Raw genomic sequence first — 144,179 nt, 5'->3', positions numbered from 1 at the left:
AATTAATGTTTATATATGAATTGCAAAAGCATTCATTGCCTGTATTTCAAACCGCTCTCACTCCATGGATCGATAATATGAAATAAACACATGCACATGCTAGAATTCAATAGAGTATGGGTGTATGATAGACCGATTTTCGTCCATACGCAATTTGCAAAATTCATGATCTCATCCAAAAATAATAATGCCATTTATATTTTAATTTAATGCATAGAACCGCCTTTTACACGTAGATGCACTATGCCTCGGCCCGTTCTCACAAACACGTTATATCTCTCTCTATCTAACGCATAAGTGCACACACTTTATATGCATCAACATTTCTCTTTCACACATGCTCACAATCTCTCTCAGGGTGTCGGGGTGTCTCACGCACATGCTCTCTCTGTTTGTCTCTCTCTCTTTCTGACTACTATGTACCACTCTTTTCACTAATCTCAGTTGGAAAACACTATTTCTCTCACATGCATATATACACATGCACGGTCTCTACTAGCCCTCTATACGCACATATATGTGCCTACGTGTCTCCCGCACGCACATTATCTTTAGGCCTCTCTCGCACACATCGCCCCCCCAGACACACCTCTCTCTTAGTAGTTGGCAGATATGATTTCCTAATATCATTCGGTAGGCTATCCCTGGCTGTTAGGCTGGATGGTAATACGAGGCAAAGTTTTACCCTAGTTCGGACCCTTGCAGTTGAAGAAAGAGCCTACTCCTGGTACTGTATATTAGTGATAGGGGTGTGTACAAAGTACACGTGAATACCAGGCATTGTGTGTGTGTATACTATCGACGAACTAGCCCCCAAGCTTCTATAACATACTGGGGGCCTAGGGTTACAAATCATCAATAGTCGGCTTATCACCAGTGGGGATAGAGTCCTCCGCGACTCTGGTAGCTTCGTGTTGTACGCCGAGTCCTCCACATGGGTCTTTTTATAACGCGTCTCGGTCCAACCTATATGTGGTGCAGGATGGAACCGACCCATGAGTCTTCATGTTGACCCACCACAACTAGAAATGATGTGCCCACCACACCACACACGCAATCGGCCACTAAGAAAATAAGCATATACAATAGTACAACGATATCTAGCTGACGATACATCTCCATATTTTGTTGATGACACTGACAGACTTTGCATTTGATGCGTGCTCCGTATTTTGTTGACGACACTTACAGTCATTGTATTTGAAGCGAAAGCATGATATGCTCACTGGACTTCAGAATAAGCTCATCACGGTCACCACATACATTTTGTCGTGCTAACCAACATGTGGTTGGATGGTTAGGATGACAGTGGTTTCTCGAGCCCACCAAGGTTAAAGTCCCGGTGCTCGCATTTATCGTGTGTTAATTTCAGTATTTTCCAGCGATGTGCGTTTAGTGGGAGGAGACATTCCACTCAACTACGAGGCACCTATGGTGACTTCGTAAAATCTCAAGATCATATATGATGGCCCACTCTCTCGAAGGTGCTCATAGGGGTAGGGTTCGCGGGTGTGCGCTTATGGCGGTGAGTGCTTGTGCGTATATATGAGCCCTTGCATCTGTACCGTGTTAAATAAATACATGTCATGATTATACAGTCACTGGCTCACCCGTACAACTCTGTATTTTGTTGATGACACAATCAATTGACTAGTCAAACGTTCCACGTGGCACAACTAGTGTTGCACCATCGGGGCGCGTAACCGTGGGGCCCACCTGTCAACCCGTATATGAAAGAAAGAAATGGTAGTTTGATTCTGTACTGTGTTAATAAAATAGGAGTACATTTTAGGGTGATCATACAGTCACTGGGTCACCATACAGCTCCGTAATTTGTTGATAACACTATCAATTAACCAGTCAAACAGTCCACATTCAGCAGCGCACATTACCATAGGGCCCACCCGTCAGCGTGTATATGAAGGACAGAAATGGTAATAAATTAGTGTTCGGTGGGTATTTGAAGTCGTGAGACCTCTAGTTGGCAGTCGGCGGCAGTTGGGGGGCGTTGATTGGGCGGTGGGGTGGGGATCACCGGAGAAAAAGCTCAGCGCGGGGGGCCTAGAGGGATGGCCGGTGCGGCGGCAGACCGGCGGTGGGGAGTGGTTTCGGGGAGGGCAAGGCGGCGTGGCGGCGCGGGCCGGCTGCGGGCGGCGGGGGCTGGCGGTTCGGCCGGTGGTGGCTGGCGGCTCAGGGGGGTGGAGTTTGATGATAAACTGGAGGCCCTTGATTTCGTATCCAACGGCTGGAAAATCTAATGACCAGAGATGAAAAATTTAGTCGACTGACGTGTAGCTCACCCCGCACGTACACATGCACGCACTCAGGACACGCACGCATGAAGGCATGCAACACTGCATGTACACATAACGTACACACGCATGCATGCTGGCGTGCAACACTGACACGTACACATGCACTCACGAACGCACGCACGTATGCACCCATGCATGCAACACTGAAATGTACCCTTGCACGCACGCAACACTTGCATGCCTGCATGCACACAACATACGACGCAAGACACACGCTCAACCTATACGTGCATGCACCTTTGTTAAGGACATGGATTGTTACGGGTATTAATCAATCTTATCTGTGATAAGCAGAACATTGATGTTTGCAGCGGTCTTTATGAATCACAACGTATCGAACGGGCTATCAACATAGTAGTCTTATCTATATGAAAAAGATGACGTCACACTCAATGAACAATCAACGGTTTATGAAATGCCCGCTTCTGACCGCCCTGGCCCACCAAAGGTTCCTCTATTGTGTGCTGCCTGCGTTGGGTCACTGACATGCAGGCCATGTACCCAAAGAGCCCACACATTAGTGGAAGAATGGTGCGGTGTCCTAGGTCAGAGTCGAGGGCGCCACTCGCTGCACGCCCGGCTGAACACGCCTCCTTGCTGCATTCAAACGCCTCCATGAAACCCGCCCGTGTGGAAGCCGAGAAACCCACTCTGTACACACGTCCGTTCATGACCGGGCCGGCATTAAACGCAACACCGGCCGAGCTCCTCTCGTCTGCTATCTATTTAATCTCCTATTTAAACGAGGCCAAATGCCGGCCAAGAATCACACACCTCCGCCGCTCCCCTATCTCCTCCTTCACCATTTTGTCCACTCTTACAATGGCTTACGAAGAGTAGTTAATCTGCATCCAAGCCGTCTGGGTAGCCCGCCGAATACGAGCTATGCAGCTCGCTGATCCACCTCCCTCCCCTCGCCTGACGGAGCCAGTTGCCGCCCCAAGCCGGCGCGCAGTTCAGCAACTCGCCGCTCCAGGCCAGCTGGACAAGGAGCAGCGCACGTGCGTCGTTGCTGCCGTCCATGTCGCCGCCTCGTACCGCGTCTCCCGTTTCTGTGGCTGAGACTCCCATGCCGGCGGCCACGCCATGCAAGCAGTTACAGAAGCCGAGTGCGCGGAGAGCGACGAGTCGGTGGCTAGCGCCTCCGCGTCCGCCGCCATCATCAAGGATAAGTAGAACACGGGAGGCCGCCGCCGCTTGGGTCCCATGAAGGCCACCGCAGAGGCAACACCGGCGTACACAGCAGGTGTCTTGCGGGATCCTTTTGTTGCGAGGACCTTCGTTGACCCTGCATGGGCTCCACGGAAGAGGGGAATGTTAGGATGAACTCGAGCCGGTGCTGACCATGGCGAAGTAGTGGCCGGTGATGAACTCGAACTGGTGCCGGCCACCATCATCTTCGGCATCAGCCAATGATATCAGTTGGGCAGTGGGGAAGTGAGCCATCCTTTGCGCTGAAGCATATACCTCCGGGGCTCCCGACAGTCTGGTGATTGTGCTGCCAGACATGAGGAACACAAATCAATCGGCGGGCGACCATTTAGGCCAGGTATTATATACCTGTGCTGTCCAGAACTAGCACCACGTAGTTCATTTGAATGTAATGAAATCCGTCATGTTTGTATGAAAATCAGGTATTTTATATGATTTCCGTCGTTGTTTATATGAAATATCAGTTTGTCTACGTGTTTGCGTGAATTTCATCGAGTTGCCGTCATAATGTGTGCGGCTACGGTTGGATGGCGTAATTTTCGGGTCGCCGGTCGGTCTGCGGGTGGCTCGGGTGGTGTCGTGGGACAAAAAAACACAGCTCAGGCGAGCTCGTCTCCAACATGCGCGCTGGAGGATGCATGACAGCATGAGCACCCGAGCCATTCCTCGTTCATCGATGGCAAAGGCACCGATGGACAAAAGGGTCGCCAATATTTTGGCTACCCCGGGCAAGATCCAAACAGCCCCTCCCAACAGATTCAAATCCCTCGTTCGCCGTGGAATTTTGCCATGTGTTGTTTTCATGGACTAGCAAGATGCCCGTGCATTGCACGGAACATCAAGATGCATTTTTTTACAAACTCCCGCATGCATGCAAGGGATAATTAATGTCCTCCTTTGCTAGTACCACAAGGCAAACACCATTAATATTGCATCGATTAGTGTTAGTGGCCTTGTATATCTGCAAATTGTAATTTTGATAGTGGCCCCTTGTATATAAAAATGGAGGGATAAAGATGAGAGATAAGGTGAGGAGGAGTGGGGCATGGTGGTGACTGGTGGTCGGACTGGGTGGAGGCATAGGGATGGACGGCGCATTATGTCTAGGTTTGTATCTCTCTCACACACACCCACGTAGGTGGGGGACATGCACGAAGAGAAGAGGTGCACGCACGGCGCACATACTCCCGTCTCTTTCCCAACCACACCCATGCGGGTACACGATGGAGCTCATTTCTGTACGAAAAGGCAGCCCACGTGGTAATTTGACACATGTACTGGCTGTCCACTTGGTGGAGGGAGGATCGTCTACCACGAGTGAACAAACAAATTGTGACTTGACGTGTTATGTTAAAAAAGAGGCAAACCATGTGAGGCCTACCTTAGAGGCAAGGCTCTATACACTGGAGTATTTTTGATGTGTCCCGTTAACTCGTAGAATGAGGAGAAGCTTGCTTAGTACACCGTCTCCCCCGCCCACGGGCGCAGTGGCTCGCAGGATGAGGTGAAGCTTGCTTACGAGTAGTAGTAGTAGTACTACTGTACGCCTTACGCCCGCTCCCTCGCCCACGCACGCGGTGGCTCGTAGCACGGGGAGAAAATTTTACTACTCCCTCCGTTTACTCCTCGTCCCTACTACGTACCTTGGTTAGAGAGATTATCATATTGTTTGGAATATATATGTCCTTTAGTACTCCCTCCATTTACTTATACAAGGCCACTATAAAAAAATACATTTTATATCTATACAAGGCCACAAATAGTAATCAAGACAAAAGTTACTACTCCCTCCTTTCCAGTTTATGTCTCAATTTCAAAATCTCTCCAACCAAGTTAGACGGTGAGTGGTCGAATTAATTTCGTAGTTTGCACAAGTAAGTAGTACGCTCGTTTTTCTCAAGAAGTTATGTTTACCGATGCATTAATTAGAACGAATGCATGAATGAGCACTAAATTTCCATGAACGTCTACATGCGTTGGTAAGTTTCCTCTTGACACTGCTTGCATTGGGTGATCTAACGCACCTCGAAATACAACATGTAATGGTACTACTACTAGTAGTAGAATTGAGACTTATCAAACGGGAAAACGAATGTTTTTTAGATGAGCCCTAAAACCCTAGTGTGTATGTACTCCGTAAAAAACAGATTTTTCCAAAACTAAGTCGCTCCCTTTCATGAATTCTGTAGTATACTCCTCTGTCAATGCTCCCTTTCATGAATTCTGTACTTCCTGTCACCGACATGTGGGACATATAGCAACTGTTGGGAAACGTAGTAATTTCAAAAAAAATTCTACGCACACGCAAGATCATGGTGATGCATAGCAACGAGAGGTGAGAGTCTTGTCCATGTACCCTCGTAAACCGAAAGCGGAAGCATTATATCAATGCGGTTGATGTAGTCGTATGTCTTCACGATCCGACCGATCCAAGTACCGAAAGCACGACACCTCCGAGTTCTGCACACGTTCGGCTCGGTGACGTCCTTGCCTTCTCGATCCAGCAAGAGGGGCGAAGTAGTAGATGAGTTCCGGCAGCACGACGGTGTGGTGACGGTGTTGGTGAAGAACAGTCTTCGCAGGGCTTCGCCTAAGCACTACGAAAACTATGACGGAGGATAAACTAGAGGAGACAGGGTTGCCGGCACATGGCTTGGTGTTTCTTGATCTGTCTTGGGTGCTAGCCCTACCCCTCTATTTATATGTTGAGCCTTGGGGTCAAACTTGGCGTAAAAGCCTCCACAAAGTTGGTTTCACCCGAAAGGCAAGAGTCTGATACGTCTCCAACGTATCTATAATTTTTGATTGTTCCATCCTATTATATTATCTGTTTTGAATGATTATGGGCTTTATTATACACTTTTATATTACTTTTGGGACTAACCTATTAATCGGAGGCCCAACCCATATTGCTGTTTTATTGCCTGTTTCAGTATTTCGAAGAAAAGGAATATCAAACGGAGTCCAAATGACGTGCCAATTTTTAAGGATTTTTATGGACCAAAAGAAGACCATGGAGCATCGGAGTTGGGCCAGAAGAGCTCCAGGCTGCCCACGATATAGGAGGGCGCGCCCCTAGGAGGGGGCACCCCCTGTCTTGTGGACGGCCCGGAGACCCCCCTGACGTGAAACCAACGCCAATAATTCCTATAAATACTGAAACTTTCGGGAATTAACCTAGATCAGAAGTTCCACCGCCGCAAGCCTCTGTAGCCACCAAAAACCTCTCGGGAGCCCTTCCTGGCACCCTGCCGGAGGGGGAATCCTTCACCCGTGGCCATCTTCGTCATTCCGGCGCTCTCCATGACGAGGAGGGAGTAGTTCACCCCCGAGGCTGAGGGTATGTACCAGTAGCTATGTGTTTGATCTCTCTCTCTCTCTCTCATGTTCTCTCTCGTGTTCCCTTTATGGCATGATCTTGATGTATCCTGAGCTTTGCTATTGTAGTTGGATCTTATGATGTTTCTCCCCCTCTACTCTCTTGTGATGAATTGAGTTTCCCCTTTGAAGTTATCTTATCGGATTGAGTCTTTTATGAGAACACTTGATGTATGTCTTGCCCTGCTTATCTGTGGTGACAATGGGATATCATGTGCCTCTTGATGTATGTTTTGGTGACCAACTTGCGGGTTCCGCCCATGAACCTATGCATAGGGGTTGGCACACGTTCTTGACTCTCCGGTAGAAACTTTTGGGCACTCTTTGAAGTACTTTGTGTTGGTTGAATAGATGAATCTGAGATTGTGTGATGCATATTGTATAATCATGCCCACGGATACTTGAGGTGACAATGGAGTATCTAGGTGACATTAGGGTTTTCGTTGATTTTTGTCTTAAGGTGTTATTCTAGTATGAACTCTTGGATAGATTGATCCGAAAGAATAACTTTGAGGTGGTTTCGTACCCTACCATAATCTCTTCATTTGTTCTCCGCTATTAGTGTCTTTGGAGTGACTCTTTGTTGCATGTTGAGGGCTTGTTATATGATCTATCTATGTTATTATTGTTGAGAGAACTTGCAGTAGTGAAAGTATGAACCCTAGGCCTTGTTTCCGACTATTGCAATACCGTTTACGCTCACTTTTATCACTTGCTACCTTGCTGTTTTTATTATTTCAGATTACAAATACCTTTATGTACCATCCATATTGCACTTGTATCACCATCTCTTCGCCGAACTAGTGCACCTATACAATTTACCATTGTATTGGGTGTGTTGGGGACACAAGAGACTCTTTGTTATTTGGTTGCAGGGTTGTTTGAGAGAGACCATCTTCATCCTACACCTCCTACGGATTGATAAACCTTAGGTCATCCACTTGAGGGAAATTTGCTACTGTCCTACAAACCAGTGCACTTGCAGGCCCAACAACGTCTACAAGAAAAGGTTGTGTAGTAGACATCAAGCTCTTTTCTTGCGCTGTTGCCAGGGAGGTTAGCGCTTGAAGGTATATCTTTAGATCTTGCAATCGAATCTTTTTGTTTCTTGTTTTATCACTAGTTTTGTTTATAAAATAAAACTACAAAAAATGGAGTTAAGTTTGTCTAATACACTTCGTCTTCTTAATATCTTTCGTGAGTATGATGAAAAGGAAAATTGTGCTCAAGCGCTAGAAGAAGAAATCTGTAGAATGTTTGGTACTAGATCTTTGTGTGATGAGCATGATTGCAATGTTGTTAGTATGAATTCCTTGAATATCCATGATGCTAATGATATGCAAAGCCACAAGCTTGGGGAAGCTATGTATGATGAAGATGATATTTTTTGTCCCCCAAGTTTTGATGAGCAAATTTATTATGATGAAAGCATGCCTCCTATTTATGATGATTATATTGATGAAAGTGGGTTTGGAAGAGTGTCAACTTTAGGAAGTAGTGATCCCACTATTTTGGAGGATGTTGAATCTTATTGTGATGAACATGAAAGTGGATTTGGAAGAGTGTCAACTTTATTTAGTGATGATTCCACTATTTCAGAAGAGGTTCCAATTGATTATGAGAACAAAGTTGCTATCTATGATGATTATTGTGATGACTTGTATGCTATTAGGAATAACCATGAAACTTGGCATCATGATTTTAGTTTTCAATTGGATTATGCCTCACATGATAATTATTTTGTTGAGTTTGCTCCCACTATTCATGAGAAGAATTTTGCTTATATGGAGAATAGTAAATTTTGTATGCTTGTAGATCATGAAAAGAATGCTTTAGGTGCTGGTTATATTGTTGAATTCATTCATGATGCTACTGAAAATTATTATGAGGGAGGAAAATATGCTTGTAGGAATTGCAATAATATCAAGTTTCCTCTCTATGTGTTGAAAATCTTGAAGTTATGCTTGTTGTGCCCTGCCCTCCTATGCTAGTTGATTATTGTTCCCATAAGTTGTTTGCTCACAAAATCCCTATGCATAGGAAGTGGGTTAGACTTAAATGTCCAAGTCATATGCTTCATGATGCTCCCGTTATGTTTCAATTCTTATCTTTTATGTGAGCATCACTGCCATCATCATGCCTAGCTAAAAAGGCATTAAAGAAAAGCACTTGTTGGGAGACAACCCAATATTTATCCTTACTGTTTTTGTGTGCCCACATGATTATTATACTGTAGTAATCATGTTTTATATCTTTTATTTCAATAAAGTGCCAAGTAGAACCTTTGGGAAGACTTGGGTGAAGTTTATTTGATCTTGCTGTGAAAAACAGAAACTTTAGCGCTCACGAGAATAGCTGCCATTTTTTACTGGAGAGTGATTTTAGGTTGATTCTTTTTGCAGATGATTAATAGACAAATTCCTCAGGTCCAGCAATGTATTTCATAATTGTTGGGGTTCCAGAAGTATACCTTTGATACATATTACTACAGACTGTTCTGTTTTTGAGAGATTCTGTTTTCTATGTGTTGTTTGCTTATTTTGATGAGTCTATGAGTAGTATCGGAGGGTATGAACCATAGATAAGTTGAATTACAGTATATATAACACCAATATGAATTTATAATGAGTTCATTACAGTACCTTAAGTGGCGATTTATTTTCTTATACTAACGGAGCTTACGAGTTTTGTGTTGAGTTTTGTGTGGTTGAAGTTTTCAAGTTTTGGGTAAAGATTCGATGGACTATGGAATAAGGAGTGGCAAGAGCCTAAGATTGGGGATGCCCAAGTCAACCCAAGGTAATATTCAAGGACAACCAAGATCCTAAGCTTGGGGATGCCCCGGATGGCATCCCCTCTTTCGTCTTCGTTCATCGGTAACTTTACTTGGAGCTATATTTTTATTCGCCACATGATATGTGTTTTGCTTGGAGCATCATTTTATTTTGTTAGTTTTTGATTGCTGTTAGTTAGAATAATGTTTTGCTTCTTTAGTTTCAATAAAAAAAGTCAAGGATAGCCTTTTCCATGCTTATTTTTTTAGTATACATGTTGCTGTTTGAAAACAGAAAGTTTAGCGCTGTTGCAAACATTCCCTAGAAAAGTCAGAGAATGGTATAACATTGAATCTTTTTGCATATTAAGATCTGATAAATTTATTAAGTGGGAATTTTAGTTAATAATTTTTGGAGTCAGGGAAGTATTGTTACTCTTGCATTCTTTACAGACTGTACTGTTTTGGCAGATTGCTGTTATGTTTGCATTGTTTGCATATGTTTGCTTGTTTAATGATTCTATTTGAGGATAGGAGTATTAAATATGCAGAGACATTTAGTATTCAATGTTCAATAATAATGTTAGTTATTTGTTACAGTAGAAAGTGATAAGGTTTTGCATTGGTTTATACTGACCAATCTCACGAGTTCTTGTTGAGTTTGTTGTGAATGAAGCTTTTGATAAGAAATAGAGAAACCATGATATGAGAGGAATTAAGGGGACGCAAAAGCTCAAGCTTGGGGATGACCAAGGCACCCCAAAATAATATTTCAAGAAGTCTCAAGCATCTAAGCTTGGGGATGCCCCGTTAGGCATCCCACCTTTCTTCTTCAACAATCATCGGTTAGTATCAGTTGAGCCTAAGTTTTTGCTTCTTCACATGAGTTATGCTATCCTTGCATCATCATTTTACTTTGTTTTTCTTGCTGCTTGAATACAATACCAAGATCTGAAATTCTTTAATGAGAGAGAGAGAGTCTTTGCATAGTTGCATAATTATTTTGACTACTCATTGAACTTCACTTATATCTTTCGGAGTAGTTTGTCGTTTGCTCTAGTGCTTCACTTATATCTTTTAGAGCACGACGGTGGTTATATTTTGAAGAAATTGCTAGTCTCTCATGCTTCACTTATATTAGTTTGAGAGTCTTAAACAACATAGTAATTTGAATGAAAACTATCATAGGAAGTGAATTGGATGCTATGATCACCTTGATGCTTGATAATTGTTTTGAGATATAAAGGTAGTAATGTTAGGGTCATGCTAGTGGGTAATTATGAAATTGAGAAATACTTTTGTTGAAGTTGGCAAGTCACGTAGCATGCACGTATGGTAAAAGTTGTGTGACAAATTTGTTGCATGAGGTGCTCTTTTTATTGTCTTCCTTATGAGTGGCAGTCGGGGACGAGCGATGGAATTTTTTCCTACCAATCTATCCCACTTGGGGCATGCGTAGTAGTACTTTGCTTCGAGGTCTAAGTATACTTTTGCAATAAGTATATGAGTTCTTTATGACTAATGTGAGTCCATGGATATACACACACTCATCCTTCCACTTTGCTAGCCTCTATTATACCACGCAACTTTCGCCGGTATCATGAGCCCATTATTTACCTTCCTCAAAACAGCCACCATACCTACCTATTATGGCATTTCCATAGCCATTTCGAGATATATTGCCATGCAACTTTCCACCGTTCCGTTCATATGACACGCATTACTTTTGTCATATTTCTCTTTGCATGATCATGTAGTTGACATCGTATTTGTGGCAAGGCCACCTTCATAATTTTCATACATGTCGCTCTTGATTCATTGCATATCCCGGTACACCGCCGGAGGCATTCATATAGAGTCATATCTTGTTCTAGCTTTGAGTTTTAATTCGTGAGTTGTAAATCAATAAAAGTGTGATGATCTTCATTATTAGAGCATTGTCCGAGTGAGGAAAGAATGATGAAGACTATGATTCCCCCACAAGTCGGGATGAGACTTCAGACTTTATAAAAATAAAAGAGGCCAAAGAAGCCCACCAAAAAGAAAGAAAAAAAGAGAAAAGAAAAAGAAAAAAAGAAAGAAAAAAATTGAAAAGGAAAAAAAATGAGAGAAAAAGAGAGAAGGGACAAATGCTACTATCTCTTTTTCCACACTTGTGCTTCAAAGTAGCACCATGATCTTCATGATAGAGAGTCTCATATGTTGTCACTTTCATATACTAGTGGGAATTTTTTATTATAGAACTTGGCTTGTATATTCCAATGATGGGCTTCCTCAAAATGCCCTAGGTCTTGGTGAGCAAGCAAGTTGGATGCACACCCACTTAGTTTCTTTTGTTGAGCTTTCATATATTTATAGCTCTAGTGCATCCGTTGCATGGCAATCCCTACTCACTCACATTGATATCTATTGATGGGCATCTCCATAGCCCGTTGATACGCCTATTTGATGTGAGATTATCTTCTCCCTCTTTTTGTCCTCACAACCACCACCATACACCACCATAGTGCTATGTCCATGGCTTGCGCTCATGTATTGTGTAAGAGTTGAAAAAGCTGAAGCGCGTTAAAAAGTATGAAACAATTGCTCGGCTCGTCATCGGAGTTGTGCATGATGGGAGTATTTTGTGTAATGAAAATGAAGCATGGCCTAACTATATGATTTTGTAGGGATAAGCTTTCTTTCGCTATGCTATTTTGATAGGACATGATTACTTGTTAGTATGCTTTGAAGCATTATTATTTTTATGTTTTATAAGCTTGTATCCCGAATCATTTAGATCTGAACATTCATGCCACAATAAAGAGAAATTACTTTGAGAATTATGCTAGGTAGCATTCCACATCAAAAATTCTGTTTTTATCATTTACCTACTCGTGGACGACCAGGAATTAAGCTTGGGGATGCTTGATACGTCTCCAACGTATCTATAATTTTTGATTGTTCCATGCTATTATATTATCTATTTTGAATGATTATGGGCTTTATCATACACTTTTATATTACTTTTGGGACTAACCTATTAATCGGAGGCCCAACCCATATTGCTGTTTTATTGCCTGTTTCAGTATTTCGAAGAAAAAGAATATCAAACGGAGTCCAAATGACGTGCACATTTTTGCGGATTTTTTATGGACCAAAAGAAGACCACGGAGCATCGGAGTTGGGCCAGAAGAGCTCCGGGCTGCCCAAGAGATAGGAGGGCGCGCCCCTAGGGGGAGGGGGGCGCCCCCCTGTCTCGTGGATGACCCAGAGACCCCCCCTGACGTGAAACCAACGCCAATAATTCCTATAAATACTAAAACTTTCAGGAATTAACCTAGATCGGAAGTTCCGCTGCCGCAAGCCTCTGTAGCCACCAAAACCCTCTCGGGAGCCCTTCACGGCACCCTACCGGAGGGGGAATCCTTCACAGGTGGCCATCTTCATCATCCCGGCGCTCTCCATGACGAGGAGGGAGTAGTTCACCCTCGAGGCTGAGGGTATGTACCAGTAGCTATGTGTTTGATCTCTCTCTCTCATGTTCTCTATCGTGTTCCCTCTATGGCACGATCTTGATGTATCCTGAGCTTTGCTATTGTAGTTGGATCTTATGATGTTTCTCCCCCTCTACTCTCTTGTGATGAATTGAGTTTCCCCTTTGAAGTTATCTTATCGGATTGAGTCTTTTATGAGAAGACTTTATGTATGTCTTGCCATGATTATCTGTGGTGACAATGGGATATCATGTGCCTCTTGATGTATGTTTTGGTGAACAACTTGCGGGTTCCGCCCATGAACCTATGCATAGGGGTTGGCACACATTCTTGACTCTCCGGTAGAAACTTTGGGGCACTCTTTGAAGTACTTTGTGTTGGTTGAATAGATGAATCTGAGATTGTGTGATGCATATAGTATAATCATGCCCACAGATACTTGAGGTGACAATGGAGTATCTAGGTGACATTAGTGTTTTGGTTGATTTGTGTCTTAAGGTGTTATTCTAGTATGAACTCTTGGATAGATTGATCCGAAAGAATAACTTTGAGGTGGTTTCGTACCTACCATAATCTCTTCGTTTGTTCTCCGCTATTAGTGTCTTTGGAGTGACTCTTTGTTGCATGTTGAGGGCTTGTTATATGATCTATCTATGTTATTATTGTTGAGAGAACTTGCACTAGTGAAAGTATGAACCCTAGGCCTTATTTCCTACCATTGCAATACCATTTACGCTCACTTTTATCGCTTGCTACCTTGTTGTTTCTATTATTTCAGATTACAAATACCTTTATCTACCATCCATATTGCACTTGTATCACCATCTCTTCACCGAACTAGTGCACCTATACAATTTACCATTGTATAGGGTGTGTTGGGGACAGAAGAGACTCTTTCTTATTTGGTTGCAGGGTTGTTTGAGAGAGACCATCTTCATCCTACGCCTCCTATGGATTGATAAACCTTAGGTCATCCACTTGAGGGAAATTTGCTACTGTCCTACAAACCTGTGCACTTGCAGGCCCAACAACGTCTACAAGAAGAAGGTTGTGTAGTAGACATCAGAGTCCTTCTCGGACTCCAGTGCCAGACGCCAGGGTTCCCAGCGTCTAGACCCAGACATCAGGGACCCTGGCGTCTGGCCCCTGGACTCCGCAAAACTTCCTTTTGCACTTTCCAAAAACCTCATGGGCTTTCCCCTTTGGCCCAGATAAAGTGTTCTCGTGTCCAAACATTTTGGGAAACATCCGGAACCCCTTCCGATGGATTCCGGAACCTTTCCGGAGACCAAACACTACTATCCACATATCAATCTTAATTCCGGACCATTCCGGAGTTCCTCGTCATATCCCTGATCTCATCCAAAAACTCCGAACAACATTCGGTGACCAACATACATAACTCATAGTACTATATCGTCAACGAACGTTAAGCGTGCGGACCCTAAGGGTTCGAGAACTATGTAGACATGACTGAGACACCTCTCTTGTCAATAACCAATAGCGGGACCTGGATACCCATATTGGCTCCTACATATTCTACGAAGATCTTTATCGGTCAGACCGCATAACAACATACGTTGTTCCCTTTTGTCATTGGTATGTTACTTGCCCGAGATTCGATCGTCGGTATCTCAATACGTAGTTCAATCTCGTTACCGTCAAGTCTCTTTACTCGTTCCGTAATACATCATCCCGCAACTAACTCATTAGTTGCACTGCTTGCAAGGCTTAAGTGATGTGCATTACCAAGAGGGCCTAGAGATACCTCTCCGACGATCGGAGTGACAAATCCTAATCTTGAAATACGCCAACCCAACAAGTACCTTCGGAGACACCCGTAGAGCACCTTTATAATCACCCAGTTACATTGTGACGTTTGGTAGCACACAAAGTGTTCTTCCGTTAAATGGGATTGCATAATCTCATAGTCATAGGAACATCTATAAGTCATGAAGAAAGCAATAGCAGAATACTAAACGATTGAGTGCTAAGTTAACGGAATGGGTCAAGTCAATCACATCATTCTTCTAATGATGTGATCCCGTTAATCAAATGACAACTCATGTCTATGGCTAGGAAACATAAACATCTTTGATTAACGAGCTAGTCAAGTAGAGGCATACTAGTGACACTCTGTTTGTCTATGTATTCACACATGTATTATGTTTCCGATTAATACAATTCTAGCATGAATAATAAACATTTATCATGATATAAGGAAATAAATAATAATTTTATTATTGCCTCTAGGGCATATTTCCTTCAGTCTCCCACTTGCACTAGAGTCAATAATCTAGATTACACAGTAATGATTCTAACACCCATGGAGCCTTGGTGCTGATCATGTTTTGCTCGTGGAAGAGGTTTAGTCAACGGGTCTGCAACATTCAGATCTGTATGTATCTTGCAAATTTCTATGTCTCCCACCTGGACTAGATCCCGGATGGAGTTGAAGCGTCTCTTGATGTGCTTGGTTCTCTTGTGAAATCTGGATTCCTTCACCAAGGCAATTGCTCCAGTATTGTCACAAAAGATTTTCATTGGACCCGATGCACTAGGTATGACACCTAGATCGGATATGAACTCCTTCATACAGACTCCGTCATTTGCTTCTTCTAAAGCAGCTATGTACTCCGCTTCACACGTAGATCCCGCCATGACGCTTTGTTTAGAACTGCACCAACTGACAGCTCCACCGTTCAATGTAAACACGTATCCAGTTTGCGATTTAGAATCGTCTGGATCAGTGTCAAAGCTTGCATCAACGTAACCATTTACTATGAGCTCTTTGTCACCTCCATAAACGAGAAACATATCCTTAGTCCTTTTCAGGTACTTCGGGATGTTCTTGACCGCTGTCCAGTGATCCATTCCTGGATTACTTTGGTACCTCCCTGTTAGACTTATAGCAAGGCACACACCAGGTCTGGTACACAACATTGCATACATGATAGAGCCTATGGCTGAAGCATAGGGAACATCTTTCACTTTCTCTCTATCTTCTGCAGTGGTCGGGCATTGAGTCTTACTCAACTTCACACCTTGTAACACAGGCAAGAACCATTTCTTTGCTTAATCCATTTTGAACTTCTTCAAAACTTTGTCAAGGTATGTGCTTTGTGAAAGTCCAATTAAGCGTCTTGATCTATCTCTATTGATCTTAGTGCCCAATATGTAAGCAGCTTCACCGAGGTCTTTCATTGAAAAACTCTTATTCAAGTATCCCTTTATGCTATCCAGAAATTCTATATCATTTCCAATCAACAATATGTCATCCACATATAATATTAGAAATGCTACAGAGCTCCCACTCACTTTCTTGTAAATACAGGCTTCTCCAAAAGTCTGTACAAAACCAAATGCTTTGATCACACTATCAAAGCGTTTATTCCAACTCCGAGAGGCTTGCACCAGTCCATAAATGGATCGCTGGATCTTGCACACTTTGTTAGCTCCTTTCGGATCGACAAAACCTTCCGGTTGCATCATATACAACTCTTCTTCCAGAAATCCATTCAGGAATGCAGTTTTGACATCCATCTACCAAATTTCATAATCATAAAATGCGGCAATCACTAACATGATTCGGAGAGACTTAAGCATCACTACTGGTGAGAAGGTCTCATCGTAGTCAATCCCTTGAACTTGTCGAAAACCTTTCTCAACAAGTCAAGCTTTGTAGACAGTAACATTACCATCAGCGTCGGTCTTCTTGTTGAAGATCCATTTATTCTCAATGGCTTACTGATCATCGGGCAAGTCAACAAAAGTCCACACTTTGTTCTCATACATGGATCCCATCTCAGATTTCATGGCCTCAAGCCATTTTGCGGAATCTGGGCTCACCATCGCTTCTTCATAGTTTGTAGGTTCATCATGATCTAGTAGCATGACTTCCAGAACAGGATTACCATGCCACTCTGGTGCGGATCTTACTCTGGTTGATCTACGAGGTTTAGTAACAAATTGATCTAAAATTTCATGATCATCATCATTAACTTCCTCACTAATTGGTGTAGGTGTCACAAAAACCAGTTTCTGTGATGAACTAGTTTCCAATAAAGGAGCAGGTACAGTTACCTCATCAAGTTCTACTTTCCTCCCACTCACTTCTTTCGAGAGAAACTCCTTCTCTAGAAAGGATCCATTCTTAGCAACGAATGTCTTGCCTTCGGATCTGTGATAGAAGGTGTAGCCAACAGTCTCCTTTGGGTATCCTATGAAGACACATTTCTCCAATTTGGGTTCGAGCTTATCAGGTTGAAGCTTTTTCACATAAGTATCGCAGCCCCAAACTTTCAGAAACGACAACTTTGGTTTCTTGCCAAACCACAATTCATAAGGCGTCGTCTCAATAGATTTCGATGGTGCCCTATTTAACATGAATGCAGCCGTCTCCAAAGCATAACCCCAAAAGATGAGCCATTCGTCTCGGATACTGTGCTTAAAAGCCGCTAAGGCTTCGGCATCCGGGCAATCGACGATTTGATTCTTCTTAGTGAGAAATCTGCTCCAAAGCTTACAGGATGACTCTCCGGGTTGTTGGATTATGTGACTTAAATCGTCTGCATCCGGAGGTCGGACATAGGTCCCTTGAAAATTGGCCCTGAAAGCATCCTCAAGTTCCTCCCAACTTCCAATTGAGTTTTCGGGGAGGCTTTTCAACCAATGCCGAGCTGGTCCTTTCAACTTGAGGGGCAGATATTTAATGGCGTGCAGATCATCTCCGCGAGCCATGTGGATATGAAGGATAAAGTCCTCAATCTAGACCCCAGGGTCTGTCGTTCCATTGTATGCCTCTATATTCACGGGTTTAAATCCTTCTGGAAATTCATGATCCAGCACTTCATCAGTGAAGCACAGGGGTATGCGGCGCCCTTGTGTTTGGATGTATCATGGCATGCTGTTGCGTTTGCTGTTGATTCCAAGATGGTATTCGATCTATATGAATGTTTTGGTGTCTATTATCTAGCGCCGGGGCACGCCTTTTGGATCCGAAGATGGACATGGTCACGCCGGCTTTTTTGTCCAGGAGCTCACGTAAATTGTGTGCTGACTTGTGTGCGACATCATTAGCCACCCTGTCGCAGGCATGGGGTGGTCGGTCCGGCTGATCGGCCGTATTGTTTTTTGGCGGAATGGGCTCTATGGCCTCATCGTCGAATTCGGGCAGCAGCTTACGCTTTGGGTAGCTCTTTGTGTGGCGATCGTCATCGTATTTCTCTTCAGTGTCTAGCACTTGGTTCCATCTTTGGTTGAGCGTATCGTGCGTGGCCTTAAGCCTTTGCTTCTGCTTCTTCAAGCTCCTCGCGGTGGCCATAAGCCTTCTATGGAGGTTCTCTTGTTCAAAGTGTTTTTTCGGGATGGTGAGTGCATCATCGTCCGGACTGTCCTCCTCTCCGGAGGTAGGTTGATGAGTTTTACCCTTGAGATCGCCGTCATCGGACGTCGGCTCCGGACTATGTTCAGCGTCCCCTGGCTCATCTTGCTCCATCGCTGGGTCCATGGGGTCGTTGTTTCCTTTGGAGTCGACCGGGGTGTTATTTTTCCTTGCGCTGTTATCGTTGTTTTTACTGTGGCGGGATTTAGAGTGGCGCCTGCGCTGTCGCTTTCGTTTCTGCCCGATGGGATTATCCTCCGTTGCATCCTTTTCGTCGCCGTTGTTTTCCTTGGGTGTATCCACCATGTATATATCATATGATTAGGTGGCTGTCCAGCGCCCCGTGGGTGATGGTTCCCGTTCATCTCCAGCATCGTCGTCCATACCATCGATGTCTTCGGAGTCGAAGTCAAGCGTGTCGGTTAAGTCATCGACTGTGGCTATTAAGTGGGTGGTGGGTGGGGAACGAATTTCTTCACCGTCCGCTCCCCGTTCCCGCCGGACATAGTCCGGCCAAGAGTCTCCTGATAGAGAGAGAGAACTCAATGAATTTAGCACGTCACCCAAGGTACTTCGGATCCGTGAACTTCCTACACAGGAGAAAGGGATTTCTAGCCGCAATCTCTCCGGCCTGACGCAGTTCCCCCTTCATAGCCCGCATCGCACAACAGTCATCCTTGGCTTCGACGACAGCCTTCTTCAGGTCCTCTTGCTCCGCTCGGCGTTCTCTTTCAAGAACCTCACAGCGGTCGGTAGCATCTTTTAATTTCACGGCCATTCCGGCCATCTCCTCCCTGCTTCGGCAGTGAGCAGCCTTTTCGGCTTTTAGCTCTTCCGCTGCCTTCGAGGCAGCCGCATCACTTTTCCTGGCTTGCTCCTTGGCTCGAGCAAGCTCTGCTCGAAGGTATTCCACAGCAGCGGCACCATCTGCATCAAGCATACAAATTTTAAGGAACGGGCATTAGCTCCCTTACTAGGTGACCGCGGAGAAACCACCTACCTTGTGACTCGTCAAGTCGTTTATTGACCAGCGCGATGTCTGCATCCGCAACATCGAGTTGCCGCTTCAGCTCGGCAACTCCATCAGTCCGGCTGGCCACCGAATGTTCCGCCACCTGCATAGGAAAGGCAACATTCTATAACTAAGATTATGATCCTCGGCACGCTGTCGCTTTCGACAGCATACCAAGTCTCAGGGGCTACTATCTATACAGGGCACACTCCATGTGCAAAACTGTCAAAAGGTATGTCATTTTTTGCGTACCTCAAACCCCGTCAGCAAACTTCCGAGGGCCTCATGAACCCGCTCTCGGCGGATGAGATCCTTTCAATCACCATACTCATTAATGTGCGGTGATCTTCTGAGATAGACGCCCTCTCGAGCAAATCCTGCAGCTCCACCGGCCGTACTCCAGTGCGTGCCGAACTCCCCGGCTCCGCCGGACTCGGGGAGACCCTCTGTGAAGACACCTCAGGGTCGTCCGCCCCGCCCGACGGGGCGGCAAATGGAGGCGTTTCGCTCTCCATCATCTCCGGACGAAGGTCCCCCGAAGATGAGTTCTGCTGAGAAGGGCTGAGATCCGAACTACAAGGTGAAAACTTCGGTTACCCTTAGAAATAAAGTAGGGATGTCCCCTGTTACAAAACTCCCCCTTTTTACTTACGGCTCGCTGGAGGACTGATTCCTTTGGGGAGACGGTGCGGCCGGGGCTCTTCCCGGCAGAGGACCTTACGGTGCAGATTTCTTTCCCCGCTTTGAGGCCTTGGCCTCCGGGTCTTCGGAAGCGGTCCTCTTCTCCCCCTGGAGGGAGGGATTCTCGATTCCCCCCTTAGTGAAAGCCTCCTTGGCAGAGGTGGTAGTTTCCCTGTGCCCCCCTTCTCCCTCCTCTGAAGGTGCAACCTCCAACATTTTGATTAACACGGGATCCGGCGTGGTCTCAGGGAGGGGGGCCGGACACCGTATCAGTTATGCTTGCGCTATCCACTCATGTACAAGGGATAGCTGGTTAAAAGGCAAACCCATGATAAATAAATGGACAATGTGTCCGGACACAAGGCTACTTACTTGAGTATCCGGGCGATTGCAGCTTAGGCCAGCGTCCTCGGTCAAGTCCGGACGCATCTCTTGTGATCCGAAGAACAATTTGTACATCTCCACGGGTGTCAAACCCATGAAGTGTTGGAGAGCTCGTGGTCCCCCCGGATTAAATTCCCACAGGCGGAGGGGCGACGTTTGCAGGGCAGAAGGCGCCGAATCAGCATAACCTGTGCCACTACGACCAGATTGATCTCCCTTTCTTGGAGGTCTCGAATCCGGCCCTACAACAGGGGTACGTCTTTGGACGGCCCCCAGTCAAGTCCTTTGTTGACCCATGACGTCAGCCGTTGTGGAGGGCCCAGGCGAAAGGCGGGCGGCGGCCTTTGCCTGCTGCCCCGGGGAGCGGTGATATAGAACCACTCCTGTTGCCACAAGCCGAGCTCCTCCTGAAAAGAGCCCTCGGGCCATGGAGCATCGGCCCTCTTGCTTATAACCGCCCCGCCGCACTCTGCCTGACGCCCCTCAATCATCTTCGGCTCCACGTTGAAGGTTTTGAGCCACAAGCCGAAGTGAGGGGTAGTGCGGAGGAAGGCTTCGCAGACGACAATGAATGATGAGATGTGGAGGATGGACTCTGGAGCCAAGTCATGGAATTCCAGCCCATAGTAAGACATGAGCCCCCTCACGAAGGGATCCATCAGGAAGCCTAAACCCCGACGGAGGTGAGACACGAACACGACACTCTCGCCGGGCTCGGGAGTAGGAATAACTTGCCCTTGGGTAGGCAACCTATGCGAAATCTCGTATGTTAAGTACCTGGCGCCTCTCAGCTTTAGCACATCCTCTTCCGTGATGGAGTAGGGCAACCACCGGCCTCGTAGGTCGGAGCCGGACATTGTCGAAGGTCGAAAGTACCCGAAACTGGAGCCCTGGGTGTTGGAACTCGGGGCGAGGGGCGGATTCGATTGAGGATTGAAGAAAAAGAACGGGCCTTGGTCTCATTATAAAGAGGGAGAATACCAAGAGCCATCCCCATGACCGTTTGGAACCCGCCTTCGATGGAGGGGGCGTGGCAACGGGCGCGGTTGAGTTACCCACGTCCGTATTGATGAGAATCCCGGAATAAGGGGAACACGTTCTCTGCTTCGACAAGACGTGCCAAGGAAACCGCTTCACTAAACGCGCGGAGGTGGTATAATAAAAATGATTCGAGTAAAGGCTTGGTTGTGGTGTGACGTCAGCCACAAAATACGTCAGCAGATTAAACTTGTGTAAATATTATTCTCTCTACGGTGGTATGTGGAATTTATTTTGCAGAGCCGGACACTATCCTGGTGTTCACAATCTTCTATGAATTATTCGGAGGAGGAACCCGCCTTGCAATGCCGAAGACAATGTGCGCGATGGACTCGTCGTCATTAAAGCCTGGTTCAGGGGCTACTAAGGGAGTCCTGGACTAGGGGGTGTCCGGATAGCCGAACTATCATCATCGGCCGGACTCCAAGACTATGAAGATACAAGATTGAAGACTTTGTCTCGTGTCCGGATGGGGCTTTCCTTGGCGTGGAAGGCAAGCTTGGCGATACGGATATGTAGATCTCCTACCATTGTAACCGACTCTGTGTAACCCTAGCCCTCTCCGGTGTCTATATAAACCGGATGGTTTTAGTCCATAGGACGAACAACAATCATACCATAGGCTAGCTTCTAGGGTTTAGCCTCCTTGATCTTGTGGTAGATCTACTCTTGTAATACCCACATCATCAATATCAATCAAGCAGGACGTAGGGTTTCACCTCCATCAAGAGGGCCCGAACCTGGGTAAAACATCGTGTCCCTTGTCTCCTGTTACCATCCGCCTAGACGCACAGTTCAGGACCCCCTACCCGAGATCCGCCGGCTTTGACACCGACAGTTACCATGGTCCGTATATGGCCCATGGTTGTTACATTCACTAGCAAACCAGGGAAAAAGAAGACTATGCAATAAATAAGCCCAAAACTAACGCTAGGCAATTAAGGCGATTGCACATATTACATCCACTCGGCATCAAAGATCGCCACCAGTGCAAATATAGGGAACACCCTACACTATACAAAAATGGCTTGCTATTTTCTTTAGCCGGTGGCTCCATGTTAAGAACAAATTTTGTATCGCACCAAAACAAATTACAACTATAAAGCAAAAGGAAGGTTGGCATAAAAGTTAACAGTCTAGCAGATAAATGCACCACTAGAAGTTCAGAAGCTCAGTTCATTTGACCCGACTGTTACATTTTCATGATGTATTGTCCGATGGAGCACCATAAGCTTCGCCTTCATTTCTCCTAGGCTCCTGAACAACATAGCAAATGTCTGAGAGTCTGGTTTCAAAACCATGCATATCTTGACGACATCGAACAATGTCTCTCCTTGTTTCACAAAGGGTCTCTGTTAGGGAATGGACTTGTGTCTGGAGTGCAGATACACCATTGTTTTTAGCTTGCATATCTTAATCATGAGGCAATTTGGACGAGATTGCCTTAACAACCAACCCAGTATTACGCAGGAACGTGCTTTTGGCACTGTTAGTGGTCAGGTACTGACCCACTGCAGCAAGAGCTAACATTGCGGTTATAGTTGCCTCGCCGCCTTCAGAAGGTGACGATTCCACCATTTTTTCCATAGCTTGCTGAAAAGTTGTGTTTTTACATTAGTAGTACCAGAACAGAAGATATTGAGGAGGCAGCAAAACCAAACAAAATAGCTTTGGTCTATATACAAAACTTATTCGGGTGAATCCATGTAAAATATTATTTTATTGCAAAGTACATAATAAAACGAGGTTCCAAACATATGACCATGTACCATCGCTAATGTATTGTCTATTTCTTCACATTGTATTGAGGGCTAAGGATAAAGAGGCAAAGTTTATAATATGGTAAGCATAGTATGACATCATTCATATCACAAAAAAAACTGAGAACAGACAAACAGGCAATTGTAATGTTGTGTGGGCAAGTCCAGCACGGAACTAGATTACAGGTCAAGATCAAAGGAACATCACTCCTCTCTTTTAAACCTTGTAAGGTGCAATGATATGCTAAGACAATTGTGTATAAAATTGAAAAGAGTAATAGACATTGGCTGCAAACCATGCAGTTCAAGGCACAAGTCAGAGGAAGTAGTAGTTAAAAGGCATGAGGATTAAGGACTTACAACAGCAGCTTTAACTGGTGTAGTCATGCCCTTCTTCTTGCTAGTGTGACAGTCTTTGAAGATTTCCACAACATTTGGTTCAGGTACTTTTTGGTCCTTGCGGGCTTTCCTCTGCATTTGGAACAAGTCAATATAGATCTGATAATATGGTATAGAAAAAAGAGTGAAACAATAGCTGATTACAAGAGCCTTGCAGTGTGCAATATAGCTACGAGATCCTGTCGTCTATTGGAATTTCACTTTCGTACGGTTGGCCTTGTTCTTTGAACAGTTCACCTACAAGAAGATAGACTTGTGTGGCACATGCATAAATAGGACTTCAACATGTGATTTGATCACATATATATAATGTACCTGATACTTTCGATCAGACCAGTGTTTAACGAGGCCTCTCCATTCTTCATCCGATATATTTTCCACTGGAGATGTTTGGGCAAGTTCACTGTTAGCCTTGCCTTCAAAGTGAGTTTTCCTCAAGTTATACCGATACTGTCACAGAGCAGACTTGAAAACATGGGTGCAAGCTTGTCTGGTTGCATCATCTTGGCTATCCAACTTGAACCTCATCTATTCAAAATTATGGGAGTCTCATTATCAGCAACCTAGAAAGTATGGGACAGAGCAAGATGATATTACTAGTTTCCATACATAACCATACTTACAGATAAATGGTCGAGGAAGGTATTGAACTGGGTTTCATCTTTGTCATTCCTGTAATGAATCCATGTTGGGAGGATACGTACATGACACCTAACGGCAACTGCTGCCTCTGATACTAACTTGGCTGACTCTGTAGCGTCACGTGGCCTTTGAAAACCTGCCTCAAAACGGATCTCCATTCTTCCTCCTCTAGATTTAGTTAACCTATCGAGCATTATCCTTGATGTTTGTTTCCTCTTGCGCCTAGGTGCTAGTCCAACAATGAACATAGGAAGTGTTAGTGTACATCAAAATGTGAGACTACATATAAAGAAGCACGCAAGTGTAACTTGACTCCAGAAACTACCTTCTTGCTGTTGAAGCTCACAAGGTTCATCTGGTCTTGCCAACTCATCTTGTGTCAAGAGTGCTTGGGAAGTAGTGTCAGGTGGCAAGGGAGCTTGGGAGCATGCTGCTAGCTCAGTTGATGCACGAGTAACTCATGCAGATGGTACTACTATGGAAGGTGTTGCAGCAACTAGGGATGTCTCTGCTTGTTTCGTGGCAGCTATTTGTTTCTGTTTGGCTTGTTCTGCAGCTCATGTAGCACGGGATACTCTATTTGTAGAATTTTCTGCTGGACTTTGACCTTCTATTGCACCATCAGTACCAGCAGAATCTGCAGGATTCTTCCGCTTCCCATTCCCTGCCATTCTGTGTTTCTTCCTCTTTCTCTGTGCCATGTTAAGTCAAGTCGACAAGAAAAACGAATAACAATTTAGTTCTTCAGAAAAAAATGATGCATGATACAGATGAACTGAACTTTGATGTTAGACAACCACATGATAGGAGGATGTAATATGTACGAAAAATAGGACGGAAGTGATAACCAGAAATATGATGTGTAAACTAAGAAGAAGACATTTCACTAAATTAGAAGGAATGCAATGGAAGGTAGCACCATATGAAAGATGCTACAAATATCGCTCTTCCAAGTTAACAGTGTCTCATCATAAATGGCGTTTAAACAAATGTGAAGCAGTACAAGAAATAAATCGTATGCAAGATGCAAACAACATCACACTACCAAGTTAGAGGTCTCTTGTAATTAGTGCCATTGCATATTCATAGCTTATGATGCGTAAACTAAGGAGAAGGCATTTCAACAAATTAGAAGCAATGAAAGCTAGACACCATATGAATGATGCAACGAATATCACTCTACCAAGTTAAAACTGTCTCATCATAAGTTCCATTTCAACAAATTAGTAGTACAAGCTAGAAAAGAATGCGAGGTGTAACCTATATCACACTCCCAAGTCAAACGTGTCTTATGATAAGTGATTGTTGCAGGTTACACAATATAGTAATTTGATGTAAGAACATGGTGTGATAGACAGATATTGTATGTTCCAGAAACAGGAACACATGTCTTATTCACAAGTATAATGTGTAAAGTAAGACGATGGAATTCAACAAAATTAGAAGCAATACAAGCTAGACATCACACATAACATGCAACCACATATAACAGTGCCAAGTTAGAGGGAGCACCTGTGATGGTGCACTAGGGGAGACGTGCTCATCATCAACACAACTACGTTGAGTGTCTATGCGTGTGTCGTCTTGCAAATCATCTTGGGGGGATGGAGGAGTAGAATATGTAGAGGCCCTCCGTTTGGAAGGAGCACCTTTATCCGCTACCTTTCTAACTTCCTTCCGCTTCATTGATTTTGAATTCTCAAGTAAAACCGACAAGAAAAAGCAATAAAATTCTCTCTTCAGAACTCATTCATGCATGATACTGACAATCACTACTTTGATGTAAGGCAAACACATGATACCAGGATGGAATATGTACGAAAAACAGGACGGCATGGCATGTTCACAACTGTTTGTGTAAACTAAGCAGAAACCATTCCAACAAATAAGAAGCAATGCAAGCTAGACACCACATGAAAGATGCAACCAATATGACTCTGCCAAGTTAAAAGCATCCCATCATAAATGGCATTTCAACAAATTAGAAGCAGCGCATGCTATAAATCATATGAAAGATGCAACTAATATCGCACTGCATATACTAAAGGTGTCTCATCATATTGATTGATTCGGGATATAGTTTTATGTAAGGACATGCTTAATAGACAGATGTACTATGTACTAAATACAGGAAGGCATGTCACATTAACAGGTATAATGTATAAGCTAAGCAGAATAGCACATGAAGTTTAATCAGATTGGAAGAATTACAATCTAGACACCATATGCAACATGCAACCACATGCAACATGCACATGCGGTAATCAACTACATAGCTATGTTCACTATCTTCATCTAGCCTTGTTTCTTGAAAATCATGTCGGGAGGCTGACGCTGCATTCTTTAAATGAGTAGTAGTCCACTTGCCTGACTGCCTCATCATAAGTGGTTGATGAGGGATACACAAGAACATTACTTTGATGTAAGAACATGGTTAATAAACAGATGTACTAGTATGTACCAAAAACAGAAAGGCGTGTCATATTCAAAGGTATAATGTGTAGGCTAAGCAGATGCAATTTAACGAAATTGGAAGCAATACAAGCTAGACATCCGGCTAGAGTGGTGAGCATGATCATCTAGGACCTGAGAGCCTAGTGGGAGGCAGGCTGCTTCACCACCATCGTGACTTTTTAGTTGGGTTCCAGGTGAAGCATGTCTGTGCTGGGCTTATCACTGGCTCGGCCAGTGCCCTGACAAGCTATTTGTCTTCTGGTGCTCACGGGATGGTGGTTCATGTGAAAAATATCTTTCCTTATCTTAATAAAGACCGACTTCGGCCTTTCGAATACAAGCTAGACACCATATGGAACATGCAACCACATATGACACCGCGAAGCTAAAGCAAGCACCTAGGATGGTGGTTCATAGTGAGCAAGGTCATCAACTCCAGATCTACGTTTACCATCTCCATCTACTGACGTTGCACCCTTTATAGCACTGTAACGTGCCTTGCCTACCCGCATATGAAGCTGGAGCGACTTCTCTCTTTTCTTTTCTGCTTCTCTCGAGGCAGAGTCTGAAATACCCTTGCATAAAAGCACAATAGTGAGAGTATGGGTGAAGTGTGTGCAGAACTAGTGCACTGTAAAAGTAGCAGATAGCAGCCGGCTGAAAAATAAATGACAGGAGACATATGATAGCTCTACAACATTGCATGGCAAACAAAATTAGATTCTGCTCAGTATGATTTTGTAATATATGAGCACAGGAAATGCAGGTACTCCTCTAGCACACCACCACATGTGGTCATATCAAGATAATAGTTGACTGAAAATAAATAGGTCAATCAATTTTTTTTGAACCGTCCGATCTATAAGGAACGGGCAGATGGCCTTCGTCTACCTCCCGCCAGTCACTATTGACGATCTTTCTCAAACCGCCAGTGGCCACCGGCCCAGACCCCTGCCACCACCACCCCGCCCTCCCCTCGAGCTCACACCACCGTTGTGCTTGGCAGCGCCCCCAGGCCATCCCTTTAATCCCGACTGACCTCCAGATCGGGCGCCAACAGCTCTATGCCACACACACCCTAAGATAAACACCGTGGCGTTGCTTCCCCGCGTAATAGGCGGACTAGCGCCTGCTACGCTGGGGAATGCTTCCGTCAATTGGGAATCAACTGACCAGGAATTGAAATCCAAGGGGGCGACGGACCTCTAGCTAAGGTGAAATAGTATATGAGGAGAAACCTTGTGCATGGCAAGTTACTAGGAACATCTAGTATCAAGAAGAAGCGGTTAACTAGTGTCTTCTGTGGGATGAATACCATGCACGCAGACACTTAAGATTTGCACGAATAAGGGAAGAGGAGTACCCTTATCGTCTGCCAGTGTGGTCTCCTCCATATGTCGCAGCGATCTTCTTTTTTCTCCCGGGGAACCGATGTTTTGGAGGATGGTGGATCCTTGGACAAACACATGGCCAAATTGTTGATTGTGTTGTCGTGGCCATATATTGGCGGAGGGGAAGCAGATCCGATACGGTGAAGGACGGCGTAGCAGGAACAGCTCCGGTCCGGTGGACGGTGGCGAAGTTGGAGCGGTAGTGGTGAGGCGCAGGACGGCGTGGTTGAACTGGCTTGGTATGGATGTCTCGGCCTCGGCTTCAACTACTAGCCGTGGAGGGTGTTGCGGTTGAGGTTGCGGTGGACGACGACGTCGGGGTATCGGCTCCGGCGTGATGGAGGAGGACGGCGGTTGATGGGTGGGATGGGGTGGTGGATGGAGGACGCCGGGGTTTCGTGGCTGGTGGAGAGATAGTTTTTGCACCCACAGAGTACGAATGGGGAATCAAACGGGTGGGTGGGGGGGAGCTAAGGGAGAAACATGTTTGGGTCTGGGACGCGCTTGTTTTTGGCTTTTTTGAACAGCAGATGGGATGCGCTTGTTTGAAATTTGGGGAAAGTACAAACTTTGCACCCCTCTTAAATTCTGGACCTACTGTGGGTCGGGGGTAGGATGGTAATCCTAGGTGTCCCAAATAGTGGGCGGGAGCAATCTCGGCAGCGCGCATGTGTGCTTAGGCGGCCATTGTGTATGAATCTTTTTCGGAGGCGGTTGCATGGCATCTAGATGAAGCTACAAACCTACCCCGGTTTAGACCTTTGGACGTCAGGCCTGTAGGTTTCACGGGTCGGAGTTATTAGAAAAGTAATTTCCTTGTACTACCAAACATTGGTCTCACGTGGTTTCGGGCGAGTAGAGGCTCTTTTGGAGCTTCATTCAAAATTTTGAAACACAAGCATTCACGTTTAGAATACTCTTGAACTTTGAGGATTGACCTAAATAGACAATGTTAAATTTGACCATGTATGTTTGAAAACCTCATTAAATTATCCGCTTCTTTTTGAAATTTTGACACTTGAAAATCCTATAACTAAGATTATTTCGGAATGGAGGAGCTAAATTTGAATCTATTTTATACACGACTACATATGCTATTATGTACAAAATCATACCAAAGATTGGTGCCCCATAATTTAGTTATGATTTACAAATGCCATGATATCGAATTCAAATAATTGAATGGACTTCATGTTGAATTCGATTTTTTTAAACCACCTTAAGTTGAATTCAAATGTATGCTAGTTCATAGGTAGCTATTTATAATGTTCATTGTGTAACTTTCGTATTTATAATGTGCTTTACACACACAACATGAACTATACTCACGTTTATATTCGATTGCTAAAGCGATGCATTGTCTGGAGTTTCAAAATACTAACTATGTGGATCAATTATGTCGAATAACAACATAGAAATGCTCAAATTCGATAGAATCTAGATGTCTGATGGATCAATGACCGTTCCTTACGCAAATTGCTAATATCATGATCCCATCCTAATATTTGGATACAATTTATATCTTTAATCAATGTGTACATCAGTCTTTTACGTGTAGTTTTCACTCTCCATCGTGGTCTCTCACACATGCTCACACACTCTCTCCCGAGGTGTCTTTCTCGCAGACATGCTCTCGATATAACCCTCCCTCCTCTCGTAACCATTTACGACTGTTTTCAACTAACCTTTATCACAAGCACTCTTCCTCTCACAAGCATACACATGCACAATCCCCATCGACCCTTTCTATATACATAGACCTGCCTACGTGTCTCTGTACGCACATTATCTTTAGGCTTGTCTCTCACGCATTGTCTCACACCTCTCTCCCTAATCGATGAGTATGATTCTAGCAGAGCATTCTGTAGGATGCCCTTAAAGTTAGGTTCGATGAATAGTAATATCAGAGATAAGGGGTTACCTTAGTCTGAGAACCTAGGGTTACAAATCCTAGCCGGCTTTGTCAGTGGACACAGAGTCCTTCACAATTCTGCTATCTTTGTCTTGTACGACTAGTCATGCATGGGTCTCGCTAAATGCCTCACGGGCCGACCAATGTGGCGCAGGACAGAACCGAACGAAGGGCCTCACCTAGACCCATCGGACCTCACGCGGTGAGACACCCTCTGCCCCCACATCTCGTTATCTTCTCACACCCACACATACCAACACAGACAACACACACAAAAATCTCCTGGTGCCTCTATCCCCTCCCCCTTGCATATACACACTCAAGGGAATCTCTTGCCGTGACGTCATATTCGTCTCTCTCTATCTCTCTAGCCCACTCTCATTTCTCGTGCTATCCCTCCCACCCCCCCACCCCCGTCGGCCCCTCTATCCATGCCTCTCTCGAATACGTAATACACACACATACCTCTCTAGGCCCTACCAAATGCATCAACTACACATTCACACATGTTACATCACGTACCCCATTGATCTAAAAAGACCTCTCTTCACGTTCATTTCGCATACAACATTCCTTTTGAATAAAGTGTGGCCAAAAAATTATTTTAGAATTTCTACATATACAAAATTTTAAAAATATATATGGAAGAGTATGAATACTAATTTGCATTGCATGGTGCCCACAATGATATTTATTCCGCACTGTGAATTTGTATATTTTTATACTATATATAAAGTTAGTCATAATAAAGATAAAGGAAGAGCATCTTTCTCTCCATCGCATACCCCCCCCCCTCTACGCCCCTTTCATGTACGCACACAAACTATCTCCAGGTCCTCTAAAAGTAAGCCCCAACATATTCACGCATGTTTCATCTTTCTCTCGCAATATATACAGGGACGATCATTGTATTTGAAGAGAAAGCACGATACGTACATTGGACTTCATAATCCACTTATTACGGTCACCATTTATGTTTTGTGGTTATTATACAGTCACGGGCTCACCGTACAACTCTTTTTTTTCTCAAGACATGACTAGTTGACCAGTTAAACGCTCCACGTGGCACCTTTAGTGTTGCATCACATTATCTCACTGCCATTGGGCCCACCTCTCGGCTTGTATCTACTCTACATCTACACTCTTATAAAGTACACTCTTATAAAAAAACAGAATTGGTGATGATGGTGTGCCTGCCATCCTGCAATATAGGTCGCCTGATTTATATCCGACGGATAGGAAGGAAACTATGGCAATTTTGGAAAGAGGCACCCACACACCTCTCCACATTTGCAAATAAGGCTTTCCCTCGTTCATCCTTTTCTCTCACAAGATAAACTAGTCATACAAATGCATCTTGATGTTACGTGCAACGCACGGGCATCTTACTAGTAAGAATGAAAACAAACGACAAAAAAAATTGGACGGTGGTTTGCAGTCATGACCGTGGGCACATCAGATAAGATGGCCTTGTATTCGTATGTTGAGCCGTCTATTTTAACACACAGGAGCTGGTGTGGTGATTATACACACGCACGCACACATGCACACGAACTGCATGCACGCAACACTCACACGAACACATGCAGCCACGCACACACGCAACACTCACATATACACACGCAGCCACGCACACACGCAATACTCACACGCACACATGTACGCACGCATGCACACACCAGTACACCACACGACCAACACACACTCTCACGCTCAAGTGCTCAACCTACACGTGCATGCGCACACATCAGGCCCTGACAGACACATACACAACCAGGTGATTCCCGCGCACGGGTTGGAGTCTTGTCGCACCTGCGTAAATTTGTGTTTATCTGACCTTTTCCCTATGCGAACTGACAGGTGGGACCCACAAGGAACATGGTCAATTTAACTAGTCAACATGGTGCCACACAGACTATTTGGCCGGTCAACAAAATGCAATCCGATGCTGAACCGTGAGCAAGTGATCGTATAATCACCGCAAAATGTATATAGTGACCGTAATCAGCTTATTCTGAAGTTCGGTGACCATATTACGCATTTCTCCCTGTAGGCCCTCCAAAACTACATCTCTACACGTTCTCGCATGTTACATATAACAACTATGCAATACAGCACTACTACTACACTCTAACACAATAAATCATATGTGTTTTTAGTTTTACTAGATATCATATTGTTACTTAATTATTCAGTTTGCATACATTAAAATTGCCTTTGAAATGTATGACCAGTATCATCTACCGTGCGGGAAAAATCCCGCCCTTTCCTGTTTAATCGGGTTTGTATCGATGGATCGTGCGAAACAGCAAAACTATAGTACTATACAGTACAAGTGAAAGTTCACTGGGCCGCCATGTCGTGTACCTTTGTTGTAAGGGTGGAGCGCTCGCTTTCATAAATCTTCTAGTCCCTTTCGCTGACATGTGGGACATCAAGCTACCGGGTCCACGTGCCATACCAAAATACAGTGCAGAGCAGCCGGGGTGAAGCTGCACCTTTCCCGCAGTTAAGGCGCTGGCGTAGTAATGGCAATGAGGCGTCAAATCACAAAGCTGCACCTTTCCCGCAGTTAAGTTGGAGGGACGAAGTAATAATGATAAAAAAAAGAAGTTGGAGGGTCGAAGCAACCATCATTTCACTCGTTGCTGAATCCACTTCTCCCTCATCTTCTAAAAGTTAACCACGTGTTGCTTCTACCGTTGTTCTCCCTCATGTGGGACGCGGATCGGCTTGGTAAAGCACAAACACGTGGGACCGCATGTTAGCAAACCACCAGGACAACGTCCTCCAAAAATAAGAAACCTCCCCCGCCATCCGCGCGGCAAAATCACCTCCTTTTTACTAATCTTGATTCTATAATTTTTTAGATCAATATAATTGAGATTTGTATAGATAGCACACAGGAGCAAAACCAAGTGGTACGGTTAAGGGCATCCACAATGTGTAGCCAAATGTGAAAATATCTTTTGGCATCATGGGGACCATTGTGGACGATGCTGCCAAAGCCAAAAAGATGGAATCGAAGCTCCCTGATTGATTGATTGAATGAAGGAATAGAAATATGCAACGTCTCTCCTCTTTCTCCCGTGCTTGGACGCATGTATAGTATAGAGCATAAAGTCTACTCCCCTGTCCCTTCTATCACAAATCACAAATTAGTGAGGCGTCAAATCACAAAGCACAGATGAAGCAACCATCATTTCACTCTTCGCTGACTCCACTTCTCCATCGTCTTCTTCGAGAAACCACCTCACTACACTTAGCTGGATGGACGACGCTATTGTGTACTAGTAGTACTAGTACATTTACGCATCCTTTGGTTCAACGGACTTCCTGGATGCAAATAAGGCGGTTGTCTCGGCTTGCAGGCGACACTTATGAACGACTTACCGTGGTCTCCCTCAATGGTGTTCTCCGTCGAACACACTTCGCCCAACCACAACGTTCGAGATATCGTCGACGTCACCGCAATGGGAAGGAAGTCAAATATAGTTACTACCTCCATTTTTTGTACACAAGGCCAGTATATCAAAATTACAATTTGCAAAAGGCCACTAACACTAATAGAGGCAAAATTGATGGGGTTTGCCTCATACTAGCAACCAAGAACATTAATATACCCTGCATGCATGCGGAAGTGAGAAGGTTGGTTTGCATGGCGCTGCATTAATCAAGTGATGAGGAGTGAGATGGTTAGCTCTTTGGGCTTTGGAGAAAAAAATACGCATTAATTGACACGTTAAACGAGGATTTGTATCGATTAATCCCACGAAGGAAAAATCTGCCTTTCTTTTTTAACACTAGTACTCCTAGTATGTACACACTTATCCTGTTTGGGTCTAGGCCTTGCATTGCCATACTTCACCACACATTTTTGGCAAGCTTGCCTAAAGTTTTCAAAATGAAAAGGAGGTACACTTGTGCATGGCTGTCGCAATCGCACCGCACCTGCACACGGTCGCTCCTGCACGCCGTGGTCGCACCGCAGCATCACACAGTCGCTCATGCATGCCACAAACCCAGCCAAGGGAACACACCCTCACTGACACATGTTGTCGCATGTGAACAAACCAAACTCAGCCATCCTACCATTGACACATAATGTTTGTTCGTAGAGTATGTTTATCCAACCGCATGTTGGGGAGGATCCATGCGGCCCGTGCGGTGGTCTGTTAGGGAAGAAGAAGAGGTGAGGAAGAAGGGTTAGGAGACGTAGGATATTCATCCAACCACCTGAAATGGTAGACTGACCCAAATGATGAAAGTCAGGCGACTTGCATAACAATATTTGTTATTACACAACAAAAGATCCATGAAAACAACATAAAGAAAAACTATCACTGCTCGCGGATCGAGATGACCCGTCGTCTTTGGTTGCTAGCGTCAACCATCCCTAGCTGCCAACGTGTGTCTCTGCACCGTGGTTGTCCTCGGCCTCCAGCTACTCATTCACGCGGAGCATGTGGGCGCTCTGCACGGAGGAGAGCACTGCCCGGTTCAAGTCGAGGACGTCCGGTTCTGCCTGCAGGAGGGCCTCTATGGTAGCGGCATCCGCACGCTCCGCATCGAGTTGAGCCTCCGCCGCCCGGTTCAAGTCCAGGACGTCCGGTTCTGCCTGCAGGAGGGCCTCGATGGCAGCGGCACACACGCGCTCCGCCTCAAGTTGAGCCTCCGTCGCCCGGTTCACATCCATGACATCCGGTTCCGCCTGCAGGAGAGCCTCAATGGCAGCGAAATGCGCGCGCTCCATGTCGAGTTGAGCCTCTGCCTCCCGGTCCTCCTTTAGTATCGCCAGGTTGAACCGCCGGTCTGCCTGCACCATGGGGGACTCGGACGCCGGCATGAAGTCGACGTCCATCATATCATACCCATCGGGGGCCTTTTGCGCCACGACCTCCGCCATGAACATTGGATCGGCTTCCTCCTCCTCGTAGCTTGGCTCCAGAGAACTCGGGGATTGGCCCGCCGCAAAGCGAGTTTGGGAATGAAGGTCTGTGGCACCGACCGCTGCCGCGATTTCTGTGCGCCGCTTCGGCATCAGCATCTTGTAGTACGTGATCTTGCGGCGCACCATGGCTTTCCAGCAAACTAGGGGACACTTGATGCAGGCTAGGTGATCGAAAGGTGGATGAATGGGCTAGAGATTAGGTGTGGTTTTGGGGCAGTGGCTGGCATAGGCCGAGCAGTGAAGGTTCTGGTGTGAATAGTGGATCCGGTGACGACTGGTCAATCAGTTTTGACTGTACATCGCTCTTGTCACGTTCGCGTTGCACCTCAGCACGCTGGACCCTCCATGTTGCTCCCTGAATGGAATGCGCTTCGTCTTGCGTTTTCGCTCGCTTGTGGGACCACAGTTGAGAGCAAACCGACGTCCCTCCCCCTCCCCTGCCCACGTCATTTATACTACCACTCCCTCCGTTTTATGCGTAGTATATAAAAACAGAGGGAGTATACTACAGATGAGGATCCCCTGATGTGGCCGAAACCATTGAGTAACTGGCATGCGGGGCCTAGCAAGCATGGGGTCCGCCAGTAAGTGACCAAAAGGGAGGGTAAGGCAGGGATACCTACGTCATAGGATCCAATTCCACTACTACTCCCTCCTTCCATTTACTATACATGGCCTAATGTGTTTTTCGAGGTTAACTTTGACCAAATGTTCGAGTAATAATATATGACATGCAACTTACACAAAGCATACGGTCAAATTCGTATGTGAAAGGAGCTTCCAATGATATAATTTTCACATTATACATCTCATGTACTATTAATCTTATGAATAGTCAAATGCGATTTTGAAAAACGCATTAGAGCATGGTTAATAATATAGCCAGTCGATGGCTATAAGGAACTTCCATGTCATCTATAGCCATCATCTATTATATGCACTCATACAGTAGTGTGGGATATAAGGTTGGCTATTTCCCGCAAAAAAAAACTATAAGGTTGGCTATTGTATTAGTACTTTTTTCCATCTCCTCTCTACCTCTTTCTTCATATTTATTGTATTTAACTAGGAATGCGTATATAGCTAGGCTCTTGCATGAGAGCTCACTCCCCTTACTTTTTCACATCTCTCTCCTCCACATAGGCCCTATATAAATGGAAGGAGGGAGTATACTATGAGCACTGCATACTCTAGTACAGATGTTGTCAGTACTCCACTAGTACTATTGGACAGGGAGCTTAAAAAAGTTACTATTGGACTGGCTATACGTGGCGAAATCCTAGTAGGAAGAGCATGCGCGAGAACAAGCACATTCACGTGGTTGAAAACAAATTGGAAACCATCTCGAGTACAAATCTAGGAGTACGTACGAATCTAACAATATTGATTGGGCGTTGTTGAATGTTGATACTTTTTTCTGTAAGTTTGATCAAAGTAGAGATACTTTGACTACACATAAAACTTATATGTAAACTAGAAAGGATCGGAGGGAGTATATTGTACGTTCAAAAATGAAACGAACATTGAATACCCTTTATATATGATTTGCGGATGCTATGATCACCGGTTCAAAATTTTGAATCCGCCTTAGGTATCACACATGCCCCCACTCGTTCTCTCTCGATTTCATCTCGGGGTCCGGAGATCGATTGAAAGAGGACTAGGGTGGGTACAATACGTTCGTTTCGCTTATGAACGTACAATATACTCCCTCTGATCCCCACAGACCCCCCCCCCCCGCGGGTCATTTCTATCATAGAAACAGACCAAACCTTTATCTCCTTGCACGACACGCAATTGATCTCTCAACATCAATCGATCTCGTCAACATGTGTCGGGGCATGAACCGAATGGGATGTCAAAACTAAGACGCGAAGCGACACGTAGTGGAGGCAAAGTGAAACTTTAAACGAACCGTTTGTTTGTATGCATGTCGGACAAATTACAACATTGGAAATACAAGCATGGTCTAGGCCCACATGTGAATGATACTCGGTGGAATGTTTAAATGAGGCATGGGGGAGGATGGACTCGACCGGAGGGCGGCATGATCGATGGAGAAGAGGGTTGGAGAGGAATGAGAAATAAGCAAAGGCCACATGATTATACTTGAACGGCTCAAATAAACAATAAGTTTTCTCACTTGGCCTACATAGTGAAAGGCCTAATGCGCAATGCGGAGCACTGACGCTCGAATATGGCCGGGAAAACAGAGAAACCGACATGTGGGGCACACCTGTCGGGATGACGTAGCGCAGACTAGTCCAATGGAGGAGCTGGCCCACGACCTCCTCGCCATCGGAAATCGTTAATGTGGGTCATGAGGGGCAGCAATGTGGTGCATCTCCAACACCGCTTCTGGACACGGCGACCGCGGTGAGCAACACGCTCATCGTTGCTGGACACGGTCGGTTTCAGTGTGCCAAGGGTGGCGTTAGCGCTGTGGCACGACCAGCAGTATGTTTGGTTTGTGCCCAAGGTTGCCCCATCGAAGCATTGGCTAGCCAAAATTCTGGTTGAGGTTTTGGTTGCCCATGATTTGGCCGACATTGGCAAGAAAAATGAACTAGAGCTGGCTAGAGTTCATTGGCATGCCAAAAAAATGGCAACCATCCAAACAAAGACCAATCTTTGGGTCATGACCAAAATTTTGGTAAGGTGCACTTTGGCCACAATCCAAACACACCCCAACACCCGGCTCGTCGAGGATGCACGGGGCGCCACGCCGCGTCCGCGGAGTGGTGTAGCACATCCAACTGCATCCCTAGGACATGAGACCATGCCGGGTCGTCTTGCTTTTTCAATGGCATGTGGGGATCGCATGTGAGAAAAGGGCATCTCCAACGTTGCCATGACCGCAGCTAACTACCCTGGCACACCAAAAACCCTCCTCCCTCGCGTCGTTGTGCGGTGCGTTCCCAGCCGGCGCCAGCTGCCCACATTCGTGTCGTCCGTTCGTATGCCGTCGTTAAGAGGCTCGGTGCCCGAGGAACCAACTCCGGTGACTTAATGACGCACCCGGACGCTTGGCCTCACCGGAATGCTCTACTTGGAGCGGCAACACCCAGCTAACCTCCACACTAGAGCGCATCGTCCTCCTACCTAGCACCACATCCGCCATGACCGCAAGTGAGAACACTCTGCGGGATGAAGCTCCAGGTCGCCGCCCTCGCTCAAGTCGCCTCTCGCAATGCAATAGCGGCATAGCCGGACACGGACGCGACCGGACAAGCGGTGGCCACGCTGGCGGCCGATGATGGGAGCATTGTCAGCCACGCGTCCTACTTGCCGCCGTCCAACGTCCGGCACCGCCAAGGTCGGGGACTCCTCCGAGGATGAGTAGGGCATGGTGTACCAACTAGCCGGTCTGTATCCCGTGTTCTACTCTTCCTCGCCGGAGACCGCACCTTCACTTCACGGGTCTTGAACCCCACCCCCATACATAGAGATCACAGATGGAGGACGTCGGTCGCCGCCATAGAATAGGTTTAGGGTCGGGTTTGTTTTACTTTTCTGTCCTATAAAAGTTCGAAATGTAATGAAAATCTGTCGTGTTTGCATTAATCTCGGCCGGTGTATATGAAATTTCACAATAATATAGTATATTGTAGGAGTACTAGCAAGATGCACGTGCATTGCACCGAACATCAAGATCTTGTGGGAGAAAATGATGAACGAGGGAAGGCTTATCTGCAAATGTGGAGAGGAGTGCAGGTAAAGTGTCATAGTTTCCTTCCTATCCGTTAGATATAGATCAGACGGCCTATATTGCAGGATGACAGGCACACCATCATCACCAACTCTGCTTTTTATTGAACTGACACAAAGCTAACATGCGAAGTAAATAAACACATAGGGTCTATACATACACAATTTATCTTAGGCACTCCAATAGTACGTCCACTACACATTCACGCATTTCATATCTTTCTACATCTACAGGAACCTATGAAAGGGTTAACGTAAATTGCCTCTCTCTCTCCTCCCCTGATATTCATGGTGCTGGGCCCCTCCCTCCCCCAATCTACAATCAACCGCTCACACATTTCATATTACGTTAATTACATAACTGGGATTATGTAGGTGTAGCATTACGCGTCCTAAAAAACCCAACTAAGCCAACCTCCTAGCATATCGCGCAGGAAAAGACCCGACCGCGCTGTTTTAGTCGGGATTACTGGATTACTAGTAGTAGTATTGATGGATCACACGAAGCACCAAGTTTTTTTAGGGGGCGAAGCACCTAGTTTAAAAGGAAAAAATGCGGTACACTCATAGCATCCCTGTTGCGGTCGCATTGCACCCCACACACGTTCGATCCTACACACGGCTCACGCAAACGGAATGCACTTCGGCTTGCCTCTTCACTGACATGTGGGACTGCACTTGGAGAAACCGACCATGCGCCAAACTCCCCCCGCCCACCGCGTGAAAATCCTCCCCCCCCCCAAAGTTCCCTCCAAATTCTAAATTCAACCGCCCTTCGGCCAACTAGCCAATAATATTCCCCAAACCCCCTCCCCCCTGTCCCCCTCTACTCCGTTCGCTCTGCCAAATCCGCCCTCCCCGCCATGCCGATACGTCGGTGCTGCGGTTTGTCGAGGGGACGCACGACGATCCTCTCGCTCCCACAGTACGCTCTCATAGACTGCCGTCCTCTAGCCGCGCCGCCACCGCTGGCGACGTTCTTGTGGAGGCGCACGACAGTCAGCGCCGCCACTGCTGGTGACGCTCATGTGGAGACGCACGGCGGTCAGCTTTTCCCACAATATTCTAGACTGAGGCCCCATGCATACCGGTGTAGCGCTGAATGTTAGCTGATAGACGCAGTTAATCTCACTATTTGCCGAAGTAGTTTACAGTCAATATGCTCTACTTAAGAAGCTTCCTTGCCCTGTTGTGCACTCAATCTGCTTAGCTGAGATGGCATGCCAAGGCTGATTAGTTGCTAAAATATTCTGCCATATATTTATTGTGATGTAGATTGCCATGGTCCAATAGCCAATCTGTTAGGTGAAATAGCTCTACACCGTTTTATACTCGATCTTTGTTGTTGTGATGGCCTTCAATAGTTCGATGGATGTGTGCTCGGCCTCATTGACTGCTGAAAAAGCATGCCATAATTTAGCACTCAAATATGTTTGCTGAATTAGCTTTACATATATTTCGTTACTTAGATTTGCTCGTCCAAATATCTTGCCATAGCTTTAGACATCGACCTAGGTACTTTTTCTGGACTTCATAAAAAAACATATATGTTTTTCCTGTAATATCTAGTAGAAGAACTAATTTGTATGTCTAATAGATGGACAGGACTTGGATAACTTCTGCTCAAAGATTCTCCGCTGCATATGTCGAGGGGGTTGAAAACTTCATGAACTTTATCAGAGCTGAGTACGGTGGTCCGAAATCAGATGTGCTCTGCCCGTGTAGCAGTTGTATGAATTTAGTTACAAGACCCCAGTCAACTGTGCAAAATCATCTACACTTGTATGGGATGTCGGTCACATATACTAGGTGGGTTCATCATGGTGAAGCTGTGAACGTCAATGTTATTGACTACGTGGAAGCAGCAGATCACCATCTTGATCTGCCTGATGCTCAGGTGGAAGAGGAGGAGGAGGTGGTGGTGGCGGAGCCAGTGAGTTTGACCAACATTGAAACAATGCTACGAAATGCTCGTGCATTTCATGAACTTTCACCTGCAGAAGAAAAACGGTGGGCCCGCATGTTGGAACAATGCAACGTGGCTGTCACCCCAGGAAATAAGCTGTCAGTATTCTCAGCTATGGTCACCTTTCTTCAGGTGAAGACATCTGAGCGGATGACCAACAAATCATTCGATGCGATGTTGGCTGCTTTCCGCAAATCTTTCCCAGATGCGTCTGAGCTGCCACACACCTACAGTAAAATGAAGAATTTCCTTCGTGCAGTTGGAATTGGATATGATATGATCCATGTTTGTAAGAATAATTGTGTTCTGTTCCGGAAGGATTATGCCAACTTAAGTGAATGCCCGAAATGCAAATCATCAAGATGGAAAGATGGCGATGCTGTGAAGAGGATTCCTCATAATGTTCTGAGACATTTTCCAATTATACCAAGATTGCAGAGGTTGTTTCATGATGCTGAAACAAGAGAGGATGTACTGTGGCATTCTAGGAACCAGGAGTACAGAGATCAGAATGTAATGAGCCATCCATCTCATGGTAGTGAGTGGAAAAGCTTCAATCATAAACACAAAAAGTTTGCTGCTGACCCGAGAAACATTAGACTTGGCTTAGCTTCAGATGGATTTAACCCATTTGGCCACCAGAGCGCCACATATAGCATGTGGCCAGTGCTTGTTATCCCTTACAACATGCCTCCAAATGTCTGCACCAAAGAATCAAACTACATGATGGCCTTGCTCATCCCAGGTCCAAAAAGTCCTGGAAAGGATTTTGATTTATTCATGGAGCCTCTTGTGGAGGAACTTCAACAGCTATGGAGGGGTGTTCTCACTCGAGACCTATATAGCAGCCCACCAGCTGATTTCTTTCTGCGTGCTATTATAATTTGGTGCATCCATGATTATCCGGCTTTGGGCACTATGTCAGGGCGAACGACACATGGTTACAATGCATGTGTTCGCTGTGACAGGAATCCGCTATCATACGCAATACTTAGCAAGATCTGTTACATTGGACACCGCCATTTCCTTGCCAAGGACAAGCCGCATCCTAGAAAATACCGAAGACATGTGTTCAATGCAAAGCATGAAAACCGTGATGCGCCAAAGAGGCTCACCGCCGATGAGTTGCAAGTGGAATTAGAGAAGGTCAGGCATATTACACCAGGAAACCATCCTGGTAATGGTAGCGGGAAAAGGAAGCGTGGCAGGGCAGAAGAGAGATTATTGTTTACCCGCAGGTCCACTTTGTGGGACTTGGAGTATTGGAAAGATTTGGATCTGCGGCATAATCTTGATGTGATGCACATCGAGAAAAATATATGTGACAGCATTATCGGCACACTTCTTAATATTGAAGGCAAGACGAAAGATACCTTAAAATCTAGGATTGATTTGACACACCTGGGTATCAGACAGGATTTGCAGGTGCAAGATGAAGGTAAACCATGGGATATGGCACCAGCTGTGTACGTCTTGGACAAGGTAAAAAGAAAAGAATTCTGCGAGGTCTGTCACGTGTGAGATTCCCACATGGATTTGCTTCCAACCCTGAAAGGAGAGTCAGTGCAGATGGAAACAAGGTACAAGGGTTGAAAACTCATGACTGCCACGTCCTACTTCAAAGGGTTTTACCTGTTATCCTTAGAGGATTGGGCCGCCCTGACTTATACAGAGCAGTTGCAGAGTTGGGACAATTCTTCAGGGAACTCTGCAGTAGAAATATCAGGATAGATGCTTTGGAGCGTCTTAGAGACAAGATACCAACTATCCTATGCGACCTTGAGAAGATATATCCTCCAGCCTTCTTTGATGTGATGGTGCATTTGGTTGTTCATCTACCTGATGAGGCACTACTTAGAGGTCCAGTACAGTATGGCTGGATGTACCCTATTGAAAGGCGGCTAGGCACTTTCAAGGGCTATGTTAGGAACAGAGCTAGACCCGAGGGTTCCATTGCAGAGGCCTACATTGCTACAGAAGCGTTGACATTCTGCTCAAAATACATTGAAACAACTGATCAGCTTAGCAAAGAGGTGGGTGAAGACAATTCCGGGCTCAATGTTTTCGATTATTCTGTTCGAGTTACCGGGAAGAGTCGACAAGAGGACAAACCTAAAGATTTGGACAAAATGGTTTGGTATGTGTTGAATAACTATCCTGAGATACTACCTTATATCAAGTAAGTGCTAAGTACTGCAGCTTATACATCGTAATCTACTAAACTTACAGCACATTCTTATATATTTAGATGTTTGACGCGATCACTATGTTGTGCAGCATCTACGAAAAGGAGTTACTGCTGCAAATTCCAAGAAACATTGACAAACTGGTTATGGAAGGATTTGCGAAATGGTTCAAGAGCCATGTAAGATTTTGAATTGCACTATTAGTTTTTTAATATATTGAGTACATAAAATGATCAGCTTGTCTATTTTCTAACCATAGGTTAAGAAGATGCGGGAGGATGGGCAGGCAGTTGATGATGACCTTTACTCACTAGCAATGGGTCCTGATACTCGGGTAAGACATTATGAATCTTGCATTGTTGGAGATGTGCGCTACAACACCCTTTCACGCGACGAAGGCAGGAAGACACAAAACTGTGCCATCATGAGCACGGATACGTACGACAAAGAGACAACTGAAATGTATGCTAACATAACAGACATTGTTCAGTTGCAGTATATCTCCAATTTCGAGGATCATCAGTGTGTGGTTCTGTTGTGCTGTTGTTGGTATAACCTGTTTTCCAGGATGGCAAAACTCAGAGCTGATGATTATTTCAAATCCATGAATGTTAAGGTGGTGTACCAGACCAACGAGCTTTTTATTTTGGCAAATCAAGCAACACAAATATTTTTGTTGGAAGACACATTTGCATGTAGCAATGACTGGAGAGTATTGCAAAGGTTTGAGCAGAGGAATTGGTTTAATGAAGTTGCACAACAAGATGATGCTTACACTGCTCATGATGTACAAGATAACACAGATGTTCCTAATATCTCTGAGAACCATCACGTCAATGACACGGGCGAAAATATTGCCTGTCGTGCTCTGGACATACAAGATTTGATCTAGAAGAAGCCAATGTTCGAGGACGTTGAGGATGAAGAAGAAGATGACACCATGGTGAATTACGATTCAGACTGATACACAGGGCGAAGATGTTGACGCTGCTGCTGCGGATGATGATTAGATTGCTTTTGTCGTATTTTCCTGTAAGAAGACATTTTTATCAACTATGTGAAATTGTGTTTGCTATGACAACTGAAACCTAATGAACGTGTTGTTTAGTATTTTGCTGTGGGAACATCACTTGTAATGTATGCAAATTTGTGTTTGATGATTGTATGACAACTAAAACATGATCACATTATTGTTTAGTTGTAATCATATTTGGCTATGAAACTTGAATTTGATGATATACTTTGCTGTTGGACTGCAATTTGCTCGACGTCCTCGAATGAGAACAAAGCTGACCCGACAGGGCCTCTGGTAATTTATTTATTTATTACCAAAAGGTCCTCTGCTATTTATTTATTTATGAGAAAAGAGGATACCCCCTGATTTCCGTTAATATAAACCATTAGATGTTCACAACACTACGCCCAGCCTGCTACACAGGTTTCATTCATTACTAGTTTCAGCAAAGTGCTCATGTCATAGCCACTGAATACATCATGAGTGCTACATACACTGCTAATAAAGAGAAAATCATCCTACAGAGCACATGGATTTTGCCCATTATCTTCACAAGCTCTTTTATCTCCTCATTGCTGTCAAGGCCGTTCAGCATCTATTGCCTAACCATGATCAGAGGAACTACATCTTTAACCTTCTGCTCTCCATCTTCCTCTTCTGTCGTTCCTTCAGTTACTTGTCCAACACCCCAACCTGCTGGTATTGGGATTCCTCAGCTAACCAAATAATCAGCGCAGTTGCATTCCCCCACATCAGCAACTTCCCAGAAATAAAAATCACATGAATCTTCCCTTTTCTGCACGAATCAAATTGGAAGATCATCAACCAAACTATTAAAAAAATCAGCAACTGAAAGCAGCAGAACAACACTTAAACATATTATTACCCCATGATTCGGGCATTTGTAGAAGACTCGGCCAGGGTTGAGGATTGTGGTTGAGACTCGACGGATGAATCTACGTGATTTGCAGCAGTGGCACCACACTAACAGTAGCGGGTTATGATGAGCAACCGGCTACAGTGCGTGTGCCGCCTGGGTGTGATGAGACCCATAGGGGATGGTATAGGTGGCGACTTGGCGCATATCTGGTTGTTTCCTGCTGAAGAGCAGGTGGACGAGCAGCCAGCGGACATGGTTGTTGCGGCCATAGCTTCCGATGCTAGGCAGAGTAAGTAGAGAAGAGGAGAAGCGAATGTTGGATATGCCAGTTTCATTACTTGTAGAGTAGCATAGCACCATATATAGTCATAGTCTAGGTTTGGATTCGAACTAGCTACAGGAGCACGTCTCTCTTTTTCTAAAACTCGGCAATGTCTCTTTACTGGTACACTAACTTGTTCTATATGCCTTCTCAAGTCTTTGATTTTCTTTCTTTTTTGTTAGGAAGGAAGGAGGACAAAATTGAGAGTTCCTGGGACTCGAACCCAAGACCTCTCGGTTGAAAACCAAGGGTGCTAGTCACTTATGTGGCGAATGTTCTCTGGGAGGAGGACGGCAGACGAACGCATTTTCCTCGCAGTTTTAGTTGTGACACAGGATTGAACGGTCGCTGTTTCAGGAATGTTATCAGGCGAACGAGCCCAATTTTTCTTTTCTTCATATATATAAAAAAGTATGCTAATGGTGTCGGCTTAGTCAACAAATGATTGTGCCAACCTTGACCGTTGGATTGACATTCAACGTCTGGCGTGTTTCTTCAGTCTCTCCTTCCTCGAGCCGCCAAAGCCAAAGCAACGCCAACGGGACCGCCTGCTCCCGCCTCCCACAGCTGGCTGTGCTGCCGCACACGCATTGTGGCCACATGGCACCCTAAAACTCTATGCATCTTCCCCGGCTCCTGTTCGTTCCCGTCCGAGGCCTCACCATCGTCCTCCGCCTTGGTTCACTCGCCGCGGCGCCGCCCTCTAGTGTTGTCAACATGGTCAACAATCGAGAGGAATAAGGAGATGATTGTACATGGTGAGGATGATAGTAGGGACCCAACAGCATGCGCAGTAATTTGTTTTTTTGGGACGGAGAAGGGTATCAACTGGGTTGTGCGGGAGCTATGGCCCATCTAGCCTAGGCTTTTATTTCATATGATTAGCACATGACCAGCCCAGTTTGTTTTTTTCCTTTCTGAAAATGGCTAGCGTGCTATTTTATTTTTTGCAGAATAACCAACATAGGCCTACTTGCTTTGCTACGCCCTGCTGGGCCGGAAATCTTTCAAGATGAGGAGGGATGCATTTTGCCCATAAAGTGGGCTATAAGTAATAAGAAATGGGCTATAAGTAATAATAAATGGGCTATAAAATGAAAAAATGCAACAAACAGGCAATTAGTTCCAAAATACTTTTTTCTTTCGGATTTTGGTTTTTTAAATTTCATTGTTTTTGTGCGGGTAAAATTTCATTGAATTTAAATTAAGGTATATTTAGTTTTAAAATTAATTTGAATATGGCTAGAAATTTCAGGCTGTATGCTGTTTGGGACAGATTTGGAGGCTGACTTGTGGGTCTACTAGGTTGACGTGTACGAAAGGCTTTGTCAACTTAGTCCACAAACGATTCTAGCAGCAGTGACTGCTTCTTCAATATCTGATCTTCTTGCTCCAGCCGCCCAAACCAGCGCCGGTGGGACTATCTGCTCCCGCCTCCCATAGCCGGCTATGCTGCTGCACAGGCCGCACCACCCCACCCTACTCCGTTGCTGGCCAGGCCATTCCTCTACTCACCCGCACCTCCTGTTATTTTCTGGCGGCGGCAGCTGGACCAGTAAACCCTCGTACTCCCCATCGCATGGACAACCATTGCCGAGTCTTCCCCGGCTCCGTGTCGTTCCTTTCCTAGGCCTCACCGTCGTCCATCGCCATGGTGCTCTCGGTGTGGCCTGGTCAACATGGTCAACGAACGACATCCACCGGACGTGGACTGTACGTGGAGAGGCTGACAGCTGGGTCCACGGCCGCACACAAGGAAATGCCTCCTTATTACGTGCAAAATAATGATTCCTCCACCTGACATCTGGGACCCACCAGAAGGGCCTCTGTGTTTCACGAAAAAAATGTGCCCCCCGCGGACAGGTCATACCCACCAGCTATATCTTCGCACGCAAGGAAGTGCCTCCTTATTACACACAAAAAAGAATACTCCCCCTGCTAGCTGGAACCCAGCATAGTGGGAGGCTTACTTGTGGGCCTACCAAGTTGACGGGGATGGAGGGCTTTGTCAATATGAACGATTGTAGCTCTAGTTACCGTACGATGTTCATCCAACGGCGTAGTGCTTCTTCAACCTCTGGTCTTCTTGCTCCAGCCGCCCAAACCAGTGCCAGTCGTGCCGCATGCTCCTGCCTCCCATGGCCGGCTGTGATGTTGTGGAGGCCTCACCACCCCCTACTACTCCCACCGCTGGCCAGGCCATCCCTCTACTCACCCACACCCCCAGTTATTCTGCGGCAATGGCAGCCTCACACCACAGCCGAACCAGTGAACCCTCGTACTCCTCTCTGTGTGGGCATCCACTGTCGCGTCTTCCCCGGCTCTGCGTCGTCCCCTTCCTAGGCCTCGCCGATGTCCATCGCCTTGGTGCTCTCAGCGTGGCGTGGTCAATGTGGTCAACGACCGACTTCCATTGGAAGAGTACTGTACGTGGAGAGGCTGACAGCTGGGTCCACGGCCACAGCAAGGAAGTGCCTCCTTATTACACGGAAAATAATGATTCCTCCACCAGACAGCAGGGACCCACCGGACGGGTAACCGTATTTCGCGAAAAAATGTGTCCCCCTGACGGCTGGGACCCACCAGCTACTTCTTCGCACGCAAGGAAGTGCGTTTGGTCAAAAAAAAGATTCTCCCCCTGACTGCTGGGACCCATGTGAGGAAGTGCTTGACAGTCGGGACCCACCTGGTCTAAGCGTATGTAGCGTTGTCATTCTGGTCGCGAACGTGTACGTACATACTGGTCGATGTAGAGGCGCGCACATGTCATAGTACAGGCACGCACGTGTCATAGTAGAGGCGCACACGTAGCGTATACACGTACATACAATGGCGAGGGTGCAAGAAGGTAAATACGGCCACGTGCGTACATATGGGTGGGGTCTCGAACGCCTACTCGCGCATATGTATGGCCAGGGCTCATGTACATGGCTGGGTCGGAACAGAGAAACCGCGTCGTCATCGTTTTCATGGGGAACCAACCGGCTCGGTCGGAACGGAATGCATCGTCGTGTTCATCGGGAGGGATTGGACGAAACAGCCGATGGAAACGAGGCCTGGCGTACCGTGCAACGGAGGAAACTGCCTTGTGTTCGACCAGCCACGGTTGAAACGGGATCCTGTTCATCGAGAGGGGTCTGGCGTACCGCAAAATGGAGGAAACAGACTTCTGTTGGACCTCCTACGGTCGAAACGGGGTCCTGTTGATCGGGAGGGGTGTGGCGTACCGTAAAACGGAGGAAACAGACTTGTGTTCGAGCGCTACGGTCGAAACATGGGTCCTATTCATTGGGAGGGGTGTGGCGTACCGCAAAACAGGATTCCACGGGATACTGTTCATCTCCACCGTCGACCTCCTCCGGCCTCCACGGGCTACTGTTCCTCCACCGTCGACCTCCTCCAGCCTCCACCTGTGACTGTTCATCCACGGGCTCCTATTCATCCACCCTCCACCACGCGCTACTCCACTGGCTACTGTTCAACCAGCCCTCTCCACGGGGTCCTATTCAACCACCCCTCCACAGGCTACTGTTCATCCAGCCATCCACCAGCTACTGTTCGACTAGCCCTCCACGGGGTCGTCCTATTCATCCAGCCCTCCACGAGGTCCTGTTCATCCAGCCCCAACCGGCTCGATCGGGGTCCTGTTCATCCAGAGGCAACACCACGGGGTCCTGTTCATCCACCCCCACCAGGAACTGTTCATCCAACCCCCCCCCAACAACACTCACTATTCAGCAAGGGAAGGAGGCAACAGGGTTCGATCGGCTTCAGTTAGCAGCAGTAGTGAAGGAATCACTCGGGTTCAGTAATGCAGCTAGCACAATCGCTTGGGTTAAGTTAGAGCCCAATACCTCGCTCGGGTTCAGTTAGAGCCGAACGCCTGGCACACACACGCATACGTGTACGAGAGAAATGCGCATCGCTCGTCCCCCGACCACCCACTTTAACCGGGAACTCACCGAAATTTTCATCGCCCTTGCTTCTACCATGGTTTTTTCCGTCATGGACGGCCCAAAGAATGTCATGCAGCTGCGTCTTCAGCCCGACCAAGATGAAAAGACCATTTTCTGTCATGATTTTTTGTCATAGAAGTAGGAGCCCACCACATCTATGATGATACCGGGTTTTGTCACAATTATCGTCATAAAAGTGTCATAAGTATGACAACATTTTTTCTGTTCGGCCCAAAATGTCACAGATGTGTCTTTTTTTGTAGTGTTGGTCCCGCTGCACCTTCTAACGTGACTTATTACACCTAGACAGAGGGAGTAGTACGAGATACAGTAAGACATTGACTTAGGTCGAATACAAGTGCCCAAAATTGTGTGCATGTTATAATAAGGATTCACTTAAAATAGTACGTGAGCGAATAGAGGGATCAATTGGACAGTGTTCATGAGCAGTAACGAGATGTATGAGGTAATATACACCACTGGCGCTTTTAATTTTTGTTATTAATTTGTTTGTTTCACCCTCTGACTGGCGGGACCCAACGTACTACGTGGAGAGAGGTAAGGTGACTAAGGCTGCATTATTTCGGTACTACCAACACTGCTTTAAATCCCAAAAGACCATAGACTAGTCACAATGGATAGTAACTTAGACTAGTAACATGCATATGTTACTAGTCTATGTTACCACCTCTATAGTGGGGAGTAACATTGTGTGGTATCGTGCAACACTTCATTTATTAGATTGTAGACTCATTTTGTCTTCGTATGTGTGATGTTACAGTAACTAGATATGTTACCACATGCCTCTCTTTCCTCATTAATTACTCACCACATCATCTATTTTTCCTAAAGATGTGTGATGTTACCACCTATGTTACTCCCACTATGGATAGTCTTACCACCAAAGCCACATGACATGATTATGATTTAAATCCTAATGACTCCCACACAAAAAAAACACGGCATGCTTGTCATACGAATGCAAGAATGTATAAAAGGTTCTTTTCCTCTCGTTGAACATAATGGGAGGGTGGTGTAGCTGGTTAGCCTGTTCGCTCATCAAACTTGAGGTCTCGGGTTCGATAACTACACTTGAGCATAATTTGTTTTGTTCGGCTGCTTTCTTCCACCCAATGATAGGTACGCCCCACATGACAGAGAGAGAAAGTGATCTGGGGCGGTGCCAGGAGGATTCTTTGACTGGTCAAAATGTATGGATACAGAGCTATACGATCACGTAGTGACCGTATAATCACCTCATCACGTATACACTGCAGCCTCGGCCCTTGTTTTCTAGGGTTTGCACTCTTCACACACTCTCTCTCAAGTATATATATACACGCTGGAGCCTCAACGCTTGTAGTTGCTCTCTTCACAAACTCTCACCCTCTCTAGATCTAAACAAGACTTCGTTTGCCTCTCTCTCTCCCCTCACTGCGGTCAAAGAGCCGGCAGGATCCGTCCGCCGGGAAGGGAAGGAGGCTTAACGTTGTCGCCGTCGGTAGGGCCTCTAACCCCTTCTTCTTTGCCGTCATACATAGTGTGGGCCGAACAACGTTCGATCACCCACCGAACCACACCCCAAGAACCTTAAGGTATAATTTACTTATTCCACATGCATTGCTCTAGCTGCATGTGGGCTTTTTCCGCTTCTGAACTCGAATCTAGGTGTTGGATCAAACAGGAAAGTAGTGGGGAAAGTTGTATAGCATGAATCTAGGATGTCATTCAAAGAGGAAAGGAATGGGGAAAAGTAGTGGGGAAAGTTGTATAGCATGAGTCTAGGACATGGTTCAAAAAGGAAAGGAAGGGGGAAAGTAGTGGGGAAAGTTGTATATCATGAATCTAAGACATGGTTCAAAGAGGAAAGGAATGGGGGAAAGTAGTGGGGAACATTGTATAGCATGAATCTAGGACATGGTTCAAAGAGGAAAGGAATGGGGAACGTACTAGTACAGACTGGCTATCCAGCACCTACGTTCGTCAAAAAGGGAAAACAATGACAAACGCACTACGCACATCTATAACGAACTGATCTTTTGTTTTGGGGGACAAGGCTGTAGAGTTTGAGCAGGACTGGATTTGCTGCACTCACATAGGGAAAGGTTTCTAAAGATAACAAAATTGGGACTAACACAAATATGCTCCTTGGTTGTTTGTTCTTTGTTGCAACAGACTATGCATCACCCCTTCATACATCGGTAGATGCACATGGTGCTGGTGCATCCACTGTCTCGTGCAACTCTTTAGTTGCTGTTAATCTAAGGCCCTATTTGGTTAAAAACTCCCTAGTCCCTACCTGCCTGGTTTTAGGGACTAAACATGGACTAGAGATTATTAAATGACATGCTATAAAAGACCATGTTACCCCTAGTAATGAACTAATAGAGACAAGGTGCGATGCGGGGTAGGGGCACCTGTTGGAAAAAGTCCGAAAAAGACTCTCCCTTAGGGTCTTCTTTCTTTAGTCCCAAATGCCCACTTTTAGTCCCTAAAAGTACCTCATGTTTGGTTTAGATGGGACTAACACGGGGTTTTTTAGTCCCTACACCAAAATGTCCCTGTAAACAAACACCCTTTAATAATGCCGCTGGAAAATTGATGCAAAGCCACAGTTAAAAGCAAATTACATGTTTAACAAATTTTATTGTTAATATTAATCAATGCCACTGTTTGAGAAATGCTACTGTCTTGCTTTCTTTCCCATTTAGATAAGTTAGATGCTTCTTTTTGTTGGCTTCTATGTCACCCACCATTATTGACCACTAGTTGTTTCCTTTGCACCTCTGTGTAAACAGGGTTATCTACTTCACCTCGTTGCTATTGTGACCTTTTGTTGCATTGCAGAAAACACTTTTGTTTTAAGAGTGTTTTGTGTAGTTCAACCAAAATGTCACACTGACAACGTTGCTTGATTGCTTGATCTTAGTGGAACTGCACAAGAGGAGATCTTACTTCCTATCCATGTTGGCAAATTTGGTTCAGATCTTCTTCTTGTGAGTTGTTTGAATTCTGCGTCATGAGAGGTCGTACTAGCCTTCTTTCACATGATTGTGCAGTGTGCTTTCATATGTTGTGCTACTTGTACGGTAATGTTGCTTGATTTTAGTGAACTGCACAAATGGAGACAAGACTTCCAATCTGTATGTGCACCGTAATATCCGATTGAGGTAAGATAAGGATATTCCACAATTGTTGGCCTATATTTTGCCACTTTCATTAGAAAATTAATGTCATTGTTTAGTGCTATACTTGTGCTCGCTAATTGACATGACAAATCTTACATTGAAGGCAAAGCTTGTCTGTTATTGAACCAAGTGATGAAGGGGAAGAACAAGCGGAAGAAAAACAAAAAGTTAACTCCCGGTGATGTAATGAAGCACTGGAACTGTGATGACACAAGTAATGATATAGTTTTGCATCTTAATTTATTGCTATGGATGGAACGAGCGATTATTTTGCCACTGATTTGATGCCACTCTTAATGTAATATGTAATTATCTCTACTTGTGCAAAGAGGGATCTTCTTTGAAGATACCATATATTTTAGTGGAACTGCACAAGAAGATGTTGGAAACATTAAACTAATTGGGGAGTATATAGTAAGCATGGCGACCACAATTGATAGCAACATATGGTTCCGAAGAAGTGCTTGATCTGTATGTTCTACACAATAAGCCTCCTGACAAAGGTTGGTACTTGCCCACGGATTTCATCCATATGATTGAGCTTTGTCATCTCTATTGGTGTTGTGCTACTGTTTGGATACTGTCATGAGAAAGTGGTATTGTCCTTGAGAAGTGCTTCATCTATGTTGTTTTAAATATTTCCTTTCCTTTTTTTTGAGCAAACAGGGATACTAGCATTTAGTTGTCCTCTTGTCTTTGCACAACAGGATCATCCTCCTCTGAAGAAGAAGTTGGAGTACGTGAAGTGACTATCCGATTATGCCAAGATGAAGAAGCCATGTCTATCTTCTCATCAGAAGGAGCAGTTGAAGGATGGTTACATTACTCCCCACAAGACCAAACTAACTTCAGCTCAGAAGGACTGACAGATCTCCATTTTGTTGCTGTGATACGCAAGTACAATGTTGTTCTAGGATTCTTTCCGGTGAGTTCCATTTTTTTAAAGTGGTTTCTACATGGACCATGTAGGTGCCTGTTTACACTATCAATTCATAGTACAGTTTGCTTTATACTAATCACTTTTTTTGTATTTGTGCAAACAAGGCTGCTTAGCTTGATTTCAATGGGAACTGCACAAAATGTTCATGAATACATCGAATCATTCATTTCCACCACAAGTAAGGAGGCGCCGATAAGTTCAAGGCGTTGCAACATATAAGGGCGAAATCATATAAGCTACGCGCGAATTTGGTTGATTTTGGTGGAACTGCACAAAAAGAACAGCTAGTTGATTTAGCACGAGGTGCCATGTCAATGTCCGAACTGATGGCAAACCCTGCCCATTCTACAATCATAGGCATTTGATATTTTGGAATGGGACAACCTTGTCAAATGTTGCTCATTGATGTTAGCAAGAAGACATGCATTTGATATTTTCGAATGGGACGCCCTTTGCTGTCAGCAACGTCGATCGATTTTTCTTTATTCTTTAGTTGTGAAGTAAATATTGGCTCTGACATGTGAATTGCTGAGATGCATTATAATCGATTGTTTTGAATGTTCTCTATGAATTGCCAGGCCTGTGTGTTTGATTGCAATGTACAGGAACGCTAAAAAGCTACTCAAACTCTTTGTACTCCCTCCATTCCTTTTTACTTCGCACATTGTGAAAGATCATACTTTTTTCTATAAGATTGGTCAAAGTAGAGATACTTTGACTGCAGACAAAACTTGTATGTAGACTAAAAAGGACCGGAGGGAGTACATGTGAAACTGTTGCAAATGAGGTGATCACCCTGGGAATAATGCCAGTACGTATTGTTTTGCATGTTCTTCCAATGCCAGTGATACAAGAATTCGAACTAATCGAACTAAATTCATTCATACACGGTCATATTTCATATAAACATGCCGGATTTCATTACATTTCATACACTCTTCAAGTAAAAAGGGGTGCATGGGATGTATAATTAATTAACCGAAGCTACCCACCTATGTCCGGCTGAGCCGAACAGAAGCTTCTTCTCAAGCGGACTGAGCTTCAGTGACTTAACTGCAAGTGCAGTTGCGTAACTGACATGTGGCTCGGATTCCTGTTGGGCCCATGTGTCAGTCAGCCAACTGTACCAACAGTTAAGTAGAAGCAGCATCCTTCTCCAACATAGCTCCCCGACTCCACGTCGCAGCCAAGAAGCTAATCGGTCGTCAATGGTCAACCCGCCTATCTTGAATTCAACTGGAGGGTAGCAGCGATGGCCTTACTTGGACCCGAGCAGCGGTGATCTACTGTGTTCTACTATTCCTCATTTTCTATGTGGCGCAGCCTCGTTGGCAGCAGGGCGGGGCCTCGACAGAGCCGGCGATGTCCTCTATCTCGTTGATAGCGGGGTGGCGCCTCGGCGGAGCTGGGGAAATCCTCCCCCTCGTTGTCGGTAGGGTGGGGCCTCGGCTGAGCCGGTGATTGATGACCCACAAGTGTAGGGGATCTATCGTAGTCCTTTCGTTAAGTAAGAGTGTCGAACCCAACGAGGAGTAGAAGGAAATGATAAGCAGTTTTTAGTAAGGTTTTCTCTGCAAGCACTGAAATTGTAGGTCATAGATAGTTTTGTGGTAAGATAAACTGTAACGAGTAACAAGCAATAAAAGTAAATAAGGTGCAACAAGGTGGCCTAATACTTTTTGTAGCAAAGGACAAGCCTGGGAAATTTCTTATAATGAGAAAAGCGCTCCCAAGGACACATGGGAATTATCGTCAAGCTAGTTTCATCACGCTCATATGATTCGTGTTCGGTACTTTGATAATTTGATATGTGGGTGGACCAGTTCTTGGGTACTGCCCTTACTTGGACAAGCATCACACTTATGATTAACCCCTATTGCAAGCATCCGCAACTACAACAAAAGTATTAAGGTAAACCTAACCATAGCATGAAACATATGGATCCAAATCAGCCCCTTACGAAGCAACGCATAAACTAGGGTTTAAGTTTCTGTCACTCTAGCAACCCATCATCTACTTATTACTTCCCAATGCCTTCCTCTAGGCCCAAATAATGGTGAAGTGTCATGTAGTCGACGTTCACATAACACCACTAGAGGAAAGACAACATACATCTCATCAAAATATCAAAGGAATACCAAATTCACATGACTACTAATAGCAAGACTTCACCCATGTCCTCAGGAACAAACATAACTACTCACAAAGCATTTTCATGTTCATAATCAGGGGTGTAATAATATGCATTAAGGATCTGAATATATGATCTTCCACCAAGTAAACCAATAAGGATCAACTACAAGGAGTAATCAACACTACTAGCAACCCACAGGTACCAATTTGTGGTTTTGGATACAAGATATGAACTCGGGTTTGAGAGGAGATGGTGCTGGTGAAGATGTTGATGGAGATTGACCCTCTCCCAATGGGAGGATCGTTGGTGATGATTTCCCCCTCCCAGAGGGAAGTGTCCCCGGCAGAACAGCTCCGCCGAAGCTCTAGATTGGTTCCACCAAGGTTCCGCCTCGCGGCGGCGGAGTTTCGTCCCGTAAGCTTGCCCATGATTTTTTCCAGGGTAAAAGCCTTCATATAGCAGAAGATGGACACCAGAGGGCCACCAAGGGGCCCAGGAGACAGGGGGCGCACCCAGTAGGGGTGACCGCGCCCCCACCCTCCCGGCCAGGGTGTGGGCCCCCTAAGGTGTTTCTTCCGCTCAATAATTCTTATAAATTCCAAAAATAAGTTTCGTGGAGTTTCAGGTCTTTTGGAGTAGTGCAGAATAGGTTTCCAATGTTTGCTCCTTTTCCAGCCAGAATGTCAGCTGCCGGCATTCCCCCTCTTCATGGTAAACCTTATAAAATAAGAGAGAATAGCCATAAGTATTGATATATAATGTGTAATAACAACCCATAATGCAATAAATATTCATATAAAAGCATGATGCAAAATGGACGTATCAACTCCCCCAAGCTTAGACCTCGCTTGTCCTCAAGCGAAAGCCGCAAATCGAAAAATATGTCCACATGTTTAGAGATATAGGTGTCAATAAAAATAAAATACGAACATGAGGGCATCATGATTATTCTTATAACAGCAACATAAATAGATTTAATCATATGACTTCTTATGCTCAAGTAACAATCAATTCACAATGTCAAGTATGGTTCAGAAACTTCATTGAAAGCTAACAAACTATAATCTCAGTCATTGAAGCAATTGCAATTTATCGTAGCATCACAAAGAGTCAAGAATAGAGCTTTTCAGCAAGTCCACATACTCAACTATCATATAGTCTTCTACAATTGCTAACACTCACGCAATACTTGTGGTTATGGAGTTTTAGCCGGACATTGAGAAAGATAGGGGCTTATTGTGTTGCCTCCCAACGTATTCACCTTTAGGTGATGTCAACAATAATAGTCCATGCTAACTAACATCCAATTGGATATATATATCATGATCTTTCAAACACGAGGAGCTTGCCAAAGGATAAAATGAAAAAGGGAAAGGTGAAGATCACCTTGATGCAAGCATAAAGCAAAAACATAAAGTAAAAGATAGGCCCTTTATAAAGGGAAGCAGATGTTGTCATGCGCTTTTAGGGTTGGATACACAAAATCTTAGTACGAAAGAATGTCACTTTATATTGCCACTTATGTATGGACCTTTATTATCCAGTCCGTTGCTTTTATTGCTTCCATAACAAGATCGTATAAAGCTTATTTTCTCCGCACTAATAAGTCAAGCATATTTAGAGAGCAATTTTTATTGCATGCACCCATGACAACTTACTTGAAGAATCTTACTCAATCCATAGGTAGATATGGTGGACTCTCATGGCAAAACTGGGTTTAAGGATATTTGGAAGCACAAGTAGTATCTCTACTTGGTGCTAGGAATTTGGCTACCATGAGGGGGAAAGGCAAGCTCAACATGTTTGGAAGGTCAATGACAATATACTTTAACTGAGATGTGAGAAAACATAAACCATTATGTTGTCTTCCTTGTCCAACGTCGACTCTTTTAGCATGTCATACTTAATGAGTGCTCACAATCATAAAAGATGTCCAAGATAGTATATTTATATGTGAAACCTCTCTTTCCTTATTACTTCCTATTAATTGCAACGATGACCAAAACTATGCTTATCAACTCTCGACAACTTTTAAGCCTCATACTTTCTATGTGTGAAGTCATCACTATCCATAAGATCAATATGAACTCTTTATTCTTTTTATTCTTTCTATTTTTTTCAAGATCAAAGCAAGGTAGTAAAGCCCTTGACTCAACACTAATCTTTATTATAGATAACTCACGGACTCGATTACATAAAGAGATCACAAAGCAAAACTCAACACTACTTGATATCAAAACTTCAATCTACTAGATCAAGATACTACTAAAAGGATCGAACTAAATAAAATGGTAAAGATAGGAGTGTGATGGTGATACGATACCGGGGCACCTCCCCCAAGCTTGGCAGTTGCCAAGGGGAGTGCCCATACCCATGTGATTATGTCTTCGGAGGTGATGGGGGTGGTAATGATTATGGTGGATAATCGCACATTGAGCGTAAAAGCTCCTCCAACTTGCGGATAATGCCCTTGAGTCCGGCGATATGATCCTTCAACAAAATATTCTCCTGTGTGAGATACTTATTCTGTATGTGAGCTAACTCAATCATCTTGAAAGCTTCAATCTCAGTTGGAGTAAAGAGGTTAGGTAAGGGTTGAGGGATGTCTTCTTCTTTCACTGTCGGGGCTTGAACCTCCATGGCCTTCTTGATCCCTTCATCCTTGTTGATCTCTTCCGGTTCTTATCTTTTCAGCTCTATCTTCAATAGCCAAGCATCTTTGTCTTCATTGTTGAAGGAGGGTGACGCCATGGTGCTCTAGATCTGTAACAGAAAATAGCTCAAAACAAAAACAGAGAATTTTTGCGTGATACGGTAGTCAAAACTTTCAGGAGGTTATATAATGAATTTTTACCAATCAAAATACGTAACGTGCAAGAAAACGGAGTCCGGGAGGCACACGAGGTGTCCACGAGACAGCGGGGCGCGCCCAGTAAGGGTGGGCGCGCCCTCCACTCTCGTGGAGGCCTTGTGTCCTTCCCGGACTACTTCTTTCTTCCTAAAATTCTTAAATATTCCAAAACTGATAAAAATTGCCAATATAATTGTTTTGGAGTCGGTTTGCTTACCGTACCACATACCTATTCCTTTTCAGAGTCTGGAACGTTCAGGAAAGTGTCCCTTATATATTCCTCCGGGGTTACGGTTTCAATAATATTAGTTTCAACATTGATGGGATTACCTGAAATATAATGTTTAATTCTTTGACTGTTCACCACCCTCGGACTTGTGCCTTCGAAGTTGTTGATTTTTATGGCACTCAAATGATAGACCTCCTCGATAACGTAAGGACCTTCCCATTTAGAGAGAAGTTTTCCTGCAAAAAATCTTAAACGAGAGTTGAATAATAACACATAATCACCTACGTTAAACTCACGCTTTTGTATCCTTTTGTCTTGCCAGCGTTTGTCTTTTTCTTTGAATAGCTTGGCATTCTCATACGCTTGGGTTCTCCATTCATCAAGTGAGCTAATATCAAACAACCTCTTCTCACCAGCAAGTTTGAAGTCATAGTTGAGCTCTTTAATAGCCCAATATGCTTTATGTTCAAGTTCTAGAGGTAAATGACAAGCTTTTCCATAAACCATCTTATACGGAGACATACCCATAGGATTTTTATATGCAGTTCTTTAGGCCCATAGTGCATCATCAAGTTTTTTGGACCTATTCTTTCTAGATCTATTAACAGTCTTTTGCAAAATTAATTTGAGCTCTCTATTGCTCAACTCTACTTGACCACTAGATTGCGGATGATAAGGAGATGTGATTCTATGATTAACATCATACTTAGCAAGCATCTTACGGAAAGCACCATGAATAAAATGTGAACCACCATCAGTCATAAGATATCTAGGGACTCCAAACCTCAGAAAAATAACTTCTTTAAGCATTTTAATAGAAGTGTTATGATCAACACTACTAGTTGGAATAGCTTCTACCCACTTAGTAACATAATCAACAACAACTAAAATATGTCTATATCCATTAGAGGAAGGAAAAGGTCCCATATAATCAAAGCCCCAAACATCAAACGGTTCAATAACAAGAGAATAATTCATAGGAATTTCTTGACGTCTACTAATATTACCAATTCTTTGACATTCATCACAAGACAAAACAAACTTACGGGCATCTTTGAAGAGAGTAGGCCAATAAAAATCGGATTGCAATACCTTGTGTGTAGTTCTGTCTCCAACATGGTGTCCTCCATATGATTCAGAGTGACACTAGCGTAGGATCTGTTCATGTTCATGCTCAGGTACACAGCGTCTAATAACACCATCTACTCCTTCTTTATAAAGGTGTGGGTCATCCCAGAAGTAATGTCTTAAATCATAAAAGAACTTTTTCTTTTACTGGTATGTGAAACTAGGTGGTATAAATTTAGCAACAATGTAATTAGCATAGTCAGCATACCAAGGAGCAGTACAAGAAGCATTAATGACCGCTAATTGTTCATCAGGAAAGCTATCATCAATAGGCAGTGGGTCATCAAGAACATTCTCTAACCTAGACAAGTTGTCTGCAACGGGGTTCTCAGCTCCCTTTCTATCAATAATATGCAAATCAAATTCTTGGAGCAAGAGAACCCATCTAATGAGTCTAGGCTTAGCATCTTTCTTTTCCATAAGATATTTAATAGCAGCATGATCAGTGTGAATAGTAACTTTGGAATCAACAATATAAGGTCTAAACTTATCACATGCAAACACAACTGCTAAGAATTCTTTTTCAGTAGTAGCATAATTTCTCTGGGCAGTATCAAGAGTCTTACTAGCATACTGGATAACATTCAATTTCTTATCAACTCTTTGCCCTAGAACAGCACCTACAGCATAATCACTAGCATCACACATAATTTCAAAAGGTAAATTCCAATCAGGTGGCTGAACAATAGGTGCAGTGATCAAAGCTTTCTTAAGTATTTCAAATGCTTCTACACAATCATCATCAAAGACAAAAGGAATATCTTTTTGCAATAAATTAGTCAGAGGCCTAGAGATTTTAGAAAAGTCCTTAATGAACCTCCTATAAAAACCGGCATGACCAAGGAAACTTCTTATACCTTTTATGTCCTTGGGACATGGCATCTTTTCAATAGCATCAACTTTAGCTTTATCAACTTCAATACCTCTCTCGGAGATTTTGTGCCCCAAGACAATGCCTTCATTAACCATAAAGTGGCACTTTTCCCAATTCAAGACGAGACTAGTGTCTTCGCATCTCTGCAAAACTCGATCAAGGTTGCTCAAGCAATCATCAAAGGAGGATCCATAAACGGAGAAGTCATCCATGAATACCTCACAAATCTTTTCACAGAAGTCAGAGAATATAGAAATCATGCATCTTTGAAACGTAGCAGGTGCATTACATAAACCAAAAGGCATACGTCTATAAGCGAAAGTACCGAAAGGGCAAGTAAAAGTAGTTTTTGATTGATCTTCCGCTGACACAGGTATTTGAGAGAAACCAGAATAACCATCTAGAAAGCAGAAATGTGTATGTTTGGATAGTCTTTCTAGCATTTTATCAATAAAAGGTAAAGGGTAATGATCTTTCTTAGTAGCTTTATTTAATTTATGGAAATCAATTACCATCCTATAACCTGTAATAATTCTTTGCGGAATCAATTCATCTTTATCATTAGGAACAACAGTAATACCTCCCTTTTTAGGGACACAATGGACAGGGCTTACCCATTCACTATCAGCAACGGGATAAATTATACCTACCTCGAGGAGCTTTAGTATCTCATTTATTACCACTTCTTTCATCTTAGGATTTAATCTTCGTTGAGGATCTCTGACTGGTTTGGCATCTTTTTCCACTTTAATTTTGTGTTGGCATAGAGTAGGACTAATGCCCTTAAGATCATCCAGAGTATATCCAATAGCAGCACGGTGCTTCTTCAAAGTTTTCAATAATCTTTCTTCTTCTTGTTGTGAAAGGTTAGCACTAATAATAACAAGATATATCTTCTTTTCATCAAGATAAGCATATTTAAGATTATTAGGTAATGGTTTGAGTTCAAACACGGGATCACCCTTGGGTGGAGGGGGATCCCCTAGAATTTCAACGGGAAGGTTATGTTTCAGAATAGGTTCCTGTTTAAGGAATACTTCATCTATTTCCCTTCTTTCTTTCATAAACATTTCATTTGCATGGTCTAGCAAATATTGTTCTAACGGATCAGTAGGAGGCACGACAATAGAAGCAAGACCAATTATTTCATCTCTACTAGATGATTCTCTATCACGAGGTTGTCTATGAAATTTAGCAAAATTAAACTCATGAGACATACCCTCTAAGCCAATTGTGAGAGTATCCTTTTCACAGTCAATCTTAGCATTAACAGTATTCAAGAAGGGTCTAGCAAAAATAATGGGACAAAAGTTATCTTGTGGGGAACTAAGAACAAGAAAATAAGCAGGGTATTTAACTTTCCCACACAAGACTTCAACATCTCTAACAATCCCAATTGGTGAAATAGTATCTCTATTGGCAAGTTTGATAGTAACATCAATACCTTCCAATTCAACGGGTGCAATATCATGCATAATTTCTTTATATAAATCATAGGGTATTCCACTAGCACTAGCACCCATATCACATAAACCATGATAACAATGATCTCCTATTTTAACAGAAATAACAGGCATGCCAACGATAGGTCTATGTATTTTGGCATCTGCTTTAACAATATTAGCAATTTCACCACAGAAATAAATAACATGCCCATCTAAATTATCATCCAAGAGATCTTTAACCATAGCAATACTATGTTCAACTTTAATTTGCTTAGGAGGTGTATAAGTTCTAGTATTACTATTACGAACAACAGTTGAAGCTTTAGCATGATCCTTTATCCTAACAGGAAAAGGTGGTTTCTCAACATAAGTAGTAGGAACTATAGGATCATTATAAGTGATAGTCTTTTCTTCAACTGTAATAGGTGCAACTACTTTTACTTCAACGGTAGGATTATATTTAAACCACTTCTCCTTAGGGAGATCAACATGAGTAGCAAAAGATTCACAAAAAGAAGCTACTATCTCAAAGTCAAGTCCATATTTAGCGCTAAATCCACGAAAAGCATCGGTATCCATAAAAGATTTAACACAATCAAACTTGGGTGTCATACCTGACTCCTTACCATCGTCGTAACCCCAATCTTCAGAGTTGCATTTTTAATTCTTTCCAATAAGTCCCATTTGAATTCAATAGTCTTCAGCATATAAGAACCAGCACAGGATGTATCGAGCATGATGCGATCATTGAGAGAAAGCTAGGCATAAAAATTTTGAATAATCATTTCTCTGGAGAGCTCATGATTGGGGCATGAATATAACATTGACTTAAGCCTCCCCCAAGCTTGAGAGATGCTTTCTCCTTCGCGACGCCAGAAATTATATATGTAATTACGATCACGATGAACAAGATGCATAGGATATAACTTCTGGTAAAATTCCAACTTCAATCGTTTATAATTCCCGGATCCCGTATCATCACATAGCCTATACCATGTCAATGCATCTCCCTTCAAAGATAAAGGGAAGACCTTACTTTTGACAACATCATCGGGAATACCTGCAAGTTTTTAATAATCCACAAACTTCATCCACAAAGATAAGGTGTAAATCGGGATGCAATGTTCCATCTCCTGCAAATGGATTAGCTAGCAGTTTCTCTATCATACCCGAAGGAATTTCAAAGTGAATATTTTCAATAGGTCCAGTAGGTTGAGGAGCAACTCTTTGCTCTACTAGTCGGGGCGAAGATGCCCCAAACAAGCCCCTCAAAGGATTAGTTTCCATAGTGACAAGTAACACAAAATTTTAGCACACTATATAAATGTTTCTTTACTAAGTTCCACTCACCAAAAGCGCTACACTCCCCGGCAACGGCGCCAGAAAAGAGTCTTGATAACCCACAAGTGTAGTGGATCTATCGTAGTCCTTTCGATAAGTAAGAGTGTCGAACCCAACGAGGAGCAGAAGGAAATGATAAGCGGTTTTAAGTAAGGTTTTCTCTGCTAGCACTGAAATTGTAGATAATAGATAGTTTTGTGGTAAGATAAATTGTAACGAGTAACAAGCAATAAAAGTAAATAAGGTGCAGCAAGGTGGCCTTATCCTTTTTGTAGCAAAGGACAAGCCTGGACAATTTCTTATAATGAGAAAAGCGCTCCTGAGGACACATGGGAATTATGGTCAAGCTAGTTTCATCACGCTCATATGATTCGTGTTCGGTACTTTGATAATCTGATATGTGGGTGGACTGTTGCTTGGGTACTGCCCTTACTTGGACAAGCATCCCACTTATGATTAACCCCTATTGCAAGCATACGCAACTACAACAAAAGTATTAAGGTAAACCTAACCATAGCATGAAACATATGGATCCAAATCAACCCCTTACGAAGCAACGCATAAACTAGGGTTTAAGCTTCTGTCACTCTAGCAACCCATCATCTACTTATTACTTCCCAATGCCTTCGTCTAGGCCCAAATAATGGTGAAGTGTCATGTAGTCGACGTTCACATAACACCACTAGAGGAAAGACAACATACATCTCATCAAAATATCGAACGAATGCCAAATTCACATGACTACTAATAGCAAGACTTCACCCATGTCCTCAGGAACAAACGTAACTACTCACAAAGCATATTCATGTTCATAATCAGGGGTGTAATAATATGCATTAAGGATCTGAACATATGATCTTCCACCAAGTAAACCAATAAGCATCAACTACAAGGAATAATCAACACTACTAGCAACCCACAGGTACCAATTTGTGGTTTTGGATACAAGATTGGAAACAAGAGATGAACTAGGGTTTGAGAGGAGATGGTGCTGGTGAACATGTTGATGGAGATTGAACCTCTCCCGATGGGAGGATCATTGGTTATGACGATGGTGATGATTTCCCCCTCCCGGAGGGAGGTGTCCCCGGCAGAACAGCTCTGCCGGAGCTCTAGATTGGTTCTGCAAAGGTTCTGCCTCATGGCGGCGGAGTTTTGTCCCGTAAGCTTGCCCATGATTTTTCCAGGGTAAAAGCCTTCATATAGCAGAAGATGGACACCGGAGGGCCACCAAGGGGCCCAGGAGACAGGGGGCGCGCCCCCACCCTCCCGGCCAGGGTGTGGGCCCCCTGAGGTGTTTCTTTCGCTCAATAATTTTTATAAATTCCAAAAATAAGTTTCGTGGAGTTTCAGGTCTTTTGGAGCAATGCAGAATAGGTTTCCAATATTTGCTCCTTTTCGAGCCAGAATTCCAACTGCCGGCATTCCCCCTCTTCGTGGTAAACCTTATAAAATAAGAGAGAATAGCCATAAGTATTGATATATAATGTCTAATGACAGCCCATAATGAAATAAATATTGATATAAAAGCATGATGCAAAATGAACGTATCAGTGATGTCCTCTACCTCTTTGTTGGCGGGGCGGGGCCTTGGCGGAGTAGGGCCTCCGCCTCAGCGCCAGCGGGGTGGGGCCTCGGCGGAGCCAGCGATGTCCTCTGTGTCGTTGCCGGCGGGGCGGCGCCTCAACGGAGCGGGGGAAATCTGAAACTGCAACTATCCCTAGGTCGTTTTGGTAATGATTAACAACATATAGCTCATTGAACTAATGCTATTTCAAGATAAATACTTCAGGAAAGTTCAATTATTTGCATGGCATGGACTAGGAATGTGGACCCCTCAAAATGCTAAGGACAAAGGATTGGCTGAAGCTCTATAGTTCAAGACTCTACATTTTCTATTTTAGTGATCCAAGATAACATTGAGTCTATAGGAAAGCCAATACTATTAAAAGGGGATGAGGTGTTGCTTAATGGCTTGCTTTCTCAAAATGCTTAGTGATATGCTCCAAAGCCCTCAACCACTTTCTCATATCCACATATGTCCCAAACCAAAAGTCAAACTCGGCCCCACCGATTTGATCCATCCGGCGCCACTGAGTTCATTTGACATAGCCACTGCTAGAAACCCTAGTCACTTGGTCTAGCCGATAGGGATCTCGATCTCACCAAGATGGGATTGCAAACTCACTATTTCCCTTTGTAATGTTTTGGTCTAACCGAGATGAGCGATCGGTCCCACCGAGTCTGCAATGCAAAATCCTTGTTTCCTTTTCGTAGCGCTTCGGTCCCACCGAGACGAGTGAATCGGTCCCGCCGAGTTTGCGTGGCCAACTCCCTGGTTTGCTTATTACCAAAGTCGGTCCAACCGAGTTTGTGTAATTGGTCAAACCGAGATTACATTATGCCCTAACCCTAATGATATCGGTCCCACCAAGTTGACGTGTCGGTCCCACCAAAATGCCTAACGGTCACATTATGAACTAAATCGGTACGACCGAGTTTTATGATTCGGTCCCACCGAGTTTGGTGAATTGTGTGTAACAGTTAGATTTTGTGTGGAGGCTATATATACCCCTCCCGCTTCTCCTCATTCGGGAGGAAAGCCATCAGAACGTGCCTACACTTCCAGCGCTCATTTTTTGAGAGAGAACCACCTACTCAAGTGTTGAGGCCAAGATATTCCAATCCAACCATATGAATCTTTATCTCTAGCCTTCCCCAAGTTGTTTTCCACTCAAATAATCTTTCCACCAAATCCAATCCTATGAGAGAGACTTGAGTGTTGGGGAGACTATCATTTGAAGCACAAGAGCAAGGAGTTCATCAACAACACACCATATATTACCTTTTGGAGAGTGGTGTCTCCTAGATTGGTTAGGTGTCACTTGGGAGCCTCCGACAAGATTGTGGAGTGAACCAAGGAGTTTGTAAGGGCAAGGAGATCGCCTACTTCGTGAAGATCTACCCTAGTGAGGCAAGTCCTTCGTGGGCGATGGCCATGGTGGGATAGACAAGGTTACTTCTTCATGGACCCTTCGTGGGTGGAGCCCTCCGTGGACTCGCGCAACCGTTACCCTTCATGGGTTGAAGTCTCCATCAATGTGGATGTACGATAGCACCACCAATCAGAACCAGGCGAAAAACATCTGTGTCTCCAATTGCGTTCGCACACTCTAATCCCATCCCTTTACTTTCTTGCAAGTTGCATGATTTACTTTCCGCTGCTCATATACTCTTTGCATGCTTGCTTGAATTGTATTTAGATTGCTTGACTTGTGCTAATTTTCTAAAATCTGCCAAGAACTAAAATTGGGAAAAGGTTAAGTTTTTATTTGGTTAAGTAGTATAATCACCCCTCGCTCTAGACATACTTTCGATCCTACAATTGGTATCAGAGCTTTGGTCTCCATTTGCCTTGATTTCCATAGCTTTTGATGATCGTAGCCTTGGTTTCACAACCTAGGAGAGTATGGCGTCTAGTGAGGGAAATTACCACCGTAGAGGTCCTTACTTTAATGGTACTAATTTTGCTAGTTGGAAGCATAAGATGAAAATGCATATTCTTGGACATAACTCCGCCATTTGGGTTATTGTGTGTATTGTCTTGCAAGGTGAATTCTTCGATGGGAGAGAACCGAACCGTGAAGCTATCGTGGAAGAGTTGAAGATGCTGCAATACAACGCTCAAGCTTGTGATATCCTCTTCAACGGATTATCCCCCGAAGAATTCAACAAAATTAGCCGCCTTGAGAATGCAAAGGAAATTTGGGATACTTTGATTGATATGAATGAAGGTACCAACTCCGTCAAGGAATCCAAATTGGATGTGCTTCAAAGTCAACTTGACAAGTTCAAAATGAAGGATGGTGAAGGTGTCGCTGAAATGTACTCTAGGCTTGCTCTCATCACAAATGAGATTGCCAGCTTAGGAAGTGAAGATATGACTGATAAATTCATCATCAAGATGATCCTAAGAGCCTTGGATAGAAAATATGATACCGTGTGCACATTGATCCAAATGATGCCTAACTACAAAAATCTCAAGCCAACGGAAGTCATCGGAAGAATTGTTGCTCATGAGATGTCACTCGAGAATAAGGAAGAGCTTCACAACAAGTCAAGTGGTGCTTACAAAGCCTCATGTGATGCTCCTACATCATCAAGTGAGAAACAAACCTTCAATGAGGAATTGAACCTAATGGTGAAAAACTTCAACAAGTTCTACAAGAGTAGAAGCAAGGAAAGAAGTTCCAAGTCAAGGTCCTACAATGACAAAAGATCTTCGAGTAATGAACGAAATTGTTACAATTGTGGCAGACTCGGACACTACTCGAATGAGTGTATGGCTCCCTACAAAAGAAGAGAAGATTCACCTAAAAGAAGTGGAAGAGAAGAATCACCACCAAGAGAGAGGAGGAGTAGAGATGATCGTTATGAACGAAGAACCTCCTAGAGAAGAAAGGATTTGGAAAGGAAGGACAAATCATCAAAGAGCTACACAAATCAAAGACATCAAGCTCATGTTGGTGAATGGGTATCCGGCTCCGACTCCGACCATCACTCTGAGAAAAGTTATCACTCCGACTCCGAGTATACTCAAGATGAAGGTGTTGCCGGTCTAGCACTTGTGTCAACCAACTCCTAGGACATATTTGACTCACCAAATGAAGGAATTGGAAGATGCTTCATGGCTAAAGTTCGAAAGGTATCACACCCCGAGTATGTTGATTTCAATAGTGATGAAGATGACTTGTTAGGTGATGATGATTTACTTGTTGACAACTCTAGTGATGAATACTATGATGAATCATCAATTAATCATGCTAATCAAGATAAAATGAATGACAATGATAAGGAGAAGATTGAGCGTCTAACTAAAGAACTAAACACTCTTAAGTTAGGTCATGAAACTACCTTGGAAGATCATCGAGAACTTTTAAAGACTCATGAGAAGTTACGCTTTGAAAAGCTCAACCTTGAGCAAGAGCATGAATTTTTAAAGGCAATAATTGATGATCTTCGCAATAAAAGTTCTTCTTACATTGCTAAGCGTTTACTCTTATCTACTTACATGCCACAAGTAAAATCTAGCAACAAGAGTAAGCAAGATTCTTCCTCTAGTAGTAACAATAATCATGCTAAATCCAATGTTATTGCTTCTATTAGTTCTCTTGATTCCACTAATGATTCTCTTCGCAAAGTTACACTTGAGCAAGAAAATAGCTTATTGAAGGGAATTATAGAGAAAGGTGTCTACAAGATCCTTGCCGGAAGTAAGCAATTTGAGGAAATTATATGCAAGCAAGGAAGGCACCGGAAGAATCAAGGTGTTGGTTTTGAATGAAAGTTCAATGCCAATGGAGTTGAGTGGGAAGAAGATCAATACCCCAAGACGAAGTTTTTTCCTCAACAATAGAAGTATGATCCTACTTCTTTTCAAGGGACACAAGCTCGAGATGATCTTCCACCACAAGACCACAAGCAAAAAGGCAAGGACAAGCTTCAAGAGGAGATTAATGCATTTGAAGAAGCTCCCAAGGCCTTGGTCAAGTGGGTTCCCAAGACTACATCAAGTTCTACTTAATCAAGTTCTACTACAACCCCAAGGATTCCCATCAAGATGATGTGGATCCCAACGAAGAAGAACTAGAGAGTTCTTGAGGGTGACTCCACCAACACACTTCACTCATATCATTTTGGCAAGGACAAGTGCAATCAACTTCCACATCTTGCACTAGTTCAAGGAGTGACAAACCTTCTTGTTGGTAAGACAAGGGACAAGGTAACCTAATGCTTTCATGGACATCATCTTGTGTGTGCATCACTCTATGTCTATGGATATCTTTGTTTGTTCCTTGTGGGACTAACCCGTGTAGGTACTGAAAGTGCAACTCACTCCAATGGATAGGTCTGAAAGATCTACATCAACATTGAGCATCCACATCTTCAACACCTACATGAAGTCATCATCGACAAAACCCAAGGTTAGTTCATCCCTCTTAGGGGGGATATCACATCTAGGGGGAGCTTTACTCTAAGACTTGAGCTAAAGCAAGTCTAATGGTGTGAAAAGTGGTAACCCCACTTGTGCATAAACGATGAGTATGCCCTATGATCAAAAGTTCTCATTTGACTCCTAAGTCAATATACTCATATATAGATGACTTAGTCATCGCAAATTGCTTGATAGATGCTAGAATGTTTGTGCATGCTTTGCCACATATTTCATTTGCCATTTTATTTTGTGAGCATGTTGGTTGCATATTTTACTCATTCGAGGATATCCACTTGTTGCTTTGATTGTTTGGCTCTTATTCTTTTGCCAAGTGGATGGACAAGAATTCCTAAGAACCTTCTCTAGCTATCTATGCTTTTCTTGTCTCAAACTCTTTTGATGCTACATCACAAAGTTTGATCAAGTCAGATTCGAACAACTCTGTGTGAGCAGCACTCGGAGTCCCCGATTCGTCATAGACTTAAACTTCCAAAACCTCTTTGTGCATTTTGGTCTGACCGAGACATCCATTTCAGTCAAACCGAGTTCACTAAGTTGATCTACGTTTTCATCTCGGTGCAACCGATTTGAACACTTCGGTCACACCGAGTTGTAGCAACCGCTTGCGATTCTGCAATCTCGGTGCCACCGAGTTGTTCCACTCGGTTACACTGACAGGGTCGGGATATAAATACCATGGGTGAGATTTTGGAAAATACTTCAAAACCCCTCGGCCCGCGCGTGTCCTGCTCTGCCTTCTCGGGTCTCCAGATCGCCTCCTCGCCGCCAGCGACCTCCCGCTACTGGTTTCTGCCGCCGTCAACGGAATCTGCTCCGCCGTAGCTGCCGTAGTGAACACCCGCCGAACTAGGGTACGTGTTCGACCCCTTGTGCTGTCCTTTTAACTCTGATTCCAAGCACGAGGACAATGCCATGATTCTTGCCACGAATGAGATCGATCTATCCAGCTAAATCTTCCGTAGGCCTAGATTGATTCGAAAATTTTAGGGTTAGCTCTCTGCAGAACTCATCTCGGGCCAACCAGATCGTAGAAATCGGTCTCACCGATTCGGTTTAGGCCATTGCACATGCGCTTTTCAGTCTGACCGAAAACTACAAATTGGTGTGACCGAGATCAAAATTCTGTGAAACCCTAGCAATCTCGGTGCCACCGAACTGTGACTCAGTCTAACCGAGTTCACTAGTTTAGCGTCCAAGTGTTGCTTCGGTATCACTGACTTTGTCAATTCGGTAGCTCCGAGATCATGTGTGTAGAGAACTAAAACTAAGTTTTTGACTCAATTTGTTTTGCAAAATCTCTGTACTTTGTGATGCTCATCTACTCTACCTCATCAATAATCTATTCACATGGTTCGCTGTCAGTTGCGTGCAAAGATGTCTGACCAAAGTGACAGCCAGAATAGATCTGAACAGCCAGAGCATTTGAGTGAGGGCAGTAGTCCCTCAAGCAGCTATGATGAGGGCAGCATGAGTACACCTAGTAACTTGCCCAAGGCATCCACTAGAGCAAGGAAGAAGAGAACTTCAGATTCTGAAGATGAAGATTATGTTGCAGCTGAAGATTTGGCCATCTCTAAGAAGGAGTTTGGCACAATTGAATCTGATGAAGGAGAGGCAGCTGGTGATGACAAGAAGAAGAAGAGGGCAAGAACCACTACAGCTAAAGTTCTTGGAAAAGCAAATATGGTATGAGACCCATCTTCTGATGAAGAGGAAGAGGAAGAGGGTGCTGCTCCAGCACCTAAGGCACAAAAGCTTATGGGAGATGCAATTACGTCAGGGGCTGCTTCTAAGCCTAAACCTACTACCAAAGCTGCTGCTCCAGCCACCAAGTCTGCACCCAAGACGAGCACAAGAAACATCCCTCCTGAGGAGAAGAACAAGGCCCCAGTGCCTGAAGCTGAAGCCCAAGTGCTAAGGAAGCTCAAACCAAAGATCCCATACCACAATGACACACATCCAGTGGCAAAGGACATGAGCATCAGGAAGGATGCAGGTCTGAGACTTTGGTGGAAAAGTGACCCTTATGTTGTGAGGAGGAGAACTCTTGTGGATTACAGGTTCCACACTAAGGAACAACAAGACTTTTATGAGACCATTCTGCTTGACAAGAAGCTAATAGTCTGTGATATGAGATGGGTTGACTGGACATACATCAAGAGAATGAAGATCACTTCCCAGGTGTCTATGATAGCTTCAAGGCTTGTGGAGTGGACAAGTTTGTTGGCCAGAAGCACACTAAGTGGACTGATGAGCTGATCATGCAATTCTACTCCACTGCTCACTTCTATCCTGATGGAAGGATTGTCTGGATGTCAGAAGGTACTAGGTACCAATCTACTGTATGAATAGGCCAGGTTGATAAATGCCCCAGCAGCTCATGAGGATGACTTGGATGTGTATGCCAAGAAGAAGAAAGACAACAACTCAATGGCAAGTATGTACAAGGAAATTCCTGATGATGCCCTGGAGACTCATTAGTTGGGCTCAGTGAAGTTTATGTTGTCTGGTTTGCCTACAATCAACACTATCCTGAGGCATACTCTTTTACCCAAGTCTGAAGATCATAGAATGATAAGAGGACATTCCATCAACTTGCTACATATTTTTTATGTCCATCAGAAGTTCAAGGTGATGAGTCTGATTGTGGAAACAATCAAGAGGACAGCTGCAGATCAGAAGAGGTATTGTGGGTATGCTCCACAAATTCAGGTGATCATCAACTCAAAGATGGGCACAGGCACTTATTTGTTGGACAAGGAGCATTTACCTCTCAAGCCAGATTTTGAGATAACACTGTGGTCATGGATGAGAAAGATCCTTCATCTGTTCAAGCACATGAGAAGAGAGAAAAGGCAAGGGCAGAGAAAGCTGCAAATATGCCACGTGCTGAAGAGGCAGCTCAGGTGTTCCTAAAGAGCAAACAAGATCAACTTGGATATCTGATACAATCCACCTTGAGGATTGAGAAGGGCTTGGCCACCCTGACTCAAAATCAGGAGAGTTTGGAGAGAATCATTGAGCGGAAGTTTTATGATCTTGATGTCAAAGTAATTGAGATTCAGTCAGTAGTAGAGTAGCTCCAGGAGGAAGCAAATGAGAAGAAGGGAAAGGCAACAACAGATGTTTTTCAGCGAGTGCATGTGCCAAGAGGTCAGAGGTCTGATACAGTGTCTGTTCCTGATACTAGAGCAACCACTTCTGCACCAGCAGCCACAGCTTCAGTGCCACCTCCAGCAGCCACTCCACCAGCTCTAGCTACATCAACAGAAGCCTTCGTCCTAGGAGTCATCACTACACCACCTCATGGAGACCAAGCTTGAGAGACGCGTAGCACTATGCATATTTTTAACTTTTTGGTAACTTGTTGCCAAAGGGGGAGATATATGTATAGATCATAGTCTTCGAGAGAGAGAGAGTTGCTTTTTGTCTCTCGTTGCACTTTATTTGGTTGAACTTTAATGTGTGCGTTTGATACTTTATGTCCTTTTGTGAGATACTTGGATGATCATGTGGTTGATCATATGCTACCTTAATGTGTGCTTGAATGATATTATCCCTTATATCCATTTATGATCATTCACTTTGCTTGGTGATGAGTGCATGTTTTCAATTGTTATCATTTTGAGTGCTCCACCAAGATGTATGTGACATGGAAGAGTGACCCATGATCCTAACAAATTGTGCATTTGCAGTCCAAAGCAAATTCTAAATAATGCACAAATTTAGTGGGAGCTCTTGCTTATCACATACTTCTCAAAGCGACAATGTATTTCAATCTTATTATCATTTGTCGAAGCTTTGATCTACATGTTGTCATCAATTACCAAAAAGGGGGAGATGAAAGTGCAACTATCCCTGGGTGGTTTTGGTAATGATTAACAACATATAGCTCATTGAACTAATGCTATTTCAAGATAAATATTTCAAGAAAGTTCAATGATTGACATGGCATGGACTAGGAATGTGGACCCCTCAAAATGCTAAGGACAAAGGATTGGCTCAAGCTCTAAAGTTCAAGACTCTACATTTTATATTTCAGTGATCCAAGATCGCATTGAGTCTATAGGAAAGACAATACTATTAAAAGGGGATGAGGTGTTGCTTAATGGCTTGCTTGCTCAAAATGCTTAGTGATATGCTCCAAAGCCCTCAACCACTTTCTCATATCCACATATGTCCCAAACCAAAAGTCAAACTCGGCCCCACCGATTTGATCCATCCGGCGCCACCGAGTTCATTTGACATAGCCACTGCCAGAAACCCTAGTCACTTCGGTCTAGCCGATAGGGATCTCGGTCTCACCGAGATGGGATTGGAAACTCTATGTTTCCCGTCGTAATGTTTCGGTCTAACCTAGATGAGCGATCGGTCCCACCGAGTCTTCAATGCAAACTCCCTGTTTCCTTTTCGTAACGCTTCGGTCCCACCGAGATGAGCGAATCGGTCCCACCGAGTTTGCCTGGCCAACCGAGATTACGCCCTAACCCTAATGATATCGGTCCCACCGAGTTGACGTGTCGGTCCCACCAAAATTCCTAACAGTCACATTATGAACTAAATCGGTCCGACCAAGTTTTATGGTTCGGTCCCACCGAGTTTGGTGAATTGTGTATAACGGTTAGATTTTTTGTGGAGGCTATATATACCCCTCCACCCTCTCCTCATTCAGGAGGAAAGCCATCAAAATGTGTCTACACTTCCAGTACTCATTTTCTGTGAGAGAACCACCTACTCATGTGTTGAGGCCAAGATATTCCAATCCAACCATACGAATCTTGATCTCTAGCCTTCCCCAAGTTTCTTTCCACTCAAATCATCTGTAACACACACGATGCGGCTATGTCTCCCACATGTCGAAGCACGACTTAGAGGCATAACCGCATGGTGGTTTTGTCGCAAGAAGGGTCATCTTCACACAATCCCATGTAATGAACAAGAATGGGATAAAGAGAGTTGGCTTACAATCGCCACTTCACACAATACATAATTAAGATCATACATCATTCAAAATACACTCATAGACCGGCTACGGTCAAATCCAAATGAAAAGAAGACAACCCCAAATGCTAGATCCCAGATCGTCCCGACTGGGCTCCACTACTGATCATCTGGAAACGGAACATAGTAACGACCAAGGTCCTCATCAAACTCCCACTTGAGCTCGGTTGCGCCATCTGCGCTGGTATCCTCGGCACATCTGTTTTGGTAGAATCTGTGGGTCACGAGCACTCAGCAATCTCACACCCGCGAGATCAAGACTATTTAAGCTCATAGGTAGGAAAAAAGGTAATATGGTGGAGCTGCAGCAAGCACTAAGCATATATGGTGGCTAACATGTGCAAGTGAGAGCGAGAAGAGAAGCAATGCATCGGTTGAGAAGCTAGAAGCGATCAAGAAGTGATCCTGAAACTACTTACATACATACATAACCCAAACCGTGTTCACTTCCCGGACTCTGCCGAGAAGAGACCATCACGGCTACACACTCGGTTGATGCATTTTAATGAAGTCAAGTGTCAAGTTATCTACAACCAGACATTAACAAATTCCCATCTGCCTCATAACCGCGGGCACGACTTCCGAAAGATAATATACCCTGCAGGGGTGTCCCAACTTAGCCCATCACAAGCTCTCACGGTCAACAAAGGATATACCTTCTCCCGGGAAAACCCAATCAGTCTCGGAATCCCGGTTTGCAAGACATTTTGACAATGGTAAAACAAGACCAGCAAAGCCGCCCGATGTGCCGACAAATCCCGATAGGAGTCGCACGTATCTCGTTCTCAGGGCACACCGGATAAGTCAAGCTACGAGTAAAACCAGGCCTCAAGTTTCCCTGAGGTGGCCCCGCAGGCTGCTCGGTTCGGACCAACACTCGAAGGAGCACTGGCCCGGGGGGGGGGTTAAAATAAAGATGACCCTAGGGCTCGCGAAAACCCAAGGGAAAAAGGCTTAGGTGGCAAATGGTAAAACCAAGGTTGGGCCTTGCTGGAGGAGTTTTATTCAAAGCAAACTGTCAAGGGGGTCCCATAAATCACCCAACCGTGTAAGGAACGCAAAATCAAGGAACATAACACCGGTATGATGGAAACTAGGGCGGCAAGAGTGGAACAAGTCACCAGGCATAAGGCCGAGCCTTCCACCCTTTACCAAGTATATAAGGTGCATTAATTAAACAGGAGATAATGTGATACCCCAAAATTACCCATGTTCCGACCAGGAACAAACTTCATCTTCACCTGCAACTAGCAACGCTATAAGAGGGGCTGAGCAAAAGCAGTGACATAGCCAAACAACGGTTTGCTAGGACAGGATGGTTAGAGGTTTGACATGCCAATAGGGAGGCATGCTAAACAGTGGCAGGTTGAGCTAACATAGCGATAGAGCGAGCAACTAGCAAAGCAAAGATAGAAGTGATATCGAAGGTATGGTCATCTTGCCTGCAAAGCTCTCAGAGTTGTCGAAGTCTTGATCCTTGTTAGCGTACTCAACAGGTTCCTCGTGCACGTACTCGTCTCCCGGCTCTACCCAAAGCAAGAACACAAGCAATGGAACACAATAAATCACAGTGCAATGCACAAGCAACATGATGCAAAACATGGCATGATATGCGAGATATAATATGCAATGCGTATGCATGCTCCGGAAGAAAAATGAGGAACAAGGCATCAACTTGGCAAACCAAGTATGCCGTTGGAAAGATGAGATGATTTCGGTTGAAATTGATATAAGGATCACCAGAAACGGATGCACGGTTTGCAAATGGCAAGCAAAACAAGAATGACACAAATCTGCGATTAACAGCACGATGCTACTTAGCATGCAACAAGAAACTATGCTATAGCACCCCAACATAAAAACAAAGCATATGGCAGTGATATAAAGGAGAAGCTTGACAAATATGAACACTGAGCTACGGCTAAATCACACAATAGCAGGTTCAAACAAGCATGGCAAAAGTACAAAAGATATCAGGTTGGACATGGCATAAACAGCATCAAGGAGCAATGTTCAGAGCAAGCAATCAGCATGTTACAGGAACTTATAATAGCAAAACAAGACATGGCATGATTCTACTCAAATCATAGAAAAAAAGTCCCTTACTGACTATGAGCCAAAAATGATCATAAGATATGATGGCACCCATGTAGACATAGCAAGTTCCGTTAACAGATTCAGCAAACAGAGCATGGCATTGACAGAATTATGAAGGCATCTTCGCGAGCTCGATTCACTCACCACAAGTCATTGCATGACAAGGTCAGCATAGCATCAGCAACAAGACATGTTTATGAAGCTAACCATGGCAAGAACAAGTTCATAGCATGCAAGGATCAACTACAACAACCTTGGCAAAATTGAATAACATGTAAACAATCTGCCAGGAAACATTTTATAGCAAAAGTAGAGCTCGATTGACTCAAGCTATGGCACTCCAAAATTGCAAACAAAGGCATGGATGGATAGAGCACATCCATATGTTCAAATCACCCTTACTGAAGTATCTCAAAATAAGCATGGATCTCTCTGTAGCATCAAGTTTACATGGCATAAAAATAACAGCAGAACAGGGACTGAAATTAGCAACATCACGAAGCCTAGTTTGCATGCTTGTGCTAGTAAGCATAGAGATCACAAAAATACATGGCATACACCCCTGTAAAGATGGCATGTCATAGCTCAAAACACATGTAGGGCTCAAGTTCATAAGATTCACACATCAATCATGGCAAAAATGACAAAAGTGCATGTTCTGATAAGAATCTGAAACTAACACCACATAGCCCTCTTCCAACATCATTTCGGGCATCAAGATGGGCTCAAATGAAAATGATGCAATGAGATAAAATGATGTACTCGTCGAGTCGAACAATTCCATATGCTACACGCCCAAAACGGAGCCATGGGTGCAAAGTTATGACACGATGAATATGGCAATAAAATACTGCAGACTTGGAGGATTTCGGGGTCAACCTAGGGTCTCCTCAGATCCGAACTGGATCCGGACGCATGGAAGCCGAGGCGGCCGGCAGCTCGCCGGAGCTGGGGAGGAGGAAGGCCGGAGAGGACGGGGGCGGCAAGATCCGGGCGCCGGGACGGCGGGCGGCGACGCCGAGGTGCCGGGGCGGCGGCGGCGGCGAACAGGGCGACGAGGGGGCTCGGGCGGCGGAGATCCGGCGTGGCGACGCGGGGAGCCGACGCGGCGGCACGGGGAGCCGGCGCAGTGATGCGGCGCTCAGGCCGCGGGGCAGCGGAGGCAAAGGCGCGGACGGGCCGCGGGGCCGGGAGCGGGCCAGGCGGGCCGGCGGCGCGGGGGCGGCTGCGGCGCCACGTGGCGGTGTGTGGTTCATCGGCGGCGGCGGGCGGACACGTCCGGCACGGTCCGGACGTGTCCGGTGCGCGGAGGAAGGGGAAGACTAGGGTTTGCCCGAAAATTTCGGGGATGGGCACATATTTATAGGTAGAGGGAGCTAGGAGTGTCCAAATAAGGTGTAGTTTTCGCCCACACGATCGTGAACCGACGACGGAGAGCATCGAAGTGACTTAGATGGGTTATAGGGATGTTTTGTAGGGGTGTTGGTCTGCAGCTCAAAAGAGGCCTTTGCGGTTATGCGGTTAACCATTGGAGTATCAAACGACCTCCAAGTGGCACGAAACTTGACAGGCGGTCTACCAGTGGTATACCAAGGCCACATGGCAAGACTCGGTCCATTCCGAGAACATTCCACACCCGCACACGAAAAGAGACAAGAGGGGTGTGCCGGTGCATGTGGGAGTGTCGGATTGCAAAACGGACAATGGGGAAAATGCTCAGATGCATGAGACGAACACGTATGCAAATGAGATGCACATGATGACATGATATGAGATGCATGACATGAATAAAATGCAAAACAAAAGACAAAACCCAACCACGGAGGGAATATCATAATACATAGCCGAAAATGGCAAGAGTTGGAGTTACAAAGATGGAAAGTTACATCCGGGGTGTTACATCATCTTTCCACCAAATCCAATCCTATGAGAGAGAGTTGAGTGTTGGGGAGACTATAATTTGAAGCACAAGAGCAAGGAGTTCATCAACAACACACCATCTATTACCTTTTGGAGAGTGGTGTCTCCTAGATTGGTTAGGTGTCACTTGGGAGCCTCTGACAAGATTGCGGAGTGAACCAAGGAGTTTGTAAGGGCAAGGAGATCGCCTACTTCGTGAAGATCTACCCTAGTGAGGCAAGTCCTTCGTGGGCGATGGCCATGGTGGGATAGACAAGGTTGCTTCTCCGTGGACCCTTCGTGGGTAGAGCCCTCCGTGGACTCGCGCAACCATTACCCTTCATGGGTTGAAGTCTCCATCAACGTGGATGTACGATAGCACCACCTATCGGAACCATGCCAAAAACATCTGTGTCTCCAATTGCATTTGCCCATTTCAATCCCATACCTTTACTTTCTTGCAAGTTGCATGCTTTACTTTCCGCTGCTCATATACTCTTTGCATGCTTGCTTGAATTGTATTTAGATTGCTTCACTTGTGCTAAGTGGCTAAAATCTGCCAAGAACTAAAATTGGGAAAAGGTTAAGTTTTTATTTGGTCAAGTAGTCTAATCACCCCCCTCTAGACATACTTTTGATCCTACAAAATCCTCCCCATCATTGTCGGCAGGATGGGGCCTTGGCTAAGCGAGCAATGTCCTTTGCCTCGTTGTTGGTGGGGTGGGGCCTCGGTGGAGTAGGGCCTCCACCTCGGTGCCGGCGGGGCGGGTCCTCGACGAAGCCGGCGGTGTCCTCTACCTCATTGTTGGCGCCACGGGGCCTCAGTGGAGCATGGCCTCGTCGACGCCAGGGGAGCGAGGTCTCATCGGAGCTTTCATTGTCCTCTGCCTTGTCCTCGGTCTAGCCAAACAACGCCTCACCCGCTTCATCGCCCTCTTTGTAGGCGACCGCAGCCTCCGCCACCCACATGAGGTACTGCAAGCGCTCGAGGCGGCCCTTGCGAGTGGAGCCGTATGAGTCGAGCAGCGCCTCCTGCTTCGCCTGCCCCACGGTGATCTGCTCCTCCGCCTGCAGGTGCTCCTGGAGGATATGGTGGTTGTAGGTGGCGTCAGCATGCGCCTCCCGGAACTGCTCCTGACGCTTCTGCCTCATCGTGTCCATGTATTGGGCACGGGCCTCACTGATGGCCATGGTGCAATGCACCGGCAAGGATGGCGCGGAGGAGGGGGTTGGCACCGTATCGTCGACTACCATGTTCTCCATTGGGACGTCGTCGTCCTCCAGCTGCCTGCCGGCCAGCCAGTCGGCAGCAATGGCTGCCATCTCCTTGTGGTTCATCGTCCGCCCATCCTGAAGAGCGTTGGAGCGGGAGGAAGCCATGGTGGGCAGTAGTGGTGTGGACAAGAGAAAGGGAACGAAGGCGGATGACTGCAGCCATGGCCGGCGCAGCAGTTTATATAGCAATGGTGGACGACAGAGGGACGGACGTGTGGCGTTAGAGTAGCCGCCTCGGCAACCGCATATCATTAATGTGGGTGGCAGACGGACGGACGTACGACACTTGTGTCATTTGAAGGCAGAGTGAGGGAGTCCTGGATTAGGGGGTGTCTGGATGGCCGGACTATGACCTTTGGCCGGACTCCCGGACTATGAAAATACAAGATTGAAGACTTCATCCCGTGTCCGGATGGGACTTTCCTTGACGTGGAAGGCAAGCTTGGCAATACGATATGTAGATCTCCTCCCATTGTAACCGACTCTGTGTAACCCTAGCCCTCTCCGGTGTCTATATAAACCGAAGAGTTTTAGTCCGTAGGACGAACAACAATCATACCATAGGCTGGCTTCTAGTGTTTAGCCTCTCTGATCTCGTGGTAGATCAACTCTTGTACTACCCATATCATCAATATTAATCAAGCAGGAGTAGGGTTTTACGTCCATCGAGAGGGCCCGAACCTGGGTAAAAACATCATGTCCCTTGTCTCCTGTTACCATCCGCCTAGACACACAGTTCGGGACCCCTTACCCGAGATCCGCCGGTTTTGCACCGACATTGGTGCTTTCATTGAGAGTTCCTCTGTGTCGTCACCTTCAGGAAGGATGCCGCACCCCGTCTTTAAAGACGGCGCTGTTGCTAAAGGAGCTTTGGCTGTCGGCCAAACTCTCCGGCTAGGCGGTTTTCTAATGACCGCCTGTTCGGTCGCCGCGCCGACGATGACTTCTCGGGTCATCGAAAGCAATCTCCACGTCAACTCGGAACTTGCCGAGCAGTTAGATCCGATGGAGCTCTCTTCCTTAAACGAGCTCTTGGATCGCATCACCGCCCTGGGAGTCGCTACAGACTACGATCAGATTGGGCTTAAACCTGATCCGAGAGAGATTGACTCTCCCCAGGTCACCCACCACGTCGAAGTGGTGGAGGAACAATGCGGCGAATCTTCACCCATCCTAAGGACCAGATGTGTCCGGATTCCTGATCCCTCCAAGCCGGACACCCGCGGAGGGGAGGACGTCACTCAAGCCCTGAACCTAAAGTCAGGCAGCGGGCCTGATTCATTGGATAACGTCCAAGAACCCAAGCTTCCGAGTTCGGAAATTTCTTGGCCCCTGAATCTCAGATTGGGCGAGGTCCCGGATTAAACTCAACCCGCCGACCCAAATATAAGGGATCTATCCCAAATTCGGCAAGAGCCCAGAGAAACAGTACACCATTACTGGGTCAGATTCCTCCTGGTTATGAACAGGATAAAGGACTGCCGCGAGGGGGATGCAATTTCATTCTTCTGCAACAACTGCACGGACATCGGAATCCTCAACGCCATAAGTCGCCGTGAAATTACACGCTTCGCCGACTTGGCATCCATAGTACGAAAGTACTGTGCGACAGAAAGCGTTCGGAAAACCGAAACAAAATTCTGGGACAACCCGACCCTGAATACAATCCCAGTCTGAAACAAAAGGGCGCATTATCGCCAGGCACCTGGGCCAAACAATAAAAAACAAAAACCCTCTATAGGGTATGGAACCGTACTGGAGGGATGGCTCAATGGACCCTGTAAAATTCATAGTACAGAGGGCGCCACACCAACTCATAGCCTTAGAGCATGTTGGATACTCCGGCAGGTGGCCAGAAGTGGCGAGGAGCTTCTAACTCCAGAATCCGCAGAGCACCACCCAGGAACGCCAGTACGGTATCAACAGTCTTCGAGACTTTCGCATCAAACAATGCGAGGAAACGAACGCTCCGCAGCCTTACCGAAGTCTACCAGGTAGCGACAATAAACCCATGGAGTGACACGGCTATTACCTTTAATGCCAGTGACGAACCTAAATTCCGGACAGCCCGAGCACCAGCCGCACTGGTCCTCAGTCCGATAGTGGACGGCTTTCGGCTTACCAAGGTACTCATGGACGGTGGCAGCGGATTGAACCTCATTTATGAGGAAACCCTACGAAAAATGGAAATAGACTGGAGCCGCATTGAGCGAAGCAACACAACCTTTAGAGGAATAATCCCCAGTCGGGAAGCATGCTGTACAGGAAAAATCACACTGGATGTGGTGTTCGGCACGCCGGATAATTACAGATCCGAGGAGGTCACATTTCAAGTGGCCTCGTTCAGCAGCGGATACCATGCTCTGTTAGGGCGAGAGGCATTCACAATTTTTCAAGCTATACCCCATTACGGGTACATGAAGCTCAAAATGCCCGGACCCAACGGAATCATCACTCTTGCTAGCGATCCGGACATAGCGCTCCGCGCCGAAAACAAGACAGCCGCACTGGCCCTCGAGGCATTATCCGAAGCCCTAGCGGCCGAGGAACTAACTGCGTTGCGCTCCACGGTGGACAGGGACGACGTGATACTCGACAAAAGATCCAAGTCCACCTCCTTCAAGCCGGCAGACGAAATAGTCAAGTTCCAAGTCCATCCAACGGACACTACAAAAACGGCCTCCATCGGGGCACAACTAAACCCTGATGTAGACGCCGCACTAAGAGAATTCCTACGCGAAAATTGGGACATTTTTGCCTGGCACCCCTCAGACATGCCAGGAATCCCACGCAGGCTGGCCGAGCACAGCCTGAACATCCTAAAAGGATTCAAGCCTGTTAAGCAGGCTCTTCAACGTTTCTCCGAACCTAAGAGACAAGCCATGGGAGAGGAGCTAGCCAAACTATTGGAAGCCGGATTCATCAGAGATATAAAACATCCGGACTGGCTAGCAAACCTGGTGATGGTACCAAAGAAGGACAAATCCTGGCACTTATGCGTCGATTTCAAAGACCTCAACAAAGCCTGCCCAAAGGATCCCTTCCCCCTCCCCTGCATTGATCAAATCATCGACGCCACCGCAGGACACGATTCATTGTGTTTCCTCGACGCATATTCTGGCTACCACCAAATCAAGATGGCAGAGTCAGACCAAGCCGCAACGGCATTCATCACCCCATACGGCCCATTCTGCTTCAACACAATGCCCTTCGGGCTCAAAAACGCCGGCGCAACATATCAGCGCATGATTCAGACATGTCTGGCCAACCAGATCGGCAAAACGGTTGAAGCATACGTGGATGACGTGGTCTTCAAAACCAAGCATGTCGAAACTCTAATAGACGACTTGAGGCTCACGTTCGATAACCTCCGAACATACGACATTAGGCTTAACCCGGAAAAATGCGTTTTCGGCGTACCAGCCGGAAAGCTCTTGGGCTTCATCGTATCCGGTAGAGGAATTGAAGCAAACCCAGCCAAGATCCGAGCTCTGTCACAATTGGATATTCCAAAAGATCTCAAGCAAATACAAAAATTGACTGGATGCGTGGCGGCTCTAAGCCGCTTCATCTCCCGCTTGGGGGAAAAGGCATTACCCCTTTACCGCCTCCTCCGGCGCACCGAACACTTCGAGTGGACGGATGCCGCCACGGCCGGACTCGAAGAAATAAAAGCCATACTGGCAACAAACCCGGTCCTGGCCGCGCCTAACATCGGCGAACCAATGTTGTTATACATCACGGCAACTCACCAAGTTGTAAGCGCAGTCCTCGTCGTCGAACGAGAAACGGACGGACACAAATTCCCTGTCCAGAAACTAGTCTACTACGTGTCCACTGTCCTCACTCCATGCAAGTCCCGGTACCTGCATTACCAAAAGATAGCATACGTAGTGTTCATGGCATCCCGGAAGCTACGACACTACTTTCAACAGTGTTCAGTAACAGTAGCCTCCGAAGTACCTCTTAATGATATCATAAACAACCGCGACGCAACGGGCCGGATTGCCAAATGGGCCATTGAGCTCCTCCCATTCGACATAACCTATAAGCCACAGCGAGCCATCAAGTTGCAAGCCTTGGCCGACTTTGTCGCTGAATGGACTGAAGCCGAACTCCCTAAAGAGTACGGCACCTATTCCAACTGGATCATGCACTTCGACGGCTCCAAAATGTTGGCGGGTCTGGGGGCTGGCGTCGTTGTGATGTCCCCAATAGGAGATACAGTCCAATATGTACTCCAGATAATGTATACGGACTCCAACAATGCAGCCGAATACGAGGCCCTTCTACATGGACTCCGGATGGCAGTGTTCATGGGCATTCAACGCCTAGAGGTGCATGGGGATTCGAACCTCACGATATCTCAAATAAATGGAGACTTTGATGCCAAAGATCCGAAATGGCAGCTTATCGCAACGCCGTCCTAAATATGTCAGCTCGGTTCGAAGGGCTCGAATTTCACCATATTGCCCGGGAAAACAATCAGGCAGCAGACGTCTTGGCACGCATCGGCGCAAAGCGCGATGTAGTCCCCCCCAACATTTTCCTGGAAAGGCTATTCAAGCTATCCGTACAGTGGGAAGGGGAATCCGGAAATTACAATCCGGACCTAGCCGCACCACCTGACATCGAACATTCTGACGCAACGGAAGACTCCGCCAACGAGGTAACACCCTCAGCCCACGTAATAATGGCAGTAATTGCCCCGTGGACAGAACCATTCTTAGCCTACTTAACTAGGCAGGAACTTCCCGAGGACCAAAATGAGGCACGCTGCATAGTACGGCGATCTAAAGCCTATAAAGTCCACGAAGGAGAGCTTTACAAGAAAAGCACCACCGGAGTCCTTCAAAGGTGTATCTCCGAAGAGGAAGGGCGGAACCTTCTGGCTGAAATTCATGCCGGACTCGGCGGGCACCACGCCGCAGCCCGGGCCCTTGTAAGCAAGGCCTTCCGTACTGGATTTTATTGGCCGACGGCCCGGGCAGATGCTCAGGACTTAGTCCAGCGATGCGTTGGTTGCCAATTATTTGCTAATCAAAGCCACATGCCACCTACCGCCCTCCAAACTATACCCATTACCTGGCCTTTTGCGGTCTAGGGGCTTGACATGGTTGGACCCCTTAAAGGAGGACCCCACAAGCAAAAATATCTACTGGTCATGGTGGACAAATTCACCAAATGGATAGAGGCCAAGCCTGTTAAGACGGCCGAATCAGGACCGGTGATAGACTTCATATCAGGGGTTGTACACCGTTACGGCGTCCCCCACAGCATCATCACGGACAACGGCACAAACTTTACGGCCGACGAGGTTAAACTCTGGTGCAAAAACATGGGCATCAAGCTCGACTACGCTTCAGTCTATCACCCACAAACTAACGGTCAAGTCGAACGAGCCAATGGTCTAATCATGAGCGGCATCAAACCCAGATTAGTGCGATCCCTCAAGGAATCTAACACGCACTGGGTAGAGGAGCTCGACTCCGTACTCTGGGGGCTGCGGACCACGCCGAATCGCACTACCGGATTAACACCATTCTTTATGGTATACGACGCAGAGGCAGTCCTGCCCTGCGACATAATTCATGACTCACCTCGCGTGCGCATGTACGAAGAAAGAGAAGCCGAGCTCGATCGGCAGGACAGTTTGGACGCATTGGAGGAGGAGCGCGACGTGGCAAAAGCCCGTTCCGCATTCTATCAACAGCAGGCTCGAAGATATCAAAGCAGAGAAGTACGGGCCAAAACTTACAATGTTGGCGAACTAGTTCTACGCCTGCCGGACAAGAAAAAGGACAAACTCAAGCCCAAATGGGAAGGTCCCTTCGTAATCGACCAAGTCCTGACTGGTGGAGCGTACCGTCTGTGAAATGCATCGGATAACCGACTCGAGCCGAACCCATGGAACGCAGCACGCCTACGAAGATTCTACGCCTAGCGCCGGACTCTGTGTTCGTCTCCTTCCTCTGTCTATTTTTTACACATTAGCTGCCTTATATTTCTCTCCTTCTCCCTCCCTTTTTCTTACAAGCCTTTAAGGGCTCGCTTGCGCATTGTTCGCACATAATTGACGCGCTACCCGCGCTCATTATACCTGGGGGCTTCTTTATCAGAAGCTTGTATACACGGGCCTCATGCCCAACACATGTGTCACACTTCCGCATGTACCTTTTATTCACCATTATATGCATCGATATGACTTAAGTTTTGGCCAAGCTGGGTTGCCTGGCTCCTGTGCTTACCCCTACGTTCCCGATTGTTCGGCTAGGTGGTAAAGGGAGCACCTCTGCGATTGTTACTGCCGGGTCAGCCGGATGTGTACCTCAGACTGGGTGAAGCCGAAAGCTAGCGTTCTTAAGGGAATATTCGGTCGGTGAACTAAAAGATGATTTTTCACTTGTTTATTTATCTGCCCCAGATGCTTTTCTGTTTTTTCGCAGTCCGGACATGCACTTTAGGGCATGCCTCCCAGGGAAAGGAACCCCTAACGGAACTATTCTCACTGGAAGATGTTTCTTACTAACCATGTAATATAACATAACTAGTCAGGCACTTGTCTGCTAAAGCACTAATGATCTGACGCCTGGTCTCCACGCATGCCCCGGTTCTTGCATAACCGAGAGGGTATTCAGACACACTTCGGACTATTAGGTCCAGAGGTTGAAGCGATAAGGTCCGCAATGACAAACGATCTACAATCCATCTAGAAGGCATTTTACATGTCATTTTAAATTACATAGTCAATTTGACTGGGTATATTCTTCTTCAATACCATCCAACAGGTTGTCTAATTTACAGTCCTGTTGGGAATACTTGGCGGCCAGCTCTACCTGGCCGTACACTAAACTGACAGGGATCTCCTTCCCGTCGAGCCCCATAGGTCCGACCTAGGCCATGTGGTTTGGGTCAGTCTTCGTGTACCGCGTCTTCACACTGTCCCAGGCCTCCCTGGCGCCTTGACGGTAGGCCGATATCTTCCATAATCGGAAGCGCTGCCGCGCTCCCTTCAGCTTCTCTGCAAGCTCTCCAAGGCCTTCGGGCATGGAGAGGGATGGCCACAAAGCCTGTTCAACGCCTTGCATTGCCTGCCGAACTCGTTCGTGCAGTTGCGATAGCTCGGGAAGAAGGTCACCCATAGAGCCGGGCATTTCCTCCGCAGGCCGACCTGTCAGCATATCTACAGACATAACTCTGTCAATCGACTTCCTCGCCGAACTCTTTTTTGAAGATTCGTTCAAGCACTTACTAAAAATGCCGCGTCGAAGTCGTCGATTCTCCTTTACGGAATCCGACAGCTGAGCACGAACATCCTTTACTTCCTCGCCCAGTTGGGTATTGGCATCTTGAAGCTTGTTCTTCTCTTGCCTCACCCTCGTAAGCACGCTCTCGCTGACCTTTAACTGGCGCAAGAGTTGTTGCTTTTCCGGATCCACTCCGGCCCCATCTGCACTATAATTGTCAGAATTGCACACATGCCGCACTTCACAACATACTTATCTTTCGAAGCATATATTACCTGAGGGGGTCCCCTTGGCATTCTCTGAAGCGGCTAGTGCGGCCTCAAGTTGGGCCTTGCACTCTTCCAGCTCCTGGGACAGTTGCGTATTCTTTTTTGTAAGATCCTGCACAACAAATGATCCTTAAATCAGTTATTTTAATTATTTCAATTCTCGGGGGCTACTGACATATATAACCATCATATTTACTCACCCGTATGTCTTTTACATACTGCTCTATTTCTCTGGCTAGACCATTTTGAGCGGCACGGAGGTACGCATCTCCCGTATTAAAGGCGTCCAACGCCTCTTGGGAAAAACATGCGTCCCGAAGAACAGTCCGGCGAAGCCTGTGGTTCATGGCACTCTCCACCTATGAATTGGTGGTAGATAGCACGTCCATGTCCTCTGTCGGAGGAGCGTCCGGTGCGCGCCCCGTGTTCGCCTCCGCTTCCGGACCGAGCCTTGAAGCCTGGCCGGTGGATATAGTCCGGCGGGCGCTCTTCTTCCTAAAGAGAGCATGAATGTTAGTATTCCTTGAAGGCATAAACCCTGGATATTAAAGTCGCACGCCGTACCGTTGTGCCGGCGTCTCGATCCGGTCCGCACTTCTTTTTAGCCCGCTGGGCCTCAATGGCCCTTGTTGGCTAGCCACCGCGGGCTCGGCCCTCCGCCTCAAGGATTTCCCCTGCAAAAAATGCCATTGGTATACGGTGATCAAAAATAAGCATGGATGGATCCTCTTGAAAGTACTGGGACTTCGGTCTCTGTTACCTTTGAGGCTGGAAGTAGTCCGGGATAATCGGTCGCAATGGCCACTAAGGTGTTGTCCTTACTCATTTGATGAAACACCCCATCAATCAGCTCCACGCATAAGTCCGGGTCCTCTTGGGAGTCCGGGTCGAGGGACCGTTCCGGGTCCTCAGGTTGTGGAGGAGGGCTGTTTATCTCCTTTACAGTCACGCGAAGCTCCTGCGTTAAAATTGCTAGACTAAGTACTTAACTGTGGGAATTTGAAAACGGATAGACAAGTGAAAGTGTTCGCTTACCCAGCTTGGAGGATTGTACATAGAGAATCCGCCCCGTGGGTTGACACGGAGGAATTCCTCCTCTTCTCCCTTGTACAAAGCGGATAAGATCTTCGTTAGAGTGGCAGCCGAATCCGGCCCCTTGCGGCCGCACCGGGTGGCGTCGTCCTCCCCGTTGAAATCCCACATGGGGTGGCCTCTGTACTGAAGCGGATGCACCCCCCGCGTAATGCATGTGGCCATGACTTCGATCATGGTCAGTCCGGAATGAGCTAACAACCTTATCCGGCTCATCAGGTAAAGGACGTCCCTGTCAGTTTCCCTCTGAGGGCTCCGTGGACGCCAGCTCAGGCGTTTCTTTAAGGGGGCATTACTGAACTCAGGGAGGCCGATCCGTATAGGGTCCGGCAGAGGGACATCGTCTATATAAAACCATTCTGAAGGCCAGTCCTTGGACGCCTTCTTTGGGGTTCCGGATAGATATCCGGTCCCGGCGACGTGCCATAGTTCGGCTCTGCCCACTTGATAAATCGACCCCTCCTGAGAGCGGGGCACGAGGCAGAATAACCTCTTCCACAGCGTGAAATGGGCCTCGATGCCCAAAAACAGCTTGCAAAGGGCCACGAAGCCCGCAATATGTAGTATGGAGGTAGGCGTGAGGTGGTGTAGCTGGAGGCCATAGAACTCCAGTAACCCCCGTAGAAACGGATGGATTGGAAATCCGAGCCCTCTTATCAAATAAGGGACAAAGCATACCCGCTCTCCTTTGGAGGGATTGGGGACGCTCTCCGCCTGTTCTCTGCCACTATAGGTAGCAAGCCCGGCTCGAACTGGGACCTTGTACGCTGGGGGGAGGAGCCCCCTGGTTTGGAGCGCTACTAGCTCGCTGTGCGGGACGGAACACCTCTCCCAATCTCCGGGCCGAGGGCTGGAGGGGCGAGAGGAGGAGCTGCGTTGACCGGCCATGGTAGAACGGATCTTTGTGGAATGCGCTCCGATGGATGCTCGCGGAGGGAAGATGGTGTGATTTCAGATCTAAAATCCCCGTCTCTTTTATAAGCAGCCCCTTTGCGCAGCTAAGGGGGTAAATGACAAAAAGAACCCCTGTCTTTTCACATTCTTTTGACACGTGGAAAATGGCCATTATTGGGCGCGGAAGCCGAGGAGCATGACATTCATCAGAAGCCGGACACTATTCGACGGGTATATGGGATTTGGAGAAGAACCCGCCTTGTAATGCCGAAGATAAATCTGCGCGCCAGACTCATCGTCATTGAAGCCTGCTTCGAGGGCTACTGAGGGAGTCCTGGATTAGGGGGTGTCTGGATGGCCGGACTATGACCTTTGGCCGGACTCCCGGACTATGAAGATACAAGATTGAAGACTTCGTCCCGTGTCCGGATGGGACTTTCCTTGACGTGGAAGGCAAGCTTGGTGATACGATATGTAGATCTCCTCCCATTGTAACCGACTCTGTGTAACCCTAGCCCTCTCCAGTGTCTATATAAACTGGAGAGTTTTAGTCCGTAGGACGAACAACAATCATACCATAGGCTAGCTTCTAGGGTTTAGCCTCTCTGATCTCGTGGTAGATCAACTCTTGTACACCCATATCATCAATATTAATCAAGCAGGAGTAGGGTTTTACCTCCATCGAGAGGGCCCGAACCTGGGTAAAAACATCGTGTCCCTTGTTGTTACCATCCGCCTAGATGCACAGTTCGGGACCCCCTACCCGAGATCCGACGGTTTTGACACCGACACAGAGCAATCGCCTGCACCGGGAAGCGGGGCAGGCAACACTGACCGTTTCAGGCGGAAAGCGCACGTGGGCAAGGGAGGTGGTCTGGGTAGGCCAGGGCAGCCAGACTCGTGCTTGGCAGCGGGTCAGTCCAGCAGCCGGACATGCTGGTTTGCCGGCGAGCTCGCCGAGCTAAGCAAGGACAATCAGACGATGGACGTAGCTTCCGACCAGGAGTCGGCGCCACTGTCCAAGCCGGTTCATGTCGTGTTCTCCATAGAGCAGGTGCAGCTGCACTTCGACGCCCTAATGGCGGAAGAGATACCAGCGCAGGAGGGCTTGTGATGTAACCTCCGTCTCCTCAATGAGCACTGGTGAACAAGCGAACGACAAAGCCGTCACGGACATGTGGCCCTATGATCTTGGCTTCCGAATGAGTAGCGGGCGCTGTATCAGACCATCTATAGGGCCCGCAAGGCCCTCTCCGTCTTCCTTCGAGTTGTTGCGCTCGTCGTGGTGCCGCCGTCTCGCATTGTCAACATGGTCAACGGACATGAGGAATGAGGAGATGACTTTACTTGGAGAGGATGACAGTGGGGACCCACCAGGGCCATAGACGCACGTACGCAAGTGCCTCCTTATTATATACGACTGTGTTTTTTTGCTTCCTCCTGGTTTCCTGACATCACGGTCCCACACCATTGTCAACCTATGTAGTCAATAAATGATAGAATTGCACAAGGAGCGGCTGACAGCTGGGACCAAGCAGCTCGAGCAGTATTTGTGTTTTTGAGGTGTGAGCACTTCAGAGTTTTTCTTGAGCGATGTTTTCGTTGTTGTTCAGAGGAGAACAGGGTATTAACTGGGCGGGCTGTGGCCCGTCTAGGCCAGGCCAGATATCCAACCCAGATATTAATTTTTTTCAAGCTGAAAATGGCTAGCCCAGCTATACTTTTTTTGAGGAATACCTAGGCAAGGTCAACTTGTTATTCTCCGCCCCGCTGGGCTGCAAATCTTTCCTAGGAGAGATGCATTAGGCTTAACAAGAAAATGGGCTTTAAGAAATAATAAATGGGATGTAATTATAAAAACTGGGCAGTAACTATAAAACATGCACCAAACACGTAATTACTTTATAAAATATTATTTTTGGATTTTGAAAATTTTAATTTCATTAATTGTTGTGCGCGCAATGTTTCGTTCAATTTTTACGTAATACAAATTTATATTGAAATTGTATTTAATCTGACTAGAAATTTCGGGATAAAAATATTTTGATGCCATCAAAATGTGGGAAATTTTATTGAATTCTTTTTTGAATGGTTGTTTGAAATTATTAATCGTTGTCCTAGCTAAAAAATGGGTTGTACTTTTAACAAGCTCTAAATGGGATGTAGTAAATTCCATTAGAATTCAAAAATGGGTTGTACATTCTTACAAATCTCAAATGGGCTATAAGTTCTCTGCCACACACTTATGTGCCTACTAAGTTGACGTGTCCCTTAAAAAATAAGTTGACGTGTATGCAAGGCTTTGTCAACTTATAGTCGACATGGTTCTAGTAGGAGCGGCCGTTGGATGTCCATCCAACGGATGTCGTGCTTCTTCTTCAATCTCGGATATTCTAGCTTCACCTGCCCAAAAAATGATTCCTCCCCCTGACGTCTGGGGTGCATCGTTCCGAAAGCTGACCTGTGGGCCTACTAAGTTGACGTGTACCAAGGGCTTTGTCAACTTAGTAAATATAAACGATTCTAGCTGTAGTGACCGTACGATGTCCATCCAACAGCCGTCGTGCTTCCTCAACCTCTGGTCTTCTTTCTCCAGCCCCCAAAGCCACGCCAGTCATGCCGCCTGCTCCTGGCTCCCATGGCCGGCTGTGCTGCCGCGGAGGCCTCACCACCCCCTACTACTCGCACCGCTGGCCAGGCCATCCCTCCACTCGCACCCCGTTGTTATTCTGCGGTGACGGCAGCCTCACACCGCAGCCGAACCTGTGAACCCTCATACTCCTCTCCGCGTGGGCATCCACTATCGCGTCTTCCCCGGCTCCGTGTCATCCCCTTCCTAGGCCTCGCCGTCATCAACCGCCTTGGTGCTCTCGGCGCGGCATGGTCAATGGGGTCAACGACCGACTTCCATCGGAAGAGTACCGTACGTGGAGAGGCTGACAGCTGGGTCCACGGGCGTAGCAAGGAAGTGCCTCCTTATTACACAGAAAATAATGATTCCTCCACCTGACAACAGGGACCCACCGGACGGGCCACCGTATTTCACGAAAAAAACGTTTCCCCCCTGACTGTTGGGACCTACCAGCTACATCTTCGCACGCAAGGAAGTGCATCCATATTACGGGCAAAAAAATGATTCGCCCCCTGACTGCTGGGATGCACCAGCTACATCTTCGCACGCAAGGAAGTGCCTGACAGTCTGGACCCACCTGGTCGAAACATACATAGCATTGTCATTCTGGTCGCGAACGTGTACGTACATATGACCGATTTGTCTGCAGGCTGCAGCGATGAACCGTGGTCGTGTAAGGAAGGGCACGTGTCATAGTAGAGGTGTGCACGTGTCGTAGTAGAGGCGCGCACATAGCATGTACATGTACGTACAATAGCTAGGGTGCAAGAAATAAAATACGGCCACGTACGTACATACGGGCGGGGTCTCGAGCGCGTACTCACGCATATATATATACGGATGGCCAGGGCTTGTGTACATGGAGAGGCAACGGGCGGCAGCAACGGCCTCCTGTTCATCAGGCAGCGAACTGGCTGGGTCGGAACGGAGAAACAACGTCCTGTTCATTGGGAGGCAATCGACTGGGTCGGAATACATCGTGTTCATCGGGAGTCAACCGGCTTGGATGGAACAATCGATGGAAACAAGGTCTGGCATACCGCAAAATTGAGGAAACGGCCTTGTGTTCGACTGGCTATGGTTGAAACGGGATCCTGTTCATCAGGAGGGGTCTGGCATACCGCAAAATGGAGGAAACGAACTTCTGTTGGACCTCCTACAGTCGAAATGGGGTCCTGTTGATCGGGAGGGGTGTGACGTATAGCAAAATGGAGGAAACGGACTTGTGTTGGAGCGCTACGGTCGAAACGGGGGTCCTGTTCATCAGGAGGGGTGTGGCCTACCGCAAAATGGGATTCCACAGGATACTGTTCATCTCCACCGTCGACCTCCTCCGCCTCCACGGGCTACTGTACATCCACCATCGACCTCCTCCAGCCTCCACCTACGACTATTCATCCACGGGCTCCTGTTCATCCAGCCCCCACCATGCGCTCCTCCACCGGCTACTGTTCAACTAGCCCTCTCCATGGGGTCCTGTTCAACCACCCCTCCACGGGCTACTATTCATCCAGCCCTCCACCGGCTACTATTCAACCAACCCTCCACCGGCTACTGTTCAACCTTTCCTCCACGGGGACCTGTTCATCCAGCCCTCCACGGGGTCCTATTCATCCACGCCCAATCGGCTCGATCGATCAGGGTACTGTTCATCCAGCGGCAACACAGCCCTCCACTGGCTACTGTTCAACCAGCCCTCCACAGGCTACTATTCAACCTTCCCTCCATGGGGTCGTGTTCATCCAGCCCTCCACGGGTCCTGTTCATCCAGCCATCCACGGGTCCTGTTCATCCACCCCCAACCGGCTCGATCGATTGGGGTCCTGTTCGTCCAGCAGCAACACCACAGGGTCATGTTCCCACCGGGTACTATTCATCCACCCCCCCCCCAAGAACGCTCATTGTTCATCAAGGGAGGCAGTGATACGTCTCCAATGTATCTATAATTTTTGATTGTTCCATGCTATTATATTACCTCTTTTGGATGTTTATGGGCTTTATTTTATACATTATTATCATTTTTGGGACTAACCTACTAACCGGAGGCCCAGCCCGTATTGCTGTTTTTTTTGCCAATTTCAGTATTTCGAAGAAAAGGAATATCAAACGGGGTCCAATGGAATGAAACCTTCGGGAGCGTTATTTTTGGAACAAATCTGATCCGGAGAGCCTGGAGTGCAAGTCAAGAAAGCTCCGAGGGCCCCACGAGATAGGAGGGCGCTCCCCCTCGTGTAGGGCGCGCCCCCTGTCTCGTGGGCCCCTCGGGCGTCCACCGACATACTTCTTCCTCCTATATATGTCCATGGACCCCGAAAACATCCAGGAGCACCACGAAACACAATTTCCACCGTCGTAACCTTCTGTATCCGCGAGATCCCATCTTGGAGCCTTCGCCGGCACTCTGCCGGAGGGGGAATCGACCATGGAGGGCTTCTACATCAACACCATAGCCTCTCCGATGAGTTGTGAGTAGTTTACCACAGACCTACGGGTCCATAGTTATTAGCTAGATGGCTTCTTCTCTCTTTTTGGATCTCAATACAATGTTCTCCCCCTCTCTTGTGGAGATCTATTCGATGTAATCTCTTTTTGCAGTGTATTTGTCGAGATCCGATGAATTGTGGGTTTATGATCAAGTTTATCTATGAATAATATTGGAATCTTCTCTGAATTCTTTTATGTATGATTAAGTTATCTTTGCAAGTCTCTTCAAATTATCAGTTTGGTTTGGCCTATTAGATTGATCTTTCTTGCATTGGGAGAAGTATTTAGCTTTGGGTTCAATCTTGCGGTGATCTTACCCAGTGACAGAAAGGGTTGCAAGACACGTATTGTATTGTTGCCATCGAGGATAACAAGATGGGGTTTATATCATATTGCATGTGTTTATCCCTCTACATCATGTCATCTTGCTTAAGGCGTTACTCTGTTCTTATGAACTTAATACTCTAGATGCAAGCAGGAGTCGGTCCATGTGTGGTGTAATAGTAGTAGATACAGGCAGGAGTCGGTCTACTTGTTATGGACGTGATGCCTATATACATGATCATGCCTAGATAACATCATAATTATTCACTTTTCTATCAATTGCTCGACAGTAATTTGTTCACCCACCATAATACTTATGCTCTCGAGAGAAGCCTCTAGTGAAACCTATGGCCCCCGGGTCTATCTTTTATCATATTTTCTTTCAATCTACTTTTATATGCATCTTTACTTTTCTACATCTATATCACAAAAATACCAAAAATATATTTATCTTATCATACTATCTCTATCAGATCTCACTTTCGTAAGTGACCGTGAAGGGATTGACAACCCCTTTATTACGTTGGTTGCGAGTTCTTAGTTTGTTTGTGTAGGTGCGTGGGACTTTTGAGGAGCCTCCTACTAGATTGATACCTTGGTTCTCAAAACTGAGGGAAATACTTACGCTACACTTTGCTGCATCACCCTCTCCTCTTCGGGGAAAACCAACGCTAGCTCAAGACGTAGCAATAAGGATTTCTGGCGCCGTTGCCGGGGAGGTCTTCGCTCAAGTTAAGAGATACCAAGTACCCATCACAAACCCATCTCCCTTGCATTTACATTATTTGCTTCTCGTTTTCCTCTCACCCACTTCACCCTTGCCATTTTATTCGCCCTTTCTTTCCCAATCTCCTCCTCTCTTTTCGTTTGCCGTTTTTCTCTTTGCTTGTGCGTTGGATTACTTGTTGCCATGGCACAAGATAATACCAAGTTGTATGACTTCTCAAATACCAATAATAATGATTTCCTTAGTACTCCGATTGCTCCTCTTAATGATGTTGAGTCTTGTGAAATCAATGCTGCTTTGCTGAATCTTGTTATGAAAGATCAATTCGCCGGCCTTCCTAGTGAAGATGTCGCTACTCATCTAAACAATTTTGTTGATTTGTGTGATATGCAAAAGAAGAAAGATACGGATAACAATATTGTCAAATTGAAGTTATTTCCGTTTTCACTTAGAGATCGTGCTAAAATTTGGTTTTCATCTTTGCCCAAAAATAGTATTGATTCTTTGAACAAGTGCAAAGATGTTTTTCTCTCTAAGTATTTTCCTCCCGCTAAGATCATCACTCTTAGGAACGATATTATGAATTTCAAACAACTTGATCATGAGCATGTTGCCCAATCTTGGGAAAGAATGAAATTGATGCTTCGCAATTGCCCTACTCATGGTTTGAATTTACGGATGATCATACAAAATTTTTATGCCGGTTTGAACTTTGCCTCTAGCAATCTCTTAGATTCGGCCGCGGGAGGCACGTTTATGGAAATTATGTTAGGAGATGCTACAAAATTGCTTGATAATATTATGGCTAATTATTCTCAATGGCACACCGAAAGATCTTCTAGTAAAAAAGTGCATGCTATAGAAGAAATCAATGTTTTGAGTGGAAAGATGGATGAACTTATGAAGATGTCTGCTACTAAAAATACTCCTCTTGATCCCAATGATATGCCTTGTCTTCCTTGATTAAGAATAATAATGAACCTATGGATGTGAATTTTGTTGGTAGGAATAGTTTTGGAAACAATGCTTATAGAGGAAATTTTAATACTAGACCATTCCCTAGTAATTCCTCTAATAATTATGGAAATTCCTACAGTAATTCTTATGGTAATTTTAATAAGATGCCCTCTAATTTTGAGAATAGTGTGAAAGAATTTATGATTTCTCAAAAGAATTTTAATGCTTTGCTTGAAGAAAAATTGCTCAAAGTTGATGATTTGGTTAGGAACATTGATAGACTTTCGCTTGATGTTAATTCTCTTAAACTTGGATCTTCTAGTCCTAAGCATGATATCAATGAGTCTCTCAAAGTAATGAGAATCTCCATTGACGAGTGCAAGGAAAGGACCGCTAGATTGCGTGCTAAAAAAGAAAGCTTTATAAAAGCGTGTTCTTCTAGTCTACATGAAAATAATGATGAGGATCTTAAAGTTATTGATGCGTCTCCGATTAGATCTATGTTTTGCAATATGAATTTTGATGATTATGGGAGTGATGATGAATCAACTTTGCCTAGAAGGCGTCCCAAAAATTCGGAATCTTTAGATCGTGATGTTAAATTTGGTAAAAGAGAGATTGGAGAATCTTCAACTTCTAATATTGAACCTACTATCTCGGACTTCAAGGAATTTGATTATGATAATTGCTCTTTAAAAGGTTGTATTTCCTTGTTGCAATCCGTTGTTAATTCTCCTCATGCTTATAGTCAAAATAAAGCTTTTACCAAACATATCATTGATGCCTTGTTGCAATCTTATGATGAAAAACTGAATTTGGAAGTTTCTATACCTAGAAAACTTAATGATGAGTAGGAACCTACTATAAAGATTAGAATTAAAAATTATGAGTGTTTTTCTTTGTGCGATTTGGGTGCTAGTGTTTCCACGATTCCAAAATTTTATGTGATATTCTAGGTTTAAATGATCTTGATGATTGCTCTTTAAATTTGCACCTTGCGGATTCCACCATTAAAAAGCCTATGGGAAGGATCAATGATGTTCTTATTGTTGCTAATAGAAATTTGGTGCCCTAGATTTTATCGTTCTTGATATAGATTGCAATCTTTCTTGCCCTATTATTCTTGGTAGACCTTTCCTTAGAATGATTGGTGCGATTATTGATATGAAGGAAGGGAACATTAGATTCCAATTTCCTTTAAAGAAAGGCATGGAGCACTTTCCAAGAAATAAAGTCAAATTACCTTATGAATCTATCATGCGTGCTACTTATGAATCAAGTGCCAAAGATGGCACCCGTTAGATCTATCCTTGCTTTTATGCCTAGCTAGGGGCATTAAACGATAGCGCTAGTTGGGAGGCAACCCAATTTTTCTTTATGTTTTTTGTTTTTGCTCCTGTTTAGGAATAAATCTTGCATCTACTCTCTGTTTAGATGAGTTTTTATCTTTTAATTAGTGTTTGTGCCAAGTAGAACCTATAGGATAAACTACGATGATAGTTGATTTGATTCTGATGAAAAACAGAAACTTTGCGCTCACGAGAAAACATTCAATAAATCACAGAAACGTGATTTTGCATTGATTCTTTTTTGCTTCTGATCAATAGACAAATTTTCCAGTACGTCCTATTTTGGTAGGAGTTTTAGAGTTCCAGAAGTTTGCGTTAGTTACAGATTGCTACAGACTGTTCTGTTTTTGACAGATTCTGTTTTTCGTGTCTTGTTTGCTTATTTCAATGCATCTATGGCTAGTAAATTAGTTTATAAAGCATAAGGAAGTTGGAATACAGTAGGTTTAACACCAAAATAAATAAAGAATGAGCTCATTGCAGTACCTTATGTGGTGGTTTTGTTTTCTTTCACTAACGGAGCTTATAAGATTTCTTGTTGAGTTTTGTGTTGTGAAGTTTTCATGTTTTGGGTAAAGCCTTTATGGACTATGGAATAAAGGGTGGCAAGAGCCTAAGCTTGGGGATGCCCATGGCACCCCAAGATATTCAAGAATAGCCAAAATCATAAGCTTGGGGATGCCCCAGGAAGGCATCCCCTCTTTCGTCTTTGTTCATTGGTAACTTTCCTTGGAACTATATTTTTATTCGCCACATGATATTTGTTTCACTTGGAGCGTCGTGTCTTATATTAGTCTTTTCTTTTTAGTTCACCACAATCATCCTTGCTGTATACACCTTTTGGGAGAAGCCTATTTGATTAGAATTTGCTAGAATACTCTATGTGCTTCACTTATATCTTTTGAGCTTGATATGTTTTGCTCTAGTGCTTCACTTATATCTTTTAGAGCACGATGGTGGTGTCTTAATTTTGAAGAAATTGCTAGTCTCTCATGCTTCACTTATATCATTTTGAGAGTCTTTTAGTACAGCATGGTATTTGCTATTGTTACAAAGTTGGTCCTAGAATGATGAGCATCCAAGTTGGGTATAATAAAAACTATCATAGGAAGTGAATTGGATGCTATGATCAACTTGATACTTGATAATTGTTTTGAGATATGGAGGTAGTAATATTGAAGTCATGATAGTTGGGTGATTATGGTTTTAAAGAATGCTTGTGTTGAAGTTTGTGATTCCCGTAGCATGCACGTATGGTGAACCGCTTTGTGATGAAGTTGGAGCACAATTTTATTTATTGATTGTCTTCCTTATGAGTGGCAGTCGGGGACGAGCGATGGTCTTTTCCTACCAACCTATCCCCCTAGCAGCATGCGCGTAGTGCTTTGGTTTTTGATGACTTCTAAATTTTTGCAACAAGTATATGAGTTCTTTTGATTAATGTTGAGTCCATGGATTATACGCACCCTTTCACCTTTCCACTATTGCTAGCCTCTTTTGTGCCGTGCAATTTTCGCCGGTACCATACACCCACCATACTCCTTCCTCAAAACAGCCACCATACCTACCTATTATGTCATTTCCATAGCCATTCCGAGATATATTGCCATGCAACTTTCCACCGTTCCGGTCATACGACACACATTACTTTTGTCATGTTGCTCTTTGCATGATCATGTAGTTGACATCGTATTTGTGGCAAAGCCACCTTCATAATTTTCATACATGTCACTCTTGTTTCATTGCATATCCTGGTACACCGCCGGAGGCATTCATATAGAGTCATATCTTGTTCTAGCTTTGAGTTGTAAATCCATAAAAGTGTGATGATCTTCATTATTAGAGCATTGTCCTCACGAGGAAAGGATGATGAAGGCTATGATTCCCCCACAAGTCGGGATGAGACTTCAGACTTTACAAAAAAAAAGAAAAAGAGAAAAAGGAAAAAAAGGGAGAAAGGCCCAAAAGAAAAAAAGGGAAAGAAAAAGGCCAAAGAAAGAAAAAGAAAAAAAGGAAGAGAAAAATAAGAAAAAAATAAAATGAGAGAAAAAGAGAGAAGGGACAATGCTACTATCTCTTTTTCCACACTTGTGCTTCAAAATAAGCACCATGATCTTCATGATAGAGAGTCTCATATGTTGTCACTTTCATATACTATTGGGAATTCTTCATTATAGAACTTGGCTTGTATATTCCAATGATGGGCTTCCTCAAAAGTGCCCTAGGTCTTCATGAGCAAGCGAGTTGGATGCACACCCACTTAGTTTCTTTTGTTGAGCTTTCATATATTTATAGCTCTAGTGCATCTGTTGCATGGCAATCTCTACTCAATCACATTGATATCTATTAATGGGCATCTCCATAGTCCGTTGATACGCCTAGTTGATGTGAGACTATCTTATCCTTTTTGTCTTCTCCACAACCACCATTCTATTCCACATATAGTGCTATGTCCATGGCTCATGCTCATGTATTGCGTGAAACTTGAAAGAGTTTGAGATTATTAAAGTATGAAACAATTGCTTGGATCATCATCGGGGTTGTGCATGATTAAATAATTTGTGTGATGAATATGAAGCATAGCCAGACTATATGATTTTGTAGGGATAACTTTCTTTAGCCATGTTATTTTGAGAAGACATGATTACCTTGATTAGTATGCTTGAAGTATTACTATTTCGTATGTCAATATGAACTTTTATTTTGTATTATTTGGATCTGAACATTCATGCCACAATGAAAGAAAATTACATTATGAATTATGCTAGATCGCATTCCACATCAAAAATTCTCTTTTTATCATTTACCTACTCAAGGACGAGCAGGAATTAAGCTTGGGGATGCTTGATACGTCTCCAATGTATCTATAATTTTTGATTGTTCCATGCTATTATATTACCTGTTTTGGATGTTTATGGCCTTTATTTTATACATTATTATCATTTTTGGGACTAACCTACTAACCGGAGGCCCAGCCCGTATTGCTGTTTTTTTGCCTATTTCAGTATTTCGAAGAAAAGGAATATCAAACGGAGTCCAAACGGAATGAAACCTTTGGGAGCGTTATTTTTGGAAGAAATCTGACCTGGAGAGCCTAGAGTGCAAGTCAAGAAAGCTCCGAGGGCCCCACGAGATAGGAGGGCGCCCCCCCCCCCCTGTAGGGCGCGCCCCCCTGTCTCGTGGGCCCCTCGGGCGTCCACCGATGTACTTCTTCCTCCTATATATGTCCACGGACCCCGAAAACACCCAGGAGCACCACGAAACACAATTTCCACCGCTGTAACCTTCTGTATCCGCGAGATCCCATCTTGGAGCCTTCGCCGGCACTCTGCCGGAGGGGGAATCGACCATGGAGGGCTTCTACATCAACACCATAGCCTCTCCGATGAGTTGTGAGTAGTTTACCATAGACCTACAGGTCCATAGTTGTTAGCTAGATGGCTTCTTATCTCTTTTTGGATCTCAATACAATGTTCTCCCCCCCTCTTGTGGAGATCTATTCGATGTAATCTCTTTTTGCGGTGTGTTTGTCGAGATCCGATGAATTGTGGGTTTATGATCAAGTTTATCTATGAATAATATTGGAATCTTCTCTGAATTCTTTTATGTATGATTAAGTTATCTTTGCAAGTCTCTTCGAATTATCAGTTTGGTTTGGCCTACTAGATTGATATTTCTTGCCATGGGAGAAGTGTTTAGCTTTGGGTTCAATCTTGCAGTGATCTTACCCAGTGACAGAAAGGGTTGCAAGACACGTATTGTATTGTTGCCATCGAGGATAACAAGATGGGGTTTATATCATATTGCATGTGTTTATCCCTCTACATCATGTCATCTTGCTTAAGGCGTTACTCTGTTCTTATGAACTTAATACTCTAGATGCAGGCAGGAGTCGGTCGATGTATGGAGTAATAGTAGTAGATGCAGGCAGGAGTCGGTCTACTTATTATGGACGTGATGCCTATATACATGATCATGCCTAGATAACATCATAATTATTCGCTTTTCTATCAATTGCTCGATAGTAATTTGTTCACCCACCGTAATACTTATGCTCTCGAGAGAAGCCTTTAGTGAAACCTATGGCCCCCGGGTCTATCTCTTATCATATTTGCTTCCAATCTACTTTTATTTGCATCTTTACTTTTCTGCATCTATATCACAAAAATACCAAAAATATATTTATCTTATCATACTATCTCTATCAGATCTCACTTTCGTAAGTGACCGTGAAGGGATTGACAACCCCTTTATTGTGTTGGTTGCGAGTTCTCAGTTTGTTTGTGTAGGTGCATGGGACTTTTGAGGAGCCTCCTGCTGGATTGATACCTTGGTTCTCAAAACTGAGGGAAATACTTACGCTACACTTTGCTGCATCACCCTCTCCTCTTCGGGGAAAACCAACGCTAGCTCAAGACGTAGCAGGCAACATGTTCGATCGGCTTCCATTAGCAGTAGTAGCAAACGAAGGAATCGCTCGATCGGGTTCAGTAACGTGTAGCCTGCAGTGCAATCGCTCGGGTTCAGTAGGCGAGCACCTCGCTCAGGTTCAGTTAGACCCCAATGCCTTGCACCCACATGTGTGTACATGTACGAGAGAAACACAAAAACCTCAGTGCATCGCTTGCCCCCGACCACCCACTGTAACCGGGAACTCCCCAATATTTTCCTTGCCCACGCTTCTACCATGGTTTTTTCCGTCATGCACGACCCAAAGAATGTCATGCAGCTGCGTCTCCAGCCAGCCCAGGACGAAAATCCCATTTTCTGTCATGATTTTTTGTCATAGAAGTAGGAGCCCACCACATTTATGATGATACTAGGTTTTGTCACAATTATCGTCATAGAAGTGTCATAAGTACGACAGAAAAAAATTCATTCGGCCTAAAATGTCACGGATGTGTCTTTTTTTGTAGTGTAGGCATGGGATCTCCATTCATCTAATGAGCTAAAATCAAATAACCTCTTTTCACCAGCAAGTTGAAATCATAATTGAGTTCTTTAATTGCCCAATATGCTTTATGTTCTAACTCAAGAGGCAAATGACAAGCTTTTCCATAAACCATTTTATATGGAGACATACCCATAGGATTTTTATATGATGTTCTATAAGCCCAAACTGCATCATCTAATTTCTTAGACCAATTCTTCTGGGACCTATTAACAGTCTTTTGTAAGATTAGTTTTATTTCTCTATTGCTAAGTTCAACTTGACCGCTAGACTTAGGATAACAAGGTAATGCAATTCTATGGTTAACATCATACTTAGCAAGCATTTTATGGAAAGCGCCATGAATAAAGTGTGAACCACCACCATTCACGAAATAGGGACTCCAAACCTTGGGAAAATAACTTCCTTAAGCATTTTAATAGAGGTTTTATGATCAACACTACTGGTTGGAATAGATTCTACCCACTTAGTAACATAATCAACAGCAACCAAAATATGTGTATACCCATTAGAGGAAGGAAAAGGTCCCATGAAATCAAATCCCCAAACATCAAATGGTTCAACAGCAAGTGAATAATTCATAGGCATTTCTTGACACTTACTGATATTACCTATTCTTTGGCATTCATCACAAGATGAGACAAACTTACGGGCATCTTTGAAGAGAGTAGGCCAATAAAAACCAGATTGCAATACCTTATGAGCGGTTCTGTATCCCACGTGATGTCCTCCATAAACTTCGGAGTGACATTTCCATATGATTTGTTCCTGTTCATGCTCAGGTACACAATGTCTAATAATACCATCTACTCCTTTATAAAGATGTGGGTCATCCCAAAAGTAATGTCTTAAATCATAGAAGAATTTTCTTTTGTTGGTATGTGAAGCTAGGTGGTATGTATTTAGCAACAATATAATTAGCATAGTCAGCATACCAAGGTGTACTATTAGAAACATTTATTGCAGCTAGTTGTTCATCATGAAATCTATCATTAATAGGTTGTGGGTCATCAAGAATATTTTCAAGCCTAGACTAGTTATCAGCTACGGGGTTCTCTGCCCCTTTTCTATCAGTAATATGCAAATTAAATTCTTGTAGCACAAGAACCCACCTAGTGAGTCTAGTTTTAGCATCTTTCTTTTCCATAAGATATTTTATAGCAGCATGATCGACGTGAACAGTCACTTTAGAATCAACAGTGTAAGATCTGAATTTATCACAAGCAAACACCACTTCTAAGAATTTGTTTTCAGTAGTAGCATAATTTCGTTGAGCACTATCTAGAGTTTTACTAGCATAATGAATAACATTCAGTTTCTTATCAACTCTTTGTCCTAGAACAGCACCAACAGCATAATCACTAGCGTCACACATAATCTCAAAAGGCAAGTTCCAATCAGGTGGTTGAACAAGAGGTGCAGTAATTAAATCTTTCTTTAGTGATTCAAAGGCTTCTAAACAATCATCATCAAACACAAAGGGAATATCCTTTTGCAAAAGATTCGTAAGAAGCCTAGAAATTTTAGAAAGGTCTTTGATAAACCTCCTATAGAAACCAGCATGACCAAGGAAACTATGTATACCTTTGATATCTTTAGGACATGGCATTTTCTCAATTGCATCAACCTTGGCTTTGTCCACCTCAATGCCTCTTTTAGAAATTTTATGGCCCAAAACAATACCTTCGTTAACCATAAAGTGGCACTTCTCCCAATTCAAGACAAGATTTGTTTGTTCACATCTCTGGAAAACTCGATCAAGATTGCTTAAACAATCATCAAAAGACTTCCCATAAACAGAAAAGTCATCCATGAAAACCTCAACAATCTTTTCAGAAAAATCAGAGAATATAGCAGTCATACATCTTCGAAAGGTAGCAGGTGCATTACATAAACTAAAAGGCATACATCTATAAGCAAAAGTTCCAAAAGGACAAGTAAAAGTGGTCTTTTCTTGATTAGGTTGTAAAACAGGTATTTGTGAAAAACCAAAATATCCATCAAGAAAGCCAAAATGTGTGTGCTTAGATAATCTTTCTAACATTTGGTCGATAAAAGGCAGAGGGTAATGATCTTTCTAGTTGCTTTGTTTAATTTTCTATAATCAGTTACCATCCTATAGCCTGTGACAATTCTTTGTGCAATGAGCTCATTCTTATCATTAGGAACAACAGTAATACCTCCCTTCTTAGGGACGCAATGAACATGACTTACCCATCAACTATCCGGTATAGGATAGATTATACCTGCTTCCAGAAGTTTCAATATTTCCATTCTTACCACTTCTTTCATTTTTAGATTTAACCGATGTTGGTGATCAACAACGGGTTTAGCATCAGGTTCCATATTAATCTTCTGCTGACAAAGAGTGGGACTAATGCCCTTAAGATCATCAAGAGTATATCCAATAGCAGCCCTATGCTTCCTTAGAACTTTCAATAGTCTTTCTTCTTCATGTTCTGAAAGGTTAGCACTAATAATAACAGTATATATCTTTTTCTCATCAAGATAAGCATATTTCAAAGTGCCTGGCAATTTTTTTAATTCAAACATAGGATCACAATTAGGTGGTGGAGGACCTCCCAGAATCAATAGGCAAATAGTGTTTAAGAAGTGGTTATTGTTCAAAAAATATTCTATCAATTTCATTTCTTTCATGCATATGCAAATCATTTTCATGGTCTAGCAAGTATTGTTACAAAGGATCAGTAGGAGGCACAGCAATAGAAGCAAGACCAATAATTTCATCCTTACTAGGAAACTCTTTCTTATGAGGTTGTCTACTAAATTTGGAAAAATTAAATTCATGAGATTCATCACCAAAACTAACACCGACAGTTTGTTTCTCACAATCTATTTTGGCATTGACGGTGTTCAAGAAAGGTCTACCAAAAATAATTGGACAAAGTCATCTTGTGGGGAGCTAAGAACAAGAAAATCAGCAGGGTATTTTATTTTTCCACACAAGACTTCATCATCTCTAAGAATCCCAATTCGCGATATAGTATCTCTATTAGCAAGTCTAATAGTGACATCTATGCCTTCTATTTCAGCACGTGCTATTTCACCCTTAATTTCTTGATATAAGGAAAAAGGAATAGCACTCACACTAGCACATAGGTCACATAACCCATGATAACAGTGATCTCCTATCTTAACTGAGAGAATAGGCATGCCAACAACTGGTCTATGTTTATATTTTCCTTCAGGTTTGGAAATTCTAGAAGCTTCATCACAGAAGTAAATAACATGCCCATCAATATTATCAACTAAGAGATGTTTAACAATAGCAACACTAGGTTGAACTATGATTTGTTCACATGGTTTGGGTGTTCTAACATAACTTTTGTTAACCACAATTGAAGCTTTAGCATGTTCCTTCATCCTAACAGGGAAAGGTGGGTTTTCAATATAAGCAGTGGGAACAACTGGATCAACATTGTAAATGATAGTTTCTTCTTTAGCTTTTATTGGTTCTTTAACTTCTTCTTTAATAGATGGGTGATATTTAAACCACTTCTCCTTAGGGAGATCAACAAGAGTAGCAAAAGATTCTGTGACAGCCTGGTTTTTGCCCTCTCTTCTTTCCCTGATTCTCAGTTGATTTGGAATTGATTTTTGGAGTTTTGAATCTTTTCATATGGACTTAAACACTTGGGTACCCCTTGGCTTTCACCCAAGTGCATCATTTCCCTATCTAAACCACCATTCCCTCTCTGGTTCTACCCAAAAAGATATTGGGAATATTTTTATTTAAAGAAAAATATTCATTTCCCTCTCTTAAACCCTAGCTAGCTCAATGTGCTCCAAAGCAACCCCAATTTTTATGGCCCATAAAAATCTGAGAAAAATCCCAATTATTCTTTGAACCCTAGGGCACCTTTCTGAGCAAAAATATTTCATCACTTTTTGGAATATTTTGGCTACAGAAAATATTTTCTGTTCTGAGCAGAAATGGTAGTTTCTACAGCAACTACTATTTTACTTGCTCTTCCGTGGCTGGTCTTTCTTGTGTTTCATCACCTTAGTAAATGGTTGCTAACCTCCAAAGCCCAGCCCCCAACTCACAGTAGATTGACCTCAGTAAACTCTCGAAGTTACTGTCCAGGAACTTATGTGGCGTGTGAAATCTTTTCTACTGCACCTAAGACCAAACCCAAGCATGGTAACATTCAAAACTACCACGGACAACACACCAGACATGAAGTTTGTGCTTAGGTCGGCCTGAGGTCATAGTTCACGCGGTGACCGCGTTCGTCCAGGTGTGCTGGCATGCAGCCGACGCGCTCTGAGTGCCGCCCGAGCCTCTGTTTCGCGCGTGCTCGCTGCCTCGCCTGCCTGAGCGTGCCAAACCGCGCCACCATCATCGTCCGAACACCCTTAACTCCCCTCTAGCACTTGCCGATGCTGGGGCTCGCCACATCGGGCACGGGCGCGGTCCGGCCAACATAACAGTGTGGTGCGCACTGTGCTCGTCGCCTTCCTCTTGCCCCTATGCTCGTCCCCGTTCGCCCACAGTTCCCGCGTGAGCTGCGTCTTCTTCTCCCCCTCTCTCTGACGCCGTTCATCACCGGGCGCCGTGGCCAGGTGTCCACCGGCGGAGCCCAAACCCTCCTCGACGCTTGGTTATAAATAGAGCCATCCCCAGCCTCCTCGAGCACCAACCACCTCTCCCACACACTCCACGATCGCGTAGATAGCCGTAGCCCGGCCGGGCAGGCCGTGGGCCGCCGTACCCGAGCTCGAGCTCGCCAGCGATCCCTCCCAGGCCAGGGCAACCCTTCAAGGTCCTCCGCCACTCTCCGGCGGTGCTGTTACGCCTAGTTGGAGCCCCTGGAGTCGTCTTCATCTCTGGCGACCTCCGCTGAGGGAGTCCTGGACTAGGGGGTGTCCGGTAGCCAAACTATCATCATCAGCCGGACTCCAAGACTATGAAGATACAAGATTGAAGACTTCATCCCGTGTCCGTATGGGACTTTCCTTGGCGTGGAAGGCAAGCTTTGCGATACGGATATGTAGATCTCCTATCATTGTAACCGACTCTGTGTAACCTAGCCCTCTCCGGTGTCTATATAAACCGGATGGTTTTAGTCCGTAGGACAAACAACAATCATACCATAGGCTAGCTTCTAGGGTTTAGCCTCCTTGATCTCGTGGTAGATCTACTCTTGTAATACCCACATCATCAATATTAATCAAGCAGGATGTAGGGTTTTACCTCCATCAAGAGGGCCCGAACCTAGGTAAAACATCGTGTCCCTTGTCTCCTGTTACCATCTGCCTAGACGCATAGTTCGGGGTCCCCTACCCGAGATCCGCCGGTTTTGACACCGACATTGGTGCTTTCATTGAGAGTTCCTATGTGCCGTCGCAATCAGGAGGGATGCCTTTTCCTGTCTTTAAAGACGGCGCCGTCGCCAAGGGAGCTTTGGCCACCGGCCAAACTATCCGGCTAGGTGGTTTTCTTATGACCGCCTGTTCGGCCACCGCTCCAACAATGACCTCTCAGGTCATCAAAAGCGATCTTCACGTCAACTCGGAATTCGCCGAGCAGCTAGATCCGATGGAGCTCTCCTCCGTAAATGAGCTCTTGGATCACATCGCCGCCCTGGGAGTCACTACAGACTACGATCAGATTGGGCTTAAAACCGATCTGAGAGAAATTAACTCTCCCCAGGCTACCCACCACGTTGTTGTGGTAGAGGAACAACGCGGCGACTCTTCTTCTATGTTAAAGACCAGTTATGTCCGGATTCCCGATCCCTCCATGCCGGATTCCCATGGAGGGACAGACGTCAATCAAGTACTGAACCTAAAGTCAGGCATCGGACCAGATTTGTTGGATAACATCCAGCAATCCAAGCTTCCAAATCCGGAAACTTCTCGGCCTTTGAGCCTCAGATTGGGCGGGGTTCCGAATTTAATTCCGCCCGCCACCCAAACATAAGCGATCTATCTCAAATACGGCAAGAGCCCGATGAAACAGTACATCATTACTGGGCCAGATTCCTCCTAGTTATGGACAGGATAAAGGACTGCCATGAGGAAAGCGCAATCTCAATTTTCTGCAACAATTGCACGGACAAGGGAATCATGAAGGCCATGAGTCGTCGCGAAGTTACACGCTTCGCCGACCTGGCGACCATAGTACAAAAATACTGTGCGATGGAGAGTGCCTGGAAAACCGAAACAAGGTTTTGGGACAATCCAGCCCTGAACATAACCCTAGTTCGAAATAAAAGGGTGCGTCATACTCAAGCACCTGGGTCAAAAACCAAAAAGCAAAAAACCCCTAAAGGGCACGGAACCGTACTGGAGGGATGGCTCAACGTACCCTGTAAAATCCATAGTACAGAGGGCGCCACTCCAACACACAGCCTTCGAGCATGTTGGATACTACGGCAGGTGGCCAAAAGTGGCGAAGGTTTTCTAGCCCCAGGTAACCAGCCCAACAGTACCAGTACGGTATTAACAGTCTTCGAGACTTTCGCATCAAATAATATGCGGAAACGAACAATCTGCAGCCTTGCCGAAGTCTACCAAGTACCAACAACAAATCCATGGAGCGACACGGCTATCACCTTCAATGCCAGCGATGAACCTAAATTCCGAACAGCACGATCACCAGCCGCATTGGTCCTTAGTCCGATAGTGGACGGCTTTCGTCTTACCAAGGTACTCATGGATGGCGGCAGCGGATTAAACCTCATCTACGAGGAAACCCTCCAAAAAATGGAAATTGACTGGAGCCGCATTGAGCGAAGCAGCACAACCTTTAGAGGAATAATCCCTAGTCGGGAAGTACGCTGCACAGGAAAAATCACACTAGATGTAGTGTTCAGCTCACCGGACAGTTACAGGTCCGAGGAGGTCACGTTCCAAGTGGCCCCGTTCGACAGCGGATATCACGCCTTGTTAGGGCGAGAGGCATTCACAATTTTCCAAGCTATACCCCATTACGGGTACATGAAGCTTAAAATGCCCGGGCCCAATGGAATCATCACTCTTGTCAGTGATCCAGATATAGCACTCCACGCTGAAAATAAGACAGCCGCACTAGCCCTAGAGGCACTATCCGAAGCCCTAGCGGCAGAGGAACTCACTGCGCTGCGCTCCATGGTGGATAGGGACGATGTGATACTCGATAAGAGATCTAAGTCCACCTCTTTTAAACTAGCAGACGAAATAGTCAAATTCCAGGTTCATCCAACGGACCCCACAAAGACGGCCTCCATTGGGGCACAATTAAACACTGATGTAGAAGCTGCACTACGAGAATTCCTTCGGGAAAATTGGGACATTTTTTCCTGGCACCCTTCAGATATGTCAGGAATCCCACGCAGGCTAGCAGAACACAGTCTAAATATCTTAAAAGGATTCAAGCTAGTCAAACAAGCTCTTCGGCGATTTTCCGAACCCAAAAGACAGGCAATGGGAGAGGAGCTAGCCAAACTCTTAGAAGTCGGATTCATCAGAGACATAAAACATCCGGACTGGCTAGCAAACCTGGTAATGGTACCAAAAAAGGACAAATCCTGGCGCCTTTGTGTCGATTTGAAAGACCTTAACAAGGCCTGTCCAAAGGATCCTTTCCCCCTCCCCCGCATCGACCAAATCATCGATGCTACCGCAGGGCACGATTCATTGTGCTTCCTCGACGCATACTCCGGATACCATCAAATCAAGATGGCGGAGAAAGACCAGGCCGCAACGGCATTCATTACTCCATATGTACCATTCTGCTTCAACACAATGCCCTTCGCACTCACTGTGCCCACGACGGCTTACCTGTACGGCCCAGAGACGGCGGCACCCGCCCGTCAGCGGGGGTACAGAAGACGGCGAGAGCGCCACAAAGACGGACCCGTGGGAGTCGGCCCCCTGGAGTCGGCCGGCCCCTCCCACGGGCCCCGCACGCCATTAACCAGACAAGACGGGGAATGGCACAGTGATCGCCCGTCAGGCGGCGGCACTGTTGCCACGACCCCATGACCAAGCCAACGTCATTAGAGGCACGGCTATAGTACCAGGCCTGTCGGCGGGGCCCGCCAGTCGGCAGGCCCCAGCAGTCGGCGGAGAAGACGGCGGCCTAAGAGACAGACGGCTGGGACCCACGCCCAGCTGGATTACCATTGTATCTCTGAGGGGCGGGCCTATATAAGCCCCCCAGGGCACCCATGCATGGGGGATCGCTCCTATTAGACTAGACCAGATCATATAGGAAGGAGGGAGCTAGCCTCACCTTCTCCTACCTCCAGAAAACAGCTCAAGGAGCAACCTTGTACTCACTTTGCCGTAGTGATCATGCGGAGACCCCACAGAGCGGCAGTAGGGGTGTTATCTCCACGGAGAGCCCTGAAGCTGGGTAAGATTCGACGGCGTGCATGCCTACGCCTCATCCCGTTTCCAGGCACCGGCGACGTTCTACTCGCCCCCACCATGATAAGCCATCCTTTGGCATATGTCGCATCCAACCCCCGACATTTGGCGCCCACCGTGAGGCATGGTGCAGCGCCGTCCGGAGACCTGCTCTGGACGGAAACCCTCTTCCTCCCCAGCGAGCGTAGCCAGCCCGGCACGCCCGATGGCGCTTGGCCCAACGCGCTGCAAAGCATCGACGACGCCTGCGCAGTGAGCGGCCTTGCCGATCTTCTCGACGAGGCTCACATCTCCGACGAGCCCGCATCCGATGCGGGCACAGGCTGCCCCGTGCGCTATCTCGTCAGCCTCCTCGACCAACTCCACGTCTCCGGCGAGCCTACCATGGACTTGGAGTCGGTCGGCTCCACCGACCCGATGCTTGTTGATCCCGACACCGCATCGCTCGACGCCTTCCCCTCCGACGTGATCGTCTTTGATGATCCTCTCCCACGAGCCGACAGTGGCGGCAGCACCATCACCGAAGTGCTCGTCATCAGCCGCGGCGCCGCCTCCGATGAGAACGCCCGCGACGCCCTGCAGGCCACTTTGCATGATCTGTCCGTCCCCATCCCGGCGGACGCTGACGCCGAAGCGCTGGAGGCACGCCGCCTTGCCCTCCTTGCGGAGGGCCAGAAGATCGCCACCATGAGACGCCTCACGGAGGCCCACCAGCGTGAAGTCAACCGCGCCGCCTTCGGCATGCCACCTCCAGAAGGGCCAAGCCGAGTCGGCATCGTCAAGAAACGCGGCGCGGCCATCGCCAGCATGCTAGGAGTAGACCGCCCGGTCTACGCCACGCCCCTCGAGAACCTACGCGCCGCCCAGTTGATCGTTGATGAGCTAAACAGACTGGGGGCCGACGAGCTCCCCTACATGACCAGACGCATCCAGCAGCTAATCGATGCGGCCGCAACCCGGCATGAAGCCGACGTCCGAGCTGGAAGCCCCCCTCGCCGAGAGCACGGCGTGACGTCGCGTATGCCGACTGCACGCCGTGCCCGTGCAAGACAAGAGAAGGAGCCGGCTGCTAGCCGCAGCCGACTCGTATTACCATCGAGCGCGACGCAGAAGGCCGCCCTCGAGAAGTGGAGCGACGAGGCGACCTGCCGCCTCCTCCGCCTCGCAGGGAAAGATATCCTACCCCGCCGCCTATCGAGCATCCGACTCTCAGCAGCCGACTTGGTCACCGCGAAGGAGTCGGCGAGAATGATGCCCGCCATCGGATCGACCGCCTAGCGCAATCCCTGGCCCTGGAAGAAGAAGATGATGTCGGCCCGCCGTGTTTTGGCCCCCGCATCCGCGACGAGCCCTTTCCCAAAGGGTTCTCGCTCCCAAGAGACACGCCCAAGTACAACGGCTCCGTGAAGCCGAAAGACTGGTTGATCGACTACTCCACCGCCGTTCGCATAGCGAATGGCAATCGACGCGTTGCCGTGAAATATGTCCCCCTGATGCTCCAAGGCACGGCGCGCACCTGGCTCAACAGCCTCAAGCCTTCAGCATCAACAGCTGGCTAGACTTCACCGAAGCCTTCATACGCAACTTCACCAGCACATACAAGCGGGCTCCCAAGCCCCGACGGCTCTCCTTGTGCGTACAAGGGCCCAGCGAATCGACCCGCGACTACCTCACGCGTTGGGCCGAGCTCCGCAACTCTTGCGAAGGAGTGCACGAGGTCCAGGCCATAGAGTACTTCACCGCCGGGTGCCGCGAAGGCACTCTCCTCAAGCACCGACTCCTCTGCAACGAGCCGGTAACCCTTGACGAGCTACTGGTCATCGCGGACAAGTATGCCATGGCCGACTCCTCAATGAAGACCGAGCTCCGGGTAGACGCCTCCGGAAAAGTATTGACGCCGGCTCCCAAGACGCCGGCTAGAGAATCAAGCCGGCGCCCGTATCAGAATGATCGCAAGCGTAAAGCCCCTTAGCCGGCTTCCAGCAGTCGGCAAGTGGCCACGATCGAAGAAGAGCAGCCTGAGGGACAGCCGGCTCCGAAGAAACAGAAGGGCGGCAGGCCGGCTTGGCAGCCGGCTTTCTCCTACGAGCAGACTCTAGATGGTCCCTGCAAGTTCCACAGCAGCGCCAAGCCGTCGAACCACACCACCCAGAAATGCCACTGGCTCACCCGAATCGCCAAGGGAGACGGCCTCCTGCCTCCCCCGCCTGCTGGGCCGCCGCCTCCACCGCCGCCCCAGCAGCCGGCTGTCAGGCCAGTCGGCGCGATACAAGACGAGTACCCAGAAGAGCACGGAGCCTATGTAGTGTTCACCAGTGTGGCTGACGATCGGCGCAGCCGGCGGCAGCAGCAGCAAGAGGTGAACGCGGTAGCATCAAGTACTCCAGAGTTTATGCACTGGTCCGAGAAGCCTATCAGTTGGAGCAGAGCTGATCACCCAGAGGTGATGCCAAGTCCGGGCTCCTACGCCCTGGTCTTATGTGCCACTTTTGCCACAGATAGACGGGCCACTCGCTTCTCACGAGTGCTGATAGATTGAGGCAGTATCATCAACATTCTGTACAAGGATACCATGGAGAAGTTAGGAATCAAGCAAAGACAGCTTCAGAGCAGCCGGACTGTGTTCCACGGCATTGTTCCTGGCCTTTCCTGCTCACCAATCGGCAAGATCCTGTTAGACGTCCTCTTTGGGGACAAAGATCATTTCCGCCGAGAGCCAGTTTGGTTTGAAGTGGTGGACCTCGAAAGCCCGTACCATGCGCTGCTTGGCCGACCTGCTTTGGCCAAGTTCATGGCGGTCCCCCACTACGCCTACCTCAAGATGAAGATGCCGAGTTCCAAGGGAATTCTGACCATAGCCGGCGACTACAGAAAGTCGTTCACTTGTGCGGCCGAAAGCAGTCGGCTAGCCAAGTCCCTGTTGATCGCGGCCAAGAGGCGGCTTCTTGACCGGGTTATGGCAATGGCCGGCAAGCAACCCGAGATGTCGCCCGACCCCAAGGAGTCTGAAGCTGAAGGTTTGTTCAAGCCGGCCAAAGAGACAAAGAAGATACCCTTGGACCCGGAGCACCCAGAGAGGTACGTTGTCATAGGTGCAAACCTTGACAACAAATAGGAAGGCGAGCTCATCGATTTCCTCCGTGAGAATCGAGACATCTTCGCATGGTCCCCTAAAGACATGCCAGGTGTACCGACGGAATTCGCCGAGCACAAGTTACATGTCCGATCTGATGTGAAGCTCGTCAGGCAGCCCTTGCGCCGCCTGTCAGAAGAGAAGAGAAGAGTTGTTGGAGAAGAGATAGCCCGGCTCCTGGCAGACGGCTTCATTATGGAAGTGTTTTTCTCAGAATGGTTAGCAAACCCGGTCCTGGTGCTGAAGAAGAACAAGCAGTGGCGGATGTGTATTGACTACACAAGCCTCAATAAAGCTTGCCCCAAGGACCCATTCGCTCTGCCAAGAATTGATCGGGTGATAGACTCCACAGCCGGATGCGAGCTATTGAGCTTCTTAGATGCATATTCAGGATATCACCAGATCAAGCTGAACCCGGCTGATAGACTGAAAACCGCCTTCATCACGCCGTTTGGAGCCTTCTGCTACCTGACCATAGCGTTCGGCTTGAGGAATGCCGGCGCCACCTTTCAGCGTTGCATGCAGAAGTGCCTCCTCAAGCAACTCGGCAGAAATGCCCACGTCTACGTAGACGATGTGGTGGTGAAGACAGAAAAGCGTGGAACACTGCTGGAAGACCTCAAGGAAACCTTTGAGAACCTGCGCCGATTCCAAATCAAGCTCAACCCTGAGAAGTGCGTCTTCGGAGTACCAGCCGGCCAACTCCTCGGCTTTCTGGTCTCTGAACGCGGCATAGAGTGCAACCCTGTCAAAATCAAGGCCATCGAGAGGATCAAGGTACCCAGCCGACTGCTAGATGTGCGAAAGTTCACCGGCTGCTTGGCGTCCATCAGCCGATTCATCAGTCGGCTAGGCGAGAAGGCTCTCCCTTTATACCAGCTCATGAAGAAGACAACCTTTTTCGAGTGGAATCCCAAGGCGGACGAAGCTTTTATCCAATTAAAGAAAATGTTGACTACTCCCCCTGTGCTGGCGGCACCGACTCCCAAAGAGCCCATGCTCTTGTACATTGCCACCACCAGCCGGGTAGTCAGCACAGTCATTGTAGTCGAGCGCAAGGAGGAAGGCAAGGCGCTACCTGTCTAGAGACCGGTATATTACCTGAGTGAAGTACTGTCGACCTCCAAGCAGAACTACCCCCACTACCAGAAGATGTACTACGGCGTGCACTTTGCCGCCAAGAAGCTGAAGCCTTACTTTCAGGAGCATCCAATCACTGTGGTTTGCACAACCCCACTAGCCGAGATCATCGGAAGCCGAGATGCTTCTGGCCGAGTGGCCAAATGGGCCATTGAGCTGGCTCCCTACACCATCGACTACCAGCCCCGCACCTCCATCAAGTCACAAGCACTGGCCGACTTCCTTGTCGACTGGGCCGAGACCCAGTACCTGCCGCCAGCGCCCGACTCCACCCATTGGCGGATGCATTTCGACGGCTCCAAGATGCGCACCGGCTTGGGAGCCGGTGTTGTCCTCACTTCCCCCAAAGGCGACAAGCTCAGATATGCGCTGCAAATCCACTTCGCCGCCTCCAACAACTTTGCTGAATATGAGGCGCTCATTCACGGGCTCCGGCTTGCCAAAGAACTCGGCATTCGCCAGATCCTGTCTTATGGCGACTCCGATTTGGTGGTCCAGCAGTCATCTAGCGACTGGGACGCCAAGGATGCAAACATGGCGAGCTACCGGTTCCTTGTACAGCAACTCAGCGGATATTTTGAGGGGTGCGAGTTCCTTCACGTGCCAAGAAATGACAACAACCAAGCAGACGCCCTAGCATGAATCGGCTCCACCCGTCAAGCAATACCATCTGGGTCGCCCTTCGGCGCCACCTCAAGCCGTCTGTCAAGCCTTCACCAGAATCAGACTCCATCTTTGTGCCGGCTCCCCCCAAAGAAGTCGGATCCGACTCAAGAGCCCCAGCAGTCGGCACAAGAATTCCTGCGAACGACTCCAAGAACGCCGCAGTCGAAGCCGGCCCGGGGACTACGGCGACCAGTCCGAAGACTCCAGAACTCGGCCCGGGGACTGCGCCAGTCGGCCCGGGGACTTCATCAATCCAGCAAGCGGCCGCAGACTCCAGCCCGCCGCCTCCCAGCCCAGTCGCCCTCGTCCAAGTCACAGTACTAACGGTTGAAGAAATAGCAGCGCCCTCATGGGCCCAGCCCATCCTCAAGTTTCTAGTGAGCAAAGAGCTGCCAACTGATGAAATCCTGGCTCAGCAAGTACAACGCCGAGCGGCAGCTTACACCATAGTCAACAAAGAGCTCGTCAGGCGCAGCGTTACTGGTGTCTACCAGCGTTGCGTCGAGCCAGAGCAAGGCCAAGCAATTCTCAAAGACATCCATCAAGGCGAGTGCGGCCACCATGCGGCTTCAAGAGCACTCGTCGCCAAAGCCTTCCGGCACGGTTTCTTCTGGCCAACCGCCTTGGAAGAGGCCAAAGAATTGGTCCAAAAGTGCAAAGGGTGCCAGAAGTTCTGCTCCAAGCCACATCAGTCGGCTTCCGCACTCAAGACTATCCCCATTGCCTGGCCCTTTGCGGTTTGGGGCCTGGACATGGTGGGACCATTCAAAACAGCACGAGGCGGCCTAACTCACTTACTTGTCGCGGTGGACAAGTTCACCAAGTGGATAGAAGTAAAGCCCATCAAGAAGTGGAATGGTCCGACTGCAGTGACTTTCATCGCCGACATCATGACTCGGTACGGCATACCACACAGCATCATCACCGACAATGGCACGAATTTCACCAAAGGTGCCTTGGCCCGTTTCTGCGCGATACAGGGCATCTGACTGGACTTAGTGTTCGTTGCCCATTCGTAGTCAAACGGCCAGGTAGAGCGAGAAAACGGCCTCATCCTGTCCGGCATCAAGCCTCGGCTAGTCGAACCACTGGAATGTTCGGCCGGCTGTTGGCTTGACGAGTTGCCAGCCGTCCTCTAGAGTCTGCGCACAACTCCAAACAAGTCAACTGGCTTCACACCTTTCTTCCTCGTCTACGGTGCCGAAGCCGTCATCCCGACGGACATAGAGTTCGACTCCCCGCGAGTCACCATGTACACCGAGGAGGAGGCAGAAGAAGCACGTCAAGACGGTGTCGATCTGCTGGAAGAGGGCCGGCTGTTGGCGCTCAGCCGGTCCAGCATCTACCAGCAAAGCCTGCGCCGATACTACAACAGGAAGGTCAGGCCGAGATCTTTCCAAGAGGGCGACCTTGTGCTCCGACTGATCCAGCGAAAAGCCGGCCAGCACAAGCTGTCGGCACGTTGGGAAGGCCCCTTCATTATCAACAAAGTGCTAGGCAACGACTCCTACTACCTGATCGACGCTCAGAAGCCCCGAGCACGCAAGAGGGACGACTCCGGCAAAGAGACGAGCGCCCATGGAATGCAAATCTTCTCCGAAGATTTTGCAGTTGATGCAGTATGTATCACGCTACCCTTTGTATTAAAGTACCAAGACTTCGGGCCCCCCGAGACGAGCTCGGGGACTGCCCTTTTTGTTATCTGTATGATAAGAATTATGCCTACGAGTATAGTACTCTTTTGTTATGACCGCTTGGCACCAGGCTCGACTAGTCGGCCCGGGGACTCGCCGCCTCGCGCTATGAAATGCTTCCCGCAGTCGGACAAGTAGTGTGTGGTGCCTAAGCCGTCTCCTGTCAGAAGCCGCAGCTCGCAGAGCGACTGTTTGGTGGGCAGGAGTAAGGAAGAATGGGCGCCCACATGAAAAATGGCTAAGGACTCAAAGCATAAGCATAGCCTAAGCCGGCTTCCAGCCTCTCTTAACAAAGCCGACTCTTTAGCAGTCGGCTTGCCGCTTTCTATCCAACTTGTTAAAAGACTCTAAAAATGGCCAAGTACTTGCCTTCCCAAAATAGCCAAGCATTTGATCCAGAGGCGGTCCGTAGAGCGGCCGTCTGACTGGCAAGGCGGCGACTAAGGGAAGACGACAAAGGAAAAAGCCAAAAGAGCAATGAGCAAGGAAAGATAGAACTCGAATAAATATTTACATAGGCCCTTGGCCGAATCTTCAAACAGAAGTTCAAAATACACCCCGCGGGTGGAATTGTTCGAATTAACAAGTTATTCAAAGACTACTAGAACAGATAAAATGAAGGCAAGAGCGGCAGCCTAGGAAGCGGCAGACGGGTTCGGAGGGTCGAAAGAGACGGCGATGTCAGGCGCCGGGGTGGCCGGCTGGACGATCTCGGCTTGGTCGTCTCCGGCGGCAGCCGGCTCGGTTGGGCGCGGCTCGTTGCTGGAGGCGCGGTCGAGCTGAGGCTGGTCGCCCACTCCGCCTTCTGGCGCCTCCATCTCACCTCCGTCCTCCGCCTCGCCTTCCTCCTCGGCACTCGAACCGATCACCTCCGCCGAGTCCTCGACATAATCCGGGTTCATCCCGAACCACTCCAGCGGCGCCTCCCTGCCGTCTTCAGCCCGATCAGGGACGAAGATGCTGGTGTCGGCATAGTCGGCGATCGCCGCAGCACGAGTGACAAGGGCGTCTTCCACAGCTGCCAGCTCCGCCTGGGCCTCTGACCGGAATGCAGCCAGTCGGTCCAGGTCCATCCCTGGATACCACGCCTTGACGAATTCCAAGGCCCGGCATGCTCCATCCTGGGCCAAGGAACCCTTCCAAGCCTCAAGACGACCAGCTGCGACCTCCAGCCAATCGGCAGTCCAAATGGCAGTGCGCAGAACCGGCATGTCTGCCCACAGGGCGGCAATGGCCTGGGCGCCGGCACGTTGAAGCCGGCGCAGCATCCGGTGGGCCGGCCGCAGACGAGCCTCGATGCAAAGAAGCTGCTCATCGAGGGTCCGGGGGCATTGGCGGCAATCTCCGCACCATCTTCCCTACGCGCCTCGCGATCAGCCTCGATGGCTTGAGTGGCCGCCTATGAGTGGCCAGGGAAGAAGTTTGCCAAGACAAAAAAGAAGCAAGTCAAAATCAGGAGTCAGCCCGACCCATAGTCGGCGGCTCGAAGGAAATAAAGAAACTCACCGTCGATGATGTCCTTGATCTCATGGAAGCCGGAGGTCAGTTGTGCCTCCTTGTCGGTCCAGGAGGAGCGCTCGCTTTCAAACTTGGCCAGGAGAGCAGCCTCTCTCTTCTCTGCCTCGTCCTGCGCCTCTTGAGCAGCTCCTTCTGCTCCGCCAGCTGCGCGGCCAGCAGGTCGTGCTCCGTAGCGAGTTTGCTGCACTCCTCCCCCTTGGCACACAAGGCGGTGTTGGCCTCGCCCAGCAGCTGCTGGAGATTGGCGTTGGCCTCTGAAGAATAAACGGAAAAGACGTTAAGTCGTCAACAAAGAAGGTCGCAGGGAAGATCCGGCCCGACTGCACAGCAGTCGGCCCGAATCTCGGGGACTACAGCCCGCGGGTGCGCCAGCACGCCCCCGCAAAGAAGGAGGACTCACTCCGACTCTCCGACAGGTCGGCAGTATGCCTGCGCAACTCCTCGACATTGCGGTTGAAGGCGGTGACGCGGAGGTTGTGATACTCCTGTGATAAGAATTTCTAGATGAAGATAAGTATTGGAACTCGCCAGGAGTTCCGGGCCGCCTGCTCAGCAGCCGACCCGAAACTCGGGGACTACACCCAGTGGGTGCGCTGGCGTGCCCCCGCCGAGAAGAACAAGGAAAAACAAAGTCAAAAAAGAAAGCATACCCGGACGGCTACTCGCGACGCCAGATGCGCCTTGGGGCAGGCCTGGATGGCATCACCCTCAGCTCGCAGCTTTGCCTGAACATCCAGAAGCGCCTGGTCCAGCGGGCCCGTGCCGCCTCCTCGCACCCACCCGACGGGCGCGGCACTCGTCGCCTCGGCATCTAGGAGGGCCGAGCTGGCGACGTTGGTGTCCAGGGGGCATGGCGCCGAAGTCGCCGTCTCAAGGCGGCGGCGCGCTGGCGAGGTGACTTGGAGGAGCAGCCTCGCCACGGACTCGTCCTCAGTCGGCGGCACCGGCGGGCCTGCCGACTGTTTACCCTGCACGCTCCCGGACGGCCACGGAGGCGGCGGTGGCGGCACGACCGTGTCCGACATGGAGGCCTCGCTGCTCTCCCTCTCCATGACGGGGTTCTCGCCGCCGGCTTCCCCAGTCTGCCCCGTGAACTCCGGGGGCGGCAGCGCGAAGTTCAGCGGAATGACAAGCAACGCCGATTGGCGGTGCGCGGCCTCCTCTGCTTGCCGCCTTGCCGCAACGGCGGCTTCAGCCTCATCCAGCTTCCTCTGGGCAGAGGCCGCCGCCTTCTCATCCTCCGCCTTCTCCAGACGGGTGGCCTCGTCCTCATCGCGCTTCTCCCGCATGGTCCGCTCCATCGCCTCCCGGAGGTCGGCGGTGGGGTCAATCCGCCGAGTAGTGGCGGACGTCTCTGCCGACCCATGACGGAGGCGGTGGCGACCCTCTCAAAAGTAAGGGGAGCCCTGAAGCGAGAAAGGCATGTAAACGATTTGGGCAAAATTCACTAGTAAAAGACAAGACAAAGGCGGAGGCACTTACGCGGAGACTAGTGGAGGCTTCTTCACTTCCTTACGGAAGCGGTTGGCCTTCGCGATCGCCTCCTCCCGCTTGGTCGCGGTAGCCGCCCCCTTGAACTTCTTCGACCGGCCGCCAAGCAGGCTCGGCCCGGCCCGGCGCCTCTTCACGCCGCCTTGACCATCCAAGCCGGTGGAGGAACGAGGCGGGGCGACTTCCCCCTCGGCGTCGTCATCAGGCCAGTCGGCAAAGGTGGCCGAGGGCCTGAAGCCTCCTCCTCTCCCTCCTCCTACTCCTTCGGCGTCGGCCTCCATCGCCGCGGCCCCCAAGTCAAGATCGTCGACGTTGCTCTCCGCTCAGTCGGGGACGAACTGACGGGGCGGGTCCGCGGTGCGGGCTGAAGGCTGGATGAGGGGGTTCTGACTCAAGAAAAAACCAAAAAGATCAGAAGTTGGATTCGGCTGCAAAAGAAGACAGAAGAAAAAGAAAGACGACTTACAGCAGGCGGGGGGTTGGCGCGTGAGTACGGCTCCTTGCCGAACCGCCAATCCGCCGTGAGACTGCAGTTCGCGATGTAGTTCATCGTGTCCGCCACCTCTGCGTGGGGCATGTCCTTGGAGCACAGCCGACTCGGATCCCGGTGGCCGCTCATCTGATAGATCAGATGAGGTCGGCCTTGGAGCGGGAGGACTCGGCGCGCCACGAAGGCGGCCAGCAAGTTGGCCCCGGTCAAACCCTCCCACTGCGTCAGCACTCAGAGTCGCGCGACGGCGGCGGCGCCAGCAGGAGTCAGCCTCTTGACTCAGTGGGACCAGCTGGGGAGCCTCCCAGCCGGAGCGCCGGCTTCGTAAGGCGGCAAATTGACCCAGTCGCTGTCTGGGGCAATGTTCCTCACGTAAAAATATGACCGCTGCCACATCTTCATCGACTTGATCAGCGGAATGGTGGGGAATGGGTTGTCGGCCGTCGATCTCCGCATCGCGATGAAGGCACCACACTGGGCCGGCACCACACTTGGACTAGAAGAATTCCCCCAACAGCTTGATGGTGGGGAGAACGCGAGGAAGCCTTCGCACAGGGTGGCGAAGGCAGCCAGCAGCACCACCGTGTTCGGGGTGAGGTGGTGCGGCTGGAGCCCGTGGAACTCCAAGAAGGAGCGGAAGAAGCCGCTCGCCGACAGCCCTAGGCCGCGCATGAGGTACGAGCGGAATACAACCCGCTCGCCCTCCTCCGGCACCGGCGATATTTCCCTCTCCGGCGCGGCCCGGGCTCGCACTAGGTCCGCGCCTGGGAGGCGACGCGTCCTGCGGAGGAACTCGATATGGTCGTCGTCCACCTCGGAGCCGTCCCACACACCGGAGCACACGGCGGGAGGCGCGGCGGTCGAGGAAGAGCTCATCGCTACGAGCGTGGCGTGGTACGGTGCGGCGGCAGCAAGAGGAAGAAGAAGAAATAAGAAAGCAAGGGGAGTAGGGGAGATGGGCGCGCGTGCTTCGCCGCCCCCTTCCTCCCGCCTACTTATAGGCTCATGGGCTGAGAAGCCAATGGGGCGGGCGTGGGATTAACTGTGCCCAGGCCCCCACACCCCCACGATTTACCACACGAAGTAACTGCGTGCAGTTACGATGTGGGAAACCCAACCGTCCGCACGGCCACAACAAATCCGTTCGCGTGCCGAGGCACGGTAGTGGCGGGCCCCGCCTGAGGTCCTGTCCCGTCGCGCGCGTTGGTGGGCAGACTGACCCTGCCACGTGGCGCCACGCGACGGACCCGCAACGGGCGGCTGCCCGGAAGCTTATCAGGCACGCTGCCTGGACCTCGCTGCGACATTCAAACTCTCTAAGAGGCAAGACGGCTTTCTGCGAGTCCGACTTCAGCTAGTCGGCCTGGAGGAAGACGGCGAGCAAGGTCCAGATTCCACTAGAAGGAAGAAACTGTTGAGACTCCTCGATATATCACCCTCGGTGCCTCACCAGCTTCGGGGACTACTGTCGGAGTAATGGGCCACGGGTAGGCTAACCCGAGCCCCGGAACCTTTCAAAACATCGGGGCAGACTGCGCCCCTCAAGACCCCATGATAAAGAGCCGCCTCCTGGGAGTCGGCGGCAACTGCCCCTCACGGCCGAGTCCCAGGGACGACTTCGAGTTAAGCCGACTCTTAGCTGGCGACTTCAAGATAAGCCGACTATGGGAGTCGGCCCGCGACTCCAACCACCCCCTGCCTTCGCCACGATGGACGGGGCGGGGTACGGTTACTGCGTGGCCGTCCCTGCCCCGCTTACGAAGGGCTGGCATGGCTACAGTGCGCCGTATCGCTAGAGATCTCCATCGTGGCGCGGCACTGTTGCCATGCCCGCCCTGACCTCAGCCCCCATGGGCGGCGCACTATGCCCACGACGGCTTACCTGTACGGCCTAGAGACGGCGGGACCCACCCGTCAGCGGGGCTACAAAAGATGGCGAGAGCACCACAAAGACGGACCCGTGGGAGCCGGCCCCCTGGAGTCGGTTAGCCCCTCCCACGGGCCCCGCACGGCATTAACCAGACAAGACAGGGAATGGCACAGTGATCGCCGGTCAGGCGGCGGCACTGTTGCCATGACCCCATGACCAAGCCAACGTCATTAGAGGCACGGCTACAGTACCAGGCCTGTCGGCGGGGCCCGCTAGTCGGCGGGCCCCAGCAGTCGGCGGAGAAGACGACAGCCTAAGAGACAGATGGCTGGGACCCACGCCCAGCCGGATTACCATTGTATCCCTGGGGGGCGGGCCTATATAAGCCCCCCGGGGCACCCACGCATGGGGGATCACTCCTATTAGACTAGGCCAGATCATATAGGAAGGAGGGAGCTAGCCTCACCTTCTCCTACCTCCAGAAAACAGCTCAAGGAGCAACCTTGTACTCACTTTGCCGTAGTGATCATGCGGAGACCCCACAGAGCGGCAGTAGGGGTGTTATCTCCACGGAGAGCCCTGAAGCTGGGTAAGATTCGCCAGCGTGCATGCCTTCGCCTCATTCCGTTTCCAGGCACCGGCGACGTTCTACTCGCCCCCACCATGATAAGCCATCCTTTGGCATATGTCGCATCCAGCCCCCGACAGGGACTACACCTAGTGGGAGCACTTGGCGTGCCCCCACTGGTCCAGTTTTCCACTCTGCATGGTCTGCCCAGCATGAGTATGCAAAAAAAGAAAAAAAAAAGGAGATTCTAAGACCCCAACCGACTACCAGCAGTTGACCGCGGTCTCGGGGACTACACCCAATGGGTGCACTCAGCGTGCCCCTACTAGTGTGGATTCCATTCAGATTGAGCTATTCAACCGAGTGAAAGAACAATGAAGTAACATTCGACAAAGACCCCCGCCGCATCAAACACCCGACGGCAGTCTCGGGACTATACCCAGTGGGTGCACTCTGTGTGCCCCCACTAGCTCAGAAAAACACTCAACTCAACCTGGTCGACTCAAGTGGAAGAACTATCCAACACTAAAGTCAAAACACCCAATGGGTGATTGGATGCGAAATGCAGACCCATGATAGATGCACATAAAGGTTCCAAAATGCTCATCCAGGGACACCTTACGGACAATGAAGCAGCAGCCACAACTACCACTAATCGAGAGATCAGTTGGAAATCCAACTAACATTGACATTAACGTTCAGAGCAGAACTGGCGTTATAGGCAGCCTGACTGGCCTCGTGCACTATCTTCATCTGCTCCATCATAAGGTTTGCTTGGAGTACAGCCTCTCTGGCAGCACCCGCCGGGTCATCTGGAGTGTGATGCACAGCAAAGAGCGACGATGGCGGTATGGTCGGAGCAATCACAGGATCTAAAGCATCGAGTTATGCGAGCGCAGCAGAGATTTGAGCAGTCGACGCTGAAGGACTGTCAGTCGATAGTGGATTGGCAAAAGAAACGTTCGCCCGAGCCAGATCTCTGGATTGCTGGACCACCATCTCCGGTGCTGATGTCGACTGAGGCCCCTGGCCTGCGGCCGTCCTCCTGCTTGAAGCCCTGCCCCTCCTTATCGTGTCTTTCAGAGGCACTTCTTCATTGTCGTCTGGAAGCTCAATGACGTCCCGCGGAGCTACAACTACATGCAACCATAAGGGCGCAATCGACAGATAATCCAGTCGACAAAACAAGTTCAAGATTGCAAGTGCGTACCAGCTTTGGAAGTAGCCGTGTCATCAGTCTCTTCATCACCTTGAGCCTTATCAATATCCATGGAGGTCCCTCAAGTTGCAGCACTAAAAAGTTCATAATCCACTCGGTCAGAGCAGGAGTACGATTCAGTAGGAAAACAAAGAAAGACAGAACACTCACGCAGAAGCAACATGAACGTCCATCTTGATCTTGGGCAAGGTCTTCTGAGACTTTGAAGGGGTAACCTTGGGCTTCTTGGCTACCTTCTCTGACGGCTTCGGAGTCGAAGTCCGAGTGCGCTTATGCAATTGCTTTCTCGGAGCCACAGCTTTGTTGCACCCGCCCGCTGGATCATGGAACTATTTGGATCGGCGCTCTGTGTGAGGTGGTGAGTCGACCTCCTCCTCTTCATCGTCTGACTCATCACTCTCTTCCTTGTTATCGTCATCAGGGGATTGCAAGTCACCGCTCTCTTCTGCGCTGTCTGCTCCCTCCTGGACTTGCTCCTGGGCTTGTTCCCCATTCGGCATCGAATACATCTTAGTATAAACCTGCAAGGCAAGAAGTCAATCAAACATTAGTTGGATTCAGAGATAGTTGCAAAACAGAATGAAGTACACTCGGTAACAAGGATCGGACCTTGTCCGGCTGGTTGTGGATTCGAATGGGTCGACTCTCCTAGCCCCCTTGGGGTTATCTTTGTTTCTGGTAATGCTCTTCAGCCATAGGGCCACCGTATCGTCCGAAACCTCCTCTGGGTGGACCCTAGCAGTGTCATTGGAGCCTGAGTACATACACATCAAGTGGTCACGGGCTTGGAGCGGTTGGATGCATCGACTGCGAAACACCTCCGGTAAATCCATGCCAGTCACACCCTAATGGACCAATTGGACTACCCTCTTGACCAACATGTCTGTCTCTACTTTCTCTGTTGCGGTCACGGTCAGTGAAGAAGGTTGCTAGGCTCGATCTAGGGTAAAGGGAGGAAGACCGATCGACTGACCAGGGGTCGCAATGTCCTGGTAGTAGAACCAGGTCGACTGCCGGCCCCTAACCGACTCGGGAAGTGTCACTGGAGGAAAAGCGCTCCTCTTCCTCATGTGGATCCCTAAACCCCCACACATCTGGATCGCGTGCGTCCTCTCATCACTCGGATTTGCCTTCTTCATGGTCTGGGAGCAGACTATGAAAATGTGTTTGAAGAGACCCCAGTGCGGTTGACAACCCAAGAAATTTTCACACATGGACACGAACGCAACAAGATACGTGATGGTGTTGGGAGAGAAGTGGTAAAGTTGAGCACCAAAAAATTTCAGAAAACCCTAGAAGAAAGGATGCGAAGGAAGCGAGAAGCCACGGTCGACATGGGTAGCAAGAAGGACACACTCACCCGACCGCGGCTTAGGTTTTGTCTCGCCTCCTGGCAGCCTCGCAGCCCCGGCGGCGATCAGACCCATGGCAGTTAGATCTTCCAGATCCTTTGGCCAGAGCGTAGATCAGATCCAGTCTCCCTGAATCCAACCCGGTGGCAGCCCAGACCTCGACGACGACCCTCGATTCATCTTCTTGCCCTTCACCATCGCCGTCGCCTTTTTTGCACGCTCCAGCGCTACCGTCTTGTCCTTCACCATGGTGGCAGGCTACGTACCGGCGGAGCAACGGCGTCGAGGGCGGAAGAGGATGCGGTGGAGAAGCAGAGGAAGAAGAAAGGGAATGGGAGCGCACATTGCAAACGCCTTGGCCTCGACGCCTTTTAAGGGCCTACTTCCGAGTGGCTGACATGTGGGCCCGAGCGATCCTGTCAAATCCCACAACAGTTACGCACCGGATACGTGGCGAAAAAGGTGGTGCAGAAATTGAGGCGCCCATGTCTATCTGTCCCGTTTACTATGGTGCGCTCTGCCCTGCGCGCTTACCCAAATTTTTGAATCCCGTGAGATCCGGGATCTACAGTAACCAATCCCCTAAGATTCCGCGTCATAGCAACACTCGAAGAGTGCCAGCATAAGTTCACTCGACAACCTCTGAATCAATCAAGGAGAATGAAATGAAGCCGAAGTTTCAGCATGGACCTTGAATCCGGTATGAATGCTTGTGAAGAACAAGGGTCAAGGAAGGACCAACTTCAACCTTCTTTTCACTCGGACCTCAATCCATTCGGGGGCTAATAACAATGCCATAGACCTAGGGTAGGGTCACATGCCTGACCTATACGCCCTACCCAAGGTCACTATCCTAGAAGCAAAGACATTCAAAGCACAGCAGGAAGTATCAACTAAAGCCATCAAAGTGCAATCCACTCAACCAGTCACCTCACTCGGATACCCCCAATTTCACTCGACATGCATGGAGTCATTCGACCATATAGGAAACCACTCGGAGTACAGAAGACTTAGAGTCACTCAGAATGACAATGGTCAGGCGTTCACTCCGTAGTCTTAAAGATCATTAATAACACTTTATAGCTCGCGTTACCAGTAACGCCCTATCTTAATGTACATTGAACCCTGTAACGAGGGACGGCTGGGGTCCTGGCACACTCTATATAAGCCACCTCCCTCCTCTGGCACAAGGGTTCACACCCCTTGTAACACACACAGATATTCCAGTCGACCGCCTCAGGGCACCAAGATGTAGGGCGTTTACCTCCTCCGAGAGGGGCCTGAACTCGTAAACTCGTGTGTACAACCTCGCCTTAGCTAGGGCCTTGCATCCTCGTACGTACCCCCTATTCTTACTGTCAGACTTACTACCACGACAGTGATGCCTCATCTTCTAAGGTATTGGGTCTTGGCAAGGTTGTCATTTCTCATGATCTCACGATCGAGAAAGTCATGCTTGTTGAGTCCCTTGCATACAACTTACTTTCCGTTCATCAACTTGCACTCATGGGCTTTGCCACCTTCTTTGATATTGATAACATGGCCCTCTTGTGGAGCAATACTCTTAAAGTAGCCTTTGTTGGGCATGTCAAGAACGGTCTTTGTGTGATTAACTTTTCGGAGCGACCCACTAAGACCGCGACATGCCTAATGGCTAAAGTTGACGTGGGATGGCTTTGGCATCACCGTTTAGCCCACGTCAATATGTGATCTTTGCAAATGCTTCTCAATGGTAACATGTCCGTGGACAAACAAATGTTAGTTTGCCAAAGATCGTGCTTGCAGTGCGTGTATCGAAGGAAAGCTACATGAGAAGGCTCACTCACCCATGACTATCATCTATTCGAAGAGGCACTTGGAGCTCCTTCACATGGATCTCTTTGGACCTCCATCCTTTGATAGTCTTGGGGTAGAAAGTATTTCTTGGTGATTGTGGATGATTATTCAAGATACACATGGGTATATTTCTTTAAGAGGAAGAGTGAGACCCAACAAACCGTCATCGACTTTGCAAATGAAGCTCAACATCAACACAACGCAAAGTTCTTGACAATAATAAGTGACAACGGCACCAAGTTCAAGAACTACACCTTGGATGAGTTTCTTAGTGATGAGGGATCAAGCATCAATATTCCGCACCTTGTTGGAAATATGCCCTAGAGGCAATAATAAAATGGTTATTATTATATTTCTTTGTTCATGATAATAGTGTATTATTCATGCTATAATTGTGTTATCCGGAAATCGTAATACACGTGTGAATACATAGACCACAACATGTCCCTAGTAAGCCTCTAGTTGACTAGCTCGTTGATCAACAGATAGTCATGGTTTCTTGACTATGGGCATTTGATGTCATTGATAACAGGATCACATCATTAGGACAATGATGTGATGGACAAGACCCAATCCTAAGCATAGCTCAAAGATCGTGTAGTTCATTTAGCTAGAAGTTTTTCCAAATGTCAAGTATCATTTCCTTAGACCATGAGATTGTGAAACTCCCGGATGCCGTAGGAGTGCTTTGGGTGTGCCAAACGTCACAACGTAACTGGGTGACTATAAAGGTGCACTACGGGTATCTCCGAAAGTGTCTTTTGGGTTGGCACGAATCGAGACTGGGATTTGTCACTCCTTATGACGGAGAGGTATCTCTGGGCCCACTCGGTAATGCATCATCATAATGAGCTCAATGTGACCAAGTGTCTGGTCACGGGATCATGCATTACAGTACGAGTGAAGTGACTTGCCGGTAACGAGATTAAACGAGGTATTGGGATACCGACGATCGAATCTCGGGCATGTAACGTACCGATAGACAAAGGGAATTGTATACGGGATTGCTTGAGTCCTCGACATCGTGGTTCATCCGATGAGATCATCGAGGAGCATGTGGGATCCAACATGGGTATCCAGATCCCGTTGTTGGTTATTGACCGGAGAGGCGTCTCGGTCATGTCTGCATGTCTCCCGAACCCGTAGGGTCTACACACTTAAGGTTCGGTGACGCTAGGGTTGTAGAGATATGAGTATGCAGTAAACCGGAAGTTGTTCGGTGTCCCGTATGAGATCCCGGACGTCATGTGGAGTTCCGGAATGGTCCGGAGGTAAATAATTATATATAGGAAGTGAAGTTTCGGCCATCGGGAAAGTTTCGGGGGTTACCAGTATTGTACCGGGACCACCGGAAGGGTCTCAGGGGTCCACTGGGTGGGACCACCTATCCCAGAGGGGCCCATGGGCTGAAGTGGGAGGGGAACCAGCCCCTGGTGGGCTGGTGCGCGCCCCCTTGCCCCCCCCTGCGCTTAGGGTTGGAAACCCTAGGGGTGGGGGCGCCTCCACTTGCCTTGGGGGGAAAGCCACCCCCCTGGCCGCCGCCCCCCTTGGAGATCCCATCTCCTAGGGCCGGCGCCCCCCCCTAGGGGGCCTATATAAAGAGGGGGTAGGGAGGGCAGCCGCACCCATGCTCTTGGCGCCTCCCTCTCCCCTTGCTACACCTCTCCCTCTCGCAGAAGCTTGGCGAAGCCCTGCCGAGATCGCTGTTGCATCCACCACCACGCCGTCGTGATGCTAGATCTTCATCAACCTCTCCTTCCCCCTTGCTGGATCAAGAAGGAGGAGACGTCTTCCTCAACCGTACGTGTGTTGAACGTGGAGGTGCCGTCCGTTCGGCGCTAGGATCTCCGGTGATTTGGATCACGACGAGTACGACTCCCTCAACCCCGTTCTCTTGAACGCTTCCGCTCGCGATCTACAAGGGTATGTAGATGCACTCCTCTCTCTCGCTGCTAGATGAACTCATAGATTGATCTTGGTGAAAGCGTAGAAAATTTTTATTTTCTGCAAGGTTCCCCAACAGTGGCATCATGAGCTAGGTCTATGCGTAGTTCTCTTTGCACGAGTAGAACACAATTTGTTGTGGGCGTAGATGTTCTCAACTTTCTTGCCACTACTAGTCTTATTTTGCTTCAGCGGTATCGTGGGATGAAGCGTCCCGGACCGACCTTACAGGTACGCTTACATGAGACAGGTTCCACCGACTGACATGCACTAGTTGCATAAGGTGGCTAGCGGGTGTCTGTCTCTCCCACTTTAGTTGGAGTGGATTCGATGAAAAGGGTCCTTATGAAGGGTAAATAGAAGTTGGCAAATCACATTGTGGCTTTAACGTAGGTAAGAAAACATTCTTGCTAGAACCCTATTGCAGCCACGTAAAACATGCAACAACAATTAGAGGACGTCTAACTTGTTTTTGCAGCATATGATTTGTGATGTGATATGGCCAAAAGTTGTGATGAATGATGAATGATATATATGTGATGTATGAGATCATGTTCTTGTAATAGGAATCACGACTTGCATGTCGATGAGTATGACAACCGGCAGGAGCCATAGGAGTTGTCTTAATTATTGTATGACCTGCGTGTCAATGATTTAACGCCATGTAATTAATTTACTTTATTGCTAAACCGTTAGCCATAGTAGTAGAAGTAATAGTTGGCGAGCAACTTCATGGAGACACGATGATGGAGATCATGATGATGGAGATCATGGTGTCTTGCCGGTGACGAAGATGATCATGGAGCCCCGGAGATGGAGATCAAAGGAGCAATATGATATTGGCCATATCATGTCACTATTTGATTGCATGTGATGTTTATCATGTTTTTGCATCTTGTTTACTTATAACGACGGTAGTAAATAAGATGATCCATCATAATAATTTCAAGAAAGTGTTTCCCCTAATTGTGCGCCGTTGCAAAAGTTCATTGTTTTGAAGCACCACGTGATGATCGGGTGTGATAGATTCTAACGTTCACATACAATAGGTGTAAGACAGATTTACACATGCATAAACACTTAGGTTAACTTGACGAGCCTAGCATGTACAGACATGGCCTCGGAACACAAGAGACCGAAAGGTCGAACATGAGTCGTATGGAAGATACGATCAACATGGATATGTTCACCGATGATGACTAGTCCGTCTCACGTGATGATCGGACATGGCCTAGTCGACTCGGATCATGTATCACTTAGATTACTAGAGGGATGTCTAATCTGAGTGGGAGTTCATTAAATAATTTGATTAGATGAACTTAATTATCATGAACTTAGTCTAAAATCTTTACAATATGTCTTGTAGATCAAATGGCCCACGTTACCCTCAACTTCAACGCGTTCCTAGAGAAAACCAAGCTGAAAGATGATGGCAGCAACTATACGGACTGGGTCCGGAACCTGAGGATCATCCTCATAGCTGCCAAGAAAGATTATGTCCTAGAAGCACCGCTAGGTGAAGCACCCATCCCAGAGAACCAAGACGTTATGAACGCTTGGCAGTCTCGTGCTGATGATTACTCCCTCGTTCAGTGCGGCATGCTTTACAGCTTAGAACTGGGGCTCCAAAAGCATTTTGAGCAACACGGAGCATATGAGATGTTCGAAGAGCTGAAAATGGTTTTCCAAGCTCATGCCCGGGTCGAGAGATATGAAGTCTCCGACAAGTTCTTCAGCTGTAAGATGGAGGAAAATAGTTCTGTCAGTGAGCACATACTCAAGATGTCTGGGTTGCACAACTGCTTGACTCGGTTGGGAGTTAATCTCCCGGATGATGCGGTTATTGACAGAATCCTCCAGTCGCTTCCACCGAGCTACAAGAGCTTTGTGATGAACTTCAATATGCAAGGGATGGAAAATACCATTCCTGAGGTATATTCAATGTTGAAATCAGTGGAGGTAGAGATCAAGAAAGAACATCAAGTGTTGATGGTGAATAAAACCACTAAGTTCAAGAAAGGCAAGGGTAAGAAGAACTTCAAGAAGGACGGCAAGGGAGTTGCCGCGCCCGGTAAGCCAGTTGCCGGGAAGAACTCAAAGAATGGACTCAAGCCTGAGACTGAGTGCTTTTATTGCCAGGGAAGTGGTCACTGGAAGCGGAACTGCCCCAAGTACTTAGCGGACAAGAAGGCTGGCAACACTAAAGGTATATGTGATATACATGTTGTCAGGACCCCGACTCGATGTCACATCGATCTAGCCGGTAACACCTCATATCACTTTGCGGCCTCACGCACGGTATCCCCACGGGTGTCGCCTTACCTTTGCCCGGGACCGTTTGCGCCTTTTGGCTCACGTATATGATAGTGTCGCTAGCATCCATATGATAAGGAGCCCGGGCTGACATGACTAGTCGTAAACCCAAAGTGGCACAGACTTACAGGGACAGGCATCCATGACCCAGCTTCGAACGTGTCGGTCATCAGCAAGTGGGTCCGGGCTGTAGCACTGGGCTAGCAGGACTCCGGTAAACCGGGCTGTAGCGGGCTAACAGGACTCCGGTACTCAAAGCGTGACATTTCCCCGAAGGGACAGACACAGGAACGAAGAAGGACACATGCCGGCCAGCCTAAGTGTTCCAGAGCAGTAGCAAGCTACCATGGCTCAGCGGTAACACTAGGAGACATTTCCCGGTAAGAGAGGCTACTAAAGATAAACAACTAGATAGTCAGATCCCACACATACCAAGCATTTCAATCATACACACAATATGCTCGGTATGTGCAAATACAACGAAGCATCACAACATGACTCTATGACACAAGTACTTTATTTAGGGCTCAGGGAGCCATACATAACATACACAAAGGTACGGGTCTCACGACCCAACATACAAGTCATACAGTCATACAAGCCAACAGCGGAAGTAACTTGTCTGAGTACAGACAACTAGTAAAATAAAAGAGGCTTGGAAAGCCTAGCTATACTACGTGGTCCTTCACAAGCTCAGGGTCACCACCTGGGTCTTTAGCCTACTCGTTGATGTCAACGTCTACATAGAACCCATCAGAAGGGGTTGCAGCGTCTTCTGTAAAAATGTAGATTATAGCAACATGAGTACAAAGGTACTCAGCAAGACTTACATCAGATCCTACATACATGCATAGTATCAAGAAGGGTTGGTGGAGTTATTGCAGCAAGCCAGCTTTGACTCTTGGCTAGGCTATCCTACGATACTCCAACTTGAAATGGTTTTGCGCACACGAGTCCACTACTCACCACTTCAATACACTACCGAGGATCCACCTCCGTCTTCCTACGGAAGAGCCATCCTCGGCACTCACACTTATCTTGAGGCTTTTAGTAGTTTCCATTTACTTGTCTATGAACTGTATAGGCAACCAAGTAGTCCTTTACCGCGGACGCGGCTATTCGAATAGATCATGTTAACCCTGCAGGGGTGTACTTCCTCATACATGTTTCCACCACTTAGCGTCTGCACACGACATGTGCTCGGCAGACTTCAAGCGAAAGCCGACGTGGGTGTAGACCACGACCTACCTAAACACTTAAGCCTCTAGTCCAGGTTTATCGCCTATTCAGGTTCCATCCACAGGGAGTCCGGCCGAGGTTTCCCATACGGCCCCGAACGATGTGAACAGGGTTCCCGAGATACCTAACGGGTATTCGGTACACCCGGCCACGTACCTACCGCATCACAGCCCACCCCTACGGTCAGCGCTGTCCACGGCCTCCAGTAGGCTACAAACACCAGAAACTACTTGCAACTCCTGGACAGAGAGCTAGGGTGAATAAGAAGTCGAGCGGGGTCATATTTCAGGGCCCAATGCATGGTAGTAGCTGATTCTTAAATCACACATACAGATCTCAGTGCTTAAGGTCGGCTTCAATGAAACAACCCACCATGTACTCCTACATGGCCTCTCATCGATACCTTTACCAAATCGTGTTCACCACACCACTCTCATTACCGACATTAACATTTCACTCTAGCCCATCACCCAGATGAACCAGACCTGACACGACTCTAAGCATAGCAGGCATAGCAAGGTAGGAACAACACATACACATGGCTCAATCAACTCCTACACATGCTAGTGGGTTTCATCTAGTTACTGTGGCAATGACAGGTCATGCAGAGGAAATGGGTTCAACTACCGTAGCACACAGCAGTTTGAATCGCGTTGTCTTAATGCAGTAAAAGAGAGCAGGAGCGAGAACATGGGATTGTATCGATATGATCAAATGGTTGGTTGCTTGCCTGATGGTTCGATGCACTGATACGGTTCTTCGTTAGGGTAATCACGGTACTCCTCGGGGGCAGAACCTGTCGCAAAGGACATCGATACACAAGCATCACCAAACAATGTGCAACAATATGATGCATGCATGAAACATGGCAATATGAGTGTGTTGGGCTAATGCAACTAAAACCAGAGGGTTTGAACAAATTTGAATCAAAGATTCAAATTTCAAACTCAAACATGGCCTTTTAAAGTGCTTTTCCTTGTTCTGCTTAAAACATCAATTTAACTTGTTTGATCATGCATGAAAATAGTACAGATGGATAGATTGGATTTTTCTGATCATTTTTCATATATAATTTGTCCAATTTGGAGTTACAGAATAAAAGTTATGAATTTTTGAAGTTTAAATAATATTCTGGAATTTCCTGATTTAATTAAATCCAGAAATTCAATTACTGCGTCAGCCTGACGTCAGCATGACATCAGTGGTCAACTGCGGCTGGCTGAAGTCAAACCTGACGTGTGGGGGCCACACGTCAGTGACAGGGGGGTTTAACAGGTTTAAATTAATCCTAATTAAGGATTAGTGGCGCTGGGGCCCACTGTCAGTGTCAGGGGGGGTTGACTAACGGTAATTAGGACTAACTAACCACCTGTCCGACAGGGCCCACGCGTCAGTGACCCTGGGGGGTCAAACCCCAGGTCGGACAAGTCAAACCCCACCGGCGACATGACGCCGGCGAGGTCCGAGACGGCGGCGAAAGTGCTTTTTGCCATTTCGGCAACCAAATGGACGGCGGAAGGCATCTACGTGTTGCTGAGGTTGAGCCGCGACTATTGGTGGTGGTGGTTGGGCTCGGGGTGGCCGGAGTTGACGGCGGCGAGCTCGGCTGCGGCGGCCGGAGTTCGGGTGCGGTCGGAATCGACGTTGCAGGGGGTTTGGGGAGGCGTTAGTGCGCGCTGCGTGCTCCTGGTGAGGTGGGGAGCACGATAGTGCGCTCGGTTGGGTGCTACGGTGACCGTGGCCACGACGGCGACATCGCCGGCAGCGTGGAGCTCTCGGCCGAGGTGGGGCTAGGGCCTAGAGGTCGAAAGAGACCAGGGGAGAAGGGGGAAACGATCCGGGGGCTCACCGCGGAGCTGCAGGGATGGTTAGCGGGCTCGGGGACGCGCTGGTGACGGCGAATTCGACGGCGACGACGGTCGGTGCCCGAAGAGGGGAACGGCGACGTGGCGGCGATGCAGGGCTTCCGGGGAGCTGTGGAGCGGTGGGGAGGAAGAGGGGGTCGTGGCGGAGCTTCTGAGCTAGTCGGGGGAGCGAGGGGTGGCCGGAGACGGTTGCTAAGGCGAACGGCGGCGACGGTAGTGTTCGGCCGTGAGAGAGAGAGAGAGCGAGGGAGAGGAGGGGAGAGCCGGGGGAAGAGTGAGAGAGAGCAGGGGGAGAGGCGTGGCGTCGTCCAGGGCATCGAGCGAGGAGGGGAGGGCAGGCAAGCAGGCGAGCAGGTGGCGTGGCGCGGTGGCGCGCGTGCGCGCCGGCCACACTCCCCTCCCTCTGTCGGGACGAAGACGACAGAGGAGGGAGGTCGGCTGGGCCGGCTGCTGTCTGGGCCAGCCAGCTGGCTGGGCCGCACAGTGGAGGAGCCCAGGTAAGCTCCTCCTGTTATATATTTTCTGTTTTTTTTAATTTCTGACATTTGTTTTGATTTAAATAATATATTAAATCATTTATTTAACTTATGCCAATTTTTGCAGGAGCTATTATATTATTCCAGAGCTCTTTTATAATTGGCATAATATTTGGGCATATATTAATATATATAATTAATATATTTCCAATGCAAATATTTATGCATTAATTCCAAATGCCCAAAATAAATGTCCATGAGCCACTAAAAATATTGGTTTGATTTTTATCTCTGTCCAATATTTTCAGAGAGCAACATGAGCATTTTCTTGGACCCTTTTGGAGAAATTTTTATTTGGGTCATTTTCAAAATGATTCTGAGGGTTTCACAGATCCCCATTTCAAGTTTCTGATGAAAGAGTAAACATGATGCAACACTCTAATGCATGGCTAACTAGGATGTGACAACTCACCCCCACTCAAAAGAATCTCGTCCCGAGATTTGGGTTCCTCCGGGAAGAAGGCGGGATACTCGAGTCGAAGACGATCCTCCCTTTCCCAGGTTGCTTCATCCTCAGAATGGTGCGACCATTGAACTTTGAGAAACTTGATATTATGACGTCGCGTGGTACGTTCGGCTTGATCGAGGATACGAACGGGGTACTCTCGATATGTAAGATCATCTTGGAGATCAAGCGTTTCGTGGTCCACTTCACGGATAGGATCCGAGAAGCAACGTCTGAGTTGAGAAACGTGGAAGACATCATGAACTCTGGAGAGGTGCGGAGGTAGTTCCAACTGGTAGGCAACTTCTCCTCATTTGGCGAGAATGCGAAAAGGTCCAATGTAACGAGGAGCCAATTTGCCTTTGATACCGAAACGATGGGTTCCCTTCAGAGGGGTGACCCGAAGATAAGCCTTCTCGTCAACCTCGAAAGTCATAGCCTTATGTTTTCGGTCATATTGACTCTTTTGACGAGATTGGGCTGTTTTCAACTTTTCACGAACGATACGAACTTGTTCTTCTGCTTCCTGAATCATATCCGGGCCAAAGAATTGTCTTTCCCCGGTCTCTGACCAGTTAAGGGGTGTTCGACATCGTCGTCCATAGAGAACTTCAAAAGGGGCTTTACCCAAGCTAGATTGATAGCTGTTGTTGTAAGCGAATTCGGCAAATGGAAGGCACTTCTCCCAGTCCATTCCGAAAGAGATAACAGAGGCTCGAAGCATGTCTTCTAGAATTTGGTTGACGCGTTCCACTTGACCACTCGACTGAGGGTGGAAAGCGGTGCTAAAGGAGAGACGAGTTCCCATAGCATTTTGGAAACTTTCCCAAAATCGAGAGGTGAAAAGACTTCCTCGATCCGAGTTAATTTCCAAAGGAACACCATGGAGAGACACTATTCGGGAGATGTACAAATCTGCCAGCTGACTAGCGGTTATACTCTCACGAACAGGTAAGAAATGGGCTACTTTGGAAAGACGATCGACCACGACGAAAATAGCATTATTCCCTCTCTTGGTCCTGGGAAAACCGGTAATGAAATCCATACCAATTTTATCCCATTTCCATTCAGGAATAGCTAAGGGTTGAAGGGTGCCAGCAGGCCGTTGATGCTCTGCTTTTACACGACGACAGACGTCGCAATTAGCAATATACTGAGCAATTTCTCTCTTCATCCTAGTCCACCAGAACCTCTGGCGTAGGTCCTGATACATTTTAGTACTACCGGGATGAATGGTGAGAGGAGATTCATGAGCCTCCTTAAGGATCAACTGCCGTAGATGCTGGTTCTTGGGAACCACTAGACGGTTCTCAAAGTACACAACACCATGATCATTTGTAGAGAAACAACTAGCACCTCCGCTAGCAATGTTCTCTTTGATTTTAGATATTCCCTTATCTCGCTTTTGGGCAGCGATGATTTGATCCGTAAGAGTAGGTTTTGCTACCAAGGTGGCAAGAAAACCTTGAGGTACAATGTGAAGGTTAAGCTTCCGAAATTCCTCATGGAGAAGCGGTTGACTTTGTTGTAACATCAGGTTGTTACAATAAGATTTACGACTTAGCGCATCAGCCATGACGTTGGCTTTCCCTGGGGTGTAGGTTATTCCTAAGTCGAAGTCTGTGATCAATTCAACCCAACGTCTCTGCCTGAGATTCAAATCCGGTTGGGTGAAAATGTACTTCAGACTTTGGTGATCAGTGAATATTTCGCAACGATTACCGAGGAGGTAATGTCGCCAGGTCTTAAGTGCATAGACTACGGCTGCAAGCTCTAGATCATGAGTAGGATAATTCTCCTCATGTGGGTGCAATTGCCGTGAAGCGTAAGCAATTACGTGTCGATCTTGCATAAGAATGCAACCTAGTCCTTGTCGCGAGGCGTCGCAGTAGATAACAAAGTCCTTGGAGAAGTCTGGCGGTACCAGTACGGGAGCAGAGGTCAGGCGTCTTTTCAGTTCCTGAAAGCTGTGCTCACATTGTGGAGTCCATTCGAACTTCTTATCTTTCTTGAGGAGTTCGGTTAGAGGTTTAGCAACTTTGGAGAAGTTCTCGACAAAGCGACGACAATAGCTCGCTAAGCCTAGAAAACTCCGAACTTGCTTGACCGATTCAGGTGGAGTCCAATTAAGGACGGCTTGAACTCGCTCAGGGTTAACAGCAATACCTTTACCAGATATTACATGACCCAGATAGGTCACTTCTGACAACCAGAATTCACATTTAGAAAATTTGGCATAAAGGCGATGCTCTCGAAGTTTCTTCAACACTAGCCTTAGATGTTCGGCATGTTCTTCCTCGTTCTTGGAGTAGATGAGTATATCATCGAGATAAACTACGACGAATTTATCCAAATACTCCATGAAGATTGAGTTCATTAACCGAGAAAAGGTGGCTGGAGCGTTGGTTAAACCGAAGGACATGACGGTGTACTCGTATTGGCCATAACGAGTAACAAAGGCCGTTTTAGGAATGTCCCCGTTTCTGATTTTGATTTGATGGTAGCCCAACCTCAAATCCATCTTGGAGAAGACTGAGGATCCAGCGAGCTGATCATACAGGTCGTTGATCCTGGGAAGCGGATATTTGTTCTTGATTGTGACCAAATTGACAGGTCGGTAATCTACAACCATCCGGTCCGTACCATCCTTCTTCTTGACGAATAGGACGGGGCAAGCCCACGGAGATGAACTAGGTCGGATGAAACCCTTTTTCAAGGACTCATCGAGTTGTTTCTTAAGCTCGGCTAGTTCTAGGGTGCCATCTTATAAGGTCTTCTAGCAATCGGAACGGTTCCTGGAATGAGGTCTATTACGAACTCAACATCCCTGTCAGGTGGAACACCTGGCAATTCCTCTGGAAAGACATCCGGGAAGTCACGGACTACCGGAACGTCCTCAAGGTCTGGCAAAGGGCTGGCGTTAAGAGAATATAATTGTCGCTTGGCTATTCGGGTCAAGACATTGACTATCTTCCCCGAAGGATGGGTGAGTTGAACAGTCCTAGAGAAGCAATCAATTTGGGCATGATGAGCTGACATCCAGTCCATACCCAGAATGATATTAATATCTGAAGATTTAAGGGCTATCAAAGATGCGAGGAAAACAAGTCTGTCGACTTGGATTCATTTCCATAACTTACCCTAGAGGTCTGCCATCTAGACCCGGGAGTAGAAATTTCCATAGTGGATGGCAAGTCACAGAATGCAACGTTATGCAAACGAGCATAATTTTCAGATATAAAAGAATGAGAGGCTCCTGTATCGAAAAGAACAGATGCCGGGTGGCAATTAACAAGAAGCGTACCGAGAACGACGTTGGGATCCTCTTGAGCTTCTTCGGCAGAGATACAGTTGACATGGCCACGTGAAGCGGTGACCGGTTTAGCATGAAACACTTTCCCTGTCGGCTTGCCACGGCCAACAGCTTTAGCAGATTGATTGGGGTTGGTCTGGGGACACTCACGCATATAGTGACCAGATTCCCCACACTTGAAACAAGTCACGGAACTGGTACGTGGAGGAGCATTATTGGTTGGACCCCCATAGGGCTTGGCTGGAGCAGACTGTTGAACGGGGCGAGGCGCCTGGAAAGATGGCCTCGGTGTGAACCTGGGTGGCAGGGCGGTGTTGGGTACCCACACGCGGCGCTTCTGAGGACCAGCACCGGATGAGGAACCCATGTCACGGCCATGCTTGCGTGTTGCGTCATAGTCAGTCTGACCAGTTTCAGCACTGATGGCTTTGTTGACAAGTTTCGAAAAAGATGTGCACTCATGCAGACGGAGGTCGCGGCGAAGCTCAGGACTAAGGCCCTTACGGAACCTTGCTTGCTTCTTGGCGTCAGTAGACACTTCCTCAGTTGCATATCGGGCGAGATTACCAAACTCCCTGCTATAGGCATCCACAGAAAGTCGGCCTTGGGTGAAACTGCAAAATTCTTCACGTTTACGGTCCATGAGACCCTCCGGAATGTGATGTTCACGGAAAGCCTCGCTGAACTCAGCCCAAGTAGTGACATGGCCCGCTGGGCGCATAGCTCCATAATTCTCCCACCATAGACTGGCGGGGCCTTCAAGATGATATGCAGCAAAGGTGACCTTGTCAGCCTCCGCTACCAGCGCGGAACGCAGTTTGTGAGAGATACTGCGAAGCCAGTCATCAGCGTCGAGAGGCTCGACGGAGTGGTGGAACGTGGGTGGATGCAATTTGATAAAATCACTGAGTGACACCACGTTAGCCCTCTGATGGTGTGCTGTATTCTGTTCAATACGCTCCAACAAACGGTTGGTCTCCCGCTTGTTTCTCTCAGCTTCCATCATAACCTCGGCTAGTGAAGGAGGATGAGGCAGATTTGCATCCCTGGCTTCACTGCCTTCGGCCTGCTCTTGGGAAGCAGGGTTAGCGCGCGTGTTGACCATCCTAGGTAAACAAGACAATGATTTAGTCAGGATGATAAAATTCCGACATAGGATACATAATGTAAGGAATAACTCGGAATGCAAGATGATCATCCGTATGACATGGTAGATACAGAAACTGCTTCTTTATTCCATCGTCATACACACCATACAGGGTTTAGTACAAGACCAAACAAAGTACTATTACGGTGAAAGAGGATTACATCTCATCGGAGGCATTCCAAGCTCCTATACATTATTTTTCTACACCTCCGGAAGAGTACAAACTAGGTCATATCCCACGAGTCACGCGGGACGATAGACGACACAGCTAGTGCGAACTAGTGATACTACCACTAACTCAGACCGATCCGTAGTAGTCCTCGTAGAAGTCACCTCCATAGCCTGGAAGCTCAACATGTTCATCCGGAAACAGACGATCTCGCGGAGCTTGTGGACCATAGGGGCTAGGATGAGGCCTTGGACCAACAAACGGTGGCCTGCGGGGACCGCGAGGTGGGGTGATGCCTCCTACATCACGCCAAACCATCACGTCTGGCAGAGCAGATCTCACAGGATAGAGATCGCGCATATCTGAATATCCAGCTTGCACCGCCGGTGCGAACCGAGTCAAAGTGGCCCAGTGGTCAGCACGGGTATTGAAGAGCTCTAACCTTAAGGCCCGATTTTCACGGTCCTTATCCTCGAGCATCTCAGCAGTGGTGCGAGTCCGTGAATCCTCCTGAGTGGAGTCAGCATAGATAGCCTGGAGATACCCTTGTGCTCCCGGAAGTGATCCTGGCATATACCGGAAATCAGAGTCCCGAAATAGACCAGATCTGACTCGCATAATGGTCATCATAGAGTAGGCGGCGTCCTGCACAGCCATCTCAATAGTAACCCCGAGTCCATAGGAGCAGTGAAGAGGCTCGGTGGATCCAGGATAAGATGGAAATATCCTGACAGTGCAGAGATACTGGCTTTGATTAAAGTCTCGGAATTGCTCTTCGACCGTGTACTCAGGATACCAGCGGTATCCAGCCTCAGTCATTACCCTGACCAACTTAGCAGTATGGCCGGGTACATCTAGGCATCGAGTCAGGCGAACCACTTGATTGAGGTCGCGAGTGGCCATCTGAAAGCATAATCATAATGCAAAGGCATTAGAATTTCTAGCAAAATTTCGGCAGCATAACAGCTGTAAATGCTCAAAAGGATTTTGAGACATTTGACAAAGGATTTCGTACACACTCAACATCATCATATCAAAGTTCTGAAACCATTCTAACAACATAATGTGGTAGTAGAACTGAACTAGGCTTGTAACCATCAAACTTATAAGGTACTACTGATTAGTAACTCGTGATCCTGATAGAGAGAACAGATCCTAATTCCTTAACCCCCGGTGGAAGAATGGACTGACTCAGATCAGAAAGTCATAAGGTATAAGGAGTAAAAAGAGCCTTACGTTCCAACCCACAAACAATTCCCCTACATATAACTAAAGAATTTCTAGACTCAACATCGACCAGTTTGGCTTGGAGAACCTACAGGCAGTCCGGCTCTGATGCCAACGCTGTCAGGACCCCGACTCGATGTCACATCGATCTAGCCGGTAACACCTCATATCACTTTGCGGCCTCACGCACGGTATCCCCACGGGTGTCGCCTTACCTTTGCCCGGGACCGTTTGCGCCTTTTGGCTCACGTATATGATAGTGTCGCTAGCATCCATATGATAAGGAGCCCGGGCTGACATGACTAGTCGTAAACCCAAAGTGGCACAGACTTACAGGGACAGGCATCCATGACCCAGCTTCGAACGTGTCGGTCATCAGCAAGTGGGTCCGGGCTGTAGCACTGGGCTAGCAGGACTCCGGTAAACCGGGCTGTAGCGGGCTAACAGGACTCCGGTACTCAAAGCGTGACATTTCCCCGAAGGGACAGACACAGGAACGAAGAAGGACACATGCCGGCCAGCCTAAGTGTTCCAGAGCAGTAGCAAGCTACCATGGCTCAGCGGTAACACTAGGAGACATTTCCCGGTAAGAGAGGCTACTAAAGATAAACAACTAGATAGTCAGATCCCACACATACCAAGCATTTCAATCATACACACAATATGCTCGATATGTGCAAATACAACGAAGCATCACAACATGACTCTATGACACAAGTACTTTATTTAGGGCTCAGGGAGCCATACATAACATACACAAAGGTACGGGTCTCACGACCCAACATACAAGTCATACAGTCATACAAGCCAACAGCGGAAGTAACTTGTCTGAGTACAGACAACTAGTAAAATAAAAGAGGCTTGGAAAGCCTAGCTATACTACGTGGTCCTTCACAAGCTCAGGGTCACCACCTGGGTCTTTAGCCTACTCGTTGATGTCAACGTCTACATAGAACCCATCAGAAGGGGTTGCAGCGTCTTCTGTAAAAATGTAGATTATAGCAACATGAGTACAAAGGTACTCAGCAAGACTTACATCAGATCCTACATACATGCATAGTATCAAGAAGGGTTGGTGGAGTTATTGCAGCAAGCCAGCTTTGACTCTTGGCTAGACTATCCTACGATACTCCAACTTGAAATGGTTTTGCGCACACGAGTCCACTACTCACCACTTCAATACACTACCGAGGATCCACCTCCGTCTTCCTACGGAAGAGCCATCCTCGGCACTCACACTTATCTTGAGGCTTTTAGTAGTTTCCATTTACTTGTCTATGAACTGTATAGGCAACCAAGTAGTCCTTTACCGCGGACGCGGCTATTCGAATAGATCATGATAACCCTGCAGGGGTGTACTTCTTCATACATGTTTCCACCACTTAGCGTCTGCACACGACATGTGCTCGGCAGACTTCAAGCGAAAGCCGACGTGGGTGTAGACCACGACCTACCTAAACACTTAAGCCTCTAGTCCAGGTTTATCGCCTATTCAGGTTCCATCCGCAGGGAGTCCGGCCGAGGTTTCCCATACGGCCCCGAACGATGTGAACAGGGTTCCCGAGATACCTAACGGGTATTCGGTACACCCGGCCACGTACCTACCGCATCACAGCCCACCCCTACGGTCAGCGCTGTCCACGGCCTCCAGTAGGCTACAAACACCAGAAACTACTTGCAACTCCTGGACAGAGAGCTAGGGTGAATAAGAAGTCGAGCGGGGTCATATTTCAGGGCCCAATGCATGGTAGTAGCTGATTCTTAAATCACACATACAGATCTCAGTGCTTAAGGTCGGCTTCAATGAAACAACCCACCATGTACTCCTACATGGCCTCTCATCGATACCTTTACCAAATCATGTTCACCACACCACTCTCATTACCGACATTAACATTTCACTCTAGCCCATCACCCAGATGAACCAGACCTGACACGACTCTAAGCATAGCAGGCATAGCAAGGTAGGAACAACACATACATATGGCTCAATCAACTCCTACACATGCTAGTGGGTTTCATCTAGTTACTGTGGCAATGACAGGTCATGCAGAGGAAATGGGTTCAACTACCGTAGCACACAGCAG

The sequence above is a fragment of the Triticum aestivum genome, chromosome 1B (assembly GCF_018294505.1).
Source record: "Triticum aestivum cultivar Chinese Spring chromosome 1B, IWGSC CS RefSeq v2.1, whole genome shotgun sequence".
Lineage (NCBI taxonomy): Eukaryota > Viridiplantae > Streptophyta > Magnoliopsida > Poales > Poaceae > Triticum > Triticum aestivum.
The sequence above is the reverse complement of the archived record's forward strand: the minus strand, read 5'-3'. Positions refer to the sequence as shown.